We start from the raw sequence: 121,896 nt of genomic DNA, 5'->3' as shown, positions 1-121,896 counted from the left end.
AACTTCACAAATTCTTTTTTTTTTTTTAACTTTTATTTCTTCTACTTAAATCAATTTCTAGAAATTTTGCTCAGAGTGTGTAATATATTTCTACTGAAAATACTTTTAATTTCTTTCTAATTTTTTCCAAGATTATAAGGAAGGTGCCGTTATTGTTTAGCTTCAGAAGCCAGTCCCTACTACCAGAAAAGACTTGGCATGGCCGCCCGTGCTCACACACACGAAAGTGTTCAGGTGCAGTATAATACAGATCAGTAAAGAATATACAAAAAACCATAGTGTATAATACTGTGACAGTTTTTCAGTATATTCACATACAGTGATCTCCGACTACCTGTAACTGGCCGTAAATCCTAAAGAACCTTGCCTATAAAATTGAGTGTCCCATCAATATACTGTATCTCTTCTGAAAATACCCGTATTTTACACTGTTGTACAAGGTATCTGCTTGCAAACACAGAAGTAGCCATAAATAAAACTTTATTCTTTCATTTCATTTACAAGCTACCAAGTACCATGTATTTACACAGCACTGGACACTTAAAGTAGTTGCAGTCACAAAATGATCCAGACAGCTGTTGATAAAGTAAAGGATCTTAAGATAAAAGCAAAGTAATACTGTAACAGATACGTGGCAAAAAAAAGCAGTTTTGCCATAATGATGAGACTTGCATGTTGAATCAATTCTGGTTGAAACGACTGAGCGCCATGCGATTCTCAGCATTAAGTGTTTGCAGTCTGGCTAAAGTTTGTACAGTCATTTCTCTTTTGCGGTTATTAAAATAAAAAAGTTAAAAACTATAGCAGCAACAAGCAAACCCTGTGACAGGAAGGCAAGGTTTAAGAACTAAAAGAGTTTATACAATGTGCTTAGGAAGGTTGCAGAATTTATCTTCCATCGGCTGGAGTTCGACTGAGCGACAACATGATTCGGGCATATCTTTCACACAGTTCATGTGTGGAGTAGGAGGGTAACTTTGGCGGGTCATTGAAACCTTTAATCTCTGTAGAACAATCTAGCAGTTTTGGCAGGAAATCTGTCAGCTTTTCTTGCAAGTTAGCTGAAAAAAAAACAAGAAAAACAAACATAAGCATTTATATCTGCATGTGGAATTCTCCTTTTTCTGCCCAACATTGATTTTTTTTTTTTAATTGGTGGGTGGGAAGAGGAGGAGTTTCACTTGGAATAATCCACTTTCTTCAGGTCTGCCAGCAATAACTAGGACATACCAAGTCCCAGTAAGATGTTAATATAAATGCCCCTTCAGATGGTCTAACACCACAAATGTTTTTCCATTCAAAAAGCATGGTTCCTTTAAGGCCTAATAATGCCAATGCAATATCTAGAAAAACTGTTTATTTAAATGTGTATGGGATTATTCAAAAATCAGGGCAGCTCAGAATACATCACCAAGGCACAAAAGATATAGGCTCAATTCAAGACACCGAAAACACCACGTTTATAAAAAAAGGTGCGCAAGGGCTTTTTACCTTAATGAATAAATGACTTACGTTCCATTTCTTGTCCAAGATAGGAACACCAACGGTTTCTCATATCTTCCACAGCAACAATATCTTTTTCTTCCATTTCATCCACCAGTAGTAATGGCAAACACGGGACAATAAGCTCATTCATAATGATCAGGCCATTATTTACCTCCTGATCATCTCCCGATTCAAACAGTGCTGCAGCATGTTCATTTAGTTTCTTCATAAACCACCACAAAAGAGGAAAGCCTTTAAGTACACAGCATTTCACATTCTACCATGCATCAGTTTCTGTTTGTTTTAAAGCACAGCCTCCCTACAAAGCTACCTGGTAATCTGTATTAACCACAGTTGCGCTTTAATGTTTACGGCAATGATGCATATACTCCATTAACCTACTTGATCGTGTGCTATTCCTCAAGCCGCCTCGTTTGACACCTGCCAACTCAACCTTTGCAGCTGTTCTTTTTAAGGCTGAGGTCCTACCACCTGCTTTTGTTTTCTCACTATTGCTAAAAATGGCATAAGGAAAAAAACCCTCGCTTCCTGCTGATGCCTTTTCCAATATTTGTCTCCCCGTCAAACTGTGGCAACAGGGCGAGTCTTGCTCACCAACACTGTCAACTGTTGTTCCTACCTAGCCCAGAAATGACAGCAGTCGGTATGCTATTTAAAACCACAAGATGATGACTGATTATTCAAAAGTTAAAAAAAAAAAAAAAGGGGGGTGGGGAGGGGAGATAATGTTTTCCTCCTTTTGCTTTTTCTCCCCCTTACATAGGTCTAAGTATTAACTTGTTAATGAGAGGAGGTTTTTGGTTGGGTTTGTTTTACATGATGGCAACACTTTTCTAGTAATTACTTCTGTTAAAGCTGTGCAGCAAGATCAACTTTTTGAAACATATTTCACCCTTCACTTACTAGCAAACATTCTCGTCTGTAGTGAGATATCAGCTCTTCATCGTGCCCTCTGTACGGGCCTTTGGACAAGAGTTCTTTGTTATTCTGGTAAGCATAGATAAGGTAGAGCAAGGCTTCCATATAGCTGAAGTAAAGTAAAGACACAAAAAACATTAGATGCAACATCCAGGTACCACCTGTTCCAAGCTAACTACTGTGCTCTTCAAAGGACAGGTAACTTCACTCGCTCGTTCGACTGGAAGGCCACCCCTCCCCACCAATCTCTTCATGATGTTTTTTCCACAGCACAACTTCATCTTGTATGCACATTAGAGAAATTTATTTTAGTATCAGGTTAGATCGCTTGCACATGAAGTCTGATCCAAAGCTCATTGAAACCAATGGATATCTGTTCGCTCACTTCAGAAACAGCTTTGGATTAGCCTTGAGTATACATGAAAACTTAATTTTTCCTGCGTGCATTTATGTCACATGAGGTTTCATCTTCTGTTGCCATATATATCTTGGTAGCATTCCACACCTTAGCAAATAAGATTTAAAGCTGTCACTTTATTTCTAAAATATAAGCCATGATTTTTTATCCTCACTAACTGCAAGTTCTTCCAAACTACTGAAGTCTAGAGCGACGGAAGAATCCACAACAGCATTTCAAAAGCAGAACTGCCACTAGACTGTAGATGTTTCTGTCTTTAACCTAAATGCAGAAGATAAATACATGCCCAATGGGTAAAGGGCAGGTAACAGAGGACCTAAGAACCTAACAGTTAATAATCAACAGAGATCCCTTCACATGCAGATTAACAATCTCCCCTCACACTACTGCATACCATTTCCAGCAAACACCTGAAAATGTTAATTCTCTGACTTACAGAAACCCAGTTAAGACAGACAGCCACTGAAAGCAGTTCAGGCAGCTACCCTAAAAACAAGCATTTAGAAATTTCATTTTTATTCAAACCAGAAAAATCTAGGAAGACAAATTTCCTAACAGAGTGGTAAGAGGAACAGTACTTTATGCATGCACTCACTCCTAGTGAGAACAGGAAGTCATGGTTAAGGTTTAAACTACCAAAACCAAACCACCAAACTACTAAAAATGTCTAAAAATTATGTGTGAGCACACACAGGGCATACCTGAAAAAACATACTAGAATTTCCCAAAGTAGACAAACTCAAGACTTAGAGTAATGCCTCCCAATGAGACAGTATAAAAAGAAAAGGCTACTTGAAATAGCAATGGTTCCTTAAAGCTTTACCTTTTAATATCCCTGTTTAGAAGAACAAGATGAAGCCCAACACCATAATTTCAAAAGTTACCGTGAAGCTATTTCTTCCACTGTGATATCTGCTCATAGTCCCTTGCAATTATATCCCAGTTGAAAGCAGGACAGCAATAAATAGAGTTAATTTTCTTTGTAGTAGCTAGTATGGGGCTATGTTTTGGATTTGTGCTGGAAACAGTGATAATAGAGAGGTGTTTTAGTTGTTGCTAAGTCGCGCTTACACTGGTCAAGGACTTTTTCAGCTCCCCGTGCTCTGCCGGGTGCACGAGAAGCTGGGAGGGGGCACAGCCAGGACAGCTGACCCCAACTGACCAAAGGGATATCCCACACCATATGGCGTCATGCTCAGTGTATAAAGCTGGGGGAAGAAGAAGGAAGGTGGGGATATTTGGAGTGATGGCATTTGTCGTCTTAAGTAACTGTTACGCTTGATGGAGCCCTGCTTTCCTGGGAATGGCTGAACACCTGCCTGCCCACGGGAAGGAGTGAGTGAATTCCTTGCCTTGGTTTGCTTGCGCACGCAGCTTTTGCTTTCCCTATTAAACTATCTTTATCTGAACCCATGAGTTTTCTTGCTTTTACTGTTCTGATTCTCTCCCCCGTCCCACCACGGGGGAGTGAGCGAGCAGCTGCGTGGTGCTTAGTTGCTGACTGGGGCTAAACCACAAGTACAGTCACTGTTCTCCACCGTTTTGTCCTCAAAGTACAGAACTATGCTTTAATTAAAAGAAGTCCTATTACCTGCTCCTCAATTCCATTTCTCCTGCCCATGAAAACTCTTCACACCAGTGATCACCAACACAACTGACCAGACAGCAGGAAACTTAATGTGGGAGGAAAGGGGAGATGATGACTGCAAAGAACTGGAATTGCTGGATATAAACCCAGAGGAGCACGACCTTATATTTATATCACTTTCCTTTCTTAGTTCATTTATTCGTGAAACTGCAGGTTGCAATTAGTGTCAACAACTCAGCAAATCTGAATTAAAAACTTGCTGCTGGCAGTGACCTTATTCCCAGTCCCTCTCTTCCTTCTCCATCCCTGAGTTGTTTGACCCTTCCCTGAAACAACCGTATTGCCATCTAACAGCAAGCTAAGCTATTTTAAATCATCGTTACTCTACATCCAAGCTCAGAGTCCTTATATATCTTAAGAGTCTAAGGAATACAATTACAATGTAAATTAGCAAACAGATTCTGCCTTTTCACACCTGAAGTGCAGACAAGCTCCAGCCTATGTTGCCTAAGCCTAAAATCACAGCAGCTGCTCACAGAATTACAGAGCTCACTGGGTACAGGCTTTGGAAAAGACGCAGAAAGCAGAGGTTGGGTAAATTTTAGCACTGCTTTGAAAAATGCATTTCAGTCAAAACTGAGAAACTGTATTTGCTTTCCAAGAAATTTAAAAGGCAACTACTAAGGTCTACAGTTTGTTCACTTTTCAGTTACTACCACAAGAACAAGCTACAGGTGAAACTCCTGCCAAGGTTCATTAGCTGGCGGCGTTCATCTCACCCATAGCAAGTTCCTACTCTACAGTACAGTCAGAGGAGATATGCCTGAAAGACCCTTTAGTTCTCCGCCTGCAGTGAAAAAAGGGCCTTGCCTACCACCATACAGGATCACGTGTGAACACAAAGTAGGCGTGACTTCCCAGCGCTCAGCATAAGGAGATTTTCAGTAGCTCTAAGAAACTTGTTTCCTTTGCGCCTTCAAATGCAGTCTTGCATGTTCCACTCTCTCAGCACCAAGACCTATAAAAGTAAGCTCCATAGAGGAGAAAAATATACAGCAAACTGCTTCTTTACTGTTGATTTTGTGTTTGTTCAACACAGCACAATTACTTAAGGAAATCTGAGATTACCTGGATAAAGGCCAATTTTTGGCTCCATCTAGAGATTGAGTGCTGCTAAGTACCAAATAGTGTTACTGAACTAAGGAAGTTGGTTGACTGAGGGAGATAGGTTTCTGTAAAAAAAGTCTCAAAACAGTCCTGCTAATGAAGGTCACGCTTCAATTATAGAAGGCTATGTTTTAATAAATATTTTTAAAGTTACATTTTCATTGTTTCAGTGTTAATAAGGGCATTGGAAGAGTTCACCAATTTAGTCTCATTTTCAGAATAAGGATGGAAGTACTGCCCTCTAGAGTGTACAAGGTGCAATCCTCAGTAAATATCTCAGTCCTTTCGGAACCTGTGGCTGAAACGTGGGTAATTGCAACAGATGCCTTTAAGAGTGGGTCAATGGACACCCAGATCCTCACCCATTCTCTAAGCATGCTTAACTCTAGTCTTACTGTCTTTGTATTAAATACCTCTTGAAGCATTTATGAAATTGCATTTCTTGCCAAAGGGAATGAATGCTCCACTCTTTGCATTTATACTCTGATATTGGTCAGAAATAAGACTGGTCATTAAAGGGTTTTCTAAATTACAAATATGTTTGGTAACAAATGCCTCACCCTAATTTTGCAAAGTAATGTAATGTAAATGATCAAAAACTACAAAAAAACCCTGTTCAGCACAGAGCAGAAACCTGTGCTTCCCTCCCTCCCCCTAGCACAACGAGACTATATTATGATAAGAAGTGGATTAGAGAAAACACTGTCATTTTGCAATGGAAGGTGCCATCCTGGAGCCCCAGTGCCAAGGAACCTGAAGATCTTCCGTTTCTGCCTGCATGCTTAAAGCATACATGAAGTCCGGGGGTAACAAGGAGGGTTCCTGTATACCACACCGATACCCATGACGTTTGTGCCTCCTTAAGAGATCAATACCAGAGCGTTTATTTTTCAGATAAGCCAGGCAATCTTCTGACCAACCTTTGTACGTAAGCTGTTCCAGACTGACAAAGTAGCATATTGCAATTCAGATAATTAACAAATGTACTATTTATTACGCACTAGCAACCAGAAGACAAAACAGGACGATGGGCTCATTGCTTTAGCCACTACATACAAAGATGTAGCTTGTCACAAGGACAAGGCAGTGTCTTTTCCAGTCAATTTTCCTGTTTTGTTTGGGGCCTCTCTTGTATGCTCCCAAACAAGACATGAAAGAGAAATATGAAGCAATTTATTACACAACATACACACAAGAAATTAAGTTTGATTCCCACTATCATTCCCTACCTACTGGGTTTTACAGGGGAAAAAAGAAAAATAAAAAATAAAAAAAAATTAAGTGATTGACTGCAGAATTGTTTTCATAGTCAAAAATCTATCGTGTGACAGCTCAGTTTTCACACAACAGATGTCAGCCACTGGATATTTTGCAGCTAATCATTTTGTTCCTTTGGCTGGGCATGGGAGGAAGCGGCAGTTTTGAACAATTCTGTTTCAAAGACTCTCTTCTGCAGAGTGCTTTGAGGCATTGATACTGTAATCACTGTCCTTGTTGCACGTAGTAGACCTGAGTATAAGTTTTAGCTGTAGTGCATGAAGCACATAAATGTCACTGATTTTATACAGCCACAATTCCTGACTTCGTTGGGAAAGAGAAGGGAATGAATCACCATTGCCTCACAGAACTAAAAAGAATCAGCTACAAGTAGGAGAGTTACACATGACAGTTTTCTGCAGATATGTTCTTTTTTCCTAACCTTTCCGCTCATCACAGGCAGAATTTTGGCTCAGACAAATGCAGAAGGCAAAATTGGTTCTGTGGGAAGACTCACTAAAAACGACGGATGAGACGGGGACTTAACTAATTGTGATTGCTGATGAAAGCAGGTAAAGGTATGTGCACATGTGGTGCCAGAGGGGAAAGATTTTTATGTCTGAGGGATACCCAGAGCACTTAGATTCAGAGAGAAGGGTGAATACAGGTCCGCAAGAGGGTGCTCTGAAAAGAGTACATGGCTTGAAAAAGGAAAGAAAAAAATGGAGATTAAAAGTAGGAAGCTGTGTGAAGCTTTGAATAGATGCAAGACTGAAGACATTAATGGGCCAAATAAATGCTTGAATAAAATGAAGAGCACATTAAACAATTATTAATTTTAAAAATAGCTTTACTTATCAACATTACATTTTGCCTTCAAATTGCTCTACCACATTTGAGTTCTATACTACCACTTACCTCTTTTTTTGGAAAAACTCCAATCCTACCATGAGAAACATGGTTGTTTCCCTGAAATTTCTATAGTCTTGATGCCATCTCTGCATATAAGAAAGGGTATATAGAATTTCATCCACAAGCATGAAATACAATTTTTTTTATTTTTTGCTTTTTATACACTTGTGCTGAATACTCACAGTAAGCGCTAAGGACTCCTAGTAAGCTTCCATGTGGGAAAAGTCCGCCTGCACCCACCCCCCCCTCAATTAAAAAAAAAAGTCTTAAATACCTTAAATATTTGTAAATGAGATTATTTTTACTAAATGCATTACCATGTGAAAGGAACACAAAGCATCTTTGGACAATCACCGTTAGAATTACCTGAGATCCCCTTTTTCTTTTCAAAAAGGGTTGAGAAGGTAATAGCCTTTTTTTCTTCCCTACACTACACTTGGTTATTTACTCAGAAAGTGTTAGAAAGCTTTTGCACACACTAAATATTAAGCTTAACTTTCAATATAAGAATGACATAGAAAAACCCTAAACACATTACATGGCAAGTGACCCAAAACAAAAACAAACCCACAGACCCCCAAAAAAACAAACAAAAATCAAAACCAAATGCAGTTCAGACTCTGGTGATATTTATACTGAAGCAAAACATTTACCTTGCTGCTTTACCATTTATACAAAGTGACTACTGGTACACTTTACAGGTAAATGCTCAAAGTGAGAGAGGTGCTTTTACTGCAGTTGGTTAGTAGCCAGCTTTTAATTGCTTATTAAAATGAAACAGGGGACAGCATACCGCAATACATAGCCACTTACAGATTAAACACCGAAAGCATGAGGAAGGGCCCATGAAATACTAGCTCACTACCCAGGACAAATACTCATACGATCCTTGGAGAAACCACCAACTCTCTGCTTTATGAGCTAAAAAAGCAGCATGTGTCTGCAGGGGACTAGAAGATATCCCACTCCCTCACTCTTAAAGCTAAGTCCAGAACTGTTTATTCTTCCTGTGCAACGCCATTCAGAAAATGGTAAGATACTGAGCCTTGCACAGCCTAAAAAGTGCAACAGAAATCCCGCTATAAGAGTCCCTTCCCCTCACAGGCCAGGGACAGCACACTGATATAAGCAGGGATCTAATGTAGGTCCTAAATGTGGTAATGAGAAATGACAAGTAAATATTTTTCATTTGGTTTGCTGAGGGGAAGATTACTCCCATAGTCCTCCTGAACAAGCTGTTGGACCTGCAAGCATAACAACGAAGTTTAAGTGGTGCACTGGAATCTGCCTAGGACATAGAAATCCCCTCTTAAGAGGCCTTAATGAACAATATTACGCAGAGTTGAAACTGATGTTGTAAAACCAGCTACAGACTTAGCTTTAGCTATGAGATCAATTATTTTGGCAAATATTAGTCATGATTATTTAATGTCCGAGATTTGCTCTTCTTTCCAAGTTTTTCTAAATAGTATGGGAGGAAAAATTAAATGTGTAAACTGGTTATGTATGGTCTTGGCAAACCAAAGAATGTGGTGCTCATAAGAAAATGGGAATGGCTGCAGAGACAGCCGGAGGAAGAGCACAAATGTGACGGTGCCTGTGACCCAGTTCTTGAGATGTGTCAGGCTGGGCTTAGACCACTCACTCCTTCACTGCTAGCAGTTTCTGACTAGAGAAAGCCAGTTGGCTCATATGGTAATAAGCTATGAAATACTGTTAGTGACGTCGAGACACGCTAAGGAGTAAGGACACACTCATACTTGACATTTATTTAGGGCTCAAGTCATTGTAATTGCAGGTGTGGAAAAGCCAGCTTTAGATCACCTGATCAGAGCAGCATTCCTACAGAGGAATGGTCTCAATAACCAGTTTTAACTTCTTAGTGTAAGACAAGATGATATTTGTGAAGATAAAATTCAACTTACTGGTAGCTATTTCATGTTACGGTTTAACTTAAAGCACAAGAAGTACTGACCTCATATTCCTCCATGTTTACTTCATCTGGCTTTATCATTTCAAGTTTAGCTTGAGCAACCTTCATTATGTTACGGCACCTCACAAAAAGCAACAAGAAATCACGGAAGATTACTGGAAATTTGCAAAGGGTATTATCCATACAAAGACAGCAGCCTCAAAAAGTATAAGCTACAGCCTTATGCAAAACAGTATGAACACACTGGAAAATGTGCTTTTTATTATGCATGGTATAATCAGCAGGAGAGGGCATACTTTAGAAGTACATGTGATGGAGGCCTGTACAATTTAAGAATTAGTTCTTGGTTTATTTTGCTAAATTGCCACATCGCTCAGTCTCTTTTTAATGTGAAGTTCGGGTGGCTTGAAACTCCTTGATATTCACTTTGCAAAAGTAACATTAGAGGATTATTCCCTATGCAGAAATCAGACTAATGGTCTCTACCTTTCAACTTATTTATTTCTTTAAATAAGTAAATATATGGAATTTCAAGTAGGAGAGAGACATTGTCTTGCATTCAAGTAAGTTTCCCACATAGCTTGTAAGGCTTTGCTGGCTTTCAGGGCAGTGAGGAATGCAAACTACAGAGCCTTACACACTGTTTTGAACGAAGATACAGAAATCTTTGTGCAAAATTATGAGCAACATTGAGTGTTTCCTCTTATTTCTTAACAACAGAAACCCAACTTCTTTACTCTTTTTATAGAGATTTTTTTTTTTAATAAAGATGGTGCTTTTTTACAAAATATACTTGCAGGCTATTAACTAGAAGATAAAGCCAAACACACACACTAGCCTTCCCTCTATTAGACGCACTATCTGAATACGAAGGGGCATCTCCACCCATCAGAGAACGTTTGTGAGCACAGGAAGTGAGACATGCAGATCTTATTACCTTTCATCAAAGCTAAGATTGTGATCTCCAAACTGTTCCAGTAATGTTCTCTCAATTATCTTCTTTGGTGCCTGGTTTTGGATGAAGTAAACAATTGCATGACGCAAACGGTAATCGCATTCAGGTGGTGGATCTTCCTGGGCTAATTTTAGCAGACGCGTGTATTCCAATTTAATTGCCTAAATAGTTTAAAAATATACATTATTCTTTCTGGCTTTTAACTCTTAAACATCACAGAAACTAACAGGATAATTCATGTCCCATGGCCTTTTGCCTACAAAATAATTTTTTAACAACTCCATATTCCACCCTTCTAACAAGTCTGAACTACATTTAAAAAAAAAAAAAAAAAACCCACACACAAACCCCACACACAAAACCCAAACAGACAAATGGTAAAGTTGTTCCTGTCTCTCCCCAGCTAAGCCGACCAAAATCCCAGGTAGACCTTTACTTCAAAAGCAGTCCCAATCCAGTGCTACATCTCCCTTAGAGAAGCTTTATCCAGTCCCTAGAGAGGCCTCTCTAAGCATTTACAGTCCAAAAGCAGTATAAGATTTCAGACTTTACTTAAAGGAATCTTCTAAAATCTCGTAAGGTAAAAAAAGCTACCTCTAATACATTGGTTAAAAAGCAAATACACGAATGAACCAAATTCTACAGAAAGATTAATAAACATGTATGATTTTGGAAACACTAAATGAGAATGGAAAATGTTTTTCAACAAAAATCAAATTGTAAGATTTCTAAAGAAAATAATACTTCAGTACAAATAATATTAGTCTCCTATAGGGCAGGACAGGGTCCATACTGAGTAGTTTATATCGACTTCAGAGGTCTTCAGAAGTGTTTACTTTTCCAGATTTGCCAGTGCATTAGATTTTAATGAACATCATCTGTTATGTTCATTATATTTTATTCACTGAAACTATACAGCATGAACAAGAGCAACAAGAAAAATAATTAGAAAAATGGTGAAAAACATTAATATGTTCCATAATTTATCACTCAAAGCAGGGAGGTGATCAGATTGTTTGCTAACACTAAGTGTCGACTTGAAACAAATGACTTAACACAGTAGCTTCACATGTTAGCAAAGTCTGAATACAACATATGCACAAAATAAAGCTCCAAAGCAGGCAGAAGAATGCCCTATTTAATATTTCAAATCCCTTTATGTTGAAATACCTGGCAGTAGCAGGTAACTTCTTGACGTTTAACTACCAGAAATTTGGGCTCCCGTTCTCCACTAATACACATTTTCTTTCAGGGCTAAACACGTGGGTAGGATACTATTCACAGAGACTTAAACACAGAGCCTGTAGAGAACTTTAGAACTTAAGAGAATGTCCTGCATCAATATTTTTAAATGCTGATCATATGCATTATCATTAAAAAGGAAGTTTGGGAGAACCAATTATAAATATCAAAAGCCACAAACAGAGTTTCTATTATATTACATCGGAAGTTCTACCACTAGAAAACCAACATAGGTAACTATGCAATTAAACCCTGTTTGTTGGGGCAGGCCAAAAAGCAATGGCTACTCAACAATTAATTTTTCAGAGAATTACTTAATCAGGAAAAAACCACAACACAAACCCTGTATTTTTATATACATATAAAATAAAATGGTGTACTACAGGTTCAGAAATCCCATGTACAATACAAAAATAACAGTATTTCATTAGACAGAGTACAGGAAAAAGGGACAGTAGAGAAAAGTATGACATGCTTTTCATTTTCTCACTGAGAATGTTGTATAAAGGTCTTAAGGCAAGCATTCTGCAAGGAATTGTCTATGAAGTTTAAAGAAGAATTATTGGAAAAAGTCATCGATCAAGAAATATCTTCATGGGTTTGTGTTAGTCACGTCTCAAGCCTGAGACCTAAAAGGGGAGTGAAACCTTAGCAGTAACAATGACCCAGGTCAAATGGGTTTTACCTGGGTTACACTAAAACAAAGACATCAGAAAAAAAAAAAACCCACAGTTTTCTGTAAACGCTCACTTTATAACAAACACATGAAGAAACCCAGAATGTAATAGTATTAAAAATATCATAGAAGCTTGTACAATGAGTTTATGAAGTAACCTAAGATTTCATCTGATACGTTTCAAAACACGGATCTCGTTACTAAGTAGGACCACTTCATCTGCATACTTTCATACTAATGTATTCCTCAAAACTGAGACATGTTCTACCTCGTCTAAGTTACTGCAAACATGATCCAGCAGAAAATGAGGACACTTTTCTACTCTCCAACAATTTAGTGTCAGAACGTTTTCTCACTCAAAGACAAATTCTGTCCCCCATGAAGTGAAAATGGTAAAGCATTCAAAATTAAAGACCACAAAACAGTTCTGCTGAGCACCATTTTGATAACTCTGAAGCACTAAATGGGATTTTATTTTGAACTGCATTTGTGTTAAAATTACTAAAACACACTTCATATTTAAAAAAGAATTCAGTGTAATTAAACTTTCTGATAAAGAGTTTGATTTGATCAAATGAGGGTCTTTTTTCATCTTAAAAAAAAATAAAAAGATGTAAATCTTTTTTATTAAGTCATAAGTTTGGAAAAAAAAAAAAACCCCAAACCAACAAACACCCTCAACAAAAAATGCCAGCACTGAATCCCAAACAAAACCAGTTTCACTAAACGGAGGCTATGGCAGGCGTGCCTCCATTCCCTGAGGGCAGGCACAGTTGACAGACACAGCCCTGAAAACAAGTGTTATGACCATAACACTTCTTTAAGTATCCATTACAAAAATCCACAATAAAGAGACAAACCAACCCATGAGATTTCAATGTCCTTGCCAAGGGTGAGGAATCTCCTAATCCTAACTAAGGGGTTAGAGAATTTTTTGTTTGGTTGGTTTTTTGTTTGCTGTTTTTTGTTTCTTTTTATTTTTACAATTTCTCTTATTGCAACTGCACCATAACAATTAAGAAGCTAGACTGCTGCTCAACTAAAAGCAAGAAACTTCTTCCCCCCTCCAAATCACTTTTGAGAGGATTTTACATCATGTCAAAATAATTCCATTTCTAATACCCTGAAAATTCAAAAGATTATGAGCTAAAAATTCTCAGAAGTTTGTGTATTTAACACAACATATTTTTAAATCTGGTATCATTGTGAAGAGTAATAACCACAAAAAGCCTAATACCTAATTCCCAGTAATAAACCACTGTATAAATAAATAGTATTGACATCCATGTAGTTACACAACAGAAAGTAATTTAGTCTTACTAAAAATCTTTCAAGGAGTACCAAACAAGAACATCTCTTTGAAATAAACAGCAAATGACTGAACACTGATGTCCCCAGTGAAAAGAACTATGTCCCAAACTGTCTAGCAAAGGCATGGGTTTTGTTACTAACTGGGGGGGGCAGGACCCCAACCATATTCCTGTATTCTTATTGATTACACATCCAGGTTTCATGTTACTTGCTACTATTATTAGAAAGTTAAAATGCAGAAAGGTATATAAGACACTGATATTAAGGCAGCATACAGTTGAATCAACAGGGAAACAGCTCTCTATTTTTCAGAGGAGAAATATCTAAATGGAGGACTGATATCATAGAAGAGTACGTATAAACACTGGAACAGTCTTAATATGCATCAAAGGGTGGAGGGAGGAGGCATATCTGACAAGAGAAGTCGGAGGAGGAAAAGTTGAAAATGTTAGTTGTACCTTAAAGAACCCTGCTTCTGGCCCACACCTGTCATAAACATTCCTGGCTTTACCTATAGCCATGATAATACCTTGCATGTTCGGGGTCAGCATGACCTGCCACAGGGATTTAAGGTAAAAGTTTTGAATGATTAATATTTTAATGACCAAATTCAATATGCTTGTAGTCTCATGCAAGATAAAAAGCAACTTAATGCATGCATACATTGAAACGGCAAATTTCAATACAAATCTAGTGTGCGTATTCTGCAAATCAGTCATGGCATGTGTACATATTTTTACTGTAACAACGTATGATTAAAGGAAGCTTACAAAAAAAGTTGAAGAACTGTGTCAAATACTATTTAAAAGTTAAATGGTCAAAACTCCCCAGGAAAGGAACATGCATTGTTCAGCATTAGTATCTGTCAGAAACTGCATACTGAATGAGTGCTACCCATGGCCACCACAGGATTTAAAAAACCAAAAAGTTTCAAGTAGAAAAATCACCCAGTCACACTTCATCTGCTATACTAAAAACACAGTAAGCTACCCTGTCTGTTTTTCATGTGTATTTCAACATCAAAAAAAGGGGCCCATTGCTGCAAATGCAATTGGTCCCTGAAGCATCTGCAGACCAATTCTTAAAAATCAAATCCAAAACATTTAACAAACACAAAGCCAAACGTAGACACAGGTCACAGCTATTCACATTGGTTATACACGAACAATTTGATACATCTAGTTTGCTCAGAAAAGCCCTTCCCCTTTGTTACCTGTGAGCAAAGAAAAACACTCCCTCTCTCCCTGCCCAAGGTATAGCTGGCACAGCGAAGGGCACAGTAACAAAAGATGAAAAGCCCTAAACTCGCTGGAAGAGTTTCCCACTCATAACAACAACTTAAAAAAAAAAAGTGAATACACTTACGAAAGGGACAGGGAAATCAGGAAGAAAGTTATCCTTTAGAAAGAGAATGGCATGGGGACAACAGTGAAAATAAGAAAAAACCCAAAAAAGCAGGTCATTAATTAGGTGAGGCTAAATCCTCGTGCCTTTAAAAGAGGAGACCACACATCTGTCAGAAGCCAAACTCAGTGTGATTATGTCAAATTAAATAATTTTATTCCCCATCCCATACTCCCAGTTACAATTGATCACAATTACAGGGCAGAATGACCTGAAATACCCATTTGCCTAGGGAAACAAAAGCTCCCCATAGCCCACCAAGAACACATAACCAGACACCCGAGAGTATGGGCTACACCAACGCTATTCCCAACCAAAACAAATATGGAGTAGGCAGTGTCAATGCAGGACAGTTTGATGACCTGGCAGTGTTTATTTTCTGCTGCCCCGTTTTAGCAGTAAAAATCACGTCTCTCAGGACAATGTGGGCCCCTCATCTGTTCCTCAAGTAGTACCAGGTACACACACCACCCAGGGTCTGAATCAATAAAAAAGAATTTTGGGATTTTTGGTTTATAATTGGGTTTGTTTTGGTTTTGTGTTTTGGTTTGTTGTGGGGTTTTTTTTTGGTGGGGGTTGTTTTTTTTTTTTTTTGGGGGGGGGGGGGGGGGGGAGGGGAGGGGAGTGTGTGCTTTGTTTTGTTTTTCTTTTTTCTTCCGTAAGCTTTGGAAGAGTCAGCTCCACCAGGCAGATCACTTTCAGGTTACTTCCATGGATAACTTAATCCTTGAAGTGTGAAAAGTTTAACCTTGGCAAATAAGGGATTGAGCTTGAACATTAGCTTTCTTGGACTGACAAGAAAGCACAAACATTAAGAACATCACTCACTATCCTGTCACTTTCTAAATAATAGTAGCCTGCAGTCTTTCACCAGCATTCCAGAGGCCTTCTGGCCTAAGACAAACATTCAACTTCCACAGCTAAAAAGACAAATATACCTCTAGTGTAAATGCACCATGCAAAGCGTGCCCAATTAGAGTAGCTAGTGCTTTCCTTTCATATTTCATTACAAATTAAGACATTGTTAAGGTTACAAATCGCTAAGCATTTAGTTTTGCAGAAATCTGTTAGGTGTCACGATGTGCAAACATGCCAAAAATTCTTGTCAGGCAGCACAAGAAAGCACCGAGGAGGAGCGGTGCACACAATTGCAATCAAATGTACCTCATCGTCATAACCCCCCTCCTCTGACTCAATCACAAAAGTCCCTACATCAGGAATCGCCACCTCTACAACTCGCTGGTTAGGAGCTGGTTGAGCTGGGGCATTACCAGAGCTCTGCAGAAGAAAATCATTATCAGTATGTATGTGGGGGAAATAATAATCAGAAAAAAAAAATTACAGACATGCAAACTGACAGGCTGATCAAATAAAGTGATGTGCACTGCTAAAGTTCTGAAAAAAAATTATAGATATCACTTTTCTCCAATTACAGTTTCTTAATTTTTTAGGCAGTACATTTTAAAATTAAGCCATCATTATTAGAGCGATTTAATTTGTCCTTTATTCACTAATTACATCTCTACAGGCTGGTATGCCACTATTGCAACTCTTAACATCCATTACAAACTTAAGGTAGTTGTTAAAGGATGAGTCTGTGAACCACCACTTCTCTTCATACCTTCCACGGGAAAAGTTACTAAATACAACTGACCTATCTGATGAGTTCATACTAAGGGACGGTAACAAGCCAAAGGCTAACATTTCCTGATGCTGTGAGAAAAAAAAAACAAACAAACAAAACCACCACATAAAAGCCTCTAGCAATTAAAATATTTGAAAGAATATTTAAAGGTGCATTGCATTCAATAGGTTTGGATTTTTAGAAGAGTAATTAGAAAATCAGGGCAAGATTATATTAGTCACTGAAATTCTTGCTATGTTAAAGGAAGTTTTAAACAACAATGGAGACAAATCTTAGCTCCTACGGTCTGTCATTGTATAGCACCCAGCTGACAACATTTGCAGAACTTAAACTTTGACTCTAATCTAAGCAATTGCAGAGTGCCATGCTACTTGTTCTGCAACTATTACAATAGTCTCATTTTTTAAGAAAGATTCCAGAAACACACATAGCATCTATTTACATCCAGCACTGTATAAATATAAAGGAAGACCATGCAGAGGGTAGAGGAAAAAATAAATTTAAAAAAGGACAAAAGCGCAGAAAATGGACACAAGTGATCAGGTGGTGACTAACATACAGCCCTGTCTACTACATATTCTGATGTTGTGTTTCCTTCTATTTAAAATGGACAAACAAAAAGCAGAGGAAAGGAATATATGCCTGCATGTCGGAATGCATATAGAAGCAGAATAATTAAAAAGCATGCTGATACAGTGGGAAGGACGGACAATTCTGCCTAAGTTAAATTTGGGTATACAGAGAGCAGCTTTTAAACGTTAACAGAGTATCTTCAGATAAGCTAGAAATTGGCTTTAGATTCTAACACCTGAAATACATTTCCTTCTAAATAAAAGAGTTTGCATGGTCTGGGGGGTTTTGTTTATATTTTTTTCAAAATAAGCCATCCACCCCGTTGCAGAACAATGCAGTGAAAATATTGGAACAAGATGACCTGCGTCTGCCTCATTAAGCCTATCATTATGTTCCCCGTGTGGTTCCTCAACCACAGTCTCGTCAAGTCCTAAGGCTGATCACTGTGCAAAGTGTCATTAGCATAAACTAACACGTTTGATCCATGGAATCAAGTCTGTCAGATTCTTCTGCATCTGACCAGGATGGAATCCCACAGACCCTAGTAGGAAGACGGCATCATGCAAGGCATTTTATTGAGAGTTTGATATCTTCAATAGCTACCCCTTCAGCTGGAGGTACCTCGTATTAAACAGGCTCCCCCTAAGCTGTTCTGTGTTCTGAGAACTCAGAAGAGTCAGATATGCATTAGCCTAAAGCATTAGTGGTAGAGCATCTTTTCATCCAGGGTTAGATTAGCTTCCCGGTTGGCTTTAATTTCAGCTTAGCAGAGAAAGCATGCTTCTCTGCTCTCCTGACACCACAGGAGAGAGGGATGGAAAATACGTCAGGTGTAAGTATCAACGATTTGTCATGTCATTTTCGAAGGCTTTAAAAGGACTTTCCTGTTTGCCCCAAATATAACTGGGGCTAGACTGCTTCTGTTTAATGAGGATTCATACCTGAACTCAGGAAGCATGCTTGAAATTTTGCACAAATCTAAATTGTTCGTACCTCTAGCAGTTACTAGGGGCACCTAAGAAAGCTATGCTGTACTTTTTGTACATTTTATCCTTACAGATACGGTTCCAAGACTAAAGCAATACATGCATCTAAGGCACTTGCTTTTGTGGCAAGTATATTGATCTATACACTTACAGGAAAGCAAAAAAATATTTGCTGGAAGAAGAAACTGTTAAATACTAGTTTCATTAATAACTCATTAAGTAGTTAATTTCTAATTCCTCTCAGTATTTGTTGTATGACGTGAAAACAGAATCACCCAACACTAATTCTTATAACCGTTTCAAGTTAATATATAAATCTGATGAATCACAAAAAAATACTTTTTACCAAGTTGTGAATTTGCATTAAACCTACAGAATACTGTTGAAAAACAAATTTTTGAAAGCTCCTTCATTTTTGCAAGCCACTTTAATTTCCATAGGTCTTTCAAGGGAACTCAATTACTGTCTTGTATTTCTCAGATAAAAACCTGAATGTTTAAATCAATATTTTTCAAGTTTTTTTACATGGAATGTCAATGTTTACTCAAAAATAAATTGAACCACCTAAGATTTTGAAAAGATGGTGAGTACAAACACGACTGTCATTTGAACAATATGCTGTGCTCTCAACAAGTACTTTAATCACAGAGAACATCTATTTTAGTATTTTTCTTCTCTTACACCCATTACTGTAGTACATACTTTCTGGATGGACTTTAGTGTTGGACAGTCCTTGAAGAAACAGCAATTTTCAGCTCAAACTTTCCATACACACCCGCTTTTTATCATCTATTATATAATTTTCACTTGCAAAATAAAAGCAAAAGTAGTATTTCAAGCTTCAAAATATCCTCACCGTATCCATTATAGCTTCTGGACATCTATCTTCTTGTTCAGCTAAAGCTTTATTGATTGCTTGTACAGAATCTTCTTTTAAGTGCTTTGAAAGATCAGTTCTTGATGGCTGCTCTAAATATTCTGGTTCTCCTGCTTGAACTTAGTGACAGAAATAAAATAATATAACATTAACATAAGCATGAGTTCTGAATTGATTAGTTTCATTTGGATCGCTGTCGCATAGATAAGGTAACCCACACAGAAAATGCAGGGTAGGTCATACCGTTCACAAATACAACATTACATCAGTCTGTGTATCAGGTCATTTTGAACTCTTTCATATAAATTGACCCACGATTTTATATTAGGATCAGCAGTCCTGTCTGTAGGCCCATTAAGGCTCTTGAGTGAGGGGTATTCATCAACCATACACGGGATGACTGAGAACAAAGGTGAGATTCTACTTGGACTTTCTGTGGAATACAGACCCAACATATGGAATGACCTACAGCCACTGGAGTGCCAGATGTATTTTTACTTCACAAAATAAACTACATATTATATTCTTCTGACTTAAGGGAAATCTCAAAGTCTCCCCCACTTGAGGACAATAAAATTGATTAGTATAAGTAGTGTCTTAAACTCCTTACATGATGAAAGGAAATTTTGGCAGAGAAATAAAACATTCATTTAGTACTTTCTGTTACTAACAAAAGAACTAAAACTAGTTTTGAAGTGTTCATGAAGCCAAAACATATAGAAGATGAAGTCACTCTCACCACAGTTTGCAAAAAGAGAAATGTCATTAAATGACAGCACTTTTTACATTCAGTTTGTTGTCATAGATAGTTATGAGAATATGTGCTTAGTCTTAATGACTCAAATACAACAATGATAACATCCGGGCAGCAGTCTCACTGCACAAATCCATGTCACCTTTCCCACAACGTACATACAGCCGTCTGTAATGGAACAAAAGGTGGATGTAACCTAAAGCCTGACAGGTTTTTTTCTGTGTCTAAGCAGGCATATGTTTTATAGTCAGATTGCCAGTGGTCTTTATTAGCTGGGTTCTCAACAGCATTGGCCTCACTGTTACTGTTCACAGCCTCTTCCGCAGTTTTAACACCCTTGTTTTTACGTAATGACTTCTTAAGTGGGCCATACTATTGCTAACTCTATTCAATACATCACACTAAAATTATACTTCACTTCAGATCTAAATTCTGTCCTAATTTAAAATGAGAAGGTAGGTCTTCTAGTCAAGCACTCTGCATAGAAGAATATACATAACTTATGGACTAATAAAGTCTCAAAACAGACTGGTAAGACCTGTTAATAATTACTTACCTTAGAAGGCCAAAGTTTCTATGGAAAAAAATTTAGTAAAAGATAACCACAACTGGAAGGGAAAAGGCGGAAGAACCAACAAATTTATTTTTTTTTTTAAATAAAAAATAAAATGCAAAAAAAACCCAACAGACTAAACCTCAACTGCAGTTACCTTGGCCAGGTAAATACTTATGATTCAAGATTACACAAATTAACTTTTCCTTCCTTTCTTAAGCTGCAAAACTATACATACAAAAGCCAGTGATTTTTGGTTCTACTCGTTTTACAAACAGGCAGAAACAGCTTACCTGGAGCAGGTGAGGGTGCTGGTGCCCTGGGTATCTGAGATAACAGCTTCTCCTGCTGTGCTTTCTGAGCAAGTTCTGCATCCCATTCTTCAAGTTCTTTTTCAAAACGTTTATTGTCTTCCTTGACATAATCCCTTAGATCAGAAGGCAGCGTGTCCATTCCAACAAGGATCTGTCCCGTTTCTTTGTTAAACTCATCTGTGGTAACATGAAATAGAAATTTCAGGAAAAAAAAACGAACGGGAGAAGAGAGCATGTTCAACAAATTTCCTCAAGTGAATTACTGGAAAAATACAGTACAGCACCAAAACCCGAAAGGTATATTACTTTTAACTGGTTTTATCATCTGTCAGGCACTCTGCTACTGAGATGCATGGCTACTGCTCTTCTGCTCTTGCTATCTTTGGATTTTATCTGATGATGCCCAAGAACACCACTGCCATTTTGAAAGATGAGCCTTTGGGCTGTGAGCACCCTATGGCTGTGAACATTCAGGAAAAAAAAAGTAACAAAAAACACGGAATAGCTCAACTGCATTACTGCCACATGGAGTTGGCCACAACTCAACTTCCCAGCAGAAAAAGGGAAGGAGGGGGGGCCTACAGGGATTTGGAAAGTCAACTGATAACACAGCTACATGAAGTAACCTTTTCTGCTTCAAGAATGGCCTCTGCAAGAGTATCTCAGATCCTGGGGGATCAATCAGCTGTACTTGTCCCCCAGCAAGGAGGCCTCAGACATAATTAGAGTGGCACAGCCACCCTACAGGGCACGTAAACCCTGTGGCTGCAAATTCACTACTAATCTGGCAATCTAGAAATGCCAAGGTTAATATCACTTCTCATTTAAGAACTGAACAAATGCACACTCTAGGTTTCTGCCCTATGAAAAGCCAGAAACACAAAAGTTTTCCACCACCTGTTACTGAAAATCTGGCCATTTGCACAGTCAGCTCCCTAGCTGCCATTATCAGGCCCCACAGAACTCATGCAAAGCGATCCTGGCCCCCTCTCCAAACACTTCCGTACAAGCCTTACAGTTACATACTACTACATGACCTGAAAAAAATTTTCCCAGTTCATGTATTACTTCAGTTTAATGTGTGGTTGGTAGGGCTAAGCTATTCACAGTTCAGTATACTGCATAAAGCTTCAAGGTTCCACGCTCCAGTAAAGTTCAGAGTTCTGAAGCTTTGGAAAAAAAAAAAAAAACAAAACCACAAGAATTTTCACGTAAAGAGGGTCATTTATGTATTTCCCTATTTCTGTTCTAATCTTCAGTGAGATAACATTTCCAAAATTCTGAACATGTGATAACCCGGGCAAATTTTTACAAATTAGCAAACTTAGTTTATTTTGTTCTCTAATAATGTTGACACACTGGCATTATCTTTATTAATCTAAAAGTTGAAGAGCAATTGTTTCACCCAGAAAACCAATCTAACAGTTATGAGCATAAATAGAGCTTTCAATCATTATTAAAAACATTTTAAAAATCTGGAAATTCATCTGAAAGAAGCTTGCTTTATCAATATATTCAGCTATTCTATATCATGCAGAAAAAATATCCATAATATTACCTTGTATCAAGTACTGTTCCTTATCATTGATATACATTAAACAATATGCACTGGCATTCCTGTAACCACCAAAAGAGTCCCGTTCCAACTCTTCCCAAGTAGACTTTGTCACAGAAATATCATTGTATTTCATCCATCTGTTCTGGTGGTGGTCATAAATATATGCCCAGTAGTGTCCTGCATTAGCTTGACCTTCATGAACTAGCACAGCATGCAACCTATAAGGAACCTTGGGGAAAAGAGAAAAAAAAAAAGAAGAAACAAAAAACCCAAAATGTCAAACTCTCCTTGCCAGCATTTAGTTCCTACTACCTGCCGGCAATAATAGCTATGTTAAACAAAAGTAACAAAAAAAAGTTAAACAGGATCAAAACATGACACAGAGGAAAAACAAAAGGTAAAACTAGCAGCCCACTAAACAAAATGACTTTGAACTATTTTACTTACCACTACTAGTTACAAGAGATGTTAAAAACATTAGTGAGTCTATAGCATAAATGTCTACTCTGCTGCCTTTACTGCCAGGCACCCTCTTTCCTTAATATCCCTATTTTCCTTGTACCTACAAAAAACCCTCAAACATATGAGTCTCGAGTGTCTACGATTTGCTCCAGTTCTGACCTGGTAAATGTATCCTGAAGTCTGGAAAGGCATATGCAAGTTCAAGGTAAAAAACTCTGTGCTTTCTATGTGCCAGCAAGAGAGTTTATTTAAAGGAATATCTGGGAGTTGAGTACTTCCATTACCCAAAGGTAAAATTCTTACAGTAGAATAGGAATACAACCGTTTTCCAGTATTTTAGATATATCAGTAAAGGCATTGCTAAGAGAAGGATGGAACATATGAAGAGGTCCTCTCTTCCTCCTGAGGCAGAGAAGGAAAATAGCAGTTTCTAGGATCAGTGTAAAAGTATCCCAGGTTAAACGTGTTCACTGACAAGTAAAAAGAATGGGAAACCTAGTTTATATGTAAGTAGTTAGAAATCTGAAGGAGACAGAAGCAGAATGAATGACTGCTTCCTTACTTAGAAGTCTCTTAAAAGCATCTTTGTGATTGGCTCATTTTAACCTGCTGAAACAGCACATGCAACCTAAAAGGGAAAACTGATCATCTGTGCTATGCACAGTATGTCTGAACCACAGCAGCTTAGCTAGGATGAAAAAACTGAAACCATCTCTTACTGGTGCCAGTCTGGACTGAGATAAATGGTCTATTTAACATTAAGTGTACTAAATATTTGTTGCAAATATCATTTGAGCACTACAATAGCTAGTAACCATAAATACATATGAAACTATGACCTGAGAAACTCCTTGAAGTTATTTTTAACCTGATCACTCTCTTCCAGGCTATGTGCAAATGCTCGATATTTTGCAACTCCCCTTGAGCTGTAACGCTGGCTGACTGCACAGCAGCTGGAATCAGACAGACTGCCATCCCAGAGACCAAACCGCACTGTAAGTCTCCCAAACAAGAAGTATACACAGAAGAAATGCTAGTGAGTCCTTAGATCTGAATGCTCTGTGGTTTTTAACACCTGTTATGAAACCAGTGTGAAACCCTTCTTAAAATGATTGTAAGCCCATGTGTATGCACATAAACATATGCAGATTCTGATTTAAAAAAAAAAAAAAGATAGTCGAAAGAGATGTCACTTTTGATAATAAAATTTCCTCACCTTAAAATAGGGCATTAAAATCCCAGGTGTATTTAAATCATTTACTTAAGACCATGCTAACAGGGTCAGCTTGAGGGCCCCTACCCTTTGCTCCAGCTCTGGGAGACCAGCTCTCAAGTCATCCGCGCTGAGCTTCCAGGAAGGTTCCCCAGAGGTCTGTGACTGGGGGACAGGCGAGTTCAGTGCTGGGAGGTGCCTCTTGCGATAAAAGCCATTGTATCAACAGCAATTAACAGTACAGGGCAATACAAGTAAACAGTTGGCATTAAGTTTCTTAGCTTACACTTATTACTCATGAAACAGAAATGGAGCTTCACCACCCTCATCACATTTAGCTACAGAACAGATTTATCAAAGCTGATATATCAAAGATGAATTCCCACAGGAAAAACAAGTGTGTCATTTCCTCACAGCAAGTTCACAGAAGGAGGGAAATACTCAAATAAGCAGCTGATGAAATCTATTCATTCAGGAGGACAAGACAAAATAAGAATTTCAGGAATATGTTTCATATGACGGTTTGACAAGGGTTTTACGGACAACTGTAGCTTCCTTAGAATCAAAGGGGACACAAGGAGAAGATTAAGAGCTTCTTAAATAGTTCATACAAACAGTAGAAAGTATCCTGCAAATAATACTTTTTCCTTAAGAAGTCTAGTTTTATGTGCCCAGACCTTATCTACTCACAAGAGAAAAGCTTTCAGTGCTATAGCTGTATCATTCAGAGGAAAAGATCAATACTGTGAAACTGCGCCCTGAGAATGGGGCCACACTAAGCCATCCAGTTGCGCAGATGCATAGGCAGGCAGAGAGAAAGTAGAAAGCGATATGCACCTGTCTCCTTCCTATCGTGCCAAAACACCCACAGGGACAAAACCAGCTGAGCTGCAGAAGGGCAGCCTTCGCTTCCAGCCTGTGATTTCAGATGGGTTTAGTACCTACTTGTTCCCTAACAATCACTGAACAGACACCACTACTTTCAGGCATGGCACAGGAACCCCCTCTACAAATCTATATACCATCTTCATCCTCCTCCATTTCTGGAATTCTGTTACAAAACAAAGCAAAAATCTAGCCTGCACTATACAAATCTGCACTAGGACAAAGTGTTTCACTAAGTCATCTCCTTTTTCCCATTGTAATGATTGCTGACCAAAATCTTTGCCATCCAGAGGTATTCCCTCCTATAATAGACACCTAACAGGTAGGCTATGTGGATGCGAGATCACCAGACTACTTCATTTTACTGTTAGATGACATGTAGCCTGTAGCCTTCCGGTTATAACACAAGTATTAAGGAAAAAAAATGCCTGCCAGTAGCAAGCTTAAAGAAAAAACATCTAGGCAAGTCTGCCTGAAATCCTTAGCATCAGAGTTCAGCTGCCAGGAACTCTTACAAGCCATGTACAAAATGAAAACACCTCAAGGAAAACTCTAAGCTGAACAGATCTCACTTGGAAGCAAAATAGTTCTTTTTACTAACAGAAAGTAACAGAGGAAGTAATCCTTAACCTTAAAACCTGTCCAAGTGAGTGAACATGAGTATGTGAACATAAGAAATACCAGAGGAGCCACGACTCTGTAGTAAAGCATTCTAAAAATGCTGTTCAGATTACACAGCTTGAGAATCTCCCTAAAAGGCAGCTTAGACTAATAGTCAAGGTTGTGACTGATACTAAATCTAGACAGAGTTTTTAAAAACCCAACAAAAAACATAACAACAACAAAACCCACTGGCGTTATCAACCGCAAATTAAAATCAGGAGCCTTGAGTTCCCAAGTATTAGGCTGGAAGTTGCAATACACAATGGCAATAAGTAAAGTGTAAAAACAGTAGTTTCTTGTGTCCAGTGCTTTACCACCTTAAAGCCATAAGATCACCTAGCAATATGGTCAAATCAGGGTGAGAAAATTTTACTGAGTTATACAAAAAGTGAAGTTCTGCATTCAAATAGAAAAAGCGGATCAGAGACAGAACATATTTGGGCTTTTCATCACAAAGTTGCTTAAACTTAAGTATGTCACCTGTAAAATACCGTAACGCTGTCTTTCATTTCTGACTGTGCATAATTAAAAGGTTTGCAAAACCCATTATGACTTTCTAGTGAAATTTCTCAAACCACTATATATAATTGTTGTATACTTGCTCTATCTTCAAGCATCTAAGAACTTTTATTAAGTGACACTAAGGATCTATTTTTAATTATCTCATGTAGAAGTTGTACTTACTTGGACCATTGTTTTGTCAGAGTACATCAGTTCAATTGTCCGATGTATTCTAGCTATACTTTCTTGTAAATCTAAAAGAAAAATAAAAAAAACTCTTTTCCATGAGGCTGCATAATTGCACATGGCTACATCTTTCTTTTATCTCATTAAAAGCCAAACAAGGGTACATTTCATATTTAGTGCATCTGTTTATCTCCCTACATGCCAAACACTAAATATTCTCAGATGATAAAGCAGAGAGTGTGATTCATTACACGCTGCTGCTAGTTTCTTAGAGCTCAACCAAGCCCACCCCTGCTGGAGCGATTACTTCCCTTGTTTCCCTCAGAGCAACAGAACAGACCATAAGCTCTACCCTCTCTAAATACCCTTTGCTCAGAAATTTGCTGAATTTTTCGCTTGTGGAAGGGGTCACTCTACCCTAATCTCCCCTGCAGCGCACCCAGTCACAGCATTGGTCCAGCCACTATCACACTGACATCTCAGACACATCTGCAGAGATCCCACCTCTGTTTCCCTCTACTCTCCTCAACACCACACACAGAAAACTGCATCGAAACACCCGCATACACTTCACTCAATGACCAGCTTGCATTTTCTCTTTATATACCTCCACTCTACTACAGTCTCTAACTGGCTTCCCTTCCTATGTGCTAGAGATAAGTTTGGAAGTATGAAACAAGCAACTCAGCACACACGGACATTAAGGTGATTTTCCCCGCTTCTACAAATCCTTTCCAGTGGCAAATGCATTCTCCAGCTTGTGGCATTACCTCTAGTGTCGTTCTCTACTTCAGTCCTCCAGCGATGTAAACAGCCTTCTAGGACAGACAGCTCTTCCTCGGTGATGTGCCTTGGTGCCGGGTGCATGGGCAGATCAGGAGGAATTCGTGATTGCGTGAATGGTTTATGTATTACTGATCTTTGTACAGGAGATGTGCTTGGAACATCTGAAGATGAAGGCCCCTGTTGCTCTATTGTGCTGCATTCGTTCCAAACATGAAATCAAAAATTGGATCATCACGTATACAAACTAAAAGTTACACCATAAAAATAAGCTTTTTCATCTGAAAACAAAAGTTCTAAAGATAGTAATTACCTATAGTGCAATCCAGGAAAGGTACCTACAGCATCAATATGGAATTACTATAACTTCTGAAAACTTTGTCATACATTATATGTTAGCACAATAACAATCCTGGTTGCCATTACCAACGATAAAGGAATTGGATCAGTCAAGCCAGTTTGCTTTACTTGAAATGCTATTCAAATAATGTCAGAGAAGTAATTGCTGTCGTTTGAAATGTCTACTGCCAAACTGCAGAGAGAAAAATTGCAGCAGCTTGTCATATGGCCCATTGACCACAAAATCCAGTAAATACAAGTTCTGTGTTTAATAGCTTCTTCATGTCTTATGTCTACCAGACTTTCTTTTTCCAATCGTCTACCTATACCTTAACTGAACAGCAACAGAGGAAGGACTTCTGATATTTATGTACCCTGGAAATTTAGCACCAAGCCATCTAAACTTGTTCCGAATGAGTCTTGTAACTCAAACAGCAAAGCGGGCAACTTAGGACAATTCGACAAGAGAAGCAGACTACTAAAAACAAACATCTGTTACAGACTTTTCTCCTCCCATAGAGAACATATATATATATCTATCTAAAATCATACACACAAAGGAATCTGAAGTTCTAGTAAGCCACTGTTTTTTCACTTTGTGCAGCATCATGATACAACCTGAGGAACAGGTTGTATACAACCTCTATACAACCTGAGGATTCTTCAGTTTTAGAAAGTTCCGAGAATATTAAGATCTGACAATGTCACTCCACATAACTTTCTGCTGTGTTTTTTACAGATTGACAAAAAAGTCGTAATACTTACATTTTTACAGAACAAACTTCCTGTGTAGGACTTTGTTCAAATAATAGTACTTCTGATATTGCATTTCATGCATACAATGGTATCTTAAAAATTTGTCTTCTCTTGTCAATCATCATGGTTTCTATTGACATTCTATCAGCAAGACGTTTGAAATCTTTTGAAGGACTTTTAGACTGATGTACTTAATGTCTCTGAAGTAAAAAAAGTTAACCATCTTGACTGGACCAGAACCTAGAACCCTACTTTCCAATTGCAATATAAAAAGTTGTTATAAACTGTTAGTGTCCACCTAGCCAAACCCTATCCTAAGTTATACTCTATTAACTGTTACTAATAGTTACTACTAGCTTCAATAATGGGAACATCAGGGAGATAAAGGTCCAATAATGTTGTTACTTTGGCTAGCCTGTATTTAAGTAGTCAGATTGTTAGGTTCCTGACAACCTCAGTCAGAAACATAAGCAGCAAAGCAGAAAAGGAGCTTAACATCCAGGTAAAAATTAACAGATAAATTGTATACCAAAAACCTTGAAGCTGCACAGAACACACATGCTGCCCAAATTCAGATTCTTAAACAACAGACTTGGGAAGCAGTGACCTCACTAGATACTGTGCCACTTGGAACTCTAGGTGGAATTGTGCTTTTTTTGGAAATGGTAATTCTCCACCTAAAGACATTTTTACAAGCGCATGACACAAACACAAACTATTAACATTTTGGTTTATTTATTTAAGTCTGTCGTGCCAAAAAATACTCCTAGAAAGAGAGCAGAAGCTTTACGTTTTACTGCCTAGGATATGCCTAGTTGTATTAATCCAGCGAAATTCTTACCCCCTCAGCGGCCGGGTTTGCACTGAGGGGATGACTGGCCTCTCACCTTAGGAGAGCAGGAGGCAGCCCTTACCTGGGCGATGTCTGGGCTGGCAGCGTGCCGCTGGCAGGGGCACTAGCACCCAGGTCATCGACAGGAGACGTGCACACCGGCTTGCTGGAGGCGAACTCCAAGGCATACTGCAGGACATCTACCAAGGGGAATCGTTTAGGACCAGAACCATAGCTTAAATATCTGTTAACCATAAAACGTATTAATGCCATGACTCACATATACAACAAAAAAAAGAAAAGAAAAAAAAAAAGATTTTTTCTTTCTGGTTGACTGCAATTAAATAAAGCAAGCCTTTCCTAGCATGTTTCATGCACCAGAACTACTGTGCTTATACACTGTTTCCAAGGAAAACGGTAAAAGAAAAGAGATACAGCAGGGAAATTTAGAGCAAATAACTACACACAAAGGGCATAGTTGAAAGGAGTTATTCTGTGTAGCCCATGATATTACTTGCATTTACACTGGGAACAGTTATCTATAGTACCGTTCTAATCTCTGCTGTAAAACCGTGAGGTACTCTTTGAGTCTCTTGATTTCATCCCGTTTAATTCTTGTTATTTCTCTGTTTTTGTGCATATACCTGTAAAAGATGAAAGTTAGAAAGAAGTGTCAGCCATAGTAGTATTCCAACACTGAAACTGAGGTCTGTACCGATCAGCCATGCTGGTTAACGCTATGAAAAACCAACCCTCTCTCAAGCCTGTTTTACCTACAACGTGTTAAGCAGTGAAACAGAACCGAAAAGAAAATGGTAACCCCTTTAAGACCCCCTTTCCACAACTTTCAGAAGATGCTTTATCCCCAGTGTCAAAAGCTCTGTTCACACCATGGATGTGTCTTAAAAATGTATACAAACACATACTAGAAAGCTTCTAAATTAAGTGGTTTGTGTAGAAACCAGGTAGCAATACTCCTGCTTCATTGTTTAGGCTCACAAGTAACATTCAGCATCTAACTGAAAGCCAAGTATTTCACCTCTACATATAAACAGCATGCGCTGATGTTGTGAATCCTCTTCAATCCATGCAGTCTATCTGGAACATCACGACATATCTAACTACTCACCTCTTTCCCAAATGGACTCACGAACAGTGGGATTTTTTCCAGAGTATTTTCCCTGTGTATACAACTACCTAGCAATAACTTAAAGACTGAAGCATAAGCAGGTTTTGGCACAAAGTAGCAGTACATCTTAAATTATTATCTATGTGTATTTTCTTAAACAGATTAAACCCATGAAAATTATAACTTGTCCAGCTAGAACAGAGATCTACTCTGATTTATGTGAGTATAAGATGCACCAGCAGCTTTACCAAATTCATGAGATTCAATTAATATTCATACTAGGACTTTGTTGACAATATTATACTGTACCTGTCCAGATACAAAATTGGAGGAAATTCTAATTTGTTGTGTATCTTCTCTGGTCTCCCCAAAGCCTGATTAAACTCAAATCTTGATAGCTCAAAAGTTAAGACAGGAGGAAGCTCAGTGAACCAGTGCTGAACAAAAGAAAAACAGAAAACGCCACAATGAATGCCTTCCAATAGCAGAACTTTAGTAATAATGTTACAATACCTGCAGACTGACATAGCTATGGGAGAAACTGGTTTTTTAGGGTGGTCATAAGCTTTCTCAAGTTTCCATCTTTCACCTTCACTGTAAACACAGACCATTTGTCACTCACGCCACATCAGAGCTTTTCAACTCATCTATCGCTATCTGCACTAAAGCAGAGCAGGCAGGAAGGCTTTTTCCTTTCACATTTGTCTCGCTTGTACGAAAAGCGGCCTACGCTTGAACTTACCTGCCTTGCCAACTGCCCTGTTCTCCTTTAACTCTTGAAGGCCACTGAAGGAGTTGTTTATACTGTATCAAGTGCTCTTCCCAACAACTGCCTCAAACTCAAGTTTCTGACCTTTTCATTCAGCTGGTATCACTCAAAGTTTCTAATCACCTCCTCTGAAGCAAGATCAACAAGTATTTTGGGCTGCATCAGGCAAGCTGTCTCAGCGCTGTAAAACTGATACTTTTTCTTGAAATCTCCTCCATACCAACAACCTCTGCTGAAGTTTCTGCTCACGTATCTGATCACTGCTAATCCCTCTATGGTCCAACCCATGTTATCATCACCTTATCCCAACTTCGAGTATTCAGTAGAGGTCTATCCTCAGTCCTCATTTCACAGAATGATAGGGGTTAGAAGGGACCTCTGGAGATAGTCTTGTCCAACCCCCCTGCTTGAGCAGGACACCCAGAGCAGGGGGCACAGGAACGCATCCAGGAGGGTTTTGAATGTCTCCAGGGAAGGAGACTCCCCACCCTCCCTGGGCAGCCTGTGCCCCTGCTCTGGCACCCGCACAGGAAAGAGGTTTTTCCTCATATTCAGCTGGAACTTCCTGTGTTCCACCTTGTGCCCATTGCCCCTTGGCCTGTCGTTGGGCACCACTGAAAAGAGCCTGGCCCCATTCTCTGGACACCTGCCCTTTAGATATTCATAAACATTGATAAGACCCCCCCTCAGTCTTCCCTTCTCCAGGCTGAACAAACCCAGGTCTCTCAGCCTTTCCTCATAAGAGAGAACTTCCAGTCCCCTGATCACCTTTGTACCTCTCTGCTGGACTTGCTCAAGCAATTCCCTGTCTTTCTTGAACTGGGGAGCCCAGAACTGGATGCAGCACTCCAGATGTGGTCTCACTAGGGCAGAGTAGAGGGGGAAGATAACCTCCCTCGACCTGCTGGCCACACTCCTTTTAATGCACCCCAGAATACCATTGGCCTTCTTGGCCACCAAGGCACAGTGCTGGCTCATGGTCAACTTACTGTCCAATTCTTTCCTTACATACTTCACTTCTCAACTACAAAACAGCTCCAATTCCAACATTAGTCTCTTTTTCTCCCCACTTTGCAACATAAAACCCACAGTTGATCTGTTTAATGTGTTTTGGATGTCTAACCTTCAGCTCAAGCTTCCCTGATCGCTGCGGATATCATTGCCACACATTTCTGACATCAATGCCCACAGCCCAGATGTGGCATTTGACTCAGGGCTCACTTCAAGTTCTCCTATTCAGCCAAATGTCTTGAATAATCTCTTCATACAATACCTCCAAGACAGCCTTTTCTTCCTGTACTCATAGCTAGAATTCAGGTTTAGGTTCTCCTCGCTCCACATCTCAGTGCAGTGTCTCCTCTCTCCTCCCTTTGCCCAGCCTTAGCATTCATAGCCTTGTCACACCAACAGATTTCCAGGATGTTGCTGAATTTTCCAGTTCGTTGCCTTCAGCATCACTCTGTTTACATGAGAAATGAGCTGCCTTCCCTTTTCTTGCCTGTGTCAGCCTCCACTAACCACCTTTTCAGTTCGAAAGGAGACAATCATGACTTCTCTCTTGCAGCAACTTCACACAGCAGTAAATTTCAATGCTGAGGTTAGCTCGCTTGTTGACACCCTAACTCCATGACTGAAGCTTTTAGGCATCATGATACTACTATTACTAATAATAATGAACAAGCTAAATACCGTGTTAGAGGTAATGGTGGGAACAAGGTTTAAAATATAGAATGTTACTTTCAGGATAAAATGGGTCTTTCAACACATGTGACTACCACGTTGTTAATATTCTTTTTAAGCTTTGATATCTACCAGCTTGGACAAATGCTACTCAAAGTCTTTGTTCAGTGGAGACAGACTTTGTTAAAACTACAAGAAATTCAGCTTCCGTCAGTACTTCCAAACCTTCCAATGCACTGCAACATCTTTGAGGCATTACATTTAAGCATAATTACTAAAAGCAGCAACCAGTATAAATCAATTACTTCAGTTTAGGAAAATATAACCAACTTACTGGGCTGTGATAATAATGCAGTAATATTCTTCTAGATTAGGACTTAACACATTACCTTTCTTGTTTTGTTACTGTTGTCAATCTGTCATATGACTATTTCACTTCCATTTCCACATGCTATGAAGCCAAGCTGATTAAAACCCTGACAGTTTCACAGAACTCAAAGCTTAACACTCTAGACCTGTTCATGACTATCCTTCTGTTCCCCGTAGTTTCCTGACATTACAGGTTTTAACCCTCAAAAACAAAACCCAAAAAACCTGGTCTGACATATCTAGTCAAGCATTTATAACCAAACTGACATTTTATGCATGAACGCGCACAGGTTTTAACTGCAAGACAACCCTCAGTCCATAAGATGGACAATCATGCTCTTGTAGTAGGTACATACAAGATTTCACCTTGCATAAAGAAATTGAACTTTGAATTGTACCAAGACATTGATGAGATTTTTATTTTTTTTTTCTTTTCTTCTAGTTAGATTTCAGGAAACATGCTCATTGTAAGAAGCCATTTCTATAAGTGCTGGAAGAAAAAAAAAATTGAAACGTCCTGTGAAAGAACACCACATCCAGTAAGATGTGTAAATACATTTAAGAATGCTTGTTAACATCTGATTTGGTTGATCAATATTTGATCAACAATAGCTGACCAGAAAAAGGGACTGCAAAAGGGAAGCTATACAACCTTTGTTGATAACACAAAATTTGAAATACAACTTCAGACTGGAAGATGATTTCAGTGTGTATCACTGGGCTTAGTAATTAAACCCTGTGTGTACGTTGATACGACTAAAGGAAGCAAAATTTCATTACTGCAGAAGATTGACATCAAGGAAGAAACTATACCTGAACTTCTTACTTACACAGAAGAAACCCCCTAAGATTTCACGTCTTTAAAATAACTGAGATGAAACATGAACAACTGTAAAGAGAAAGTAGCTCAGCCTTTACAGGCAATGGGGATTCCTGTATTTCCACATCAATAACCCACAGATTACTACTGAGTGCTCTGCTATAGAAAAAATGCTGGCTATGTACATGCATGTCAGCAATATGAGGGGACGTTTCAGAGCACACCCTCTTGGTTCTACAACCACCATTGGTCCAAATACCTCTTTTCCCTAACCTGTGACTTCTGCACAAGAAATGTCGTCCATCACCTCGACCCAACACCATACACTGCATAGCCCACTTAGTGGGGCTCCGTCTGAATCCCTCCACCCACGCCTCCAGCATGCTCTGACGTTTGGCAGCTTCCTGCTCTAGCAAGAGCTCTCCTGGGAGGAGCAGCAGCCCACAGAGCAATTACTATCTGTCCACCACCACGAGCAAAGAGGTGAACTGCCCACTGTGGAGGGCAAAGAGGATGCTGGGAAACATCAGTAAAAAGGGGAGAGGGGAAGATGACTAGGGTGCTGAGGAATTACAAGATAGAGGCACAGAGCAATAACAAAAATGCACTAAAGCAATAGCCAAACGCACAGCTTGCACATGTTGTTTACGGCACGGCACAGGGAGGCAAGTCAGTCAGTGCAGTGGTCGGCTACCACAGGACATTATACCCATGAGCTCCCTGGAGATCAAATAGCAGCAACAGGTGGGAACCAGCCTGTGCCAAATCACTGCAGGCACTTAACTGTGCCAGCTTTTCATAAGCATGAACATAATATCTTACAAAAAATACAAAAAGATGATACTCCAGATACTCCAAAAGAGATACAAATGCCAAATTAACAATCCAATTATACCAAACATGAGAACATGCACAGCAGCAGGTCACATAAAAATCAACTGTGAACCCCAATGAAAAAATAAAGAGCACTACAACAACACCCTGAGAGAAGCCCAGGGGAGCACTTAACTAACCTCCTGGCCAGACTTTGCAGAGTTTTCTGAATGGAGAGATTCGATTTCCCCTTCAATCATTGCAGCTTCTAGGCACTCATGCAGATCTTTGAAGCCATTAACCTGGAGTGGATACTGGCCAAACATTTCCGTGTTTTCAAATTTTTTACCTTCACATAAGAAATTAAACAGTTAAGGTTTTAGTAACAAACATTTACCTTTAAAAAACCTAACCATCCTGGATCACCTGACCTAGCCTACTGAACAACACCCACATTTTGTTATTGAACAATTCAATTACATGTATCAAAACAAATTACTTGAACATAATATTGAAAATTACTGTCTTTTCCTCTTCAGCCCATTTTTATATTGCTTTTGCAACTACTGGTAATAAGCAAAACCAAAAATGGCTCGGCACCACAGATGTATGGGAAGCTTTACACATATAAATCAAAGTCCTCCTCCTGCAAAAAGCAGCTCCCTACTACAACAACCCTACATTGTATCAGCAAAGTCAGTGGAATTGCTGGTATGAAACAGCCCTTTGCATAACTATGTTTTGCAAATATAAACCACAAAAGAGGATATTCATGATTTCTGTGCTGAAAACAAGATCATGATTTGGTAATACTGTATAAAGATGTAAGCTCAAACATGAGGAGAGATACGGGTGACAAGCAATTTCAATCTACACTTTCAATGTATTTCATCCTAAGTCACTAACAAGTCGTCTTACATCTGCCAGTTTCTTTTCATTGGTTTGGTTTTTACATCTCCTCAGTTAAGATGAGAAAGTGAGGGATGAAAGTACCCCAATGCAAAGGAGGAAGAATGCTAGCTTGTAGCAAGGAATCTGCAGAAGTATTGGATACACTGTTTCAGGCCAAGGAACAACCTGGAAGCCACTTTAAATATTATAGGTGCTTCTTTCAAATGCGTCTCAGGAGTCATTCGCTCTCGGGATGGGAGACAGAATCACCAACATTAAAATCACTTTCACAACTGCTGGCCTCCTGGGAATAAAGAATGCTGCATTTCTGCTGATCTACTCACTATATGCAGATAAGATAAAGGGAAGCTTGTTGTACAGTCTCTTCCCCCTCAGTACTCTCCAACACTGCTCTTGAGCGGGTTTCCACTGACTTGTTTTCAGTGAACTGTACTTTTAAGAGGGTGAGTTATTCATACCAGAAATTGCGCAGAAGAAAATTTCAGTTATTGTGTTTTAAGTTGCATTAAATGAAGTACAGAGAGTGCAAGAGACTAGCTCAACGAAATGCAGTACTGAGCTTTCCATATACCCTTAGTGAGCGGCAAAAGTGCCCTGATAATACTTCCTTGCAAGCATTTTTGCTCAGCTTCTCACTCTAACTTCTGCTGCACTTAGGTACATACACTCAGCTCCTGCAAGTTATGAAAACAGTTTTTCTGGACCACTGCAGCTCACTACGTTTACCTTCAGTCTCATTCTCATGAAAAACCTTTTGTCACAGACTGAATGTGTATCCTCCAAGTGTGCTTCTGCAGAAGTACCTAAAATGCTATAACTGGATCATTCACCTGTGTACTTAGACAAGCACAGAACAGATGCAAGCACAGAAGTCCAAGTAAATTCAGGTGCATACCTTCAAGTACACCTACTGCTAGAAATCGCCCATAAAATAACTCCACCATTGGGTTCTTTGGTTTCTCTCCATCCCTGAAAACAGAAAGCATGTTAGTGCAAAAATCAAACACAAAGCTACAAACTTTTATAAAACTATGAGCAGAACATTCTGCATTCATTGTGGAAATGCTGCCTATTTTACTCAGTTACTGTTCATTAAATCAGATTTTATTCACGAATGGTTAAATTGTACGAAACCCTTGTAAAAACTATTTCCTGAAACACTCTAGAAACAGTTATGTATTCAAAAGAGTTTACAGATGCTCACTTACACAAATGATGAGCATTTTCTTCTGAAAAGATAACTATATTGAACATTTTGATGGGAAAAAGCAAACCAAACCACCAAAAATGTACTTCCCACTGAAAGGCTGAAAAAGATCCAACCGGATACAGAGCAAGGGAAAAAAAAAAAAATTCTTACCTCTCTTCTTCAGCTTTAATTTGGAAGGCATCTTCTAGCCAATCTAATAATTTGTGTGTAAATTCACTAACATCTTGCTGTTGAAAAATATAAAATGATCAGTACATGTTCACATATGTAACATAATACAATGAAGTCCCACCTTACAAGAACAGTATAGCAGTATTCCCCCCAACACGAGCTCCAAAAATGACACTATGTTCAAGACTATGCCATGATTGGTTTTTGGAATTTTTTTGTTTGTTTCTTTGTTTTTATGGGTGGCTCTTAGAGCACACTAAGGCTCTGATGTTCCTCAGCCACTACACTGTCCTGTGATCCTTATTACTTGGGTTCAGCTTTCATACTATGCTAGTCCAAAGGCATCTTATGAATCCCATTGTTCAAACCCTTTGGTATCTAACAAGTGGTGACTAATATTACTTTCATCGAGCACTAAATTCAGCATGCTGTTGCAATTAAACACCTTAGCCACGTAACCTCATGTGGGAAAAATAAAGTATCCTGAAAACATTTTGTTTCTTCAAAAAAATCAAAATATACCCACTACGATTAAGACAGGTATCCTGAATATGAATATTAGGATCCTCCAAAGCAGTATCTACACAGGCAAATAGTACACTAGGACTCTACCAGCCCTGGAGGTACTGTTAGATGAGAGTAAAGCTCCTTCAAAAACCACAGCTATAACTAAACCCTAAAAGCAAGGATGCAGAACTATTATTTAGTTTCTAAATTAACAGGAAGAGAGTATACCAAATAAAACAGTCATGCTGTCCAGATTTTTTTAATTATTTTTTTTTAACTTAATTACTAGAGATCATATAATATTAAAGAAATAGCTCAAAGATTGTGATAATTAGAAGTTTCCTTTCTGTGGACATTTTGAATTGTTGTTGTCCATTTTAAGTATTTCCCTATTGCCAGATGACAGTAAGAAAACATGTGTAAGCTTGAATAAAAACACACAGAAATCACCTGTTGGGAATCATTTGATTTAAAAGCATCTTTCAGGATCTCCACCGCTCTTGATGGGTCAACATACTTCCTCTTTGAACCAACTAGAAGTGCAAACAGGTACCTCAATTCACGCATGAAAGGCAGATTCCTGTGTTCCTGTATTTGAAGAAGAATTAAAAGTAGTTAACAAAGTGGTAACAAAAATCTGCTTTACAGAGTAACACCCAATGAACGAAGCATATATCCAGCCAATCATCATAATAATATATAAGCTTACTTCTTGTACTACCATTGCATGCCTTTTACTTGTCAGTTTTACAAAATAATGTAGTTCCCTGAGAAGAAAATTATATTTCAGAAATTGAAAGCTCCCTGAAACGACATCTAGATGTACTGGTTTGACTTGAAATGGGGCTGAATGGACCAGTGGACAAGCCTAGTTGTGTTTAAGACAGAACTGTTTTTCCCGAGACTTACAAAGCCTTAAATAATGCACTGCAGCAATATGCATTGATTTTACTGAAATTAGTATTCCTCTATATGTCTAGCAGAATTTCTTGTGAACCTACACACTGCCTCGTACCTTTTTAAGTTTTTCTTTTTTTACTGAAGACTAAATTTAAGGTGTACACAAATTATTATTTCTCTTGACAGAAGGAAGAGAAATAGCCAGCTTTCCTTTCTACCTATTTTTTTAAAGTACAGTTCATGGGCAATACGGAGTTCTTTTTCTGGTTTCCAGGAGAGAAGCAGAAGAAATACTTTCTGTCTGTATAATGAAAAGCAAGTAAACTGAAACACAAATCCATCATACCATGGATTAAACCACAGGTTACAAATGCTGTGGAGCTTGGTATCACTCAAACTCCTGAGCAGGTAGTTGACAAATACTCGCAAAATTAAAACCCATGTAACATCCATTTGTGTTTAGCACAAAGTATTTGTGCTAAAGGCAGCACACTTGCCAGATGCTGGTCAAACTGGAATTACTTCATGACAAGCTATTTCACATGTCCATCAAACAGCAGACTTGTTTAGTTATTCCTATGTCAATCCAGTATGCATAAAGCTTTTTGTACATAAGGTCTGATTTATTTCAGCTTTAAAAACTGCGTGGTGCACTGGGATATGTTCTGCATAATACCTAAAAAAATACTTCTAGTCATGTAAATTCCCAAGTTTTACTCGCTCTTGTAGTCCACCTTGCAAAACACCTGCTAATTATAAACACTGTTCACAGAAAAGGTTTGACTTGCATCAAATGCCACCCTAATTCACCATTAATCATCATAATCTAAAAATAAAAATCAGTCTCCCATTTACATAGTTAAAGCACTTTGTAACAACAAAACAGTGAAACAAATTGTGAAAGTGATTTTTTTCATACTATTTTCATAAAGTGATCTATTAAAAATGAATAGGATTTCAAGCTTAGCTACAGATACATCTTACGAAGATGCTTCAATACCAGTGATAATTTATATGCATAATACAGTTGACTGACCACAGAATACTCTAGGTCTAACCTACCTCTCGTTAAATCTGAAGTACATAGGCAGTGAGTGAGTATTATTGCATTACTTACCCAGATTTACACTACTAATTTGGCTGAGTTTTAAGTATACTTGTAGCCTTAGGCTGAACAACTGGCTACTGATATCAGTAGGACTACTCAGAACAAATATCTCTGTAAAGCCTATGAAAGTTCTCTAAAACTAGAAAGATCCTTGTTGTTTTGAGAAAGCTCAATTTAATGCATTAGGGATGATTCTTGACTGGATTATGCAGGCATTACCACAATAAACAATGACTATGACTAAACAAAGCCTAAAATCTTCAAAAGGATATGAGCCAGTCCCCAGGACAAGCTATACAGTTCCATAAAGGACTTGCACATTAAAACAAAAGAACTAATAAAGTAATCACAGGACAGCATATGGCTCTCAATTTCAAAGCACACTGTAGATGCAACAACACGAAGATTAAAATAAACTTTAAAATTAAAATAATCTTTTCATACAGTTTAAGTAAACTGTACGGGAAGTTCATAATCTAAAACATTCTCTATTGTAGCACCTATCCTGCCTGCATAAATGACTTCTTAATACACTGATGTTGGAAAAATTTAAGATTAAGAAATGCTTCTAAAGCAACCCACATGTTTAACACACAGCAAACATTCATTATTGTCAATCAGTGGGCCAGGACACTCGCAAAATGATAAGGCTGAAACGGGGAAGGATGTGCTAACCTGGAGCACAGTAACCTACTTCCTCCAATAATAAAGTGTTTCCTGAAGATATCATTGAGACCAAATACATAGCTGGCCTCACTGTGTACAGCAAAAAATATCTGTTCACATGACAGCAAGAGGTAAGTGAACTGGAGAGCAAAGAGGCTGCAGTAACTACAGAGTACCATATTTGTTCTACAGAAGAAAGCTGAGGAACACACTGAGGAAGCGACATGGATTTCAAATTAAAAAACAAAAACAGATTGGAGATTTTAAGTGTATGTCCAGGTTTACAATCCAGAAAAACAAAGTCCAATTAGCTGAGGAAAACAGGGTGGGGTTTTTTTGTTTGGGGTTTTTCTTTTGTTGGTTTTGGGTTTTTTTTGTTGTCAGGTTTTTTTGTTTGGTTTTGTTTTTTTTGTTTTTGTTTGTTTTTAAAGTCAAGGTTACTACCAATTACTTCTGGATTACATGTTTTACATGCCAAATTATTATTAATAGCATTTGGATTCAATATATTGATCGGAAAGAACAAAAACACCCCACTGTGCAAGACTCCCTGAAGTACAACCACGTGCTTTAATTCTAAATCAAGATATTGTCATGACCCTAGCATTAAACTCTACTTTCCACCAACAGAAACAACAACAGGATGAAAACCAAAGTCCTGAAAATCTGGGATTATTAAAGCTTGGTCTTTATTAGCAAGGAAACTTGATCCTAGGGAATGTCAGTCACACACAGTACTTAATACTAGGTTAAAATTTAAAATAAAACTAAGTCAAGATAGTTTTAGAACAAGTAAGCAGATGGAAGTAAATTCCAGGGCTTTTTTTTGTCAACTGATAGCTTATACTACAACTTCAAACCAATTTGCCTCTACTTGCCTTCACCTTATAAAGAAATAAAAGCACCACATTTGGGGGCATGCATGCCTATTTCTTCTATTTGTCTAAGTTCCAACTACTGGAACGATCTCTTTGCCTAAATTCTCCCAAAACATATTTCAACACTAAGACAAGCCTTTTTCAGCTGTAGATAAGACAGATGAGTACATCAATTAAGAATGTTTTTTCATTCTGGAATTTAAGTTAACAAAAGGAGAGGATACAAACTACTGCCAGAGATTCTTAGCAGCAGGCTTGCAGAAAGCAAGGGTTCTGCACAAATCCATATACTTGCCTGGTGTCACACCATTTCACACAGCCTGAATATTGTCTGTCATGGTCAGTATTTCTAAAAAATAGCACTTTGGAATTGCTAAAGGCATTCAGCTGCTACTGTCAATGCTTGGGCACGACATTTTTCAAAGACAACTACTAACTATTATCTATTTCATATCACCTCCTAGATGCCAACTGCTTTTTACATGAAGGTAAAGAACTCTGAGTACTGGAGGATATTACTAAAACAAATTATATGATGAATAATGAAGTACCAGTTAGAAAGTCAATTTTAAAAATAAAAAATATATTTCAGCACAACTCTCTGGTAAAGCATGACTTTATCCTGTCTTCCTTACTAAAATGCACTGTCCCATCTTGCGACATGTTCCCAATGCTACCCATGTAGTATTTGCACACCATCTCATGACCTAATGCAAATACTTTTTCCTTTAAAAAAAAAAGTTACAACTTTCAATAGGGTGGGAGGCAGGGAAGAAACTGTACAGTTCTAACTGAACATGCAACTTCCCTTTTATGGTACATACCTAGAGGTTTAGAAAATGGACACTATCTTCTCTATGTCTGTTTTCTTTTGCATTTTTAATTGCAGCTCTTACTTTTGCTAGCGAACATTCCTGTCAAGCCTGAAATGCCAAATAACTAAGAACAGGCCAACAACACACTCCCTTTTTAAAATCCAAAAGAAAGGGGTAAAAGGCAATAGTCTAATTTCTGGATATGCAAAAATTCACTGCTCTGTAAACCCCTGCTAAAAATCAGGGCATCAAGCGCCTTCATGCTTCATACAGCCACTTCCCCATCTCATTTCTTCCTTTCTATTTCATAACATAGAAACCAAGGTGCCCTCATGTATCTCTCCTCAGAGGGCATCCATGAAGGGAGAAAAACTGGTATGTTTGTCCCTCAGTCCATGACCATTCCCCCTCCCTCCCTAGTCTGAGGTCTCAAGAAACCTGAGCCAAGGCCCCCCCTCCCCAGCCTCGTATGAGTACCAGAATAAACATGGGAAAACCTATGCTTACAATCGCCTCATTAAAAGGCCAGAAGAGACAAGCTAATAACCAAAAGCTTGATCTCAGGTCATGAGTTACAAGTAACTGACATCCCCAAAAAAACAACGAAGTGGCCAGGCCAACACCAACAATGCTGCTCGCACAGCTACACAGATCAAAACCATGCAGGTAACCAAAAAGCATGCCCACGGCTGCACAGCGCGAGGGGTCTCTTTGTTAACACAAGCTCCACTCACTAGCGGCAGCGCTGCTATGGCTGTATCAGCGAAGCCCTTCCACTGAACCTAAGCAGCAGCGCACCAAGCAAACTCTGCCTCTCTCAACATCCTGCCCCATCCTCTGCTCAGAAGCTAACGTATTTTACGCAATACCCGTAATAGGAAGCTCAGAGAAATGTTAATTGGCACCTATAAAAACCGTGCTAATTTGAGCTGAAGAACAGTGCAAAATTCAATTACAAGTGAGAAATGCCCTTATCAGCCACTAGGGGAAGTTCGCTTCTAATTTTACCTTTTGGTTTCGGGGCAAGTCTTGAGCATTTGCAGGAGGATTGAAATTCAAAACTAGTCTTCGAAACTCCAGTAGGTTAAATAATGACTGAAAAGGGGAAAAAAATTAAAAAACGTTTAAGCATTTCTGTAAACAATACAAAATTCTTCCAAATGTTCCTTAGCGAACTAAATGAAATGTCAAACATATGAAATGCTAAGTTTAATTTCAGAAGCTGTAGTATTTGCTAAGCATATTTTCAACAGAAGACAATTATTTTTGCTGAGAAAACAGCATAATCAAAAAAACGTCTTTACAGTTAATCACATAAATGGAACAATAATTTTAGATGCTAGGTAGTTTTTACAACAAGAAATTTATTAATTTTGTAACTGTCAGTTTTCTAATCAAAATTAAAGCCTGTTTAGCCATGTAAAATTCATCTTGTAGCCCCTTTATCATCTACCTCCTCAGCGCAGAGAGAGTACATCTTTGAATGTGCAATGTAAATCCACTTGCAATTATCTCGTTTACATTCTGTCCACTCCTCCCATTATTATAGGATCTGAATACTGTACATTAGAGTAAGGAAACTGGGTTGTACATCTTTTCAGGTCAGGAACTGATCACATTCTTATTTTATGGACAAGACATGAAAACAGGTGTCTACAGGCCCACCAACAAAGAACCCCTCAGCATAACACAGAGCCTGGAGCCAAGAGTACAAGAATAAGATGACTCCATGTTGCAAAACAAAGTCCAAAGCAGTGGCTGAGAACTGAAGTCCTCAGTACTTTCTTAACTGCATCATTGCTTTTCTGTACACACAGAAAGCTCTTTAAAATACTAGTCTGTGGTAATGAAGTGAGCTTTACTTAATGAAGAAAGGGTAGCAGAAAAGGTCTAAAATATCAGAGAAGCACAGGAAAGATTTGCCCTCCTATTCATCCCTTCGGTTTTACAATCTATAATTAACTCTCTCCCCCCACCACCCCGACACATATTGTTATTTATTTTGAGAGGCAGAGCTTGCCTACCCTAGCAATAGGCTTTGATCCCACAACTTGTCCTACACAGGTAAAGACTTAAGTCACAGACCACAGCAGGTTTAATAGGACTTCAACCCCACAGTGGCATGAAAGTGAAATTCAAATTGTGAGGAGGCACTGCATTTATTCTAATAATTTAGAACATGTTGGAAAGGGGGGGGGGGGGGAAATGTTTGTGAAAAGTTGCAATGTTCCCAACTCTACTCATGAAAGAGCCTGTAGCAAGTTTAACCTCTTCCCACACCCCACAGTATACAGCATCTCCAGCAAAATGAAAAGGCTAAAGTTTTTAGGCCTAACATTTTTTACGTTTAAAAATAAATAATTAAAAGAAAATTAAAAAGACCAAACAAAAAAGACTTTTCTGACCTTGCTAAATCAACACAGACAATTGAGTATTCAAGCTTTTATTTTTTACTTCTGTTTTGCTGTTCAAAATACAGGTTCCCCTTTTATCAGTCCTTGCAGAGAAGGGAGATTAAACACAGAGTCCTTTGTTTACTTAATCAAAGCATAGAAAACATTAATATTTAATTCAAGTGTCATTCTAGAAGTTGATACTAATTGAAGTTGTGTCTCATGATGTAACATCATTCCACTGGTGAGCTCTTCAACAAGCAAAACATAGCAATGCCTTACATACAAAATAAACCAGCTGCTGAAATATGATGTCCAAAGACTGATTTCTCTCCATGACTAATCCAAGTGCCATCAAAGTGCCAAGCAGCTGAGCTGGCCAGTTTCATAATACACACACACATGAATTAAGTACAGAAAACTGTACTGAAGTTTAGAATTTTTGCCTGTCTTTCAATCCACAGGTTTTTCACAAAAACTGTATTTCTTTAATCCAGAACTCTAATCTGTGAACATGTAACTCCATGCTTTACCTATTTCTGCAAGCTGATGAGAATAATGAAGAGGATTGTCTGATATGCTCTTTTCTTCTTTAGCTTTGTTCTAGTCCAAATTTCTTATGCAAGATATCTAGTTATTAAACTTTTTTCCAAAACAGTTTACACTGAGTGGTTGTACTGAAATGCAGCAGAACTCTCACACTTAATCTACTGCCAACACCACTAACGCTAACAGGAAAGTATCATGTTGTAGCTCTTCTATACTGAGCTAAATCAACTTCAGGAAACTTCTATCTTTACAAAAAACAGCAGATAATTTCCCAGTGCAAGTGTAAACAAGTATACAGTAAGTGTGCCTGAGACCAACCAATTTTTGTGCCCCAAGTTCCTCAAGGATGAGCCTACAGTTCTTCTTGAGGTAAGGAGACATAAACGAGCTCACCTAAGCCCTCACTGCAGCAGAGACCTCCCACGGCCATCCACCCCAGTGCTTCAGGAAAGGGCTAGGCAAAACAACTCCCAATTTGCTGAGCCATCTGTTGACTAGGCTTCCTACACCCAGGGTAGGCGATGCCACAGAGGAGAAGCTGTTCTTCTGCAGCCTCCAAAGAGACACAGCAGAGACTGTCCTGGCCCAAGTGCCACCCGCTGGCCCCAGGCCAAAGCACTGGCCTTCCAAACACATTGCACAGGGCAGCACTTCATCTCTCACCCACTTGGCTTTAGCTATGGAAAGGTGCCAGGAGTCCCACTGAAAGAAAACAGGCTGGATCTAAAAAGTGGTTACTTCATATCTACTGGCCTTGATCAAATATACTTAAAATTTAGCAATGTAAAGTATGCAAAACTTATGCAAGTGAGAAAAATTCTCTAAAAGGTGAAGATTTTGCATTTTGCATTTGTTGTTCCCACCCACCCCGGTGTATTTAAACATACTTAAACCTATTTAAAAAGCTGTCACCTGGAAACTTCACCAAGCTAAGGCTAAGTTACAAGAACTGAAATTATAATGAAAATTAACAGATTTTCAGAATACCTGATCCCTATTATGTCAGTTTGGGGACTGAACAAGAGAGCAAATGAAAATGAGAACGAACAAGAACAAAAATCCAGCGTCAGTTTAGGGTGTTCAAACTAACTTGCTGAATGACAACAGGCATACTGTGGCTTTCCCCTCTGGTAGGTGGTGGCGATGCAGACGTATTTTCTGTCATACCAGAAAGAGCTAGGTAGATTTGTAGCTTCTAGACTGTAAGATATCAAAAGCCCTCACTTCCCTAAGTAACACCTACTGTTATTATATAGAGTCCAAATACAATTTCAGAATACAAGCTGCCTTTGTTTTACCGAAAACACCCTCCCTATCTTTTTCCTGCCTTAATGTCTAGGATTATCAAACATAAGGACCTTGGCAGAATTTAGGTTGCCGGAGTAAAGGATTAATTCTTAACATTCAGGAACTGTGATGCTACATTAATACTGCAAGAATATAAATTAGTCAGCATTTTAAATACATAAAAGCTTGGAATGTAACACAGATCGTTAAGAGCTGCCAGCAGAGTCCTAAAGTAGTAAGGGTACTGACACCAACAGTACTTGGAGAACAGGAAAACAGTACTTCTGCATCTAGATAAAAGATGACCTATCAAGCTGTTGCACAGAGCTTTAGACAGGCTTTCTCTGGTGGATTCTTGCAAAGTTCTGTAAGCACATTGCACTAAAAACAGCTGTTTCAGTAGCAAATATATGAAAAGCTTCTGTTTTCTTTGACTAGCAATTTTGTATTTGTTTCCACTGTTGGGAACAAAAAAGCAAAAAATATTGTGCAAGAACTGGGGAAATTTTAATATTGATCACCTTTCTACAAGTTTACACGAAAACCATAATTTTATAGTACTATGAACACAGTCATCTTCCCCTTCAATTCATAAAGATTAAGCCTGGAAGGAAGGACTTTCAAATAATCGCATCCATAAAGCGATTTGGGCTACTCAACCTAAACCAGTCAGCAAGATGCCAAAAACATTCTCATTTGGCAGAAACTCATCTAGCACGCTTAGGAAGAATGAATACATTTGACTAGTGCTGTAATGACTGCAGAAAACCTAAACTTCTCCTAAGGTGGTAACTAAGAAAAAAAAAAAAAAAAAAAGAAGCTTAGCAAACAAAACAGGGCATACCTACTGGCAGGCAGCTGGAACACCACTGGCTTACTGTGAAATGCAGTCATCATTGATTTCTCTTAGAGCAGCGCAAGAAAAAATGTGCAGTTTCTATTCTTGTGGCAGGCCAGTTTGTAGGCTCCCTTTTACCAAAGTGAAGGGGATTAACAACAGGCAAGGATGCCACAACTAGTGTAGGTGTGCATAATGATACCTATGTGTCAGCCGCAAATACCGGCTAGGAATTTGTCCAAATTAGTGCCAAATCTTGAGATTTAACCGGAGAAAAATACAATGACTAACTTGAATTTTGGGAAAAAAAAAATTAGAAAGTGTCTGTTGCCACTGCAGAGGCCACTCTGCTCCTGCGCTACGCTCCAGTCTACCCAGCACCTCCTTATGCCTCACACAGGGGATGCCTCCTACTCCACTTGGGCATGTCTTATTTATGTAAGCAGTAAATCCTGTTTCCAGAGTAGAGACTAATGATGGGCATTAAATGTGGTTGTCAGGCCTACCTTTGAGCCTATGCATGCATTGCATAGCAGTAAAGGTCAGCAAGCATAAATATAACAAGAATTCTTCCTATAATGCTTAAAATAAAAGGAAGCTGTCTTCTATACATATATGCAAATTAGTTTAAACACATTTTACTCATGATGTAGAAAATAATTATTTTAACAAGACTACAGAGAATTTTAAACATTTTCTCTTAAGCACACAGTAGCCTTGTGTATTGTCTTTCTCAGGGGGGTAACAAATCAAAACCTTAAGAAAATGAGGAAGCTACCCAAAATATATTCCTGATATTGCTTCTCTCCATACACTGAGGATTTGGCACAGTCAAAAGCTCTCCTGAAAATCCTCACATTCTTTAGAAAATCGCATGTAAGGAAGAGGGAAGGGAAGAAAGGAAAACGGCTTCAAAGCTGGAACCTGAGAAGGTTCCTGTTCCTATACTTGTGAATGTATAGGAAGAGTAGTTTGTTTTTTTTCCCCCTCTCTCCCTCTCTGAAACAAAACTCCTACAGACAGATATGACACTATCTTGTGGCTGAACTTCAGCAGAACAAACGCAAATGTACACCAGTAGCAGTCAGGAAAACATTTAGCATTTTCAATCTCAGATCTTAAAAGCTTTGTGAAGTATCTCAAAAGGGACATTTTTATTTAAAAACAGCATTTTATTTATAATCAGCATTCAAAACTGCTAAAAACCAAGGTAAAAAATGCAATTTTAAGCTGTCATGTTCTGCTTTTCCAAAAGTCTGAGGTGTAACATAGAAGATGGAAAAGTGACTTTCTACATCAAACAGTATGAAAGCTAACTAACTTAAGACCTCTAGCAGACTTGGGTTAAGTCAACATTTTAAACAAACAGCTCACCATGGTATTACCAGCCTGCATTCAGAGAACATTTACTTGTTCATAGCAACAAACTCAGAACATTACAGCAATTCAGAAGACAGATAAGTATGATATGAGATGTGTCTAGAAGAATTCACTTTATACTTGTGTCTTGGCACATACTAAAAAATGTCATTGAACCACTCCTCTATTACATGTTCAAAGCAAGAAAAAAATCTGTTAGGACATAAAATAACAGCTAACATTTCCTTACATGGTTACAGTTTTCAACTTCTTTCCTAAAAGCACAACGTGAAATAAGTTTGTGGTATAACTTTAAACACACCTAAACAATGCAATAACTTTATGCCCTTCTAAACCTAGGAACTAACTGTACATAGAATCACAACTCAACATGTATTCTGTATCCTTTATTTTAATTAAATGAACAACTATTTATGAGTCAAAGTTAAAGCCATCATCTGTTAAAGCTTTCCAACCCTTCACAACAGAAATTTTACAATATTATATACCAGTAAATATAAGGTAAGAATTTGAAAACATCACACAAGCAACCTGAGGGAACTGGAGCCCATAGAGAAGAACAAAAGCAGGGAAAGGAATATCCTCTCAGCACATATCATAGGATGATTGAACTCGGAAGTGACAGGTCAATCTTTACTCAACAGGGGAGCAGAGGGAGTGACAGACAAAGAGAAAGCAAGAAAGTAGATTTCCAACACTGCTATTCCTCTGCCTGTGAAACTCTACAGAACAGTTTATATCATATTCCCCCGACCCTGTCCCAGGCAGAGAAAACAGTGGAAAGAAAATATTCCATCAAAGACCATTTTAACTCAAACGGGGATTGTGCACCGAGTGTTTTTTAGCGTGCAACCTTCCACTGCATGCCCAGGGAAGCAAGGGAGTCCTGTACAACGTATATATATGCAACTCATAATACTAGGCTTTTTTGTATTAATGCACTACATCATCCATCACAATCCTTTCCATTTAAAATGACAAACAGGACAAACAAAACGATGCAAAAATTGGATACTTCTGGTAGGCTGTTTCAAGGATGTTAAGAACGATAGCCAAGCCACCAACTGCGAAGAAAAGACTTGCTTGACTCACACACCAAGCTGGCTTGCTTCTTCCCAGAACTAAAAGCTTAGGATCATATGAGATCTTAAGCCCAAATATACTGACATCAGGATTGCAAGAAGGGTGCTCTTAAACACAATGCAACAGAGTAAAATGCCAGAAGTGGTGTTAGGGACCCTGAAGAAAAAAAGCTGAAGGGCAGCTATGGAGGTTTATGCGTGTAAGATGGTAGCTTACTAATTCTTTGTTCTGCAAGTTATGCACTTTTGGGGAAAAAAAAAGTCTCATTTTGAATGACTAACCAGACTCTGACAGACTCCCAGAGAAAAAAATGTGGAGATGCCAAACTCAAGCTGTCCTGTTGGGATAGCTCATTTGGTAAAGGGAGGAGCTACAATCTGGACAGGCCCTTGGGAAGTCACGAGTCCCAGGAAAATGCCGCACCTCTTACTTTAGGTATGGGACTGGGCAGAGAGAGGAAATAGAGCAGCATCTACAGTACAATTTTCATGTGATACCTGACACACTTTCTTCCTTCCATCAGAAATTTGCCTTAGTGCACTGAGTAGATGATATTCACTAAAGCACCAACTACTCAGTATCTCCCATGACACCTTTTTCAAGGGGCAAGTACTGCCAGGGCATTAATTCTCACACATGACTGAAACCCTACTTGGAACTCCAGAAGACAGTCTTATGCAATGTCTTAAAGCAAAACACCTGAGAGACAACTTGCAGAGGCAGCAAGTCAACAGACACGATACCAATAGCGCATCCATGTCCTGAGAGTTGCCTGCTTTCTACGTCTTGTATCCTGCAAACACTCAACTTGTGCTCAGCATGACACAAAGAAGCCACTTCACAGGCTCAATAAATGTATTATTTATAAGCCATTTTCAGACTATAAACTCTTAAAACCAAGGCAAATTGTGAAGTTACCTTTTTACAATGGAGCAACTGAAATCTACTGCAAAAAAGGAAGTAAAGCCATGTAGCACTATATTTGTGTTTTGTTTCTTTAAAGAACTTGATATCTTAAGTTCTATTTCAAGAGCAGATACATGCAGTTACAATAATGAGAATTAGAGAAAAAAATCCACACAACCAACCTTCTAGAAATATTCTAAAACCTCAGCATTTAGGGATCCTTCTAGAAAAGTTAATTTAACTAAGCAGTAGCAAAAGCACGTATGGGTGAACTCCGGTCAAAAATGTAGGTTTATTACAAGTTCAAGAGGAGGTGGGAAAATCATCAAGGGACTTGATTTGTTTCTTGGCAGGTAAGAAAGAAGCAAACATGCTTTAATACAGTTTTGTTTTGACATATTTTCTTCAGGACTCAGTTTTAAATTGAAGTTATTATCAAGTAAAACGTCTTCAACAGCAGGACAAATTTTTATAAGTTACACTGTGGAAAAAATATCACTGCTTATTCTAATCATACTGAATGTAACTGTTAGCTCCAAAACAAAGTTTAGCTTTCATCTGAAGAGAGACTCCCCTCTTCACATACAGAAGAGGATGACCTCTATATGTGCGTATTTCTCCAAAGCAGAAATAAATATAGATTAAAAGGCAGTATTTCTAGCAATGTTTGAAATTTTTTAGGGTTTGCTACCACTCACTGCAAACGTATCTTAAGGAATCTCATGGTTTTGATACAAATACAACAAACCATTGACGATCGTATTTGGCTAAGTCAGCTAATTGGTGGCTATAAAAGACAACATACATTGCGTAAGAAAACTGCCAAAACATCAAAAGCTCTTTTTTTCCTTAACAAGGACCCCTTAAATAGAAGGAAACAGATTTTTCTTTCTTTGCAATTCAGTTTTAGATTATATTACACAATACGTCATTGTGACTGACAGTAGTTAACATTTAGATATTGTTGACTTATGTGGTGTGTCAGGTTTCAAGAGACTCCTAAAGAAAGCTTGAAAACACTTCTACACAATCAATGCAACCCAAGGAGTCAATCTGACCTGTGGATAAATAAATATGGTATTAGCTAATGCTCTAAATTAACATGCATTAAATTTCCTGGGATGGTTGCGTGAAACATAAGTCTTCCTGGCTGGCAGACAATATCAATAACCTAAATTTTCAACCAACTGAAGTTATAAATCCTTCAGTGGTTTACTTGAATTACATTCAATGAACCTAAATACAGAAGTTAAAACTACCTTTTAGGATCAAACCATTATAATTTCAAATGCCACAAATTTTTACATAACATGGGTAGTGACCACAAGTACTAGCTAGCCCTCTTTATAATCCATTTTCAAGGTATAAAGTTGCACATCGGGTATAAACAACATGAGATCATAGCTCTAGCATAGGTTTTGACATTTCCTAGCTTCTGCTCTTATCTCTGTGGTTTCATTAAAAACATTTAAACATTTGAAGTATCCTACGTATAAATATTTCTTTTACAGAAATGCATATGCACATATGCACATAAAATCAGTCATCTTGAGATTCGGGACTACTATGGAATGCAAAATCTGATGACACAACAGAGAACATAAAACACCAAGTCATATTAGCTTGACTAAGTGCTTTACAGAAATAAAATGTTTCTCTGTATTAGCCCCAAGGCAATGTTTTTACTACTGGAAAAAGAGCTAAGCATGTGAAGGAACAAGGAAAGGAAGAGAGAAGGAACAAGGGGAACATCAAAAGATTTCAGGAAAACAGAAAATTCAAATACCTGATAGATTACTAGATGCTGAAAGGAAAGAGGCTTAAGAACATAAAAACTTTAGATGGGAAAGGAGGCGGTAGTACAAAAAAAGTCTTTCCATTTTATTATCTACAGCGTTACCTAAATATTTCCTGCAGGTAAGTAAATCCTGCCCATAAAAAAAGAGAAAATCCACCAGAAACAAAAAAGTCCCACACAACACTAAGTCAAAAAGAATATGGGTAACAGCAGTAGTCTACTGGGATTTCAGAGTAATTTCTAAAGAAGTCATTCAAACGCTTTTACCTACGCCTTACCTACGCTTTTACGATGAGGCAAGATGGAAGGTCCAGGCACAGACAAAGAGGCAATCAAAACTAAAAAAAGAGGGCACAAACAAACCATGTGTTCCAGCCTGAAGGGACATTACTGTAAATTCAGTCTGTGCTGGAGTCTGTACTGGTAAGCAAAATTCAGAAGTCATCTAGAAAAGATCGCAAGTGGCAAGATGACCAAGTTTGCTCAGTACAGAGATATGCAGTGTAGTAAAAGCAAGAGCTGGCAAAGATGAACCAGCAGAAGGACCATATGGGACTGAGTGACTATGTAGTAAGAAAGCTAATTCAACACAGATAAGTGGACAGTGAGGTACACGGTGGAAAGCAACCCTAAAATTTATAAAAATATGATGGGCACCAAGCTAACAGTATTATTCAAAACTTCTAATTTATGACAGATAGTTCCATGAAAGTATCAGTTCAACACATGAAGTAGTCAAAAGCAGAATAAAATAATTAAGAAAGGAAGACCGAATGAAACAGAAAACATTACTATAGAATCATAGGGTAATTTAGCTCAGAAGGGACCGATGGAAGTCTCTTGTTGAATCTCCTGCCCAAAGCAGGAGGTCACCTGTGAGATCAGACCAGGCTGCTCAGGGCTTTTTCCATGCACATCTTAAAAGCCTTCAAGATTTGACAGAGCCTACACAGCCTCTCTGGACCACCTCCAATGCCTGCCTGTCCTCATAGGGAAAAATGCTTCTTATATCCACGCTGAATCTCTCCCACCTCAACTTACACCTGTTGCCTCTCATCCTCCAAATATGCACTGCTGTGAAAAGCCTGGCTCCATCTTCTCAAACGTCAGCTAATGCAGACCATCCCACAGTTTCCCAGGTTGACTTTTTGGCCTGTCTGCAGTTAATCAGAAACCTCTTTGATTCTCCATGACCTTTCAAAGATGACAGAGAATGGCCTTTCTAACACTTTCCCCTGTTCTCTGAGCACCACTGGATGTAGCTCAGTGGGTCCTGTGGACTTACATGGGTGAAGCTTCCTTGAGTAATCTCTGACTCAATCCTTAACCACTGCTCAGAGCTCCTCTCCCCCAACTAAGCACAGTGGTCTAGGAGACCTTATCAGTGAAGACTGTGGCAAAGCAAGGCACTGAGTACCTCAGCCTTACTTAAGCCTGCTGTCACTAGATCACCTGCTCTATTCAGCAACAGAACCATGTTCTCCTTGCTCAGCCTTTTATGACTAGTGTAGCATCCAAACCTCTTCTTGTTACCCTAGACATCCCTTGAGGCATCAACTCTAGGTTAGCATTCACTCTCCTAACGCCATCCCTTCATGCCTTGGCAACATTCCCAAATTCCTCACTAGCCCATATCTGCTTCCAGATCCTGCACACCGCCTGCCTGCACTGGAGCCTAGCCATGAGTTCCCTGAGCAGCAAATAGACCCTTTTTGCAATTAGTGGATGCTGCCAGCTTTTCTGAGCTCCTCTGCCCTTCACAGCTGCCTCCTGTGGGATACCAGATACCAACTTCCTGAAGAAGCCAAAGTCCACTCTCATATGGGTCTATATCCTGTTACTCCTTCCTCACTCCCATCAGGATCTTGAACTCCACTATTTCATGGTCACTGCACTCTAGAGTACCCACATTACTGTGTCTCTAACAAGTTCTTCCATTTTAGGCAAGGCAACACCAGAGCCAGCTGTGCATCATCCCTAGTTGGCCCATCCATACTTGTATCAAAAAGATGTCCCTGATACCCTCCAGAAATCTGGTTTGCTCATGTCCTGCTGTGTGGGATTCCAAGCAGGTGTCAGGATGTTTACTGAAGTCCCCCATGGGAACCACAGACTGTGATCCAGAGACATCTTTACCTTGAAAAAGAAAGCTTTGTCAACGCCCTCATCCTGAGGAGGGTGGTCTGTAACAGACTGACCTGGGTGGTACCTTTACCAGCCTATCCTATTATGCTAACCCACAAACTCTCATCTTAAACTGCCATCTTGTCCCACACAAGTACCGCATACATTTGAGCTGCTCCTTCACAAAGAAGACAATGCCCTTCCTCGTCACCCCTACTTGCCTTTCCTGAAAAGCCTATATCTGTCTGTTGTACCGCCTCATAAATTCATAGCACACTCATACCTTCAGAACTCTCCTGGTCCCCCAACCAGAATGCTACTAGAGCTAGAAAAGGTCTGGAGAACAGCTACAAGGCGAATCTGAGGTTAGAACAGATTCTGTATAAGCAACAGCTCAGCAGTCAGCTTGGAAAAAGATACCACCAACCTGTTGAAAGAGAGCATGAAGCAGTCCACAGAGCTGTAATGCCAACCATTTTTTAACCGTCTTGTCCACCAGGAGACATGGGGGCCACCAGACAAAACCAGTGGGAGCCAGGTTCAAAAAACAAGTGAAAACGAGGTGGTTCCTCATGCGATAGGGAGCACAGCTATGGAACTCGTACCCAAAGGACCCTATGTGTGCAAGAAGTTTGCAAGGTTCAAGGGAGACAAGTACATAAAAGAGGTCCACAGGGGATTACCAACTAAACAAACTGCAAAGGATCAACAAAATCCCCCAAGGTGAAAGTCATTGGAGGCTTGCGAGTGTTTTACAGAGCAGTATCATGCATACTGTTTGTAATCCTCTGTTAGCATCCATTTGCAGAAATTGCTAGGCAGAACATTGATTAACAGCCATCACTATGAAAGTAACATTATTGGTTTATCTGAAGTGCTTCAGCCTGACAGTCATTTGTTAAAAATGGGTATTAAATATTTTGTTTCCTCCCAAAATGTCAGACTACGAGAAGTTATAACATGCTGAATTTGCTTCTTGTGCACTAAAAATAAATTTCTCCTTATTGTATTCCAATTTCACCCACAGTTTTCTGTGGGTTTGGATGCTTATGAATATATCTACAGATTATTTACATGAACACATACATCAATCACTTCTTTAAAAAATCTCTTAAAAAGACAGACTCAAAGTTTATGTACAATGAATTGTTGATATAGAACATTAGATTTCACTAGAAAAGCTGCAGTATCTGTACACATTTCCTCATTGGACTTACCTTTAAATAAAAAAAAGAAAACGTAGCTTTTAATTCAGCGATATATACACAAAAACAGACTAAGGCTACATATAGTGGCTGTATTAGGTAAAATAACCCAAAACAGGCACAACTGCACCCACATCAGACCCTCACTTTCCTCCTCCAAGTTTCCTTCTCTATCAGTTAATCTTTTTTTTTACCCTACTCACCCACCTATTTCCTTGTAGCTATTCCAATAAGCAGTCCATGATTGAGGGTGTCTTATTTACTCTACCTACCTCCATGGTCAGCCACCCCCCTTCAGTAATTTTTATCTTTCTTTTAATACAAAAGGTCTGTTCCTCATCTGTAATCCAATTTTCACGTGTTTTTAGGCATGCACAATTTTAACTGATGTCAGCACGAGCTGCAGACACCCAAGAACTTCAGAGACTCAACTCCTTGCCTTCAACACTTTTTAATAACAAACATTTTGAAGCTTCACTTAGTTAAGCTACAGTACTTTCTACACTTCAAACTTATGGATGAACAGTTTAAGAGATGCAATAAAAAAAGTAATGCTCAAAAACACCTCATGCAGTGGCCTAAACTTCCCAGGAAAACAGATACCCTAGGTTATCCACTTAAAAGAAGATAACTCACCTGACATTAAATACAATGAGAGTATACACAGCTAAACAAAGAAGGTGCTTACCTGAATGACAGCACTAAACCAGCACGTGTTGCCAACATTCTTTAATCCTACTGGACAGTTGTCTTGCCGCTTTCGATCATAAGGGTTTGGAGAGTCACTCCATACCTCTGGATGTGTCCTCTTTAAACTGGCTTTATTTTCTGCAATACTGGCTTCTAGAACTCTTCGGGAACAGAAGGGAGGGGAAAATGTGAGAAAAGGAAAACAAAAAACAAAACAAAAAAACCATAGTAAACAACCATTCGCTAACTTACTATTGCTCAACTTGGTTTAAATTTATATGCAATAATGTCTTCAAAAGTAAGATGCTGTTTTACTTTTAGGTATGTTACAGTAGTTCCATTATGTTTTTGAAAACAGTATCAGTGAGTGAATCTCCTGTGAGAGCTCTAGAGCCAGGTCTGCAAATCATCAATTATTTAAGAACCAGATTCAAATAGAATAGACAACAAGAAATTTTAGGCAGCACTATTAGTGTAGTGCTTTCATCTACAAATGCTTTTATTGGTACGCAAAGCACAAAGTCACCAATATTTGTTTTACTGACAAGAAACCAAAGCTAGCTAGGCAACTTTCAAAAATGGACAACACTTTTTAGTTTCCATTTTTGCAACTTATGCAGCTGTATTTGTTACTTTATACAGCAAATATTTACTTTATGAGCCATGGAACGACATCTCCCTGCAATTTTATAAATGCCAGCCAACAAGTTAGTTGTACATTTTAATGACCACAGCCTTTGCAGGAAACTCTTCCTACGTGATTTATGCTGAATGTCCATATTTCACATGACAGCAAGAACTGATGTGTGTCATGCTCCCAAACTCAAGCTTCACTCAACACGGTATTTCTAAATCAGCACATATCCTTAGCCTGGTGACAAAGAACACCTTAAAGGTAATTTGGCGTGTGCATTACTGACACAGTTACTATCCCCCAACCGTCTAGTCCACCTACCACGCAAAAGACTGAGCTGCTATTGAACTACTACGTTTGCCAAGCACAGGATTTCAGGAGCTGCATGACAAGCATCGAAGTAGGCTGTGCAGCCTGAAGGGTTGCCCCTTCGGTTCTGGACTCACTAAGCATCAGAGAGAAGCAGGTCTAGGCTGTTCTGTAAATGGAGTTACTGAAGGACAAAGTTTGAACACCTTCAAAAAAAAACAGGGAGGGGGGGACGACACGACACCATGTGACATAATCCCTCAGTTCCCTAACTGTAAGTTTTGTTTCAAGATATGATCTTGGCGAAGTAAGAAAAGGTATCTTACAAAATATACACAAACTATGAAAGATTATACGAATTTACTGTAGTCAACTGCTTTGGGGGACATACTGATTCGTTATTGCTACTTATTTTGAAAACGCAAGCATTCAGAATTTGAGAGCCCATGTGGTATAAATACCACTTTTGTATCAATACATCTTGGGAAGAACCTAAAACTTATGATTTCCTAAGGATTAATCAATATCTGATGTGTCATTTTTGACATATAACCTTGTAAACAGCACATCTTTTTTTCAAAAGACACTGAAAGGACAGGTATATAATCCTCTAAGACTTTCTGCTCTGACATCTCCTCAAACAATGCATAGGGATGGAACCTGGTTTTTCAGTGGTAAAAGACTTTTCACTAGCAATGATAATGTTATGCCCTAAACAAACACCAAAATATAAAGAAACAGTCAAATTCATTTCCATTCTCACAGATACAATCCTTCAGAAGTGTTAGACAACCAGTGTATCTTTGCTTTGAGAGTAACGGCTATTTGATGGGGGCATTAAAAATTAATTCAAAACAAATGTCATACATATTTCAAATAATTTCTCATTCAGGTAGAACTACCTAAACTCTTTTTTAAACTAAATTGAAAAGACCCCTAAAACTGACAGGAAGGCACTGACAGACTGGAATAAATTTAGAATAATGTTGTAACAGGACTACAATACCTATTCCATACCACTTTTGTTTCAAGGAAACAATCCAACTTCCCCACCCCCCTCTGAGCTCAAGAATATTTCAAGATATTTCAAGATTCTAGTCCAGAAAAATATAAATTCTTTAACTAAAATAGTTCCCTGACCACAAGATTATTACCATTTACCAACTTAATTACCTACTAAAATTTCTTCCTTGTATTTGTTTTTTTTATTTCTTTAGCAGGTGAGGGATTTCCTTATCTCTAGCTCCACCTCAAATCTGTTTCCAAAGTATCTGATTCTCAAAGCTTCATTATATTTTTTCCTTATTTTTACTCATAACATTATCTGTCTTCAGAAAGCACATGCAATAGCTGCACACCCTATGTGCCAAATACATTGTCAGCCATAATGATAGCTGTGATGCAAACTGAAATAAAAAGTTAGCACAGTGAGAAGGAACCTAACAATCAGCTCAAAAACTACATAAATAAATGTATTTACCAGCATAGTGAGTATACATTTTATACGATAATGTTCACTATATTATATTCATACAGTCCTGATTTGGGGGACTCCCTTTACAAAGCATCTTACTCACACATTGCTCTCAACAAAATGAGCATCTTTCCAGAAAGTTGGTACAGGGATTTAGCAATTACGCAGCTGAAACACCCTCTTAGCAACCCTCGGAGACCACAGCAGCAGTCGCTAGCAGCAGAACCACAAGCTACGTGCAGGGTATGGCATGTCTCAGCCTCACGGGACTGAAGGCTTCCCCACCTCTAAGTGCTGGAATCTTGTTTGGAGGGAAACTCTGGAGTGAGGGTTAGTTAATGCCAGGCTTGGCATGGGACTTGAAAGCAGTGTTTTATTTCCCTCCATAACAAGCTGGGCACAGACAAGCAGCTTTGCAGAGCTGCTTGCATGGGGCTAGCCAGACAATGCAACAAGCCTCAGGCAAAGTAAGCCCACAGCACAAAAGTTCTGCCACAGAATGGTTTGGTTGCCCACTCCAGCAGGCTACTCATCTACAAGAACAAGGGATGGTCTTTATACTGTGACTGTCTTACAGCTGGACATCCAGGAATACCCCCAACCCCACATCCCTCCCCAGTTTCACCTTTAATCTATACAGTGGATAACCACAGTGCAGAGGCCCCAGCAGTTTCAATGACTATATTACCGAAACAAAAAAAAAAAAAAAAAAGGTGCCTAGGGGTTGTGCATATCCTTACGCATCTACAGTATGGGCTCTCATTTTAATATGGCTACTACCCTAGGCACAACACAGGCCAGCATACTTCTCCTTCCAGTTGTATCTTACTAGCTTCTCCAGTGAAGCCCTATATGGCTAGCCTCATTATCCTTCAATCCATGATAAGCAATATAAATAGGAGAAAAATTTTCATATTAGGAAATACACTGATCAAGCACATTTCCCTGGGAGGTTTAAAGAGGGAATAGTAAAAAAACTTTGTATGTGCCATGTACAAGATGTTCAACTTGGTCACTTGGACATTTCAGCTGCACTCCTCTCAACACCTACATAGTAATAAGGTCTGTCCTCATTAAGTAGCACAAGGAAATTACATTCAGGAAGACAAATTCTACGTGCATTACAACATTAAGTCAAGAAATTCCATTAATGCTGCCTTGGAAACCCTAACAAAATCAGTGCAAATTAGGTTCCAAACCACTATGAATACCTTTGGAAAAAAAATAATCCTCCATGCCAAAGATAAAACTATGCACATATCCTACATTATTAAAAATGAAGTATTTCCATAGTTAATTTGCTTGTTACTGACTTCCTATTTGATTTCTACTTCTTATTTAACCTAGAAAAACAAAAGTAAATGGGTACAGCATGACTTGTTTACAGCCAGTGTTCTACTTTTTGTTTTGAGAAGTCCTGCAGATACTCTGCTTTTATTGGAATGTCAACATTCTTCCTAGGGGTGGTAACTACAAAGTGATTTTTAAATTAAAAAAAAAAAAAGAAAAACACACAAAAAAACCCAACACACACACCACAACAAAACACCCAACCCAAACCAGTCTGAAGTCCTGTCTTTAAGGAAACTGAGCAGTTCAGATCAAGAATTCTGAGCTTCTTGTATTTGTACAACTCTGACATAACTTTCCATCAACTCAGGGTGTATCTTGGCATATAACCAAGTTGATTTAATAGCCTAATGCTGCCAAAACCCCAAAGATTCTCACTTTTCTCTGCCTATGTTTGCAAGCAGAGTCCTATTTCCCTTTCTTGTGCCATGATACACTCTGGATCTTTTTGTGAATATTTTTGTACGGTTTTGGGAGATGAATTCACGCAACAAATGCTCCAAAGAATACTACAGCAAGTATAGAAGATGTGGTACAGTGCGCTGGCCATAACCCCCTTGGTAGCAACATCTTAATTTGGCACATACTATTGTGTGTAATTTTACCATCAAATATACATCTCTCTTTCATCAGAAGACCAACGTTTTTCTCTGTATACAGTCTCTGAACAGACTGTCTACATGCCTTTGTATATACAGGAAAGAAGGGCATGCTTTGTTTTTTTCCACAATGAAAAAAACTACACCATAATTTAAGTCAAATGTATTTATAATACTTAGTTATGGGCTAAGCAGGTAAGACCAAAAAGGGCTTTTTAGTCTGTGATTTTCACTTCTAAGTCTACAGGAAAAAAACTAAAGCTTCAAGGCTCCCAAGAAGTGAACACAGCAGAAGGAATCAAAGCCTGGGGCAGGGAGGAAAAAAAATATCCAGAAATAGGTCCATCTTTCTGAGTGTCTGCCTAAGACACAACTCTGTAATTATGACAATTCTGTCCTTAGAAAAGGAACATGCAGAGCAGAACTACTGAACCAGAACTGGACGGAACTTCCACATAATCTTGTATACATACACATACTGAGGTTTCTGGAAAAAAACAATCGCTTAAAATCTTCCTCCAATTATTAATGAGAATATAAGTCCCTCCCATCCCACCTTTCTCTCCGAACTCATACAACAAGATGGCTTTTATCACAAATGGGGGGTGGTGGGGGGTGGTGGTGTATCTTTATTCTCACAATTAGTACATTTATTTTTGAAAAGGAAAAAGAAAATTACTGTGGATAAAGTAACACTGCATATTCTCAGAGTTGGACTTTTCTGATAAGCCATTTGGTCTGTCAGATACAGTAAACTGAGGAAAAGAATTATTGTGATGTATCTCCCCCACCTAAATCAATTTTTTATAAAATTAGTCTTCTACAAAGAGGCAGTACCTAACATTCTAACACAAGGATCAAATCAAAGCTTTCCCCTAGAACAAGGCCAAAGATGAAAAAAACCCAACATCCCTCCCAAGGCCAGCCACAGACGAAAAAAACCCAACAACCCTCCCACACAACCCTACATCCAGGCTTAGTTCAAGTCCCAAATAATTCATGATTTTATCTGTATTTACATATAAACACACATTGTACAAGAAGTTATTGTAAAATCTGATCAAAAAGTAACTTACAGACTCTTATCACACCCAAGTTGAGAAAGTTAAGTTCATAAAACTTTAAACCCAGAAGTTAATTTCACTCAAAGCTTATAAATCCTATTTGTTAAATAGGTTAATAACATACTTATCAGCTAAAATACAGCAGCTGCTTTTAGTATACTCCAGTCATAGCATTACTACCCCCTCCCTCAGTCTCAGCCTTAGCACAGAGGTAAGAAAATGTTATTGTAAAATGAACACTGCAAAAAACAGGACAAAGAATTTTTTAGCTTCTTAATTATATTTTGTTTTCATTGCTTTTTACCTGATAGGAGAAACTTTTCGGTTTAGATCCTATTTAAATACGACCATATATCCTCTATCTCCATCCACTTCCTCGATATTTAAACAAATACATCAACATGAAACATACTATTAAATCCTAGCCCACACATAATAGACTATTTTCCAATGTAGAACATACAATACATTAAAGCAACATCCTGAAGCCAGGCATATCAGCAGCACAAGTGAAAGTAAACACGTTATTCTCTGTTAAATTAAAAGTTAAAAAAAGCAATACAGGCCAATCTCCAACTCTTTAATTTAATTTCTGCTATATATAAGTTGTTCGTTTACCTGCTAATGGCTTGTTCCTCATCTGTTATTCCAGTCTCCCTGAATGCCCTGTTTGATTCCTCCAAACTCAAGGCAATTGCCCTCTGAAGATCATCTTTATCATCTCCAGTGAGATCAATCACATCTGAAAAGCAAAACTATCTTTCTCAAAATTAAAAGTGAAACAGAATGAAAGGCAAGTCTTACTGTACAGGAGAGAGAGCCCACATGGATTGCTGAGCGCCATTCCAGTCCATCCCTCCTGTGCCCTATGCTCTTTCAACCACTAACCCTGCTAACGACTCCCTTCCACCTCCAAGCCAGATAAAAAACTCGGCAGCTTGCTCTTGCTAACATGGGATGCGCAATAGTCTTCCTTCCTCCTAATGATCTTAAGTTTCACAAAACTATGGGACAAATTTAGGAGTCCATGGTTTCTGAAAGCCCTCTTAAAGCAATACACTTAAATGTATTACTTCAGCTACCATAATCAGTTGCTTCCAGGGAACACATCATGAAGACAACCCTCTCTTAAAAAGGAAACCTTAACAGAGCATAGTTGTTTTTCCTTTCTCATGGAGGAACGTGTGCAGAGTTTTCCCAATACAGCCCCAAATTCTACAAGTATTTCTATGCGATGGTGAGCCAAATACTTTCACACAGTTTCATAACATGTGGGAGAGTTACTTAATTAACCTAATTCTTTCCTATCCTGTCTGTGCATTCCTTTTCTGAACATATTTAAATCCGATTTCTGTCTACTGGAAGTATCCCATCTCAACAGGAGAATTAAGGAAACAAATACTGAAGTCAAATGAGGATCCATACTTGTACATGTGGGGAATGCTGGATGGGTTACTCGCCAGCTACTGCAGATGAAAACAACCCTCCTTCTGCCTTCCTTTCCATCTCCCATTAGCTAAAGTATCAGATACTAACATACCCCATAAACCTCTCTGTTTCCTAAGGGTAGGAACCACACTCCCCACCCTGAGTGAGGAGGGATTTCGCTACCCACATCACACCATGACACCAATCATCCTCCTGTCAGGCACAGCCATGCTTTCAGAGCAGCCAGGCCCAACAGGAATGTCCATCAACTGCACACGACCTTCAGAAAAGCCAAAGTCCCTGGTTATCATGATTTCGAGGGCCAAAAGTCTCATTTTGCAAGTCAGCCAGACAGAAAGAGAGAGAAAAGCGCAAAAGAGACTTTTATGTGCAATATTAGACACACATGGAGCGTTGACTGGTTTCCATCTCCCTCCAAGGCCACAGTTTACCCGAAGAGCTATGAAAGGGACTCCTCTCCAGCCTGGAATTTGGGCGTTAGAAGCTAAAAAGACTCTGGGAGAAAGAGGTACAGATTCAAACATGATGATTGCTCACAAAGAGAGATGAGCAGCTTGTCTGCATTTTTCCTTTCACAGGCCAGTTCAATTACTCATACCCAAAGAGCTTCTCTGTCTAGCTTCTGCCTTTTCTCCTGGATGGGCTGACTCTCTGTAGAGACAGCTTCCCCTATTTCCCTGGGCTTACTTGTCTGATATTTCTCATTGGATCAAAATAAAACACTGAACTTATGATATAAAAACCATTGCTATAGCTGGGGATGAACAGAAAATGGGATGACTTGTCCTCACAGAAAGCTGAAACTGAAGAGAAGTTGTGAAAGAAACTTTTGTGTTAATAACAGCATTTTCAAAAACTAGTTTTCAACTTAGCCCTGTTTCCCCCAAATAAAGATAGCTGAATTTCTATTTTATTTAGTGAGCCTTTAAAGGAAGCGCTCTTACCTGCAAAGTAAACGAGGCAATTTGGCATGATCTGCAAGTATGGAAAGATGCTATGACCCCAAAAGCAGCACTCCATGATTTTATTCTTATGTCTTTTATAGTCAGCTCAGATCTTCCAGCATATCAAAAGGATACTTCAACTCAGATGGCTGAAATTCTACTTCAGAAGTACTAAAGCAGTTACGAGAACCACCAGCAGAAGTCTCACCCAGAGTAGTTTTGATATATGAGCTGCCATGCTGAGAACAATATAATTCTGGCTAAAATAATACCTCAGAGCCTGGGTCACAGACAGGCATGGCTCTGTTCTACAGCCTGAGAGCAGAAAAAAGGCTAGAAAGGTTGACAGCGATGAGAAGATCCTGTGACCACACACACTACCTCTTATGCTCTAAGATGTGGTGCGTATGACTGCCCATTTGCAGGCAGTCACACACAAGCACCTCATCTCCACTGGAGACAAGGTGTTTTTCTGAAAGTAGTAATAGTGGTCACCACTGAAGATGGAGTAAGACTCAATCCAGCAGCCACACATGCTGAGGGAGATGTACAGGATTACACTGATCACTTATTTACAGAGGGGATTATTCCTTTAACTAGTTTCTAGTCAGCTAAGAGTGATGAAATTCTTATACAACAACAAAAAAAGAAAGTTTGATTAAGAAGTAAATGCCTTTATGTGGGCAGTATTTTCCAGAAAAGAACTCAAACCTAGCTGAAAATTATGTTGTTAATAAAACTGCTATACAAACAAAAAAGAAACCAAACCAAACCACCACCACAACAAAAATCTATCAAGGTCAACTCCAACTCACACTTTCATTAAATTATTCAACTTCTTTGCAACTCCCTAGCTCCTTAATGTTTATTAATCTATACCACCCCGCTATGTGTTCAGAAGTTTATTACCATTCATATTACCAGTGATCACATCACTTTAATGTTAAAAACCCCAAATCCTTGACTTCCACTTTCAAGTGGATCAACACAATGGTTTCCTTTGGCATGCAAGAGTTTTGGAGCAGACAACACAGGATTCTCTTGAGAAATTGTGTTTTTTTCACATATACATTGTTCTTGATCTGCATGAAAAAAGACAATGCAGTGAAGGCATGCTGCCAGATACTACCACCACATGTGAGTGGTGCAATGAATTTATGTCACAGGGGGTTTACACCTAGCATAAATTACTTCAGAAAAATACATTTCTAAATATCAGCTGACACATGGCAACCTACTCAATGCAAGTTTTCAGTTTGTAGCAAATGTAAAATAAAAATGTTTGGGAGGTTTAAGCTGATGTATTTTAGCTCATGTTTGCTGTACTTGGAGAAGGTCCAAGGTCTTTTTCAGCATCTCGGCTGACACAGTAACTCATTAAGCTGCAACAGCTCACGTATGACTTGAATCCTAAATCACAAGATTATAAAGAGGAGATCTCAATAGAAGTCATAACAAGGGGAACAGCCTGAGATTAAACTCCTCTCAAAAAAAAAAAATCAGCTTGTCTGCACAGTTTGCATTCCCATCAGTTGGTTATAGATTATACAAATGTAAATATATTACACGAAATTCATGTAGGGTTTTTTGGCTTTGTTTCAAAATATCTTCATGTTTTGTAAACTCTTACATGGGTATTCCTTCTTTTTTTATTTTTAGTGAAAAGATGTCTGATTTTCAAGCAGTTATTCTACAAGTATGGTCACTTTGCCTTCTCACAATCATTAATGAATTCAACATTAACCTAGTTTTAAAGTTACTTTGCCTCAATTTTACAGTGTTAATGACTGTTTATTTTATAGCAATTAGTAGTGTAATAGCAATTAACAATTCATTCATGAAACTGATCTAAGGAAGTTTCCTATCTGACCAACTGATTTGTGTGTTCAAGATCTGAGTTTGAAGGGGGGGAAAAAAAAAGCTGACTTTTATCCAAAGTACCTATCAGACACATGCGTTCCCTCTGATAGGCCGAAGGATGCATTTCATAAAGGTATTAAAAATAATGCCACTTCTCCAAATTTATAGTTACCTGACTGTCACAGAATGACAGAATGGTAGGGATTGGAAGGGACCTCTGGAGATCATCTTGTCCAACCCCCCTGCTTGAGCATTTCATTTATATATGCCGACTCTGTACTACTGCTCTCATTTAAGCCACAGAGTGCTTTAGTTCTCACTGCCTCATCCTCATAAAGGTACTTCTTGCTGTATATCACGCAGCCTTAGAAAATGCAAACGTTCTTAACTAAGCCATGGCTGCTAAATAAACAAAAAAGTTCGCTTCTGAAAAAAATCTTTATGAATGAAGAAACTGCTTACCAGAACAGTCTGGCTTAGTGCATTCATGACGTTTATTAAGCTAAAATTAACATGCAGAATTATTCAACTGTTTTACTAAGAAAGGTATTTTTGGTTTACAACGTTGTTATATAATAATGTGTGCTACTGGTACATAAGATCCAGAGTTTGACATCGTTCATAATTCTAACAAAGCAATTTTAATTGTATATTGAAATTTGTGACAAACATACTAGTGTATATATAGTAAATGCACACACTATATCAATCTATCCCCATATATCTTCTTTCTTTTCTAAAAAGCTTCTTATCAATCTGTTTACTTAGGAACTTTCTGTCACCATTTGGTCCTTATTTGGCAATTGCTTAGGTCATTAAAATAATTACTGTGTTATTGACTTGTTACTTATACCAGGAGGAGGCAGAGAGTAGGAACTTCAAACTTAAGTAGGCTGGGAAACTCAGCATGAGGGACAGATCCGAAGTAGCAATTGAACCCAGGGACAGGCAATAAACAACCACAGTGATGCAACCATTGACACAGGGAGAGGAAAATGAAGGGGCAGCCTGATGGGTTCAATGGACAGGTGCCAAGTATGGAAATCCAGCAGCAAAACTCCAATTTCAACACACCAAAAATATAAAAAGAAAAAAAGTTGAGACTATATCAGTTTTGTTTATTACAAGCAGAGCTAAAATCTTATATTCTACAGTCTACCCTGCGACGTTAAATGCCATGATGGTATTGGGTTCCTACATGAAGATTTAAAGGAATTTAATTGGCTGTATATGCCAATTTTGGTTAAAACTGGATGGGGAAAGAATACACAGCATCCCAGCAGCTGCTTAGGTAACCCAAACAGCTCTGTTGAAAGAGCTAGCAAATGTTAGCCCCCACTATCTTACAGGAACTTCCTCATTGCAGCTGCATTTACACTGTGCCAGGATGACAACACATTAAACTGATGATTCTCACACTGGCAGGGATGGGAAGGACAGAGGCAGTCATGGAACAAAGGCACAAGTGACTCTATAAGATGAAAGGAGGACCTCAAGGTACAAGACTCAAGACATTTTGAAGCAGCGACCCTGCCATACCAAGCTGGAGACACTCACAGGAACCTGGATGGAGACGACATAAATAATCCTTGAACTAGAAGGAAATGTCATGAAGACACATAGCAATATCTGAGGTAGGTATGGTGACAGAAGAAGCTAGAGTCCAATTCTACTCACAGAAACAACAAAACGCACAGCTATAGAATGAGGACTAGGACTTGTGCCAAGAAGGATCTAGGAGCTACAGCTGATTCATGTCCGACCTGCAATTCACATCATCACAGCGTTGAAGAAAATATGAAGTGTTATACTGAGGTATATTGTCAGAGTACTACATAGGTATTTATGGAGATTCACCCATTTTTCTTAAGAACTCAGCTGAAGTCGTGGAGTGCCACAGTTCATGAAAAAGGCAGAACTATTAGAAAAGGTCCAGAAGAGAGACAAAAAAAACTGACAATGGGGTATAGGAAATGCATCCAAAGACTTGGAAGGAATTTGGGCTGTTTAGTTTAGATCTGAGAAAACTCAGAGGGGACATTATGATACACTGTCTTCAAGCACGCAACACTTCATCCAAGACAAGTGGAATGAAGGGTACTATAATCCCCACAGGGGATAGCACAAACAATAAGAGACTTAACCTGAAGCAAGGGGGATTTAGACAAGACATTAGGAGTCTAAAAGTAAAGACAGTGAAGCACCAAAACAAATTACTCTATAAACATTTCAGAGTCTCTAGAACAAAAGCATTTTTTAGAAAAAAAACCATTATATAAGCATCACTTAGGGGGATTTTAGGTGCAGTTAAGTCGACCTAATTGAAACAAGTTGACTGAATAACTTTTGAAACCTATGCAAAGGCTCAAACTCTAGGAACAGGAAGATATGAAAGCCAGGTTACCAGAAGAAATGAAGTCTACAGCCCCCAAGTTGGTGTGCATGGTATTTTATAGTCACATTGTATTATGTCCTTATAAAAGGACTCAAAATCTTTTGCCTTGGCTGTGGAATGTGCAACTGCAAAGACTAATAATTCAGTTTTTGTGAAAAAGAATTTTGAGCTTTCGAAAGAAGGGAGGGAGAGAATTTGTCTTGACAGCTATTTCATTTGAAGACAATACATCTTCTAAAATGTCTTCTCTTCATTCTGCTAGTTCCTTTAAGTCTGGGTTCTGCAAGTTTCTCACACAATAAGGAAATGGATAAATGCTTAGCAATGCAGTAGTTCTACTGTGCAGCCATAGATGAAAATAGACTGAATTACTGCAAATGGAAAAAAAGTTTCTAGAGAAATCAATAAAGTGAAAATATTGGAAAGTACTACTAAACAACTACTTTTATTTTGCTTTAAGTGCAGTGCCTAGGATTTATGCTACTAAGCAGAACATGAAAGTGATCTTAGATTAAAAGGCGTTCACTTGTACATTGCAACCCTAATACTTCTGCACTTTCTGCTCTCTAACAAAGTGCAGGAAGGAAAGGAAAAAAAACCTTTGCAAAGGCATCAGATAAAGCATGCATCACTCTTGACATGAAAAAGCTACACTTGCAGGTGCCTGCACATACCATTTTGAACAGACAAAAAGACAAGCATCGTGAATAACACTGATTGTGCAAGTCAGCCTTTGCTTTTAAAGATGGAGTAAATTTTAATGCAAACTCATTAATATTTCTGTAGCTGCTGAAATGCTGCATTCGCTAATAAGAGAAATGAGGTTTCCTTATACCTCCTAACATACGGGATGCAACACTCAGTTGAACGACCACTGTCACTTTTGGTAGAGCCAGTGCACAATCCAGGCTAACAGCTGACTGTTAAGGTATGACTTCCTCTTACAAACATTTTTATTTTACCCCTTAACTAAGTAACCTTTCGAAAAAAACATAGCCAGTCAAGGTCACAGAATATGTTTGATACACCTTTATACAAGGCATATATTCAAAAGCTTTTGTAAGTGGCTGGAGGTTTTCTGCAGCATAAAAGACAGTTCTGGTATTTATCTGTAACTCCTCCTCATCCCCAGTCTGGATGACTTAACTTGGTGGGACCGCAAAGCTCGGTGACTCACAACATCGTAACTTCCAAATGCATAGAGGCAGTTAAGCAGTAAGGAACAGAAAGGGTGAGTTATAATTATCTTCGTGTAATTATACTTATGTGGGATAGTAAAAGGGAGTCAAATTTGAAAGGCAAGATACTGTCAGCAACTCAGCATAGTTAGTGAGAGGTGCTAATAGCATTCTTTGTAGAAGAGAATGTTGATGGTTGGAGCTATCATTGCTGAATATGTTTTCCAACTGTGCCCACCCTTCCATCCTCTTCTCCCAGGTCATCCCATGTCTTTCACCATACTCCCTTACATGACAGTACTTACCAGTGCAGGGCCCTGAACTTTGTCCAGCATCTTCAAAATTCATAATCAAAATAGTTACAGACAAGCAGATCCCAACAAACACAATTGTAGGGTTCTGCAAGAAGCTTTCACTAGATCTCTACAGATAAGAGGGCTCTATGGTCAGAGATTGGTTTAGACTTTTGTTCTGCTCTGGGTGTTTAGTTCGTGCCCCACAAGCCCTCCAAAAAGAAAAGTTGGCCAAGATGCCTTTATCTCATAACATGTTTTCAGTCTAACTAAAAGAAAAAAGGCTGGCAAAGGGCTCTTATCTTTGCTGCGGGTGAGGAACTGACCAGACACTAAAGATGTTAAAAAAAAAAAAGTCTGCCTGTTTTTACCACAGCAGTTGGTGCTTCTTGATTACTGACTCATAGTGCTATATAACTGTAAGGAATATGGGTCTGCCTTCAACCCTCCAGAAAAAAAGAGAATCCTGAAATTAAGCTTGGAAAGTGCAACTCAAGACTTACTCTCTTCAGATTCACCATTAATCATCAGAATGTGGACTCCGCAGGCTTGACTTTGCCTTCTCATATCCCTTGTCACCTCATATCTTCAATATGGTTGCACAGCACAGTAAGCGACAGCAAAACTAAACTCTTCTGTTAATGGGACTGCTAATAGATCTAATTAAACGCAAACGGCAAGAGAATCTAGCTTACTATTCCACTGCCATAATAGATCTTCAGTACTGGAGACTATGACTACAGCGGTAAGTTTGTTGAAAGTAGTCTCCATTTCCTCAATATCAATTTTCTGATATTGAAAATTAAATACGTGTGGGATTTTGTGTGTGTTTTCTTTCCAAAGGAGGGAAAAAGAAAAGCAAAAAGAAAAAGGAGAAAAAAACCAAACAAACCCCAAAACTTAGTGGGGGGTTAATACAACTACCTATAATGCACTCAGGGCATTTTATACAGGATTGCTAGTAATACCAACAATTGAAATGCAGTTTTCAGATCTGAGATGTTGTGAATAAGCTCATCCCTAACTGGAAAAAGAAAAAAAAGCAGCACACCCCGATGTTTATGTCAAGGTGCCAAAGACAAAAAGGCAACTGTACAATTGACAAGGAGATCTAACAAACTTCTTTATAATGGTGCCACCGTAGCCACCCCAATATTAGTGAAATGAAGAGGAAAAGAATCATACTGTGGGTGAAGCTGAAATAATTCTACTCACTACTTAAAAGCTACATATATGTACTACATATATGATCAAAGGATCAATATTTAAGATATTCCACATCTATGTTTAGAATGTTGGAATGTAAATACAGTATCAATAAACTATTTTACAGAAATCAATCCCACTACAAAACTTCCTTTGACTTTTTCTCTCATGTTATTTCCCATATTTATTTGCAAAACACATTTAGCATGTTTAACACATTTAGCATTTAACACAATTCCCCCCACGTCCCCATAAAAATAACTATGCACATAAGCAAAGGAATAGAACCCTGCAAGGCTCAGAGAAATACAGGTTGTGGGGCCTCCTGCATCATCTAAATAAAATGGTTGAAAATTAAGTATATTTAATGTTAATTTCACATCTGAAATGCCCACTTCTGCTCCAAAATGCATACCTAATCTCTCGCTTCTCCCTTTGGGAAAATCATCCCTGCCAGGAAGAAGCTACTCTTAAGCATATTAAGCTTTAGCATATTAAGACAGACATTCACAGACTCTTCTCTAATTTTATTTTGACAGAAGAGGACTCAGCTTTTGCCTTTAATTATTTACCGCATGACCCCAAAATAAATCCTATAATGGGCGAGGAGAGGAAAAAGAGATTGCCAACCCAGCTATTCACTCTCTGATCACTATCATACATACATGTAAAGTAATGCTTAAGGATAGCTCAAATGAAAAAAAAAAACCACACTGAAATAAGGAACAAGAGAATACATAATCTAAAAATTGTTAATTATGAATTATCAGCAGATTAACAGTCATCTCACAGGCAAATTTTTAGTTTCTTGCCTTTAAACTAAACTTACGAAAAGAAAAAATACCTACTGGTGTCTGCCTGGCTGCCCACGCTGATGTATCTGTCATTTCCAGGAAGGGCGGTTTGATAGTAAGTTGCCTCCTCTAGCTGGGGAACCTTGGCATTCTTCGCGGTGAGGAAAGCCACGGCCAACTCCAGATTACCGTTGCTGTCCTTTAAGCATCAACAAAACAAGACGTGAGTGTCCTCTCAACATTTTCCAGTTTTTCTTAACAGCAAAGGACAACATTACAAGCAACTTATAAGATTAGTGACACACTGTATTTTCAGGTGAAATATTGACTAGGAAAGAAAGTTTCCAAACTTTACATAATTCTGCATATTCACTATTTTTAACCAAAAAAAAAGAAAATATCTTATAAAAATTTGCTTTGGTAGAATTCCACTTATTTCAGAAAAAATTTAAAGGTCTTGTAGTGTAGGTCAGCCCCTCAACAAGCAGAATCAGCAGTCTCAGACTTCAACAGCAGTCAGCTGAATTCTTCTGAAAAATCTACCATTTCATTTTTAAAGCCAGAAATACTGACTTTCAAGGGGAAGTTGTACACATGATTTATGCTGAATCTGAAGCAACAATATATATATAAAAATATCTAAATAAATATATATATAATTTAAATTCACTAAATCCTCATTTACCGTGTATAAATGGCTAAAAAGCTCTGCTTGAGGGAGACAAGGCATTTTTTAATTTTTTTATAGATATATATATATTTGGGAAAACAGAACACAGAGAGACCTGCCACTCTTTACTTGTATCAAAGAGCTCTTCCGTGCTGTGGAAGAATTTATAATGGTTGGGGGGAAAAAAAAACAAAACAGTGAAACTATAGCAAATTAGCAGCAGGTGGCAGGTTCAAGGAGAGTTCTTCAGGCTACATACTGAGCAGGACCTGTCCACGACAGAAAACAACTATGTCTTGACAAGAAAACAACACTTAACTCCTTAGGAGCTGACCAGCTGTAGTAGCACCAAGATATCTCAAAACACTTTAGCCAAAGGTCAAAGTCAAGTCAGACCATTCCTGTCTTTTCTGTTTTGAACACCAGATTGATTTTTATGTCAGTACCCAAACAGATCAAGATTCCTTCTAAAGTGAATAAGCATCATTATTAGCTCTTCCCCCCTGAAATAAATCTAAGAAATATTCAAGCTGGGAATGGAAGGGAAGAAAGGGGAGATGAGAGGAAGAAAGGGTGGAGTGAAAGGGTGGAGTTTATGGCTTTCACAGGCAGTTAAGATGTACACATTCAGCTACAAGTCAGACACATCCATCTTACCTTCAGTGCCTGTTGTAGTACCTGGATGTCATTGATACCAGTTATCTCCCTCAGCTGATTTAAAAATGTTTGCTGGTGCTAAAAACAAAAACAGATCAAAATAAGATAAAAGCCAAATAACTGCAAAACCAATTACTTACAAACATTAAAAGTATCTCCATATAAGCTTTATGCACCACAAAGGGTTAGAGCCTTTGTTACTCGAGTTTGTCTTTGTTTCTGCAACTTGGGCACTATTATTACCCCAGTGTAATGTTTTTGTTCGATTGGGTTTGGGTTTTGGTGTGTTTGTTTTTTTTAAAAAAAAAAAAAAGATGATGGGTGAGCTTATGTAACATGGGTTTAAGAAACCTAAAGCCGCAATTGCCCTTCCTAAACAAATAAAACTCCATAGCTTGATCTTCAAAGGCAGGAGGGGAAATAGTTGGCTGAACTCCCATCAAAACCAACATCTTCAACTCCTAATTATTCTCAAACCCACTATTTCCTTAATATACACAATTCCCAGCCATTCCAACCTCAAAACTATGAAATTAATCCTTACTGATCATTTAGGTGTTTTAAGAGAAGTACTATAAAAATATCCACACAAAACAGAGTTTCTTGAGACTAAAGCTAAACCTTAGGAAACAATCTTGACTGCCTTCCTAGAGCAGTTGAATCCAACTCTCCCAAATCACAACATCAGTCAGCATCTACGACTGAGTTTCAAGTAATGCTTGGAGTTAGAAAAGAAGTTCCCGGTCTCTTAAATATTCAATTCAAATGAATTTTCAGGCCCTGGGGTTTTTTTTGTCTTAATAAAAATCTGGTCCCACTCCTGTTTAGACCCAAGAGATTACTCCCTTTGCTCATGCTTAGATATCACACCACAGAAGCAAAAAGCAGTCACTAGGCTGGAACAATCCTTGAACTCCAGTTAGCCATTAAAACCATCTTAACCATTAAAACCATGAAAACACAGAGGACAGACCATTGTTCCATACCAACAAATTCTATTCTTCCTTTGACAGATGGGAAAAGGAGAAAAGCTTGGGGGTATTTGCAAGTGTTTCTTCTTTATATTGTTTGCCTACCACATCCTGAACTCAAAACAATAATTTCATCTATAAAAGACAAGATTTTTGTGAAGCACAGCATTTTGTTTGCTAGACAAAAAGCATATTTTCTATCAGTGGCAAATAAATGTTCTCATGTTACTCTCCAAATTCAATAAGAAAAAAAACAAACTATAATTGTCTTGCGGCTACTTTTAAAATACTTTTCTTTAAAATTAATTATTTGGAATCAAATAGTCAAATACCCTTATTCTCTCCTTATCACAGCTTTGTATAGAAGAGGAAATTAAGAGCTGCATGAATGCTGAATTCCCCAGTGTGAAATTAACCTGGCAGGCACTACTTCATGCCCTAATAAGTTGAAATGGAAGGCGTATAGTTCAGGATGTTTATGAATTACATACACAATCTTCCCTTCATTTATGATCCTAAGGGACACTGCTAACAATCTAATTTGCCTTCCCCCCACCCCCACTTTTTCTTTTTAAAAGCCCTGCTATTGGCACAGGACAAGTGAAGTGATGCAGGAAAACAAACTCCCACTCTATCCCCATCCCTCACCCCTCATTTGTTTACTCTGTGCATTTCTTAACACTGTACAAAAGCAGGATTTGTTTCCCCTCTAAAGTTGCTTTCCTGCCCCTGGGTCTGGCAAGAAGAAAAGAAAGAGAGTATTTGGGAAAAGTAATTACAACAGCATTAAAAGCGGTAGGAGCAATTAAAGGGCAGTGCATGGCAGCAAAATAGATTTCTTTTTTAATTTGCTACCAACACGACAGTTAGTAAAATGAAAAACTGTTTCACTATAAATTATTATAACAAAGTTGTAACAGATTTCTGTGTCTTCCACAATATACACAACACTGCGAAATGCTGACTGGAGGATATTCGTTGTTCACAGAGATTGAGAAAAGACAGAAGAGACATAGTTTACCAACAAACAATCTCTTAGCAGTTCAAAATACTGGCTGTTAATTTATGAGCACAGCTGCAACTTATAAACCTATGCATCTTTAGTTTATATCCAGATTTCAGTATTCCTGTGTAAAGCTGTGGTTCAAGGCCCCCTTCCCAAGGACACATACATTTGACAGATCAAAACCAGGCCAGAGATGCTCCTTTCTCATCGAGACATTAAGTACCTAAACATACTTTTTTAAGGCCAAGAGTTTAAGACATTCAGCTCCAAAATTTCTAACTGGTAATTAAGTGAACAACACAAAGAATCCATAAGTATCCTAGTTATGAGTGACAGAAATTGAGAGGAAACTGAACAGTTATCCTGAATACCTCAAACGGAGCTAAACTGCTTTGGGGCCACAAACATCCAGTTTAGACATTACTGGCTTTTCAGGTAAATGTGTACAAGTTGCTGTTGACCTCTAATTGACTTATTTCAAATAAACACAGAAGTTAAAGAATGACAATATACTTCCCTTCCTAGAAGGAGGAGAACAAAGGTTAAAAACAAAGCAACAAAAAAAAGCGTAATTTGTTTCCACCCGATCAATGTGTTCTCTTAATATCTGCTAATAGACTAACAGCCTTCAGAAACAATCCCAAAACTGCACATGGCAGCTAAAAACTCCATACTGCGTGCGGCATTACACTGGTGGCTTTCTCTTCCAAGTATTCACCACACTCCCCTCATCCTCTCAAATTTGACATAACCGCACCATCTTTACAGTGTACAAACCTTTCTTGCAACTGCACATTTAACTTTGCCATTATTCTCCTTTACTATTAAAGTTACAATACATTATCACCCATTAAACTGTATTAAAACAGGTAATTCTTTTCAGTACAAGTGACAATGCAGGGAGTTACTACCAAGCCCTTTCCTCATTCATTTCTTTTTCTTTTCACTTAAATTTAAGAAACAATTGTTTTTGTATTCAGAGAGCTGAGATTAAAGTTACATCAAGAATGAAGTAATTTAGTGCATCTACACTAGACTGCCAAAGTCAGAATGGGCGAAGCTTATTTGTTTTGAATTATATTCTTTTAGTACATGCTATTGTGGCATATAGGAAGATTTTTTTAAAAGATTTTATTTTACCATTACCCAGGACTGAAGTCCAGAGATCAATTTCTAGTGCCACTGCTAAACAGTTAAGTCTTTTCTGTACTGTAATTGATATTTAACAGAACACCTAGGACACACATCTGCACATAAAGCAAGTCACCCTTACTCCTATTAATGCTCCACCTGATTACATCTACTCAGGAAGCTTTACTCTTCCTGGAACTTGGGCTATCTTGAAGTGACCGTAGCATATAAACCCTCAAACATCCACGAACACTGAAGTAGCTATTCTAAACAATCATGATCATAACTCAAAGGCTTACCAAAAATACCCAAAAAAGCTCACACTATGCTAAAGCAAAGCTGAAAAATAAAGAAGGTGGCCTACAAGTATTTACAAATGTCTGAAGCATCTACACTAATATATGTTAATTAACTCAGGTCAGTGAAGGAGATTCAGAACACAAGTAGCAGTCCCAACACAAACAAGTTGTTTCTTTTTTCAACACAGCTCTTCCCTGATTCCCTATACTTTCCAGCCTTGCAGGAGTAGAGGTTCAAATTCTGAATTATAACTTACTGCACTTCAATTTAATAACCAACCTCTCTCTTCAAATGCAGATCCAAAGAGATTATTCCAACAAAACCAGGTGCAACTACTGGTGCAAAGAAACCCACTTCAGTTCTTTCAGAGCTTATTTGCCCGTACCCACTTCTGCCTGCCACCCTTCCCTCAAATTTACATGACAGATTCCGTAGTTTATAGCACAGATCCTCCAGTTTGGTAAGTCAATGCTCCATGTCTACCTGCAGTGTACATGTACCACCAAATGTGTTATGTTATACATGCACAGATACATGTAACGCATATACACACATAATCCATGTAGCTTGAACTGCGTTTGACTCAATTCTAAAAAGGCTCCAGGACTTGGCCTATGACACCAGTATCTGCTGGTGCAAGCGCCACAGGGCAACCCAAATGCCTGGCCAGGCGAAGGAGATGGTCCGCTGATGCTACAGCTGCCGTAAGATCCAGCTGCTCGCACGCCTCAGTCCCACCACATCACGTAGGAATTGGTTCCCTAGGGCTTTCATGCATGAACTATTCCCAGCCTTCTCCCTTCCTCTGGCTCCCCAAGGTATGTGGTATGTATCTCCAGGCTCTCAGCTTTTGGAAGACTAACTAACAGGAAATTCTCCCATTTTCCTGGATGGAAGCCAAATTTGTATATTAGGAATGCATTCCCTTATTTCTAATTCTTTCCTTTTTCAGCCGTCCCTCCCTTCCTCTCAGGAAATGCCCAATTAAGATTATCTGGTTTATAACCTCACACAATAGCATATTCAGTAGCTGTGCCGGCACTAGTGAAGCAGAAAGGATCTACACTATTATCTGCGTAGGGAAATACTGTGCCCAAATTAGTTCCATGACAGTAATGTGAACTTTGATAACTTCTGAAAGTCAGAGCAAAAAGCTAAATTACACAAATGTTTTTTTGGACAAGGTAAAGCTCATAAGTTGACAAATTCTGAATTATACTGCAGATAAATTTGGGGGGAAAAATTAGCCACCTTTTGATCTGTTTATTTTCTCACCTCTAGCTTCTGAAGCACTACATGTAAGCTTTGGCTTTATTCATGGCAACATCCAAATATTTCTATTTGCAACACAAGCACTTTCAACCTTAGAATATAAAACAACCCTCTTCAGGTTCCAAGCACAGAAAAAGTCATACATTTAGTAATAAATGAGATGGTCCAACTATTACCAGGAGAATTACCAGTGAAGCCTACTGCCTCACTACGCAGTTCATTTAAATGAAAATGAACTGTTGTAATCCCTTCAAGGGATGAATACTGGTACTAGAAACAAAAAGAGAGTGAAAATGCAAATGCTGAGAACAGAATCTAGACTCAGCCCGCCACACCAAACCTGCCTATACTTTATTTTACTTTCCGGTGCAACACCAATTTGTCAGAGCTATTTGTTGGAGGAAAACCCAAATAACATTGCACAAAATATTTTAAAGACAATTCTAATCTAACCAGAGCTGCAGAGGACCTGCTAATGGTACATTTGCAGACAAGTAGCTAATAAGCTAGTTTCCTCATATGATGTTGCTTTAATGAGAACAACACTGAGATTAGAGGAATGTAATCCTCTATAAAAAGGGTTTAAGTTTCTGCTACAAACAAATAAAAAATAGTTAACGTACAATGACGAGCGTACTAAAGATGCTCAATTACTGCTGTGAATGTCATTTTCTGCCACATTAATCATATCTCCCAGGAACAGTTAAAAGGCCTACATACACTGTTGAGCATTGTAGCTTCCAGCAACACAGACGTATTGACCATCTTCTAAATAAACTGTTGGTCCAGTTCCAAATAGGCAAATAAAAACTAACTCCTTCCATGAACATACTAAGTTGAAACACAGGGAAAACACACAGGCAACTCCAGAAGGCTTTGTTGCATGTCTTTGCTCTTATCATCTCTGTCCTCAAGATTTTTCTGCATGTACTTGTGCAGAATAAACTTACATATGTAAATAAGTAGATTTAAAAGTCAGTATATGCATACATATATATTTTATAAGCACTATTTTGCTAGTGCAAAGGTAAAGTTAAATCTCTGCACTATCTTTGAGGTGTTCATTCTTACAGTGCCTCCTAAAGCACAGAGGAATTACATTCCTGTGCTGGTTTTGGCTGGGATAGAATTAATTTTCTTCACAGCAGCTAGTATGGAGCTGTGTTTTGGATTTATGCTAAAAACAGTGTTGATAACACACGGATGTTTTCATTACTGCTGAGCAGCACTTACACAGAGTCAAGGCCTTTTCTGCCTCTCACCCCACCAGCGAGCGGGCTGGGGGTGCACAAGAAGCTGGGAGGGGGCACAGCCGGGACAGCTGACCCCAAATGACCAAAGGGATGTCCCACACCATATGGCGTCATGCTCAGCAATATAAAGCTGGGGGAAGAATAAGGAAGGGGGCACACGCATTCAGAGTGATGGCATTTTGTCTTCCCAAGTAACGGTCACACGCAATGGAGCCCTGCTTTCCTGGAGATGGCTGAACACCTGCCTGTCCATGGGAAGCAGTGAATGAATTCACATTTTTTTGCTTTGATTGCATGTGTGGCTTCTGCTTTACTTATCAAACTGTCTTTATCTCAACCCACAAGTTTTCTCACTTTTACTCTTCCCATCCTCTCCCCCATCCCACCAGGGGGAGGAGTGAACAAGCAGCTGTGTGGTGCTTGGTTGCCCGCTGGGGTTAAAACACGACCGTTCCCTTGCCTGGTATCTGCTGAGTTTCCTTTTGTTCAGTCATGAAAAGAGAAACCTCTTACGTGACATTTATCCCCTAAGAAAGTAGGTAAAGATATTTTTATACACACAAATGCAAAATGCATCTCAGCTTTGGCTCAGACAAAATCACCTGTGCAGAGCAAAAGACATGCACAGGACTGCAGATTTTCAGTCCGGGACTGCTCTCAGTAGACTACGAAAACCTGCCGGTTACAGCAGCAGCTTGTGCAAAGTGGGTAATTACCCACCTGCAACTGGACTGAGAGCAAACATACCTCAAGGAAGCAAAAGGACACACTCTGTGGCAGTAACCCACAGCCAACCAAAGAAAAGTTTAATGGGGAAGAGGCTTGAGTGCATTACTGATGTGCACACAGTCCCCCCTGAAAAATTAAGGGAAGGGTCCTACTTAATCATAGCATTATATAACCTACATTCACCGTAAGGCAACACTCAGAATACTCTCACCACATTTCTATGGTTTCCATGTACAAAGCTGTACTGCTTCCATTGAAAATGCTTTAACAAGTGACTTTTCAATAAATTTCAAGACTCGATACTAAGTATTCTATACAACATGAGAGCATGCAGTCAGGTAAACACTCACTATTCTGAGCCTCATATATGTGCATCCCCCCCCAAAAAAAGTCCCATTTACTCTCAATATATAACACATTTTAATTCAAGCTAATATTTAAAAATTTTTAAACGAGATTTTAAAGACAGGCTTGCGGAGTTTGGTTTGTATTTACTGACACTAAGTATAAGGTAAACCCACCTCAGACAGTTATACACATTTACAAAAACCCAGACGTTAAATGTGAGCCAAATCACCTACATGGGGAATACTCTTGCAATGAGCAGGAAACCCTGTCAGTTCAGTGACTTTCCAAACTATTCCACCTGTAGGCCAAAGTGGCTTCACATCCCTTCTTCCACATTCACACAGACAGCACAGGGAAGGAATGAGACCCTAAAGCCAGATTTCTTACACAGCTCAGGAGGAGGAAGTGAAAAGCAAAGGGGAAACGTCACCTTATTACTATATAGGTCTTCCTAGGAAAAATCTGGAGAGCTAAAGAATTGGAGTAATAATACAGCTGGAAGAGGCACTACTGAGTACATAGATATGATAACACAAAGAGCATTCAGAAAGCAACAGAAACACACTTCCTTGAACATTTTTAGTGGATTTTGTCTCATCTTCCCCTCATGCTACAGAAGTACTGGAGGTCTATTGCCTGGATTACGACTAATCACGCTCAGTTTATTTTATCAAGAGATTCGGTTTTCCTCAGTGAAAAAGAAACAAAACAAAAACAGCAACACAGAAGAAAACAGTGGCTGAAGGCAATATGAGTGATCATTATAAAGACAAAGCAGAGTAAACACTAGGAAGGAAGCAAAGCCATTTAAACTAACTTACAACAACACAATAATACGTGGTGTGATCTACCACAACCAAAGTGTGAACTGACTCCAAAATGTTGTGATTTCCACCAAAGCGACATGGTTTAAAACCAATCCTCCAACTAAAAGAGGAACAAACAACAGAAATGTAACTGAAGTTGTGTCTTAAAATTGGTCTATGAACCGATTTATGAATGAACGTTGTTTCTTCAATGGTGCAGCATGTGAAGAATTGCTTAGTTCCACATTTCTAGTTCTCACTGATAACTGTTCCTAAACGAACTTCAGTGACAGGCTTAAAATCAAGAGAAGACAGTAGCCTTAGTACATACTGAAAACATAAAAGGTGCCAGAAATACAAAGTTATTGAGAGTTTGGAGGTCTGTGTGTTTTAAACCATCATGATTTCTCACACCCTGCTCAGCACAATAGAGCGAGCTTCCCAATAAAGCAATGTCAAGCTAGGTCTTTACTTCTTGTCACTCTGCTGTTACCAGTAATGGCAAAAGATCTAAACATCAATTAACTAATGTAAAACCAATGAGATCTTTAGTCTCATTTAACTAGATGCAAGTTAAACTCCAGGTTGTAGTCCCTAGAACAGCTATGGGAAATTTTGCTTCACAAAAATCACTTTTGATTCTTACCCACTCCAATAACTTTTACAGCAATCAGCAAAAATATCTCTATTCTGATCCAAATCTTATGGGTGATTAGAGTTATTGGTGGCAGCAGGGTGTGTTTCAAAGCACCAGCACACATTAACTGTAAATTATGTATAAAATTTAAAAGGATTCCTCCGCGAGCCCACATGTGGGCAACAGCTGAGCAGTGCCACACTCCAGCATCAGTTCACATCCCATTTCTACCTCAACATGTTCGGACCCCAGCATCAAGAGAGCTGCCAACAGCGTGCACAAGCCACAGCAAATTAAAATCAGTGGGCTCAATGATAGGTGACATTATACAGATAGAAAGGAAAAAGAGGCTGGAAGATGACAGATATACAGCTAACTGTGCGTGTATATAAAGAATTAACACACACATTTTCCAATCACTCTTGGCTACTTTTTGTTGTAAACGTTTCCTCCATAATTTTTTCCTTCCTTTCATAGACATTGACCATCAAGCCTAAACATTAATTTTACAGTGTCTGCCCACGTATTATCACCAAGACACAGGCTTTCTCCTCACAGGAAAGACTGTTGCCCAGGGTATCATAATTTTACTGCAGCGGCTATTAAAAATGTCCTTTTGAATTTTTTTTAAACAATTCATTAAATCTTGTCCTTCTGAGGTCTAAAACAATTCTGCAAAGATCCACATTTTAACTTCCCGCTTTGAGATATTTTTCCTTTGCAACCCAATTACAGTGTAACCCATCATGCCGAACACAAGCTGTTCTGGCTCATGTTTGAGGCTCTTCACAGTCCTTTCATCACCCATTTATTATCTGACACTGAAAGGCTAAGACGTACCTCTCAACTCAAGAGGGCAGTCCTGCTAGCCCATTCAAGCGTTTAGCTTTTTTATGGCTCCCCCCCCTCCACTGCCCGGACCAAATAGCCATCATAATAATTTCGCCCTACTCTGCACAATACATAAGAGCTCCCAAGAAAACGAAGTCAAGCTAGGCCCTTCATTATCCTTGCTCTGCCCTTACCATAAGGAGGACAACTACTCTAGGAACAAACAAATCAACTCTGGAAGCTGCAAGTCCCCAGATGGGAGGGATCCCAGTCACTACGACACTTGCAAACAATGAAGTTTGAAGGGACTGTCAGACCACAAGCTGCTTCTGACAGTCAGCTGTCTCTCTCTGGTTATAGCTCCTGCCCACATCAGCCGGCCTAGGCTGGTGTTGCCAGATGCCACCCGCTCTGGCCATAAGCTGCTCCTCTCTTTGAGCCAGCACTGCCACTTGCCTGAACCTCTGGCGAGCCAGCCAGGGCTCTCAATAAACCATCAGAAAGCCACTCTTTGCTTTTAATTAACTTCCTGCTGACTTAGTGAGAGCCAAGGGTGGGGCAAGGGAGAGGACGAGACCAAGGCTGAGCCTATTTCCACTGGATTAAACTGTTGTGGAGCAGCAGCCTTATGAGAATGAATTGTCCCTCTCTGAGTTTATTTTACTCTTTTTTTATCCTGTAAGAGAAACCGAGAAAAAAGCCTCCTGCAGTCCTCGTCCTACTTAGGCACTATTGCAGAAAACTTACTCCAACAAGAGGTGACATTCATACAACAACAGCGCGCTTGCAGGAATCTGATGCTCCTGGTGTTCCACGATGGTCAGAGCTGCACACCACTGAAGTGAATGCACACACCCAGGCCCAATCCTGCATGGGCTGAAACCACATACGCTGCTCTCCGCTCCCGGGTTTAGGTGTTCACACCCAGAAAGGTCTCATTTTCTGCAACTGTTAATGGCACAAGCATCAAAGATCCCACCTCCCCTCAAACAACTCCACTATGGGCCATAGGTAACCGATACCAGGGAAGATTTCACAAACAACTCCTCCACACAAAGTTCAGAATAGTACAGCATGCAAGTCCTAGATAAAAGTTAAATTGCACTTTTTAAGACAGGTCTCTATTACAAAGAGCCCATGGTATTCAACAGCAGGGACACATTTGGGCAAAGAGCTCAGCTGCCTGGTTTGCATAGAAAGAAAAAAAGCTTAAGAGAAAGCCTTTCAATAAATGCTTTACCATTCAGTCCAATTAAAAAAAACACAAACTTACCAACCTGATTTCCTAAAGAAATAGGCCTTGTGATCACAGAGTGCACATGTACCCAAGCACACCTGCCCTCCTGTCTCTGGAGAGCAGCAGCCCCGGCAGCCCGAGGCCACCTCTAGCAGCTTGGTCCGAGCCCGGGGCTCCCCGACACCCTCGGCAGCACCCCCTGGCCTTCAGGGAACCCAGGGACTGCAGCTGGAAGCTCGGCCAACCAGCATGCAGCTCCCGACCATGCTGCCTGCTGCTGCCCACTTCCCAGGCCAAAAGAAATGAGGTGAGAGGCCACAGGGGGCTGGGGAAAAGGAGCAGAGGGGAGCACCTCTGCCCCACTGCAGCGAGGTCTTCCAGAGGTGAACTCATCCTGCAGCCTCAACAGACCTCCCCACCCCAGCTTTTAATCCAAGGGTGCATTACATGACAAAATTCCATCAGAAAAGTCAGGCACCATTATTTGCAGCACTCAGTAAAATTATTTAATAGCTTATCCTGCCCCCTATTAATAATTTAAAAATAAATCCTATCATAATAAATAAACTCTGCAGAAGAACGAGGCTACAGATAACATTAAGTCACCTAAAATCCAGGACAGTATTTAAGAGGTTGCCTGCAAGGTGATGGGTTTCTGACAGCAGCTCCAGCTTCTCCAGCGAGACAGCCTTGCCTGGGTCAAGTGCTGAGAAGCTGCTGGCACAGGCTGCCTCCCTGCAGAAAGGCCACTGCCACACCACCCGCTGTCAGCTTGTGAAGGTCAGCAAGCAGCTTTCATTTTCATTAGGTAATAACCTCAACGGATGCAGATGACATTAGAATTAAAATGAGCCTGAAACACAACAGAGACACTACAGTATTTAAACATGTGTTGAGATGAGATTTGTAGCGAGGATCAGCATGTAATATTACCGCCTCACAGTTAAAGAGATAGTAAATTCAGCAGTGCACTCCACAGAGCGCAACTGAAGTTTTCTAGGCCCTTTTCTTTCAGGGAGAAAGAAAAAAAGGCAATCTTGAGAAACTTTGAGGGAGTGGGTTTAATGGACTTTGAATCATCTGATTTTGAAATGCACATTTGCCTCAGCTCCCACAGAAAGCTGAACATGGTATATTGTAATGTGAGGCTATGGTCTCAAGAAACTTACGACAACTTTGGTTACAGCTGCTACTTGTTATAATTTAGCCCTATCGGTCTCCCCTGCCTCAGTGGTGTTGTGGCGATATCATCAATAGTGAGACTTCCTGCCATCCTTCATCACCGCAAACCTAGCTGAAACTCCACAGGCTGACTTGAGTAAAAGGAGTACAAAAGACTCCTGTAAAGAGTTCACATTTTTTTAAAATAATTTGAAACATAAAAAATGAAAATTCTGTGGTGTCTTCCTACACCAATACCCTCCCCATCGAACAACAGAGATAAAACACTCCAACAGCAAAATTTTCAACTCTTTTCTCCTCAGTAAGGTCACAAAGCAACAGAGTCTCGGGCACCTTTGCTGGGGACAGCAGGCAGCTGCAAACTCCTTCCCTGGTTTACAACAACGCAGCAGAGCCTGCACACTGCACACACACCCACACTCAGCACTAGGAAGTAGGTGGCACATTTACCAGTCGTCTTTAATTCAGTGCCAGAAAAAAGCTTCAAGGCAGCATGCCAAGTCAGCAAGAGCTGGAATGGGCGATGATGGGGAAATCTGTCCATCTTTGCCATCAATAAATCCAGAGCTTACCCAGCAGACTGTACCCAAAAAAAGCAGCCCAGTCAGCTTCAGTCAAGGGAACAATTATGGTCCAGTCAGGACTGTCACAAGAGATCTTCTGTGGCTTTCAGCACCAAGTCCCATAAAACCCATGCAAAACTACAGGGAACTTTTAAAAGTTGCCAGTAAGATGTTGGTTATTTTTTAATTTCCAAACAAGTAAAGGAATAACAGTAAAGAAAGACTTAATTCTAGTACCCCATTAAAAATAAAAGAAGTTATAAACTTAAGTGCCTGAATCAAAAAAGCTTGCTAATTACTACCACCAAATAACTATAAAGTTCTAATATAAGAAAACAGTAAGGGGAAGGTCTCTAAAGGAAAAGAGCACTGTCCTCAAACAGGTGAGAAATTACATATGAGACATGACCCGAATTTGAAGAAAAGAAGCTGTCAAACAGAAAAGTAATGCCAAGAAGGGAAACGTAATTCTGCAACAAGCTGTCCAAAGGCCATTTAGCTTTTGAAAAAAAAAAAATTTACAAGCTTAAAAACTTTCTCTTATATATTTTCCCATGATTCTGTACCAAAACAAAGGAAAATACAGAAACACTTTCTCAGGCTTAACATAAGTTTTCTAGGATACAATGAAATATATGGTCCTCTAACCATGCCATTTATAACTAGGCACTTTGGAAAGTGTTTTAAAAAGTACATTTCCAACAGCTGTGGTCCCAGGAGAAACTACTTTTTCAAAGCAGCTAACTTTCAGAGGAATAAAATGAAACTGAACACAAAAGGAAAGTAGAGTAGGAGTCTGTTCTCGCTATTTCCTCTTCTTCTGAAAAGAATGAGGAATACCACGTGCCTGTGCATACCCAGCCTTTTCCAGCTGCTTGCTTAAAAGCACTGCCAAAGCATACACCTGAATGTAAATAAATACTGTTTTCAGCTTCCATGTAGCACTTTTTTTCTGGCTTAATCCCAGTAAAAACACAGCTAAATTCAACTTTTCAAATTTTTTAATCGAAACTTTATTGAATTTCAATAAGAGTAATTTCTGACTGGAGAATAAGAATAGAAATTTTCAGTTTCTTGAAGTCATACAGCTGTGAGAACAACAGCTACCACAGAAACCTCGTGTGAACTCAAGCCTAGCATTTACTATTCACCAAAAGTAATAGATAGCACTACATCTCAGATTCAGGTCCTAATGTCAAGCAAACATCCTGTTTTAATTAAAGAGAGCCCTCTGGATTATGGGGTACAACACGAGTGAAATGATGACACGTCAATCGGTAGGAATGAGCCACAGAGACATATAATGCCATTTTATCACGTGCATTAATTTCCACAATTCCATCTAGACCAAGGTAAGATATGAGGGTTAAATAAATTTAAACAGCTATGGATCATGCCTTGAAAACACTGATGCCTCTCTGAAAAGCTTTTATTAAATACATTATTCTGTCTACATGTGCTTTTTGTAAAGCTTAAAGACATGCTTTCACCTGACAGCTTAAAAAAAGCTTTCATTGTCAGTACAATCTGCATTTCCTTTACACTTAAACTTTGATAAGCTTGACTGTTACCAATTAGTTGATAACAGAAACATTTTAAAAGAAATGTTGCGCAGGTTATTTTTTTTCAGCAAGAATTCACCAGTTAAAATAATTCAGAAACCTACTATAAACAAAAGCATCACGTCAAAGCAATGCATCTCACAATAAAAACTATGAAAATTTGCATGCCAATACTTCTGCTGCCTTTAGAAAAAGAAAGAATTGTTCTACATGCACAATTCTGTGTTAGTTGGTGTTTCCTAAGGTAACTTAGTTGCACTCCGGCCTTCCAGCTGCTCTACATAGCATGTTCTTTGGATTTCACCTCTCCAACATCCTTACTTCAGAGAGCTACATTAACACTGTGGACATTCAGTGTTGCCACCTCTCACAACAGTGCTCTTTCTGTAAAAGTCCCATCATCAGGAAACATCATGTTTCAGGAAAACCCTCATGCTGATAGCTTTCAACATGCTCCTCAATCTCATCCATTATGGCAAAGAAAAGCAAAAGTATATAGCTAATGGCATTTTCAAAAGAATGAAAACTATGACCGCCTAACTGAAAAAAATCATTAGTGACCTCTTAAATTGCAAGAGTCTATGTCTAAATAGATCAAATACTTTCACTGTGATTTTCCAATGCTTGGAATTAGTGATGTCACTAAATACATGGAAAACCAGTCTGTAATTCAATAGACAGGAACTCAAAGCCTGACACAGACAACTGAAGTTATCACAGCATCCTATTCACGACATTTTGTGTCATTCTGTCCTTTACATCATCTTAGGACCCAATTCTTCCCTCTTAGCACTTCACGGGAATCTCAATACTGACTCAAAATGTTGCTTAACATCTCATTCCTGTTAAAGCCTAAAACCACAGAGTCTGCACTTCATTCACCAGGAAAACCACTACGTAGTTCAGTACATTAAAACCACCCCTCTACCAGAAGCTATAGCCCTGCAGCTATCGGCAGAAGGCAGCACAGCACCTCTGCCGCTCCAGATCACAGACTCATCCCAATATCCAGGCAGGGAGGTAACCTGCTGCAGCAGAGACAGACCTACATTCCTTTTACTCACTTCTGAAAACTCAGATGGTAACAGAGAGCAGAAAGGTGGTACAGGCAGGATTACTCAAGACGAAGTTTCATGAAAATTTTCCATTAATGGTCTGTAGAGCCCTTAGTGTACTGCAAGTGTTGAAGAGCTAAAGAAATCTAGTGACAGAGGGATCTAAAGCCTGCAACACAATGCGAGAGTGAAAATTTTAATGCTGTAAGAAAGCAACGTTTTAGATGGCAGTTGTAGCTAACCATAGCACATGCTACAGCTGCTCTCCATTCTACCTGCAAGTTTGGCTGAGGTGTGTTGGCCCAATACAGCTTCTGATATCATTTATATTCAGCACAGCATTAATGTAAGGTAACACTAAAAATCTGACGTGCTGTTCAGAATGGATTGTTGCCAAATTAAAAGTTGTAAGTGCTCACTGAAAAATAGCACGAGATGCCATTTGCCAACCTGATGCAGGAAAGGGGAAAAAGTATTTCCTTTTACTTGGCATAAAGCCTGAGTTTGTACCATTATGCAAGGCATGCCCCCGCTATCCTGTTCAGCAGTAAAGCATCTCACCACCTCATCTTTACTTCAGCCTCACAGCTTTAAATTACTTCATCACCATATATTCTCCCTTTTTTAAAAAATAATTTAAAAATTCAATTAAATTTTTAAAACTGTTATTTAAATAATGAAAAATATGATGAATTTGTCAGGAAAGTTTCAACTTTACATAGTTTTACATGCAACTAACTGTTGTGATTCACAGTATTAGCCTTTCCCTGTTAATGATACTTGACCACCCCTTAACCAGAACTTTGCCCGTATCACAGTCCCAAAGTGAACAGAAGGAATTACTGCCCCACCTACTGCGCGCTTAGCTCTCTGGCAGAAGTCACATGCGAGTTACATTAGTTTCACTGAATCTGGTTAAACTAACGTTCACTCCAGGCAAGCATTTTCTACTCTTGGCAGATACTGACTTCTTTAACAACATCCCAACTGATGAAGTGTAAATCATCAGTGAACAGAAGCGGTCTCTACTTCCTAATGGGGAAGTCTACCCTGAATTCAGAAAATCAGTTTGAAATATGTTGTCTCAACACTCTTTCCTACATTATTCACCTAATTCACCCCGGGCATGAGTCAACAGCCCCCTGGTGAGAAGCAGAATCCTCACAAATCACAGGTGTATATTTGCTGACTGAAGACCACCACACTGGTAACTTAGCCACTGGGTTTTGATAGGGAAGTTTAACAATTCCATCAGGAGAGAATTTAAAAAAAACACCACCAAAACAAAAAAAAACCACCATGAAACAAAACCAAACACACACATAAGCCTTTGTTATGACTCAATGCAACCTCCCCTGTCCTTACATAAGTGACAACACACTGGTTATCACAAGAAAACTAGAAAGTGAAAGTGCTCAGGGTACTTTCATTTCCCAGAAAAGCTGCTCCCACACATGTGGCTTTCCCCTACTTAGTGAAAGTAAAAAAGACCTCCTTCTCTCCGTCCAGGTCCTGGCAATACCACCACCACCCCCCCACAATTTTAAGAGCTCTGTTCCATAATAAGTACAAGAAGTCAATAACAAAAGAAAAATAACGCAAACAAACAAAACCAAAAAGCCATGCTTTTAAAATAATTTATTCCTACAGGAAAATGTGTACGTAAAGCTCTAAGCTTTTTGTTTACTTCTTATGCCAAGGAATATCAGCAATGTCACGTTTGGCTTTTAGCTTTTGCCAGATGACCAGCTAGGAACTGCAAATCAGCACCTTCACTACAGAAATCAAAGCAGTAGAACATGAAGGAACCCTGGAAGCACCCCTGGGCGCCTGGATAATCCCCCTATCACTGGCACTGCCGGCAACAGCTGTAAGGGAGTGACTGATGCAGCACCCCAAACAATTCCTGGCACAGGTGACATGTGAGGATTAAACACCTCCCAGCTAGTTCTGCAAAGATCTTGGCCCAGCTCGAAAAGGCAGCCAAGTCAGCTGCGGCACCAGGTCGATTGAACAACTCGGCCACTGCACCGGTCCCCAGCATGCAGGGTGTCCCTCAGCCCAACCATTCACATCACTCCAGTTATGGAGCCAGCTTCTTGCAGACCGAATAATCAGACTGTTACCACTCGAGCCGGTTCTTCAGCCAGGAAATAAAAGAAGATTTAGCTGAAAGCAGCATAGAAATTATATCTTTCATTCATCTTTAGTTAGATAAGTCCATGAACACCAACTGAATTCACAGGATTAGAGAGATGCTACTTCCTGCCTTAATGTATCTTTTCAGGCATAAGAGTGCAAGAAAAGCAACAGTTCAATTATCCTCCCACTTATCTTTACAAAGCACTTCTAAAAATGTGAAACATTTTTCTATTTTGAGACATGGGTAATTTGCTTTTTGACCTTTTCATAGAAGCTGATGGGTTTTGTCATCTTTTGTAGCTGCTGCTCCTAGTTGTTGCAGATAGTTATCCTAAAAGTGTATTTTTTTAGGGAGTACTAAAGATATTTTAAAATAATATTACAAAAGGTTAACAGAAAAATATATAAACCTTATGTTTTCATGTTCTGAAGCAGTATTTTTCTTTCAAGGTGTGAACCAGAAGAAATTTAAAGACATCATTTTGGACAGATGCTAACGATAGTACTATAGTTGTAAACTCCTACTACCACAATCAAAATCATTTCTGAACTTTTGTGAAAGGTCTTCTAGAATGCAACAGGTTTTAAACTCCTCTTAATGATTTCAGAAAGGTGCATATTCATAGCATCTTATGCCAATAAAAAATTCCAAGATTCAGCAGGATTGCATAGCTATCAAGAAAAAAAAAATACAACACACCTTAAACCAAACCTAACCACACACACTCCCACACTAAAACCTACCAGAATATTCACGAAAGCAGAAGGCATTCAGCACATCAGTCTGACAAGAGCTTTCCAAATTACTTTGGATCACTGACCTTTGCACCTTGCTCCAGCTTCCAGAAAATATAAACAGGAGTCTATGTAGAAGGTGTAACTACACGTAATATCAACTTTCTTAATGAACTTTTTTTTTAAAATAAGATGTGTGTATCTAAAAGCGTAACTCTATAGTACCTCAAATAATTCTTGCCAATTACTTAGCAGTTGGTGCAAACACTTTCAGTAAACCAGTCATTCTGCTCTTCCTCACCAAAAGAAGTAATAAAGCTTTATATACCAGGAGTAGCAGGTATAACCCTCCCCTCCATTTGGGTCAGATATGTAACCCACCACCATTAGATGACCCAGGATGCATTTCTCAGAGTAGGGAGGACACCTGCAAGAATGGCCCCAGCTGCCTGATGAGAGCAGGAGCCAGCAGCCTCTTGGATGCACTGGGCAAATGGTTGGTCAGGCCACCCTGAACTGAACTGATCAAAACACAAGAACTCTAATGGTTGTATCCTTGGAAGGTGGTCACCTATCAAGACGGAGGGGAAAAGAAAAAAAAAAAAAAAAACCAAAACACAAAGCTGCACACAACTCCCAAAATACCTCCCTTGTGAACCAAGTCCTGAGTGGATATTCTATACAGTCACCTTCTGCCATTCAGGACTCCACCAACATACAATATTTCGATTGTTGGAGACATATGACTATTATATTCTGTATGAACTACCACAATATTAAGAAGTTAGTGGCTACTGCTATTGCTTTCAGGAAAGAAAGGCAGTCAGTACCATATTATTAGCTAATATCTTTCAATAATATTTACATCAAATACATGGGATGAGCAACGCAGAAGCACACACACGTGCTAGGATGATTTTTTCTTATACTACTTACTTCCTCTCCTTTGCTCTTTTTTGAGGTAGTAGAGACTTTACTTAACACCATGCTTGATTTCAAGCGGTAAATATCCTCGTAGGTTTGTGCTTCTTTAAAAAAAAAAAAAAAAGGCTTGGCTGACACACCTAACTGTATTCTACTATTCCTGTGATTACCCTGCCAATATACTGCTGAATCACAGGTCTGAAATAACAATGGGTGTGGGAAGCCAAAGGACAGATAAAAGGAACTTTAAATCCATGTATCAACCAACACTCAGTCTCTCTCCAGAAGCAGTAGAACTTGATAATACACATTGCTGAGAGGCCAGCTAAATATCACCCTTTAAAATCCAGTTTCTTCAATCTGTTGTTCCGAGATGATCATCATGATAATTACTAGTTAGAGCTGGCACACTGCTGAAACATGTATGACTTCTCCACATCATTTTTTTTTTTTCAATTACTAGAAAAATCACCATTCACCCACCCCATCACTGAACCTGCCATGTAAAGGACACTGGCCGAGGGAAGGGTCTGCACAGCATGGGGGGCAGCCTGGGATGGTCTTCCTCTGGGAGGAAGAAAAAAATACAAAAATAAAAAAAAACCCCACCAAACGACATACACATGCCCCAGCGCAAGTGGCCCCCACAGCAGCAGTGCAGGAATGCCAGGAGTCCAGGGAATCCTGCAGTACACATGCCTTACAGCAGCAAAATGCCTGACAAAAAGTATTTTACTGTACGGAAATACAGACAGGACAAAACCAGAAGTTACCTTTTTTTCCCAACTTCCCAGGCCATTTACCTTTATTCACACATTTTAGTCTCAGTATTAACGTTACTGATACCCACCAGACACCAAACAACAGAGGTGCACACAAGAACTGCGAGCAACAAGGGTAACATGATTAATTATTTGCTTCAGGAGATAAATTACAAGTTTTAACTAGGAGTCAAGATGACCAGTAAACATGAAAGAAAAAAATTATTTTGACCCGATCCAGATGCTTTAACTACACAATAAACTAAAGGTAGCCTCAGTGGGAAATGGGCTGTTTGTAGTTAGAGCATTTATTAATACAAACCTACATCTCCAAGTACTGCTGAAGTTCAACACATACTTCCTGCATGACAGTAAGAAAACATCTGATGAACAACACTGGAAACCACAGTTCTGAATAAGGTATGCTGATGACTCAAGCATCTCTTGGAAATCCAATATATTTCTGCTTGTATGTGGTTTCTTCACACTAACAGAAAACAATCATGACAAACACTGAGGTCTCCAGAACAAACTCTCGTTATTCAGGGAGCATGGGATTCTCTTTTTTCTGAGGGAAGACGATGAGTTAGTGGTATGGTAGCCTCTCCACCTTTCAACCATACATCAGCCCACTGTACTTTCACAACCTCTCTTCCTACTCTCAAATAAGCTGAACAACGTTAAAGTTTGTCATCCAATTAGCTATTAATTCATCTCACTAAGCAATGAGATACTTGCTTTGGAGTCAAATAATATCTTTTGCATAATAGTCTCAAGATTAGCCCCCCACCCCGCACACAGTTAGGGATAAAGTAGGTAACAAGGAGTTTCAGATAATATAATAATCAGATCATTCAACAGAAATAAGAAAGAAAATCCCTGCCATGAAAAAAGTCTGCTATTTTATACAGTTTCTCTAGATACTGAGACAAGTAATCATCATCCATAGATGTTGTTTACAACTTTAAAACTATTGCTAACTTCATTTTTACTGCAGTATGGATTACCAGGCGATCTACCACAATCAGCCTCCAACCACCCTTTAAACTTATCCTCGATTTGAAATTAAAGCAATCCTGAACTACTGACCTGCAAGCAGTAGTCTAGCTGAAAACGGTTAACGTTTCTTCTTTAGTATTACTGACAGAAAGTGCAACCAGGCAGCTCTGTCCAGGGTCTGCCAGGTATTAGGTAAGAGGGTATCTGACACAATAATTAAGGGATATTTAAGTAAACCAAAAACACAAGGTTTTGTAAAAGGTAACCTTGCTCAGAAAAGTTGTCAGGTGCACAGCAGCAACAAGCAAAGTCGCTAAACACAGAAAACGCACACAGCACGGGACTTGGCAGCAAAACTCCGCTACATGAGCCTGCTTGCACACCTCGATTTAAAACACTACTGACCGAAGAACAAGGAGATAAAATTAGTCCGTTCAGCCCTTGCCTTCCTGCTGAAGCAGCCAAAATCAGCGCTTGCCACTTCCAACTACGATAGCGAGACATGCCTCTCCCTCCAAAAGAGCTTCTTGACTCTAAGTTGTAGCACTTTAACCAATTATACCTTAATCACCGCTTTGCCACTGTCTGCTCTTATGGCTGGAGCCATTTAACTTCCACACTGACTGTTCCAAAGCAAATACACCTTCATCCTCTGATAAAAGTATCACATGGCATTAAAAAAAAATATATATCAGGGACGAGGAGGCGGTCACATCACTAGCCGCAACAGCTGCATTACCCGGCAACGGTTACCTTTAAGAGATAAAAATGAAAAAAATTTAAAAGGACTGTGATTTAATTTTGGGCTTCTTTTTCTCTTGCCAGTTCAAGCAAAGAAGAGCTTCAAGAGGTGTCCATTTTTTTAGCAAAGCAACATTTTCCAGCAACTCCTGGTGCGCAGCAGAAGACTCGTAAGTGCTGCCATTCGCTTAACCCCGTGTCACGATGCGCGTTAATACGAGTCCCTCGACCCAGGACTTTTTTGACTCCAGCCAGGGCGAGCCGTGTGTCACAGGCTGGAAATAGCGCTCCCCTTCCGCGGGGGCGGCGGCCGGGATCACGCCCGGCCTCCGGCAGCATCCCCCTCCCGCCTGCCTGCCCTCCCGCCGGGGGCTCGGGCAGGACCCCGCCGCCCCCAGCTTGCTCACCGGCCTGCTGCTCCGCAAGTGCAACAGGCCCGCCCGGCGGCCCCAGGAGCTCCCCCGAGCGGCGGGGCGCCAGGGGCAGGACGCGGCCCGGCGAGGGGGGCTGACCCGGGCTGCCGGCGGCACCCCCGCTGCCCGGCCGCGCCCCCGGACTCAGCCCCAGCCCGGGGCTGAAGCGGCGGGGACAGGGAGAGGCCGCAGCCCGGGGAGAGCCGGCCGGGCCCCCCCACCCCGCGGCTGGGGAAGGCTTCCCGCGGGGCCGGGAGGCTGCGCCCCCGTCGCAAGGGGGAAAAGTTGCCGGCGGGACCGCGGCAGAGAGGAGCGGCCCCGGGGCCGGCGGAGGCTGGCGGGCAGGGAGGCGGCGAGGGGCGCGCAGCCGGCTCCGAGGCCGGGCCCTGGCGCAGCGGGCGGGCCCCGCGGCGCGGAGCGGCGGGGCGGAGGGGCGCAGGGCCGTGCCGGTGTCTCACCTTGGCGGCGCCGCCGGGCTGCAGCACGTTCTGCTCCACCGTCATGGCCCCCGCGCGGCTCCCGGCTGCGCCCCGGGCTCGGCGGGCGGCGGCGGCTGGGCCGGGCCCGGGCTGGGCGAGCGGAGCAGGAGGCGGCGGCGGAGGAGGAGGAGGAGGCGGAGGAGGAGAAGGGGCGGGAGGGGGAGCCCGAGTCACCGCCAGGCGGGCGGGCCGCTGAGGCGGGCGGCCGCCATGGGGCAGCGCGGATCCGCTCAGGCCCCGCTGTCACTCCCAGCGCGGCCGCAGCCGCCCCCGCCGCCGCCCAGCGTGCCCGGAGCGCCGAGCGCGCCGCCGGCCCCGCCCTCCGCCGGGCCCGGCCCGGCAGCGGCTCCCAGCGGCGCCGCCCCGCGCACCTGCCCCGGGCGGATCCCCCCGCCCCGCCGCCGCCGCCGCCGCCGGCAGGCCTCCTCCGCTGCCCTGCCCCTTCCCCGCGGAATTTACACCGCCCGCCTCCATCTTGGCGGTGGCCGCTCCCGCGGGACAGCGCCGGGCCGGCCCCCAGCGGGAGCCGCCGGGCCCCACCGAGCCCCTGGGTGCCCCGGGCCGCTGCGGCGGGCAGGGCCCCGCGTGCCACGCCGGGCGCGGGCTCCTCTCAGCCCCGCGGCAGCGGCCGCCCGGGGGAGCCGCGGTCTGGTCTCGGCAGGGGCGGAACGGAGAGCGCCCGGGCCCCGCCGGGAGCGGCAGCCGCCCTGGGGCCGCGGGGATGGCCGCGGGCCTCTCCTGGGGCGCGGGAGCCACGGCTGGCCTGCACCGCCGGACAGACGGCTCTCGGCGTGTTTGGGCTGCAGGAGCACGGCGCTTTCCAGGGGTTTTGCATGAAATTTCCGCCCGATTCGTGCGCCGGCCGCTCGAACCGACGGCAAACCTTAGCGCCAAACGGCACTTCAAGTTGCAGCCTTCCCCTGCCCGCCGAGGGTGAGCTGTGTGGTGCCGGTCGCTTCCAGCCTTCAAATTAAACGGGAACGTCTTTCACTGTTTCACTCTTGGTTAAAGTGCGGGGAGGGTGTCGGGTCCCGGCAAACCCACAGGGCACGGCGGCACCGCGCACAAACGGCGTTAGGCAGGGGCTGGTCCCGCTGCCCGCCGCTGTGCGAGGTCGAGGAAAGGGCGGGGAAGGACCCAGCGCCGGGCTGCGGCGCCAGCGCGGGAAAGGCCGCCGCGCCGGGCGCCCTGGGGCCGCCGAAATGCGCCGGAGCGGGAGCTGGCGCAGGGCGGCAGAGGAAGGCACCCGCTTTCTGGATGCCGGCACAATAACCGGTAGCTGCATCCCGGCGAGGTTTCTCAAGCTGGTGGAGGTTGCTCTGTAGGAAAAGCTGAGGAGAGCAGCGCGGTTCTGATAGCCCCAAGCGCCTAAAAATCACGAGCTGGGAGCCCAGTGCAACGACATGACTTGTGGCTACTGCTCGTCTGTAACGCAGAGCCGTAGCACGTACGGCTCTGTAATCCAATCCCCCCCCACACACACACACACAGCAGAGCATGAATCTTTTTAAAGCCGAGATCATCAGGTAATAACAGCCGTGCAAGATCTTGGGATTTAAGTAAAAACCAACTTTGCACAGGTCGTGACAACCTGCAAATGCTGCCTTACCTCGCTGTAGCTTCTGTGCAGGAGATGTTGCGATTTGGTCAATATTTGCTGTTGTAAGGTTTGCTGCTCATAGATTGTATCAGTTGTAATGTTTTTGCCTTTTATGCTGCAATATACAAGGTGATTTTTAAAATCAACGTTCCCAAAGAATTCATTGTGCAAAAGGCAAGAAACTATGCAGATAACGAGATCAGAAATGGCGTGCAAATAACTTTTCTGGGGCTAAGGGCAGAAATGATCTCTGCTCGGGCCGACGGCAACTTGTAAGAAAGATAACAGGAGTTGGGGTTTTTTTAAGAAAAGTTTTCTGTTGCACTGCTGTGCTGCAGTGCTAGACAAATTCATCTGTCCTCTTCCAATATATAGCCATGCTTTTTCTCATACAGTTTTACAGCTTTCACACCCTGTGTTTCTGACAAACGCTGCATTGTTTGTGTTCGGATAACTTTCGACAAAGCTATTCTTTGTCTATATTTGAAAATATTTGCTTCGATGCAGCCATTTTTTGAAAAAAATACATTTGCCCTGCCATAATTTTTTCAAGTCTTTTCTCTGTTTCATTTAACTCAATGCAAAAGCTTCCCTGACAGATAGAATGTGTTGGAAAAGAAAGTGTTGCAAAGGAATTTTACTTTTTGTCCACTTTGCCTCAAATCAGGACAGGATGACGAAGACTCGTCTTCCATTAAATTCCTTCCCTTCTTCCCAGCCAAACTATCGCTTTTAAGGGCTCCTCCCCTGCCTCTCTATCTTTAAAATAGAAAAGGCTGAGCAATCCACTCCGGAGAAGGGGATTTATCACTGAAATACTGTCATAATGTGAGCCATAGCCATGCAAATTAGGAGGATTCTGCCATACATATGGTGTTGCTGGAAACCAGACAGAACAGGGTTTCGTGTTCCATCTGTAGCACAAGCTCTATATGAACCACGCTGAGCGCACGACTGGAATTCGTACCTCATCAGAAAACACCGACGACTTTGTCAGGGCCACAATTTAGAAAGAGCTCTCAACTTGATGGTATTAGTATTCCTTAGTGTCTACAATATATTAAGGAAGTACAGTTTCAGAAGAAATTAAAAAAGCAGATTGCTTGGTTTCACCTCTCCTCCCTCTTCTGTCTTCAAATCGTGTTGACTGGAACCCAGATGGATTTTATGTGAGCCTAGCTGAGAATCCGGCATGATAACTGAAGGTCCAAAGGCTACACCGGTACAGCACAAAAAGAACGGTATAGGAGACTTGCTTTTTTCACTTATGTAATATCATCTCATCTCCTACCTGTAAAGTATTGTTTCTGAGACATGCTACCTTAACAAAGAGCCCACGGTCTTAAATTTCTGGGCTCCTGTTGCTAGTCTGCAGCGATCGTTTAGCTGTTACACTCCCAGAGCTGCAAGCATTTTCTTGCTAGTATTATTGATGATACTACTGCACAGAAAGAGAGGTGATCCCATTTGCTTATGAGTCTCAAGAGCTGAAATTTGTGTCTCTTTTTTTATCCCTTCCTGTTGCTTATGTCGTTGGTTACAAGTTCTGCAATGTGCCTTAACGTACCTTTAATACCTTAAATAGTATACGGGGTAGCTATACATATTTTCCCAGAAGTTTATCATATTTCCACTTAGTTAATCCTCACCTGTTAATAATATTACCGGGTTGTGTTGTTAAATGTTTGGCAACGTGTTGCACAACCTCTGCCTCCAGCTGCTTGCTCCCCTCAGCAGGGCTACCCCCTGTTTGCATGTCCTCCCCACCAGCAGTGCCGAAGAGATCCACCTGAAGTACAGCCACAGCCTCCCCTCCCCCCCCCAAACCAGTTGGGTTTTTTTTGGCGAGCTCAGTTCCCCAAAATGGTTCACTGACTGGTTGTATGAACAGCTGTGCTGGCCCAAAAGAGAGGCTGACACAAGCGCAGCGATGATACCCGTTGAGCTTTGGTTCACCTATTTCTTAAATCAGCGAGTGATCGCACCTTTCTGATCTGCAGCAGCCTCTTGGATACAAACCCATGTTCCTGCTCGCTAGGTTCCTTCCCGTTTTCAGAAAGAGCAAACGCAACGCCAGCCAACCACAAAACACTTCAGCACATGTTTTATTGTATACAAAGATCATGTACAACAAGAAATAGCTCATTATTTCCCTCCATTTTCAATAGGCTTGTTTTTGTCTTTAATTAAGTGCATCATTTATTTAGGGCTTTAATTATATTGTGGCTGCATTGGTTACAGCTGGGGAAGTACAAGTCAGGACTTCTTGGTTTTCTTTTCCCAAATGTGTAACCTGCCATATGGGCCATGAGAAAGCACTGCTGTGAAAAGCGCTGTAAGCGCCACAAACGCACCGCTTCTGTAATTAACCCCAGAGAAGAGTTTCTCCGGATTCGCATTTACAAAACCCATTTCGGAGCACTTTCACTTAGCTCTTTTTGCTTTGCAGTAAATAGTTCAGCCACCTGAAACAAAACCACCGTGACTCAAGCAGCTTTTTAAGCACAACACCTTTCAAATCATAATTTGACAATTACTCTCTGTGTCAAACAGTGCTCCTGCGCTTGCAAAATCCTGTGCTTGTTATTCCTCAAGGGAACCGAAGCAAAGACTAACCAATGTTGTAACTCAGCAAAGAGGGCGATCGTTATCTGAAAGCCCTTTGAAAATTTAAAAGTAAAACTAAAATGATGTGAATGTAGTTTTTGTTACTGCACAAAACACAGCTACATATTCCACGGCTTAGATATCTTAAATTAAAGGTCTCTCACCTTCCAGATGCCTCCCGACAGTAGATGCCTATTCATATACCTTGTAGAAGTCAGATGCTACATTCAAAATGAAAAATCTGAGATTTAAAGTACTGAGTCCATGTAGCTGCAGCTGAACTCCATGGAAATGATGGATTCTTCAAGAGCCTCGTTCAAGTGCCTTACATTTAACCTTAGCCATCTTCACATTTTACTTACTTTCTTGACCACACTTGTGCATTGATCATATATTTCCCACGGCTTTCCTGAGAGGCAATTAAGGTTTTTTTCCTATGTGGCTGAAGGTAATTTAGAGCTCAGCAATAAATACTAGTCCTTCCAATAGGCATTACTCACCCTTTATCAAGCGGTAGAAAGTTTCAGAACTTTTCCCCAAAATACTTTCACAACACGTTACTGTCTCCAACTAATCTCCTCTAGGTGAAATAATAATTAAACACCACCACCACCACCCCATTTTAAACTTCACCTAATGATTCTTCCCAATGCTTATTTTGAAACATTTAAAATTTTTAGCATCACAACTACATAACACTCAGATATCCAAGGTCTAAACAACTTATTTTGGATTACAAAGTAATTAAGCCAGTTCTGCAGAAAATTCTTTGTGCGTGCGTTTTGTTTTTTACTTGGAATACATTTTTTCAAATGGCAGAGCTTTCTGCAAAGTGAAAAGTCACGTTCTTGTCTTCCCATCTTCTTCTCAGTCATTTCTTGCTTTCTCTTCAAGCTAATGCTCATTGACCATGGTGACAGCCGATCATACCTCCTGGACAGCTTTCCCATACATGCAGTCATGTACATACACGCACTCTTGCTTAATTAATGACAGACCATTGCTTCGTTAGCCAGTGGCCTTACATCTGATGGTCTATGTGGATAAACAAGTTTGCTCTCCGTCAGGATCCTGTAATCCACCAATAAAACTAGAAAGCAAAGTTGATGGGACTAGTAGAAAATTAACATTTTTTGCTTCTGTCATTTTTTGATGTCTGTCCAGTCACCCATAATCTGCTACTCCAAGACAGAGAAAGGAACGGACCTGGACCACTGAAGTGCATTATTTCACGTAGGTTTCAGGTAGTCAGTTCTTAGGGTAATGTCAAAACACCTCAGCTAGTTACCTAAGCTCCCTGCCCCAGGTATGGGAGAGGGACTTGGATGCTGCAAGCTGGGATCTACAACATCCAGCAACCTCTGACTTGCTAAATTGCTGAGAGAGGCATGTGCCTGATATCCTACCCCTACTATGGACTGGGAAGCTACTTTTGAACAGGTGGGAAGCTGCTTTAGATAAGGATTCATGTTTCACTACTGGAGCTTAATGATTCTTGCTCACATCCAACCACACCACTTCCTTATCTTTTTATCTCATTATCCATGGCCTACAGCCTCCTTGTCTGGCCTCTCTGGAATGAAGGGAATGTCGACACCAAACCCCTGATGGTGTAGGAGGACACAGCACCCAAATCTTCCATCTCCTGGGAAAGTACTCTAAGCACAGGGAGATTAAATAAGGAATAAACATCATTACCGCCTCCCTCACTGGCTGTATTTTTAAATGTAAGCACCCAAGGCTGCTGTGTGTCATGTTGATTCATTCCCGTCAGCGTGCTCAAAGCATAGCTAGCAAGAGGTCTCAGGGAAGATGAGCTGGGGAATACCACCGCTTCCCTTTTAGGGAATGTTTCTAGGCACTCAGCCCTGGTGGGGTAGAGGCACACATACAGAAAGACAGCACTTCAGAAACTTTACTCATGAAAATTTGTTCATCTAAATATTTAGGTGGGACTTTTCCTTTTGTTTTTGGTTTGTTTTTTTTTTTCTCTTACACCTCTATTTTCAGTCAACCCAGCTGTAGACAGGTTGCGTCCTATAGAACATGGTGGGCACTAGCACAAAGTTTGTGGTAGTCAGCCTTCAGAAACATCAAGGAAAGACTGGACAATCCCTTACAAAGGACTGTGGCCTCCACGGCAGGGCTTGATTACAGCTTTTTTTTTTCCAAGAAGGGAAAAAACCAAAGAGGACGAAACAGACCTTTAGGTTTTTAATAGGATCTTGTAGGATCTTTATAGCATGAAGTTTTCATGCCCTCAGCCCAAAGGTTTTTAAAATTAATACTTCTCAGTCCAGATCACACAAAACTACTGAGTAGTAGGTGTAGTAATTTCTTCAGCATCAACTGCATGCTTGCTTATTTTATGTTGTCTGAGAGGTTTTCCCTTTCTTATATCCAGTTATGGGACCACATGTCCTTCATTTTCTTGAATAAGCATCTGTTTGTTTGTATCTTATTACTGACAGTTAAGAAATTATATGTAAAAATTCAAGTAGATGTGAAACATCACTGACATATGTGCATGGTCAGACTCATGCCATCTTGTATTTTTTTCCCTGTATGTAGAAAATAATTCTTTCTAAAATATTTTTGGCAGAAGATAATATATTCTCCGTGTTACTTTAATGACCTGTGGCGTTTCACCACACTTACTGACTGCAACAATAGCAGTTTTGTAAATCAGAAGGCATCCGAGAAAACAAAAAAGTATTTGTTTTCTTTTCTTGTCATGGTTTTAACCAACAGGCCTGCTTCACTTAAATTTCCCAGAACGCTGACAGTTGCAGACCATTTCACATCTCTGCCATATTTGACTTGTTTTATCTAAGCCCAGTGTTCATTTGGGTGATTAAAAAGTTAACATTTTAATAATCAAGACTGGGGAGGTTACCTACCAGAAAGAAAGGAAAAGAAAGTTTTTAATCAATCCAAAATGTCGCTTTAAAAACCTCCTCATTGCCATTAACCCACTCAGAGAAGCGTGCGGGTAGCGTGTGGCTGTTGTCAGTGGGTGCTCTAGACACAGCTGTAGGACAACCTCCAAATAAATATGCGACTATACTCTCTGTGTATTCACATGAAGGACAATATTGGGCTCCAGGAGTACAGCTGGCACCACAAAATCTGTCACTTTATTTATTCTAATGAGATTTCCAGTCCTACTTGTGCTGAGACAACCAACCAAAAGCAAAGTCATTTAATATGTGCAGCATTTAAAGCTGATCTTGTCAACAGACTTCACTATGACTCTTCCTCATCACGTTTGGTATATAAAAATGAAACCCATCTAAGAGTGAAGTCAGCTTAGTGACCTTCACTACTACAGTATCAGGCACAGCAGACGCAAAGCCTTTAAATGTTAAAACGTGGACAGCTGGGGTGAAACATAAGACTTAAAGGGTGACACATTAGATAAACGTGAGGCTCATGGGATGAGATGGGGTCATAAATTGCATTAGTCACACTGTTTGACAAATGATCTCCAGTGGCACTTACTTCTCGGTGGGGACTTTCGTTGATGGTCTTTAGAATTGCATTGGTAAAACGTTATTCAACTTCTCAGACTATTGCACATTTGGTACATGTTACCACGGAAAACCATTCTCAGGGCAAGCTCTGCTGGCATGAAACTCAGCATCTGTGCAGATGGGGGGAGTGCTGCACTCGCTAGGACTCCCTGCTGCACAGTTAGAGCAGTGGTTAATCTGGGGGAGGGGAGGGAGAGTCTGTGACTTGAAATGGAGACAGGACTGAGATGGTGACGTTAGACAATGCTTTGGGGGAACCTGGGCGCAGCAGTCTCGTCAGAAGCATCGCGTACCAATTGACGAGAGCTTCTCTGAACAGCAGTTCATCCACACTTTATTGAGATACGCTACACTTGCGTATACTTGGCAATTTAAAACAAGCTCAACATAATATTCCAGACAATCAATGAAGAAAAAAAAAACTGCAAAGGCAAAAACCTAAGGGAAGTATTTATTATAAAAATGGACAAAATGAAGACAATAAAATAATTCATCACATGAACAGGATAGGGACTGATTACGTAAGCCTGATGATAAGAAGGTTTTTTAACAGTAGCTGGTCAGCATTACAGGTAGGTGAAGTCTCATACATTTAATTTAGTGGTCCATCTAGAAAATGGGGGCAGAGCTATTAATTCTGAGGGCTCACTCAATTTTTTTTAACCAAGGCTGGGAAATGGTACAGCTTAACAGTACTAAGGGATGGTGAAATGTTAACTGTAGACAGACATACTCAATAGCAAGGAGGGACTGTAGGGAAAAAAAGAACCCACAGTATGAGGGCAACCAGCCCTCTGCACCAGGCCAGGTGACTGGTGTGGAAGTTCTCCAGCATGTGGCCTGGGAGGTGGCTACGTCACGGTGTCTCCACCTTCATGGCATGTCAAAGGGACCTCACAATGTTGTACAGGAAACATGAGTTCCATGCATAAGGTGACAGAGCAAGACAAACAGGACAAGAGACACAGAATTCCCCATCCCACCAAATGTACATCTGTAATAAGGTGAGAAGTTCAGGTAAACACATCTTACGCAGTGTGGGTTTTTTTTTTGTTGTTGTTTTCTTACATATATATTATAAAAGAGGATTCTAGGGGATTCCAGTCTCCACAGATAAGACACAGGGATCAATGTACACAAATTAAACATCTTTGTGTAAGATTCTCTGATTCAAAGCGTGTATCTATTAATTCACGTAATGACAAGAGTTTGGATCTTCACTAGGGGAATTCAGTGGAAGGAAAACTTTGGCTCTAGGGTTCATACTTAAAGACCAGGTAGTACGGACTGTAAAGTTTGGAACAAGCACTCATGGATTTGAGGACTCATCTGGAGAGGTCCTAGATGAAGGCTTCTATTCTCTCAGAATCGACATTGCTGCTTCTTCTCGTCCATTTAAATTTTTTTCTTAAAGCCTGCTATGGCTTTTAGAGTGACCTAAACTTAGATTCATGAAGCACATGCGTCTATTGACAGGCACATGCCTGAGAGACTGTCATAGATGACCAGGAGAATTACTAAAAGCCAGCTGAGATTCTTACCTTTCAAACTCCCCTCGCCCCCAAGCTCACTACTCTCCCTTCTCTGTAGTGGAGCCTGGACCCACAGCTTGTCACTCAGCCTGCTCCACTGCACAGCAGAGCCTTCAGGGTAGTCGTCTGCCTATAACGAGAGTTAGTACTCATTTCCTTCCCAGCTGCTTACAACTGCAAATCTTTCAGACCTTAAGTGTCTTCCCTTTTCTAGCCCTACTGGGCAGACACCCGTATGACAAAGCAGGAAAAGACAAACTACGGAAGTAGATGGTATCAGCCCATCTATTATTACTGCTTAGGAAGTTGCAACACCTTCTGGTTCTGACACAGCTATATACTGCAGCAGCATCAACACATCAGATATCCCTTTCATGGACTTTCTGCAACTTTTAAAATGCAGGCAGTTAGAAGGTGGCCCATTGCACCAACTAGGTAAGGGAGCTTCGGGTTTGCAACCTATAAACTCGTATCCTCCTCCCCTTCTCCAAGGCAGCTGTGCTCTCAGCCACAGTGCTATAACTTCAGTCGAGCTCCCTGGAGAGGCTGTGTGAAAAGCATGTGTCGTGGCACCGGAGCAGGCAGCAGATACTAACTGCTGTGGCTGGAAGTGCCCCATTTCCTCTGGGTGTGCAGCGAAGCATCGCAGTCCAGTGCCACATGACGAGGTCTACAAATCAGGAAACAGAAAAGAGGGTAATTGGTAGAAAACTGTAAGTATCGCAACTGTTGCTAGTACAAGACCTACTGCTTGGGCCTGAATTTAAAGTGAGAAATTAACAAAGTCTAGCTATTAGCCAGCTTTGGTAACATCAGAGACATCTAACTTTGGATTTCTTACCTTGCAATGAGCAAATCTGGAGCAGAACTGCTGTCATGTTGCTACACATGATGTTCATACTGGCAGTAATTCTACCTTCTCCTAAACCGCCACTTCACTGTTTCAACACTGAATAGTAGAAAGAATGCAGTTACTAGTAAAAAATACAAGAACGACTCCCAACATCAAAGAATTCATTTTACTAGGGTAGATTAACTTTTAATTGAAGACTCAAGCTATTCCAGAATGGTGGCAATAGTTTGTTTGAAAAGACTCTTTTCTGAACGTGTGCATATGTTATCTTGCCATGTAGGTGGCGCCGCTCCTTGCATAAAATTTACTTTGCATAATTACAGGCAGTTTTGCAAAATGTTTATTTGTAATCTTCGCTGCTTGCATACCACATATTTTTTCTTCTGATTGAGAGTGTTTGTAATAGCCTTCTGTTGTAATTATTTAAATGGAGCTAAGGACTGATTTCTGCAATAGTATGGTGGTTTAAGGCACTATTTCTTTCTCCTGCTCCTAGGCCCTCCACAATTTGTTACCAGTTGTTTGCCAGGGGAAAACATCCCCACAGAAAAGCAGCCGGCTGGGGCTGTGCGTACGTGCCTTAGATGCAATGTCCAGCAATTTTCTTTAAAGAGCTGACGAAAGCTGGTTTGTGCTAAGACAGTAGACTTTGCGCTGAGACACGTGCAGGTGCTCCACCCTCCCAGGCCAGCTGCAGCAGGGATGGGACAGACAGCTGGAGGGTTCGTGCCTTGCACAACCTCAGCGCAATTTGCCAGGCTGTCTCTGTCCTCCTCTCTGGACTGAAAGAGCGGGTAAACTGCTTTGTTCAAGGAATAAACACAAGTGTTACGCGTAACAGGGGACCTGCGTGATGGATGAATGAAACCTGTGACCCATTTCCAAGCAGAAGACTTCAGTGGGAAAACTCTGGTTCATTTTGTTCAAAGCACTTAGTTCACAACACGTTCAGGTTTGGTGGCCTTCTACTGAATCCAGGCTGGAGGTAAAACCTTTCCATGGCTACCGCAGACAGCCAAGAGCAAAAGAAGGCCTGTGAGTTTTGTGGTTCTGCATCAGAGCCACCAGCTGAGATCATTAAAGACGGTGGGCATGTTTACACAGCGCAGAGAGGCCTGGGAACTGCAGGCAGCATCACGGCCTCAGGACAGCACAGTGCCGACAGGCACACTGGCTAGTGCGAGTGCCAAGAGGGGGCCGTACCACACTGCGCTAGCTAGACTGGTGGTAACCGTCCGCAAATTGCTCGTGGCAGGAAACAGATTCCCCAGCCTCATGGGCTTCAAGGGAAGCCATGGTAAGTTTGCTAGCTCATATGGGATATCAGGAAGGAAGATAAACACAAAGAGAACACATCAAATGTGGTATATGTAGGGGAATTAATGGGGTGAGAGATGTAACAGAGACAGAAAATTGTGATCTAACACACTGCACGTCATTTTTAGGATTCAGCAAGACTTTCCTGTTCAGATTCCTATTTTGTAGGCATTTCTCACTCCCTTTTCATTAGACGCCAAAAATCTGTATCGTTTTCTCCATGTTTTGTTCCCCTTTTCCCCTGTGCGTTGTTTCTTCCCATTTTCTGAGTATTTATAAAACTCTGTTTCACAAAAGCTAATTTTTCACACGTGCCAGGTTGTAAAATATAGGAGACAATTGTTGGTCACTCTTGCAGATGTAAAGATGGATCTAAAATTGAAGTAAAAATGTTGAATGGCTGAGATTTTCTCACGTACAGACAAATCTCATTATAAAACTATAATGAAGAATTGTCCTGCTGTCCTTCCTAGATACATAGTTTAATTAATACTGGATGTATTTATTTAGTTTTCAGAGTGCCTCTCCCACACACAAAAGCCAAGGTAAAATAGGAGTATTCAGGTGCTATATAATGGGAGGGTATTTACAAACAACAAAGCTACATTCAGCAAAGCGTTGTTCATTTAGGTGGATGAGTGGAGAGATGTAATTAAGTCTAACTTTAATGTGAACTTGTACATGTATGATTAAGAACCCATACAAATGGCCAAATTAGATTTTTAACTTGACTGTGCAGAGTTTGCAACCTGATTGTTTTGGTAGAGAGCACAGGCCTGGTTTTACTAGTCTGTCAGCTGTACAACTCCTTGGCTCACAACAGCTTTGCATGGTGTAGAAGGGAGGTGATATCTGCATTCTTTTAGATGACTCAGTTACTCTGTCATGAACCTAGTGTATACAAATTAAGATGAAGGACAGGATTCTACATTCCACCCACAAGCAGGAGTAACTAATTTCAACAGAGAAATATTTCAGATATAGCTTGAAGGGCATTTTGAACTGGCGCAGCCACATTCATTTGGTGACAAACACTCCTCTAAGGTCTACGTGGTCTCCTGCACAGGAGAATTCTAGTTAATTACTTTGGCAGACTGGATTTCTTCTTCAGCTTATAATGTGATGGGAAATGCATGGATATGACACAAAAAAATTTGCTTCTACAGGAAATGGATCAAAATCTCTGGAGAAAAAAGAAATCTGGCCACTAAATGTTTGTCATATTCAGTGGTTGTTATATTCACAGAGCAGTGCTATGCTCACTGCACAGCAACTAGTTGCACAGTGCAACCAGTCCTTTTTTACTTCATCCTTCAATTTCCCACATAGAAAGAAGAGCTAACGAATGGGCTCTGCTTCCTTGACACTTTGTCACCACAAACACTTTTTCCACTTATGAAGGTGTTCTTCAGAATAATACAATTTCCCAGCTTTGTTCCACCGTCACTGTCCAGATCCCAGTGAGACCTATGGCATGGCATTCTGTGATGACATGAGAGATGTGGTAACAGTTCATCTGACATGTTCTTTTTGTTTCAAAGGTAACACCAAATTTAAAATATACAGAGGTCAACTTGAACTCACAAGTTGTCAGCAGCCAGCAAATGAACAGCAACCTACACTTCGGGTAATTGAGAGTCTTAGGCTTTGCAAAAGCATAATTAGTCTGAAACCATTAATATCTACAGCTTGGGAAAATATCTTCAACCAGCTTTCACAGAAGGGCACAACTAGCTTCAGTACTGAGTCACCTTTCTGAAGAATATGTGGAACAGGGTTTCCACATTAGGTGCAAGCCATCCCCACTACAGTAAGCAGGGAGATTTTAATCCACTTGCATTTGTCAGCTAACATTCAAGAATTTTCTCTCTCTCTTTAAAACAATCAGTCAAAAGTATTTACAGATTTAAGGAACTGTCACTAAACAGACCTGGCCAGGAACTGGATTTTCCATTTCACAGGAGACTTCATACTGCCAATTTTTTCCCTGTTTCAACCTAATAAATTCTGGTTTTTCTGTAGTTGCAATAAATTTCATACAGAGTTCAAATTTCTTTGAATTGTTTTAAATAAAACAATTCACACTTGAAAATTTTCTAAAAATGGTAAAAATGTTCTTTCCTGGACTTTTTTTTTAGTGCTTTATTAATTTTCCTTTTCTTCTGATTAACATCAACTTAGCATATTTTTTAAAGCATTTCGTTTTTGACAGAAATAATGCTGCATTAAGAAAAAGAATCTCTGAACAAGCTACACTAAAGATCCCATCTACTCTATTTGGCATACACCTTTCTATTTCTTTCACTAAGTTTACAGTTCCTAGACAGCCTCATGTGCACCCAGAAGAGAAGCATGAAAATGATGGCAGTCATTCTGGAAGACCTTAGTTCAAGACCCTTTTTATGGCTTCAGTGGTTATTTCTTTTAAAATATTAAAATATTGCTCTAGTACCTATTCGTATCTGAATGAAAAATGGCAGGGGAAAAAAGTACCCCGCTGTGCTCGAGGGCATGTTAAAATCCATAGCAGTTTAGAGAGCCATTGCAGAGCTGTGAACCACTGAAAGGAATCACTACATGAAGAAGGCTTTTACCCTCCCTTCAAGTCTTTTCCCTGGGAGAGGAGGTTTTTAAAGCTGTCATTACAAAATAGAAATATTGAAGGTCTTTTGCATGTGCTAGGCCAAATGCACTGTAAGAGCTACTCTTGGATACAGCCACACCTCTGATTAGCACTGTAAACTTCAAACCCTTTTTACGTCAGCCTATACTTCAGTAAATTAGCTTCCACCTCTGTGAGGAGGGTGGCAGTGAAGTTCTTGATGCAGCAAATTTCTTAATTGATAAACTAAATTCATGAGATGAGTCAAACCAAGGAGCTCTAAAACGATCAACAATTTACACGTATTCACCGTTCCTTAAAAAGACTAGTTGTTTGATTTGTGACTTGTATTTTACCTTGAGGAGTGGCAGATCATTTTTTGACTTGGTCCAGGGACTAAACTTTCAGAATACACTGGAAATATCTCAATTTACCAGGTTCAGCTAAAAAGGGTGCATGTACAGCATTTATGTAGTATTTTGACAGACTTTTTTCTGCTTAAGTGATTCGGTCTCCCTGGGATACCTATGGCCCACTCCTTGTTATGCAAAACTGTAATTGCACAGAAGGAAGATGAGGTCATCGACTAAGTTGCAGTACTTTCATTAAACAAGTAATTTCAAATAGCCTTAAATAAGTGAAATGTTCTGCAAGTAAAATTGGATTCTTACCTACTTTAAACGCTAGGCTACCAGGCTAAATGAGAAAAAAAAACATAGTATCTGTTAATACAAAGGAACACTGATAACAGCAAACAAAATAGCACAGCCATTATGCTCAGAAGAGCCAGTAGCCTTCAGACTTTTGTACCCACCAAAGTTTCAGGTTTTTATGTCTTAATAGCTGTAGGAGAGCTGAGCACTTTTATCAGATGAGAAGGATGAATACTAAAGAATCTGGCAACAAATTTCAAGATCCAGATACTTAAAGCTTTCTGTTTGAGTAGAAGTTTAATACTAACTAAATAAGAGGATATAGCAGTGCAGTGCAAAAGAGGACAGCCAAGTTCAAGGACTTCTTAACAGAGAGTGACCAGCACAAAGATGCAGGAGGTCAGTGCCCACCTAGAGGACTGTCTAAAGTAAATCAGTCAGTGCACACATTATCTTTGGAATCTGTTGGTGACCTTTCTGAAGTAAGTTCTGGGTAGATCCAAAATGGTGGAGCTGGAAAGACAGTCCCAGATATGGGCGAAGGTGCACCCACAACTTCAAATGCCTGAGCAACTGCAGTCTCATAGATACAACTGCACAGGCTCCTTGTGGTCACCCTGAGACACAGCTGTGGGGAGAGCAAGTGGCAGGTCAGAGGGCCTGCAGTGCTTGCGCCTGTTCCTGAGACCACTCTTCAAGTGCAAATGCACAGGCAGTGCTTTCTGAATACAGATGTTATCACCCACAGCTGACAACCACAGGTAGAACAAAGCATTAGTCAGAACTCAATGTCATGTAATTTGCCTAGTGTAAGCATGAGCAAGAAGACCTTGCCACAGAATGCCAGATACATAATCTACAATATTCTTGAAAAACAAAAGCCAGCTATGGCAGAGAAACTGTAAGGAAAAGGAGAGGATGGGCTGATATTCCTAAGAATAGGTGGCCCACAAGTCAGGTATTGGGCACACAAGATGGTCCCAACTCACCACCTTTTCTGCAGCAGTTCTGGAAGAGACAGGCCATGACAGCAGGTGAAAACTGGTACCTTCTTCCGCATCTGTGCATGGCACCCTGTCAGGAGAGCCCCAGACCTGGCAGCCAGCTTCCAGCACTGAAAAAACGGGACCACCAGTGCAAGTCCACGCCTCGCATACTGCCAAGGGTATCTATGGCAGTCGTCTTGTGTCTCTCACAAGCTTTCTCTAAAGGGTAGCACAGAATAACTGAGTTATACTTACTGTCAGGAATCCCCTGGAAGATCCTCTTTCTCTATGTTGACTACAGAGAGAAATTGGAAATTAAAGTCTTGTTTTAGTTGACCAAAATTAGTCACCTAAAGCTAGGAAGTATGAAGTCCTTATCCTTACCTGAAGGCATTTCCTTTGGGCAAAGTAGACAGATTTTTAAGGTTTTAAAAATGTTTTCTGATAAATCAGTGTTTGAGATTCAACTAAATACATCATTTCCAAAAATGTTGAGCGACAAAAACTTCTGTTAACAGGAATGAAAGATACAAACAACCAGAATCCCCAGGCTGAGTAAACTACAACTTCTCATCACTTCTGGAGTGTTTGTGGTGACGCTGTATCTCTCGCAGTGAACATTTTTCTCTGCTGCTGTTAATAAAACACTTAGTTAAAAAAATATATTTATGCTATTCTTTATTACTGGGATTGTAGATGTCCCATTCTATGCAGATGCAAGAAGAGGATATAATCTCTGTTTAGGAGAGGTTATAAGTCAAATAAAGTTTACTAAGAAATCAAAACTATCATGGTAAGCCAGTTTTTTAATACTCTCATGGCTCTACTGTATTACACTCCACAGGGGCTGTAGTGAGACAGTTGTTGAAAGCAGCTTTGTTTATTGCTAACCAATGAACTTAGCAGGGGGAGGGATGCCTGTCACAAGGCAGGATATAAGGATGGAAAAATAACAGTGTATTTCTGTTGTTGTCTTTATTCTGTAATATTCTGTATAATCCAATTCGCTGATGATGGTATTTTCTTGGCAGCAAACAAGAAGCTATTGTAATTAGAAGAAACTATTTTCATATGAAAAATAGAGTATACGTTGCGGCTTTCTGAAATACTGCGGCAAGATTCAAGGTTATAACAGAAGACTGTGGAGAAAGCCCATACAAATGAAACATGGAAGAACAGAACTGGACGCACTGATAAGGACTTGAGCTTTCTCATGGGCCAAGTCAGCCAACGACACTCACTAGTCCTACACATTGTCCTCTGAAGTTGGTGGTGATGTTACGAGTCAGAGCTGCCACAGGACAGGTTTGAGATCAGCCATGTCTAATCCTGCCACCTGTATGAACTCCCCTGTGAGCAGCAAGGCTGGGCCTTCACTGCCTCTATAACAACAACTTTTTTAATTAACACTTTACACAGCAAAAAAGTAGTAATCTGAAAAAACATAATTTTCTTGCTGAAATAAGGCATATAGAGAAAAAAATGGGATATATTTATTTCCCAGCAGTCGGACATTGCAGATACGTCTTCTCTCTTCTGACGTTTTCTCTCTGTCCCCTCCCTCTCCCAAAATGAAAGCATCTGCAAAATTAGAACGGGAGAGAGGGCAGAGAACATCGGTTGACCGGCTCCTCTATAACCATGGTGTTAGAACTGAGAAAGGCAGTATTTACCTTTGTAAAGTTTTTGTTTCGAGATACAGCTTAGCGTAGAATAATATATCAAATGCAAGAGTTTTGAAAGCTTTCATAAATGCATTCTCCTTGTTTTTTAAATTGTGGAGTTATGCCAAGGTTTCTTAGGAAGGGTGTACATCATTCGTGCTCCAGAAATGGTATCTAGCCAGCAAGATGTTGCTACAGAATGACAAGAGAGAGACTTCTGCAGGAGCACTAGTCTTTTTAGTCCAGATCACTAAGCGCTTTCCTAGGAACTATGAGAGATTATCTGTCTAGTTTGCAGCACTGGAACCAGGTGTCTGGAACTGTCTGGGGTTAGCACCTGCCTTCAGGATAAAAAGAGATATTGCAGGTTCTGGCTTCACACAATTCAGCCTGGGTAATTCATCCCTGGATAGTTCAGGTTCATCTTTAAAGCAGTGTATAGTAATTTATTCCCCAAATGCTCTTAGTTTCTCAGCAACATAACATCATAGCCATTCAGTATTTATGGAAAAATAAAAACATCAGAAAACCTGAAACCTAGCATGCTACAGATAATTATCGTATAATTAGCACTATCATTAACAACCCAGAAATCCAAATTCCCACCTCTCAGTGCAGAAGACCAACAAACAAACAAGATTCCTATCTAGGTTGTTAAACAACATCAGGCAGCCTCTCTGCAAGAATCTCTTCTCCCTGCGCTGGGCTACTACTACCCCGGGTTACACAGCACTGGTCCCATAAGTGTACACACATCCTGTACCTGCAGGCGACACCAAGCCTGGCTCCTGTTAGAGCCCACCTGGCATGCAGCTCGAGGAAGAGACTTAGCAGCGTATTTCCAAGGACTTGCCCTGATGGATGCCACTCACCAGGATCACGACTGCGGGGTTATAGTTAGCACAGGCAGCACCTGCCAGGTCAGAGACCTAAGCCAACATCTTCAACAAACAGAATACAGACGTATGTACTTCAATAAACATGTTGGTGGAATGAAATATGAATTTCCCAGTAAAATCTGATTTTTTAGAAGTAATTTCTCCACTACTGTAACGTACCTATAGAAAAAATACTGCAGAGAGAACAGCAGACATTTCAAACTGCCACAAGAATTTCTTAAACAGCCATTCAATTTTATTACTTATTTTGAGAAATACAATTAATAGGTATAATTAAGGCTTACACAACTCCTTATTTCCATGTTGCTGAAACTAAAAGTAATTGTTGTACACTATTTAAGACCTAGCCTTTCCTTCCCAAACTATACAAAATTATTTTAGGTCTTTATAAATAACTGCAATTCTCTATCTGTAAACTCTCTTCTGAATTCAGAGAAAGCTACAAATATATTATGGCGTCATTCCTACAGGAAGGATCGTGACAGGAAACACAACTTTTTCAAGAACTGGGTTCATATTTTGGAAGCCTCTTCTGCAAGAACATATGACTATAAATCTCATCACATTCAAAAGACAGGAGAAATCTCCCACTAAAATCTCAGGTCTTTGATTAAGGTTTCTACTAAGCTGTTCTAGCCACACACACAATACACGTATATGCATTTTTTTTCCTCACTCCTACTGAAAGGAGAAGGAAAATTATGTAAGAAGAATGTAAAAACAGGAGGGACAAGCACTGAGGGAATACGATAGGTATCATACTACCTGAACAGTACAGTTAAGACTGGTCCATTCACTTCTCAGCCAGATCTGTAGCCCGCCCTTCCATACATACCATTGCTCAAAATGTTAACTTTCCTTAAGCCAAATGCTTAAATATATATAGTCTGAAAAATCTATAGATTTCAGCTATTGCAGGAATAGTTTTTGAATGAGACTGTTATTATTTCCCCACGCTTTGTCATCAGTTTTCACGATGCTGTCAACATTAAGCCAGAAGTAACAGAATTATTCAGCACAGATGGCACAGCAATAAAAATCTGGACATTTTTCATGTGAATGTCTGTCTTTGGACCTATTTTCTAAGCATATAGAATGGCAACCACTACATACTGCAGTATGGTAACACTCTTGACAGTGATAATTGAGGAATGACTATTACTTGAATATAATGTTAAAGGTCCTTTGACATAAGAAAAATGTCTTAAAACAGGTTATCTACCTTGGCACCACACTTAACATGTTCTACTTCACCTGCTACAGTAAGAAACCCTTCTGCTGTCTTTACATATCTTCAACATTGAGGCTCAAGGTGGTGATCTCAAGGATGAAACATCCGAATCTCTCTTCCAGTCAGCTGAAAAGAAGGCGGGGGTTTAAGTTACGGGACTGAACTTTTATACAAGATGGACTTGGCCTACAGAAATTAAATTCTACCCCCCTAAAAGAAAAATACTTCTTGCTATATGAATGAGCATGCATTACTATTATTTTGGAATGAGGGAGAAAGGAAAAACAGAGGATTCAGAAACCATTTTAGGCCAGCAAGTCACAGGCGTTATCACACAAAGTGCAGTACTGCAGAGAGATAGCCAAGTTAATTTTAAGCTGGCTGGGCACGTATTAGAAGTTGATATTAGAAGGCTATCCATGGTATCAAGGAACTGAGTGTTAACCAGTTTACCTGCTGAGAGTCAATTACTCCACATCAAACTCTTGTATGGCCACTTCTGCTACCTCACCGGCTAAATTAAAGCTAGTTCAAGTATTGATAACTCCAGTTTATTATTTCTAAATAATTTTTAACAATAGTTTGTAAGATGGTTATGCATCTTCACAGCAACAACTCCTACACATTCTCTCATTTTAAAAGGAAAACAGGGATAAGTCCAGACTTGAAAATGTCCCCCAAATTAGGAGATATCAACTGCTGCAAATCAAGAAGCATTTGAAATACACTTATAAGAAAATCAGATTATTCAGTCTTTCAAGTTGCGACTCACATTTTTTGAAGGGATTATTATGAAATTTCTCATATAATATTCGCATATATACAGCCTCCTTATATTTTAAAATTATTTCTATTGATTCCTGGTGTTAGAATAATTACGTTTATTGTGTAGCTATCAGATAATACATTTTTTAAAAATCTCAGAACCATTTGAAAGTCATGGGATATCTAAATTTTTTTCCAGCTGTCCAGCCCAACTAAATCTGCACTTCCTCTGAAAGAATAATCGTCACATCATTCTGTTTCTATAGCATTAAGCACAACTGTACTCTGAGAATCTCTGACAAGAGTTGAGGCAGTGCCATTGAACACAAATTATGTTATAAAAAATGACAACCTTCCAAATCAGACATTATCAACAACTGGAAAAGAACATTTTAGCAAACATAAAACTTTAAGAATCATCTTCTGAGACTCCTTGTGTGTACAGGTACAGCTGCGGTTTTTCTTGTGCAGTTAAAACTGAGCATGCAACTGCTGCTTACTCTTCTTCTATTCTAATCCAGGTCATTTAACATACCTCACATAAGGTCAGTGAAGTTTTTGGATATGATTTTTGCCAGTGCTGAGTACCTACCATTCCTCAGAAACATAAACTTTGGGTACCTGAGATTTCTGCGAGATCTGGCACAAATGTTGCTATAGGCTGTAGACATGGTAGTAGTATAAACACGGTAGCACTTGCTCCTAAAACACTAAACCCTAAAATAAAGCAAGAGCAGGAGTAGAGACATTCTGGTGAATCAGGGTGCATACAAATGCTCTCAGAGTACTTCAGATAAGACATGAATACTTGCAGCATCCAACAGGTCTCATGCTCCCTGAAATAAAACCTGGCCAGTTCCACAGCTCTTCCAAAAAATCAGCTTCCACTACAAGGTGGTTGCTGTCAAATTAGTTGCCCCTTGAGGAATCAAATTATATGCCTCAAATCTATATTTAAACCCTTGCTGCTACATAATCAGACTATTAACACCATCCACTCACACATTCTTTGAGATTTGGGACAATTCCACAATTACTACGCTCTGGCTGGTGTTAAATTTCGGAGTCATTTACTCTGTATTAATTACATCATGTGAGAGCATGGTATGACTAACCTCTTACTAACATTACCCACAGTGCAAAATACATGCATAGGGCCCCAGTGACAGATTTTTTTTCTTTTTTTTAATACCATACTCTAGATGGCAACTAACAGTGCTACAGTTTAGTGATTTCTAAGCTAGTGAAAGAAACAGCAGCTAGTTTACAGTTACCCTTAACTTCAGCTTTAAGAAGTACTCAAGATAAAGAACATTATATAAAATTTCACTATTACTCTGCCTTCCCCTACAGATGAGTCTCATTCTTCTTATTATTTATTCCACTCTGCCTGTGCTCTATGTGTTTACTTCACCTGACAATAAGAACCTGAAGAGGGACTAGGAATGGCATGTAACAGTATCTAAAAAGGTGAGCTTGAAAGTACCAGGCCTAAAATTGCTCTTCACTGCTGTCTTACATATCTTTGCTTCTTGCCATATTTTAAGCAGCAAATGCAAGCACGTAATAATGTTTCTCAGCTCCCGACCGGTGAATTTAATAAGAATGCTGGAGTCCCTTAATTTGATTTGCTGAGACAGTATGAAATGGAAACACTAAAAAAAGAAAAATGTATAATGACTTTTTCCTCTCTGTGCCACTACCATATCAACATGTCCTTACCTGTAAAAGGTTTCAATATTCATGTCAAATTTAATAATCAAAGGAACTCTTTACACCATCAATGACTTCTTATTAAGATGCAAATCAAGAATAATCTCTGATCTTCTAGCAGAGCCTGAAAGCACTTTCTTAATTAGTCAGGCTCCATCTAACATCTGACAAGACTTCCCTCATCATAGGAAAACTGACTTTAAAATTACCTTCTGAATCCACATTTGTGGTCAGCAACAAGGGGCTAGAATTATATATAGGCCATCAAAATCATATGATAATTTTTAATTATCACTAAAAATCAGCATACATTCTCCTTAATAACAGGAAGTGTGAATGCTTTGGTTTAATCAGTGTTTCATAAACTGGTTCTGACACCTGAATTCCTTTACATGCTAAAACAAAATGTCCTATGCTAGACAAGCAAAACAGTATTTCACTGACTCAAGAGTCACTTCTAACGGCTCATTAGGTGAGTTTTTCTTCATGGTTTTTCTCTCACCACTTTATAGGTTTTGCAGTATCTCTCTTCATCTTTTAAATACATACCTTAGAAAATATAAGTCTATAAAGCATCTATGGTGATTACATGATTACCTTGTCTCACCTGTTGCTGTCATCATATGGTCCATAATTAACCTTCAAAGTGCTTTGTTGTTATCTCAGCTTGAGTAATAAAATCCTTGAGACAAGAACGAGGGCTTGCCTTCATTTTTAGACAGCTTGTTTTCCTCGCAATCAGTAACAGGTTTATAACAAATTATTAATATTTCTGTCCCTTTCAGGCCTTCAGTTGTATTCAGCAGAACTTTGCTAAAGCCAACAGATGCCTAAATTCAAGCTGAAGGAGAACTGTGCCTCATAGTAGCAGTTTACTATTTTCTTCATGCACTTTGGCAGGCTGACCAGTCATCCTGTAGTTGAGGAAAACCCAAAGAAGGTAAAAGAGGTATAGGTGTTTTCCACCCACATTCAAAAGAGCAAATGCTCCAAAGAGGTTGAATAGATGTGCTGGTCCTGATTCAACAGAGTTAAACTTCATACCAGGTTTTCAATTTCCACAACTTCAGCGGGACTGCTCAGTGTCTTAATTTAAAACTCAAGCCTGAGGAGATTTGTTTAAGGGAACTAATCCAGCTAAATACATTAACATGAAGAATTTACACAGGCTAGCTCTCTCCATTTGCAACTCCCTGAGGCAGTATTCTAATGGCAACACAGCACAAGAGTATGCGGCATTACCAGAGCATTGCCTCACAAATCTGATGTCTTCAATCTTCTGAATAATTTAAAAAAAAGAAAGGATAATTATAGGTCAATAACCACCTGACCAAAGCTTGACTTGGAACAACAATCTCCATCGACATTTTCATGACTTTATTTCTATAGTTTAGATATCCAAAAGACAACAGATTATAATCTGGCCAGAACAGTGCTGCATCATCTTTGTTGACCACCCAGATGCCAGAAGGTCCATTTTCCTTGTAATTTCTTACGGTCAAGTCTTCATTCAAATTCCTTCACGAGCAGCTCAAAAGTCTGCTTCTCTTTCCGCAGACAATAAAAGCATCGCTGACCTCAACCTTACCACAGCGATACGAACGAGCCAACCCTGGCAGCTCTGCTTCTCCCAGGCAGGCCCGCAGCGGTGCCCGGCCAGAGGGGTGCCTCCCCCCCAGCAGTGTTTATCTTACCGGAGGCAAAGCGTGGATGAAACATCGCAGCTCCTCCAGAAAAGGAAGCGAACGGTGCGCCTGCCTCCCCTACACCCCACTCCAGGCCTCACCGCCCTCTCCCAGCGTTTGATTTACTTCCCTGAGAGTGCAGACACCATCCAGGCCAGGTCCCCACCTCAGGCCGGGTTCAGCTCTGTTCCCAGTCAGGTCAAACCTTGGGCTTTGCAGCCACCGCAAACCGACTACATTTTGGGGTTGGGGCGTGGGGGTGGAGGGGTTGTGGATTTATTTTGTTGTTGTTGGCGGTGGTTTTGGGTTTTATTCTGTTTGAGGTTGGTTGTTTTTGTTGCTGGGGCTGGGTGGATTTCTGAAAAGACTACTTGCAGTTTCTTCTCTGCCAACTCCCGTTGAGATCTCTGTAGCCTTCGGAATTCTTCAGGGCCTCCTCCAGGATCACGTTGAGGGCTCTAAAATAGGTGCTCTTAATTACACCTATTTTTTTTTTTTAATTGCACCCAATTTGTACTGCACGCTCTATCGCCGCGCTTGGCTACCTTGCAGCCAAGGCAGAGCAGGGGCGGCACAACGGGCCGCATTTGCTCCCCACTCGGTAACACTCGGCAAGGTTCACATCAAGACGTTACAGCGTGACCGGTTTCGCCTCCCACGCGTGGTTCTTAACCGACGACGGGCAGTGCCACCGCCCAGCCCCCCCGGCCGGCAGCACCCCGGCACCCACCCGCGAGAGGGAGCTGCCGCCGCAGCCCCGCCGCCCACCGCGGCCCTGGGAGGGGAACGGCGGCCACGCCGGCCCAGGCGGCCCCACGGGCGACGTTATCCCCACCGCGCCACTCTGGCCCCTCTCGCGTACCCTGTCAGGCAAACCCTGCTCCGCCCGCCCCACCGCCCCCCCGCGGCGCGGCCCGGCCCAGCCCCGCGGCACGGCCCGGAGGCGCCACCTGCTGGGCGCGCAGGAGGCGCCGCCCCGCCACGGGCGGGGCCGGGCCGAGCTGAGGCGGGTCCGCGGGCGGTACCGCCCGCAGCGGGGGCCGTTCCCCCGGCGGAGCCGGGGTCTCCTCTGCCGCCCCGCTCTGGCTTCTGTGGGGTACCGGGCCTGCCGCCGGGCTCCCCGGCACGCTTGGCCGAGGGAAGGGCTTCCCCGCCGCCCTCCTACTGCTCCTTCCTGCCGGGGAAACCCGGCCCCGCGCCAGGACGTGGCGTCCCGCCTGGCCGCAGCCTCCGCCGGGCCAGCCTGTCAGCTCGGGGCGGGGCGCAGGCCTGGCTGCTGGCGGGTCACAGCCATGGGAAATGTCCGTTTTTCACAGAATGGTAGGGGTTGGAAGGGACCTCTGGGTATCACCTCATCCACCCCCTCTGCTTGGGCAGGGACACAGAGCAAGGTGCTTTTTAGGAAAACACACCGAGGAAATCCAGTCACTCGGGACAGCCAAGTTACTAGAGTGGAGTTACACCATTTTTCATATAGTAGGGAGACAACTTGGGGAAACGGCTGGTTGCGTTGGTACCTTTACACTTCCAGTCAGGTCAGGAAAATTTAAGATGCTCCCATACAGAGAAGATCCACTGGTGATCCAACCCAGTGTATGGCTGGGGTTTTTTGGAAAGCATTCACCTACCTGCCACCCCCTGTAATATTTTCCAGGAAATTACTGAGACCCTTGAGGCTCAAATATGTTTATAGTCAATTCCACTAAGTCAATCCACCTATTCCAGAGGTGAAGGAAATACCTCCTACCACAGATTTAAGGCTTTCATAAATCAAGTAGGATTTACAACCAGCCTTACAGATCATGAAGGCAGAAGTGACCGTTGATCAGCTCGTTTCAGGTGAAAATGTCCTGAACCTGAGGGGAAGAACGGAGCAACAGATCAGTCAGTGCCCTGCTGCCCTGACACGGGGCCGCCATTACTAAGGGCCCTCCCGCCGGGCTGCGGCTTCTTCCCAGCTCAGCAACTGGGGACAAGCACGGCCAGTAACGGGGCAAGGAGGGGTGAGGAAGAAGGCAATGAAGACAGAGCTGAAACCTTTTCTGCGGCTGGAGCAGTCTAATGACACCCGCTATGCTCGTGTCCAGGTGTGGCGCAGGCACCACGTGTTAGGAACCAAAGTCCTGCCTTCAGCATGGCTGCAGCACAGAGGCAAGCCCTGGGTGTCCTGCTGTACCCAGTCAGTGAACTGCATGACCTACCCCAAGCCACCCATTCACACCGCAGTGCGGCCCTGGACTTTGATCCTTTGGGTCTCACCCCAGTTATTTCTTCACCAAACCACGGTTTCCATTTGCAGTAACATCAGGTACTAGAAAGGACTGAATTTTTTCTTGGTATGGGAAATCCTGAGTAAGCTTCTTTTCTTCCTGTGAAGACAAGCAAAACATACTTTTGTTTTCATATATCTGTATGCAACTTCAGCAAAGTGTTCTCCGTGCAAGCTCAGCATGGTACTCACTGATACAATTTTTAATTTCTTTCTTGGACCTTTCCAGATCCACAGTCATCCTCAGGACTCTTCTCTGAGGCCTTTCCAAATTTTTCAGCACCTTTTTGAAGTACTGATATCAGAACTGGACATAGCATTTGACTGTGATCTCACCATTGGTGCAGAGAAAATGAAACAAAACAAGCAGGCAAGAACCCCCTCATCACCTCCTGAGTAACATCTCTTTCTTAGGACAGCAGAGTGAGGTTGCCTGTCTGTTCACAGGACAATTATACTGTCTGTCAATTTTCAGCTTTCTGACCAGAAAAAAAAGATTGCCTTTCATAATGCTAGACCTATTTAGCTCCAGAAGAGGGCCCTTTCATCTAAAACCTTACCTGTAGTCTTGGCATAGAAAGTCCAGGTCCTTTTTCTCACATTGACCTACATATACTTCTCTCCACCTGACTTCAGGTTTTTATTCCTAACTTAAAGTATTACAGACAGCTTGCAGGTGTGCCCAATCTTCTTTAATAACTTCTTAACCCTCCTCTTCCCTGAGATGGTAGCAAGTACTAGAGGTAGTGGGGGTTTTTTTTTTTTGAAAGTTAAATCATAGTGTAGGTCTGGGATTAACACCTCGCAGAAGATTGTTTCTTTTTCGAGCAAAGCTGGTGATCTTCTCAAAAAGTTACATAGTCTTTG

At 40.3% G+C, this 121,896-nt stretch overlaps 1 protein-coding gene across 4 annotated transcripts; it reads right to left on the bottom strand.

Moving 5' to 3' along the window:
- Positions 1-463: 463 nt before the first annotated feature.
- Positions 464-95,404, bottom strand: USP25 (ubiquitin specific peptidase 25). 4 transcript variants are annotated; one of them, XM_064469984.1, is made up of 26 exons: positions 95,100-95,404; positions 73,044-73,121; positions 71,771-71,915; positions 62,216-62,339; positions 56,166-56,328; positions 42,923-43,009; positions 37,998-38,135; positions 37,020-37,096; positions 36,555-36,628; positions 34,948-35,096; positions 30,606-30,733; positions 29,716-29,811; positions 29,250-29,411; positions 27,228-27,436; positions 26,455-26,525; positions 22,548-22,776; positions 20,969-21,166; positions 19,348-19,487; positions 16,452-16,565; positions 14,342-14,437; positions 10,637-10,815; positions 9,742-9,820; positions 7,773-7,852; positions 2,410-2,533; positions 1,513-1,708; positions 464-1,061 (listed from the first exon to the last, which is right to left on the bottom strand). In XM_064469984.1, exons 1-26 carry the CDS (start codon positions 95,142-95,144, stop codon positions 889-891), a joined length of 3,354 nt encoding a protein of 1,117 aa, XP_064326054.1. In that variant the 5' UTR covers positions 95,145-95,404; the 3' UTR covers positions 464-888. The 4 variants fall into 4 exon arrangements, with proteins under 4 accessions (XP_064326054.1, XP_064326063.1, XP_064326069.1 ...); XM_064469993.1 differs by lacking the exon at positions 42,923-43,009; XM_064469999.1 differs by lacking the exons at positions 14,342-14,437; positions 16,452-16,565 and having other exon boundaries at positions 95,100-95,401.
- Between the last annotated feature and the right edge of the window lie 26,492 nt (positions 95,405-121,896).

Source organism: Phalacrocorax carbo, chromosome 1 (genome assembly GCF_963921805.1).
Source record: "Phalacrocorax carbo chromosome 1, bPhaCar2.1, whole genome shotgun sequence".
Classification (NCBI taxonomy): Eukaryota; Metazoa; Chordata; class Aves; order Suliformes; family Phalacrocoracidae; genus Phalacrocorax; species Phalacrocorax carbo.
This window is presented reverse-complemented; position numbering and strand designations above follow the sequence as displayed.

Bases quoted from the DNA above. Each gene is read 5' to 3' on its own strand.
- USP25 (XM_064469984.1), bottom strand. From the start codon at position 95,144: ATGACGGTGGAGCAGAACGTGCTGCAGCCCGGCGGCGCCGCCAAG. The intron at 29,812-30,605 runs GTACAGTATAAT...CATCTTTTACAG, and splicing joins CCAATTTTGTATCTGGACAG to GTATATGCACAAAAACAGAG. The intron at 1,709-2,409 runs GTAAGTGAAGGG...TGGTTTATGAAG, and splicing joins ACAGACGAGAATGTTTGCTA to AAACTAAATGAACATGCTGC.